General features: G+C 37.8%; 5 protein-coding genes across 14 annotated transcripts in view; 3 read left to right on the top strand and 2 right to left on the bottom strand.

Annotated features, from left to right (window-relative positions):
* Positions 1–19,034: 19,034 nt before the first annotated feature.
* LOC121869380 (exosome complex component RRP40-like) lies at positions 19,035–23,346 on the bottom strand. The gene is made up of 2 exons (XM_042370733.1): positions 23,222–23,346; positions 19,035–20,548 (listed from the first exon to the last, which is right to left on the bottom strand). The coding sequence occupies exons 1-2, from the start codon at positions 23,230–23,232 to the stop codon at positions 19,828–19,830; spliced, it is 732 nt and encodes a 243-aa protein (XP_042226667.1). The 5' UTR covers positions 23,233–23,346; the 3' UTR covers positions 19,035–19,827.
* A 1,283-nt stretch (positions 23,347–24,629) lies between these two features.
* On the top strand, positions 24,630–85,754 carry LOC121869379. 5 transcript variants are annotated; one of them, XM_042370729.1, is made up of 8 exons: positions 24,630–24,746; positions 26,239–26,637; positions 39,886–39,897; positions 74,752–74,972; positions 75,310–75,525; positions 78,165–78,291; positions 82,578–82,670; positions 83,152–85,754. In XM_042370729.1, the coding sequence occupies exons 3-8, from the start codon at positions 39,887–39,889 to the stop codon at positions 84,404–84,406; spliced, it is 1,923 nt and encodes a 640-aa protein (XP_042226663.1). In that variant the 5' UTR covers positions 24,630–24,746; positions 26,239–26,637; position 39,886; the 3' UTR covers positions 84,407–85,754. The 5 variants fall into 5 exon arrangements, with proteins under 5 accessions (XP_042226663.1, XP_042226662.1, XP_042226664.1 ...); XM_042370728.1 differs by having other exon boundaries at positions 24,641–24,746; positions 26,236–26,637; XM_042370730.1 differs by having other exon boundaries at positions 24,675–24,746; positions 26,341–26,637.
* Positions 85,755–93,395: 7,641 nt separating this feature from the next.
* LOC121869378 (lysine-specific demethylase 5A-like) lies at positions 93,396–130,925 on the bottom strand. Of its 4 annotated transcripts, XM_042370724.1 has the most exons (24): positions 130,632–130,925; positions 125,497–125,713; positions 124,212–124,372; positions 122,506–122,688; positions 113,472–113,612; positions 111,776–111,902; positions 111,111–111,262; positions 110,490–110,645; positions 109,422–109,603; positions 109,067–109,221; positions 108,634–108,761; positions 108,224–108,418; positions 107,695–107,876; positions 107,385–107,509; positions 106,992–107,142; positions 105,892–106,162; positions 103,561–103,757; positions 102,845–103,163; positions 102,266–102,418; positions 100,610–100,772; positions 100,161–100,305; positions 99,303–99,486; positions 95,225–96,160; positions 93,396–94,816 (listed from the first exon to the last, which is right to left on the bottom strand). In XM_042370724.1, exons 1-24 carry the CDS (start codon positions 130,794–130,796, stop codon positions 94,727–94,729), a joined length of 4,878 nt encoding a protein of 1,625 aa, XP_042226658.1. In that variant the 5' UTR covers positions 130,797–130,925; the 3' UTR covers positions 93,396–94,726. The 4 variants fall into 4 exon arrangements, with proteins under 4 accessions (XP_042226658.1, XP_042226659.1, XP_042226660.1 ...); XM_042370725.1 differs by lacking the exon at positions 113,472–113,612; XM_042370726.1 differs by lacking the exons at positions 113,472–113,612; positions 122,506–122,688; positions 124,212–124,372; positions 125,497–125,713; positions 130,632–130,925 and adding an exon at positions 112,161–113,166.
* A 563-nt stretch (positions 130,926–131,488) lies between these two features.
* On the top strand, positions 131,489–141,224 carry LOC121869377 (coiled-coil domain-containing protein 77-like). Its single transcript, XM_042370722.1, has 11 exons — positions 131,489–131,546; positions 132,819–132,897; positions 134,122–134,243; positions 134,909–135,068; positions 135,255–135,432; positions 135,604–135,787; positions 136,123–136,285; positions 136,657–136,749; positions 137,363–137,479; positions 137,976–138,128; positions 139,565–141,224. The coding sequence occupies exons 1-11, from the start codon at positions 131,530–131,532 to the stop codon at positions 139,727–139,729; spliced, it is 1,431 nt and encodes a 476-aa protein (XP_042226656.1). The 5' UTR covers positions 131,489–131,529; the 3' UTR covers positions 139,730–141,224.
* A 2,852-nt stretch (positions 141,225–144,076) lies between these two features.
* LOC121869376 overlaps positions 144,077–144,179 on the top strand; it is a 10,887-nt gene continuing 10,784 nt past the window's right edge. For all 3 annotated transcript variants that reach the window (XM_042370721.1, XM_042370720.1, XM_042370719.1), the window contains exon 1: positions 144,077–144,157. In XM_042370721.1, coding sequence (XP_042226655.1) covers positions 144,125–144,157 — 33 coding nt within the window. In that variant the 5' untranslated portion in view covers positions 144,077–144,124. The remainder of the gene's footprint in view (positions 144,158–144,179) is intronic.

Raw genomic sequence — 144,179 nt, 5'->3', positions numbered from 1 at the left:
AACTCTACACCTTTAGCTTAAAACATACACTAGTGATGGTTAGGTTAGGTTAAAAGTTAGGTTAGGTTAATGTAACAGTAGAAAGAAAGAGTTAGAGTAATGAAGTGTGTGTGTGTGTGTGTGTGTGTGTGTGTGTGTGTGTGTGTGTGTGTGTGTGTGTGTGTGTGTGTGTGTGATGAACTCGAACACAGAGACACGTACAAAGGTCTCACACTAAACCTGCACCTCTGAACTTAAGTCAACACTTTTACCGGTAATGTCAAGCTAACGATGTCAACCTAATGATGTCAAGCTTTCGATGTCAAGCTAATGATGTCAAGCTAATGATGTCAAGCTAATGATGTCAAGCTATCGATGTCAACCTAATGATGTCAAGCTATCGATGTCAAGCTTAAGATGTCAAGCTAATGATATCGAGCTAATGAAGTCAAGCTAAAGATGTCAAGCTAAAGATATCAAGCTAAAGATGTCAAGCTAAAGATGTCAATCTAATGATGTCAACCTATTATGTTAATTTAATGATGTCAAACTAATGATGTCACGCTAAGATGTCAAGCTAATGATATCGAGCTAATGATGTCAAGCTAAAGATGTCAAGCTAATGATGTCAAGCTAATGATGTCAAGTTATCGATGTCACGCTAAATATGTCACGCTATCGATGTCACGCTAATGATGTCAAACTAATGATGTCACGCTAACGATGTCAAGCTAACTATGTTACTGATCAAACACTCACTTGTCTCAGTGTGTAAAACCATAATAAAAACTTACGTCGTATTTCTTGTAAGTTCAGTTATTAATATTCATCTTGTTTCTAATCATCATTTTAAACGGTGCTGTAGAAGAAATGGCTCACAGTAATATTCTTCAAAGGGCGAGGGAAAGGTAAGGAGTGAGATGGCATCGATTGGGTAGAAGTCTTGACCCACCTTCACACAGATTCATAATTATAAGAACCTATCTGACTAACCCACTTAACTAAGGTATAAAAGACCCTTAGTTAGATGCCCTTGTCCTCATTTACAAGAGGACAACGTACGGATGTTTGAGAATCTTGTAGTGTAAGTTTCAATTTAGGATGAAATTTACGCGTTGGTGACCTCCAGGAGTGTGTTGACTGAATGACCTGGGTGGGCGTACAGTAAGTAGTCCAGGGTGGAGCGAGTTTTTGTTGTGGGTTAAAGTCCCTCGGCTGTCACGTGTTCTCGCCACGCAAGCAACTGTCTCACCACCAAGCCCAGTAAAAGACGGTCGTGGTCATGGCTGGAGATGAATCCCTGTGACTGTCCACGGATATCACAGCTGTCATGTAAGGGAAGCTGACAGGAGGTTGTAGTATCTGCAGGGAAGCATCTACCAGCATTACGGTATGATTGATGACTGGACTTATTACACAATGTGGTGTCGCCCTCCATTTAACCCACCTCTATAGTTTGTGGATGCTTTTCTGACTTTATCATTCGGGTGAAAACTAGATCGGAAATGAATTTAGTTTTCAGTCCTGTGGAGCGAAAGTTTGTTCGTTAATATGGCCAACTGGTCAACTGTATATAGGCTGTTATAATATACGTTATGGGGTATAATCTTGAGGTGATCCTACTATACCTTTAGTACATATTCTCGTCCACTCTTACAAGACTTCTCCTGCACGACTTAATAGGTGCTGTATTTAAGAACAACATACACTCTCCTGTCATTCACATTGTTTTTGTTTTGTTTATTAGGAGCGCGGCAGTCAAGTGGATACAGCGCTCGCCTCTTGTTCCAGGGGTCGGTTGTTTGATTACCAGGCGCTCCTAGTTCACCCAGCTGTATATGGGTACCTTAGTATATAACTTGGAGAAATGAATGCGGTCGAGTGCAGTACCAGCTATGCTGCCTCCTTGTGTACCGAAGGCTTAGTATATAGTGTATCTGCTGTTACTGATGGTAGCGATAGAGCTTATAGCACCGTCTTCGTTATAATATTAATTTTCACCGTTAAAGATAAAGTAGCAGCATGAAAACATACTAAGGACCAATCCCCATGTTTGTGTAATTTTGAAGTAAGTTTTTGCTGATAAAGAACATTAAGAAACTGTTTATCCGCGTAACAACGTCTTAAGTTGTCAATCTTGTACAGCAACTTCATTTTGGATTTTACGGTAAGTCCCCTAGACACTTGGCAATCGATAAACAGTAAAAACACAAAAGATGACGGTACGATATCGAGAAATCATTGACTTGGAGGATACCTAATTTGTCAAAGTGAAAGTGTACACCCGTTGACCATACAGCCCATTAGGAGCAATAAAGATACAGCTCACCATAGATAAGGGAAGACAGTCTAATGAACCTTTAGCGAACAGGAGACAGCTTGGGTGAACTGTCAAAAGGTAAACCCTGATGCTCCTCCCTCCTTCCCCATCTCCCCTTAAACGTTACAATATACAATTACTGACCCCCAAGCCCCCCCATCTCCCCCCCCCCTCCCCCCACACACACTCACACCTTTCACTGCCATGCCACACCTTACAGTATCGTCATGCAAACACTAGTACTTCCCCACTCTTGGCAGTCATTCTCATGTATACTAACGCCATAGACTGTAGTTATCATAGGATCAATACCATTAATTTTTCTACGTCTAGGTGAAAGTGTCCCCTCCACTCTGATCTGCACTGTCATGATGAAGTCAGTGGCCTTTGCTTTTCCTGCTTCATCCTCCGCCTCCTCTTGCTTTTCCTCCTCATTCTCTTGCACTCCCTCCTCCTCCTCCTCCTTATCTTCCACTGTGTTTTCCCTCCTCATTTTCTTCCCGCATCCACCACTTTTATCATAGTATCTTCCCAAATTTCCTTATCAGATATGCTACTATTTAACGAAACTTATTACACACACACACACAAAACCCACGCTGCCCACATATACAAACACACAACCCACTCTATCCACACATATAACAACCCACAACCCACACGTAACAACACTCATTATCACAACCATTAGCAGGTACGTATCTCCACTCAGGTAATCGAAAGGATAAACTTGTTAACATATAGAAGATGATAAATAACGAGGTAAGTAAGTATCCAGACTTCCTTGAACTGTGACCATCTACTTCCTCGCGTGGCAAGTCTTCTCGAGGTTATGGTCAAGTTACATAAACACGGGAGAGAGAGAGAGAGAGAGAGAGAGAGAGAGAGAGAGAGAGAGGTAAATCATGAACTGTTGTTTTCATGCTATGGAAGACGTAAAAATGTACAGTACACCAGAGGCACACACACACACACACACACACACACACATACACACACACACACACACACACACACACACATTCAAGCAAAAACACGCACACACACACACACACACACACACACACACACACACAGACGCGCGCGCATACAGCGAAACTTACAGGAACCTTCTGTTGATAGTGTGTGGTGAGAGGGTGGTAGTGAAGGTGGTGGTGGTGATAGTGAGGGACGTGGTAGTGGTGCTGTGAGCAGGTGGAAGTGGTGGTGATGGTGATAGTGGTGATAGTGGCGTTGTTGGTGGTGGTGGTAGTGATGATGGTGGTAGTGGTGGTGATAGTGACAGTAGTGGTAGTGGTGATAGTGATAGGGGCACTGGTGGTGATGTTGGTAGTAGTACTGGTGGTGATGACGATAGTGGTGTTAATAGTGGTAGTAGGGAGATGGTGATGATGATGGTGACGTTGGTGGGTGGTAATAGTGGTGATAGTGGTAGTGGTGTTAGTGGTAGTAGGGAGATGGTGATGATGATGGTGACGTTGGTGGTGGTAATAGTGGTGGTTCGGAGATGGTGATAGTAGTTATAGTGGTGATCGTGACGGTGATAGTAGAAGTGTTAGTGATGGTGGTGATAGTGACGGTAACAGGGGCGTTGGTGGTGATAGTGGCGTTGGTGGTGATAGTGACGGTAACAGTGGCGTTGGTGGTGATAGTGGCAGTGGTGGTGATAGTGACGGTAACAGTGGCGTTGGTGGTGATAGTGACGGTAACAGTGGCGTTGGTGGTGATAGTGACGGTAACAGTGGCGTTGGTGGTGATAGTGACGTTGGTGGTGATAGTGACGGTAACAGTGGAAGTGACGGTAGTGGTGGTGATAGTGACGGTAACAGTGGCGTTGGTGGTGATAGTGACGTTGGTGGTGATAGTGACGGTAACAGTGGAGTTGGTGGTGGTAGAAGTATTAGTGATGGCGTGAAAGGTTTCCACCCCCTACTAGTGACCCCATGCATCTTGTAGCTCGCCCAGTTTTTAAGGACGCCACAAAGTTCACTCAACGAGTTCAATGATTGCTGGAGATTATCGACGTGACCTACTTGTGTCCCGTCACCAGTCGAAACTAACTGAATGACGGAAAATAGACACCAGTTAGTTGTTATTAGATCTGACAAACACCCAAATTGACAACAGATAATTTTTTTCGGATAAGGTTTAGGTTAGGTTAGGTTAGGTTAGGTTAGGTTTCGAATATAGTTAAGGTGTTAGATTTTTTTTTCATGTTAGTTTTATTTGCTTTTCGTTTTTGTTGAGATTATGTCAGGAATATCATATGGAGGTTCTGAAACACTCCCCCATCAATCACCTGTTGGTATACGACTGATGGTCATGTGGTAGATGCCAACAATAGTGTGTCCGTTGTCCGTGGTAGAGCATTGTCCGGGTCAACACACCACCTCGCTGATCAGGTTCTATTGGGATCTATAACCGATTGTCGTCGTAAGGAAAACGTGTTTTGCCTGTTGTGTGTGTGTGTGTGTGTGTGTGTGTCCTGTGCAACAATGGCCCAAAGCAAAGCTACCAAGAGACACTTCACAAATATGCCTTAACCTCACACACACACACACACACATACACACACACAGTCCTGTAATTCCGTAATGACAGGTTATCGATAACGTGTGTAACAACTGAGCCCACACATTTAATCGACCCCGACTCTATATTGTATCGTAATCACACAGATTTATCTTGAACATCTCTTTATAAGTAGTCAGGATTTTATGTTACCAGATCACAACCTAATTAGTAATTCAGGTTATCAGCTCAGCGAAATATCAAACTTCATAATATCGTGGTTTAAAAATGTCAACCTTTATTTAATTCGTCAAAGTGGTACTAAATAAGCATCGGCAGACCAGCTTAATAGTGATTCCAAAACTTAGAACCTTTCTGTGGTGACATGAGAATATAGGCGAGTTCTTACCGTAGTGTGTGTGTGTGTGTGTTGCCTTGACGTTGGAGGTAAGGGAGACAGTACTGTAGGATGTGACTCCTGACGAAGCTGTGACGGTAAGAACTGATAAGGTAGAATGACGGGTTTGTGACGAGACAATGACAGGGAGCAGTAACAGATTAACAACGAGTCTGACAGAAGGACAGTGACAAGAGTGATAAACGTGACAGTCAACCTTACAGGTATAAATGACAGGTGTGACGGTCAGCTAGGCAGGTGTAAGTGAATGTGAAGGGGCAGGTCACGTCAGTCGTGGCTGATTTTGCCAACGAGTCCAACTGAACGCCTGATACACATTCACCAAGGGAGAATAAATTTGCTTACTGCCTCATCATCCATCTATTCATCCACCACTCTTTCGCCCCCCACCCCCGTTCTCTCTCTGTCAACGCCATTTAGGAAGCTCAATTTGTGTTTAATCGCATGTGTCGTCTTCTTGGAATGTTCAAGGAAGATGTTTTGAAATTAATATTGCAAAAACGGAACTAAAACAATGCCAAAAAAACCCAGATTAACTACATGCAACAGAAAAGGTCACTGAGCTAGAATATATACAACTAATTTGAACTTAGTGCGTTATGTCGTGAGAGTTCATATACGCAAAACAGCATCAAGGTTTTGTTTACATTTGACAGCTGCGAGGCTACGACGTTACCATTTATGATTAGTGGATACAAAAACAAACTATCCTAATAAATTACTAACAAACTAAGATAACGTGGTATAAGTAGTTACGTTAGTTGGATTAGTTTAATTTATAGTCTCGTATTAGCCTCCGTATGTCAAGTAACTCATCTCTTTATAACTGCTTAGCAATTCCGTGAAGAAAATCAAAACCTAGTCGATTCTCGGAAAGCAAATATTCACCGATTTGTATTAAGTATTTGGTAACTAAATTCTAACATAAAAATACGATAACTTCAGGAAATAAAACGAGACAGTTGATGTGTGTGTTACGTCGGGAGATTTTAAGATGTCTCTGACCTTTTAATTTTACTCACCTTCTCTTATATAACAAAAAGAGGAAGATAAGTGAACCACAACAGAACCCACGGCCAAGGTGTGTACCCCCCCCCCTCTTACCTCCCCATTAACACTACCTCCTCCCCATCAACATTACCCTTCTCGTCAATGCCTCCTCACAACCATACAACCACAACAAATGCCTCCACACAACCACGATTAACACCTCACAACAACACAACCACGCCCTTAAGATCACATTGTCACATCCGGCTTCAGTTCGCGAGCATCTTCAAGACACTTCCTATGAAGCAAAGGTCAATTCTACCTCATCAGGCACACGGGAGAAGAAGACAACGATAATTTACAGAATAATAAAATTATAACAAAGCAGAAATGATAAATAAAAATGACATTCGAGTAAAACTTCCTTGCGATGAATAAGCAATAACAATCCTAACTTAAGCAGAATAAGATTATTGTTATTAGTAAGAGAAATAAAATGATTTTATACATTAGCATGAAAAGTAGTGAGCCAATCTAAGACTCTTTTTAATGTATTTTAAATGGTCAACGCGGTCGAGTATCTAAAAAAAAAGGACCTTTAATTTCACTTAATGCATTTCAGATTCTAACCACAAATTGAAATCATTAAAAACCTTCAACTTTCCATTTTGCGAATTGTTAGGCAGTATGCAGTACGTAAACTCATAGCAAATACTGAAGCTAGAAAAAATTAAACTGGAGCATACGCGATGTTCTAAGTTCTTAATAGTTTGTTTTCCAAAATTCGACTTTTTACTCAGGCTGGTAACTGATCCAGTGAGCTTACCAAAATACGATTCCTCTTCACTCTGGGATCTTTGCTACTCTTGGGTTATATTTATGTATTCTAGACATTGTAAAGGCTGTTATCAGATAGTTCATATAAAACTACTTTCACCCACTCGTGTTACATTTCATGGCCTTTTTAGAGCGTATAGGTAACTGTAGAAGGTCAGGGTGGATCAGGAAAAACATATGGCAATCAGGAGATGCGCCGCCATGCTCACTGAAGCTGGTCCCTTCTAGGTTTTGCTGAATATTGTAATAGTTTTACCCATTAATATTCTTTATTTCCATCTTTTTATCTTGCTCTTGTTCCTGTTTTTTTATATATAGGTATGAGCTACTGTGAAAGGAACCAGACCCCGCGGTTACCTCATCAGTAAGGCGGGGTGAGAATCGTTATTACACACACACACTTCTGATGAGAGAGACAATTATCCTTAAACTAATCTAATTATGAACGGATGTAAATTTGGGTCTCATCCACTTTTTTCTTGCTTAAAGATTCCGTATAATCAACTTCCTCACAACCACGTCCGGTTACGATATTCACGGCGATTCTGACGCTTCTCTTTTATCTTTGCCTCACTTGTTAAATGAGCTAGATAGAGGGGCTGGTACATCTATAGTCCAGAAACAAAATCCAAATCTGTAATCATCTAGATCCGGATCCTGGTGAAGGGTAAAGAATGTCCACAAAAATTAAACATCTTCAGCAAAAAGATGTCCCAGTTACTCTTCCTTTCATTTCTTAAAAAAAAAATCGTTAGCAAAATTATAATTGGAATTCTTGGGTCAGAATAAGAGAAAAGGGAAATGCGGAGGAAGAAAAAATGGTAAAAGTTGGTGACAAGATTACGATAAGAATTCATCCCTTAACAGCTTACTAGCCGTTCGGGCGGTTGCTGTGTTCTTTTTGCTGGTTCTTCTAAATTAAACTATCTGTAACTGAACCTAAAATATGCCAAACTTATTAATAGCTATTCCATTCCATTCTGCATCCAACTGATTCCTGTAGATGAAAGTATATTAGTCTCTGTTCCGCTTTTGTCACTACTTGCAGTACAATCATCGATGAATGGGATCAGAATGGCGATGATGAGCTTCACAATCAGCAGCGTTCAAGTTTTCTACAATGTTACTTTGAGCACGTAACCATACATATAATACTAATTATGAGCATACAGAGATATATAAGCAAAGTTTGGCTTGTATATTTCCCTGGGTCAGTATCAGGTAACTGCATAATATCCTGGTACAACATTGTGGACACGTACCCACATCACCTACCCTACCAGACACCATGAATGGGTATGTCAGCAAGGTTTCTTCTTTAACTTCAATTTTTCCACATGACTATTGTACTTTTGTTATTCACCCGGAATTGGATATCACACCTAGTCATAATCAAATAAATTAAGAAAAGGTTATTACCATTCATAATATACCACAAACTTATTTTAATTTGTAAAGATAAAGCAAATGTACCGACAATATTGCAGAGCTTACTGTCCTACAGGGAAGGCTCGTTTGTTTGTGAACACTGGATCGTGTGCACCTAAGCAGTTCTATCACTCATCGCTTAAAACGATATCACGAAATTGAACTAGCTACTTAGGTGCACACAAACCTATGCTTAAAGACAAGTGTAATTATTAGCTTAGTTACGCGCATTAAGACCTATTGTTGAAGTGCAGTAATAACATTATAACGTGAACGTGCATCTTTCTTTCTGTGCACATCGATACGCTAGTCTAAGTCATAATATAATTATCCTATTTATATACAATACACGGCATGTAATAGTGAGGTAGTTTAAATACGATTAATTCTAAAAGATATGAACAAAATCAAACCAAATAAAATAGAATAATGTACAAACACAGGATGCATATGAATCCTGATAAAATACAAACACAGGTTATCATTCATTATAGATTTAAATACATTTGACAGAAGTGGAGAGAATCATGGCGGTTTCTCAATCATTACGTATTGGATTAACTTGCCGTCCGCCCAAGTGACTAACGAACCGATCTGTGGCGAAGAGGATAAGGTAAACATTCCAACCGACATGAAAAGGGCACTGAGAACGCCACCTCCCGTCTTCACCCCGAATCCCCCTCCCCCCTCCCGTACCTCTCTCTCTCCTCCTCTATTACATGGCTTCTTGTTTTTCTTACAATATTTTTTCTGTCTCGTCTACACTGACCGTCGGGTTTATTATGTTAAGAGTCTGGATCCTAATTTGGCGGGCTAACGAGTAAACCGCAACTGGATTTGAGCATACAAGGGAGACAATGGAATTTTTATTAGCATATAACGGGACCAACAGGACTTGAATGGACACTTGGGGACAATAAGACCCGAACCAGCATACGAGTATAACAGGATTTGTACCAGCATATAATGGCAACGGGGGAAAGGGGACAACAGATCATGTCAGAGTACACAACAGGTATAAAACAGATCATAAATATGTGTATCAACAAACAACCGGAAACCAGCAGATTTTTCTTCTTAAATATAGCAAAACGGTCGTCACTCATATCTTAATAAAGAATATATCATGATCCTAATATGTCACTTCATTTATGCCTTTATGGTGTGCAATAAAACCCTACAGGAAACCTTATTAATACCTTTATAAAACTTTTGGTATTGCCTTATACTGCAGGTCTAAGCCGAGATCTTTCTGTTGTGTCGATTCAGATTACATTACGATCCGATTCTTTCTTTCAGCCGTCCATTGTTTACTTGTTGTATAAATACTATTACATGAGATTAAAAACATTACATTTGGCATCAAGTTTTTGTTGTGCCTTGAACTATTATTAACAGAGTATAAAGGGTGGATACACCAAACAGTATACGTGTACTGAAGACTAAGCCTTCGGTGCACTTCTCACTGCACTCGACGCCTTCACTTTCTCATCTGTAAAGCTATGTACCCCCTTACCAGGGCCGGATTCAGGGGTGGGCAAAGTGGGCAGCTGCCCAGGGGCCTCCACAATCTGGGGGTCTCCACATGTGCGGTAGTAGCTATATCAGGGCTGGTCGACTTGAAACCACATGAATGACTCCAGTCATGTCTCACTTTTGTGTGTGTGTGTGTGTGTTGGGAATTTGTACACTATCAATAAATATACAGTTAATTAAAAATTTCTCAATGTTCTAATTTCTTCAATATAACTGCATGTGGCTTCAAAATTCTTCAAAGAAGTGTTCACATTTCAAAATTTTCCCGGGGGGCTTACAGCGCCCCCCGGAACTCCCAGATGTTTAGGCTCGCTTCACTCGCCACCCCACCCTCTTGGGTAGTTATAATGAGGGGGGCCTCCACAAAGAGGCTGCCCATGGGCCTCCACAGGTCTAAATCCGGCACTGCCCCTTATTGCTGTGAGCAATGTGAATTGGGGGTGTTTCGGGAGTGAACTAGTGACCCTTAGGACAGGAGGCACGTCCCATATCCTTTCAGTTACTGAACCCCTTTCAAGCAGAGAATTTAGCAAAGATTGTAGAATGTTATCCAGAAACTTGTTATATCCTAATGACATACACACTCATTATATATATATATATATATATATATATATATATATATATATATATATATATATATATATATATATATATATATATATATATATATATATATATATATATATATATATATATACCCTGTATATATGTGTGTGTGTGTGTGTATATAGTTTGTGACAAGTCATGGATAATGAAAGGGAACAAACTCCTGACATTTAGCTGTTTACTTTCACATCTACTAGACATCTCCGATTTTTAGAGAACAAGTCAAGTTATAGTATATAATGTGTACAGTACAAACACGGGAAATACTAATCGGTCTTTAAAACCCCATAACGAATATGTGAACCCTATAAATTATACATAGTTTATCTTTGCATAGCCTGTGACGCATTACTGTATCACAAGTCTCGTGTCCCGGGTTACGTAAATGTGATAGTAACTTGTATAGTTAGGTGTACACACCTTTCACTGGGCAGGAAAGAAGTATTTAGTAGGCGGCGGTTACGACATACCGAGAACTGTACCAGTGAGGCAACGCTTGCTGAAGACTACCACCTGCCACCTTCAGCTCACCTGTGTCGAGGTCACTACCATCACCAGGACACCACACCCTTCCGTTTTGCAATTTTCCTTCACCACGAGCGTTCTCCTTTAGGATTCTACAAAGTCCATACATTTTATTTTATGCACAAACTGTGTACACAAAACTGAAATATGGGTATATGTGCGTAAATTATCGACACACTAGAGATAATAAGCATCACCCCCTTTATATATTCAGAGCTTGAGGATTCTAGGCTGTCCACATCTGCCAATAAATATAATAAGTACGCACGTTTGTGTCTGGACTCGAGACAAAGAGCGTCCCACCTGCATATGTAAATATTATAAATTATATCACTACGCTTTAACAATTATTAAGGTTTTTAAGCATATTTACAATATTATGTTAGTAAGTTCACTAGTCATCAACAATTAGAAATTAAAAAAAATCTTGTCAGCATGGCGTCAAGGAAAAAAGTCGGAGTCTACTTTCACTAATAATAAAAACAAAATACTGTAGTGGAATGTGTTGTTTTTAACAGTAGGCGTAACAATCGTCATCTCGTTTTTACAGAAAGGAAGATTTAAACAATTTTGTTCACTTTCATATGAGTTTCGTACACATCCCACACACACACACAACAAAAAACCATGAATACAACAAAATGCTTTCCTCAACATTCGATTAAATACTAAGTAAGTATTCGTCTACATATTCTAAGCAGCAACACAAATGTTTAAATAACTAAATCTACAGAAGGCAGAAAGTTCGTGATAATAAATTAGGTAAATAAACACTATACAGCAGCCATTACACGTCACATACAGTACAGTATACTCAAGGATCTGAGGAAGCCACCACCCAAGGAAGGTGTTCATGGCGCCTCCTGAAGCAAGACGACGCTCTACGCTCGTATATGAGACACAGTAACCGTACTCCATTTAATAGTCACTTTAACCAAGACAGTGAGTCGACGCAAATAAAGACGCTCGCCATCAGTTGAAGGGTAGATTCTCTCACAGGTCAGCTGCGTCCTCCCACAACGTCAAAAAGAAAGTGTACAGGATAATGTTCCTCAGCTGATAAATACCAGTATTCAACAACTAGTTCCAGGTATAATCCCCTCTAGTGCAAAGGTGAAGACCAGAGCCCCCCAACAGACTGATTCAGCATTAAAGAGCACGTCGAACGCGGTGGATGGTACTCCTGAAGGCGGCGAGGTGAGCAGAAGCCGAGGCAGCACGTTGGCCTAGCTCTCCAATAATTAATCTTTGGGCTCACGAGTTCGTCTGGCCAGGTAAACTTCTCTCTTCTAACTTTCTAAGGATCGTCTTGGAGGATTGATCTACTAACTGATGCCCAGATTGCTTTGGGCCTTCAATAATCATAAATCAAGCCTAGGAACGTTCTCGGAATATTTCCTCCCAGTTTTGTCTTGCACCACAAAAACTCTACAGCAATGAACTCCAATGACATAAGAGAATGTACAGTAAAAACCAGAGACGCAATATATACATCAACACAACAGTCAACAACATTAAAAAAAAAAAAAGTGAATAATCTAATGTCTTTCTCGAGGCAAAAACTCGTATGAACTTTAAAGATGATGTAACAGAACAAGTACGTACAGTACACCGAGCTTCTTACCCACCATTGCCACCTCTACCGAGATGATCCTAAACAGAAAGTCAGAAGTATGAAGAAAATAGATATGAGAATGAGGAATGAGGGGGAGGAGGAGGCATGGAGGCAAACAGCGACGACGAAAGTAAATAAGGAAACAGAAAATGGAAGTGGGAAAACAAGATCTAGTGAAAGTGAACCAGACGAACAAGAGCTGGAATGAAGAGAAGAAGGATGAGAGAGAGAATTGCGATGGTGGAAATGGACTAAGGGAAAAAATGGAAAAGATTGAAAGAGAAAAGGAAAGAAAGAGAATGCAACCGGAAGTAAGAAAAGGAACAAGGTCGCAACAACAGAAAGAATACATTGAACAGCAACTAGCGAAGTTGAGTGAGGGTGAGAAGCAGGAAGCGAAAGATAGGTCTCTTGATTGTAATATACAACACTGGGCAGGAACGGTGTTAAAATACCACTGAACAAAAAGTTAATCCTAGTGTGATCAACAGTGACATAAGCAAGTTTGCGGATGACACCAAAAATAGGGCGGCAGATTAATTCAGGGCAGGATGCAAATGCACAACAAGAGGATTTAAATAAACTGCAGGAGTGGTCAGAAAAATGGCAAATAAAATTCAACACCAGCAAGTGCAGCGTACTTAACATTGGGAGAACAAAAACTGTCATTGTATACAGCCTTAACAACATCAACCTAGAGAAGTCGACATGTGAAACAGACTTGGGGTGCTTATAAGCCCGGACCTACGGCCTAGAAAACAGTGCGTTAATGTTCGAAATAAGGCAAACAGAGCATTAGGTTTTATATCTATAAGTGTAAGTAATAAGAGTGCAGAAGTCTTATTGCAACTATATCTTGCACTAGTCAGACCGCACCTCGATTATGTTGTTCAGTTCTGGTGCCCTTATTATAGACTGGATATCAATTCACTGGAGTCGGTGCAGCGAAGAATGACGAAAATGATTCCGGGACTTAGAAACCTTCCATATCAAGATAGGTTAAAGAAACTAAACTCGCATTTCCTAGAAAGACGAAGAGTGCGGAGAGTTATATGATAGAAGTATTTAAGTGGGTGAAAGGAATCAATAAAGGAGATATAGATAAAGTTCTTATAATATCCGAGCAGGATAGGACTCGTAGCAAGGGATTTAAGTTGGATAAGTTTAGGTTTAGGAGGGAAATAGGATGGAACTGGTTCACAAATAGGGTGGTGGACGAGTGGAACAAGCTTAGCAACTTTGTAGTAAGTACTGGAACGCTGGAAAGTTTTAAAAGGAGGCTAGATAGATTCAAGGATGATAGAGTGGTAGTAACTCTCGGCAGGAGCTGCCATGCACAGGCCAACCGGCCAGACTCCTTATTTTTCTTATGTTCTTTCTTTCTTGTTAAATGGGGCAGGTGTGAGTGGTAGAGAGCAGGATAACCCAGGGGGTGTAGACCAGAACGAGGCCATCACTTACTCGTCAACCAGTTAGTATTTCACAGGAGAGCTACAGTAGGGGCGGGTGTTTAGCAAGCGGTTGTACAGAAGAGTAAATCCATAACCGTACATAAAAATAAAAGCAGTAGTGGCAATGAGCTACCCGACCTCCCCCAGCCAATCGCTCCAGCCTACCCAAGACCTCACCCGGCCGCGTGTAATGTCACCACTGATATATAATAAACATCAACATATTTTCGCATGGTTTTTTTATGGGTTAACCCGGCGGGAATGTGATTATACCGCACCTCTAGTTCTATCTCACGTGGTACAATAACAACTCAGCCGCCGCTCTCTGTAATACAAATATAGGAACCAGAGAAGCCGAGTACAACTGATGAAAACAAATATAGTACCTAAAAATGTTCGACAGATGAGGAAAACATGCAGAGAACAATGAAAAATAGCCGATTAGTGTAGGAAACAGATAGAAAGCTGAGAGAACGAGAAAGTAAGAGTAGGGCAACGAAAAAAAAGAAGAGAAAACATGAAGTAAATGTAAACAGGAGTAACGAGTCAGTAACCAGTTTCTTAATGATTTCCTCCTACCTGGAGAAGCGAGAACTCTTCTGAATTGGTTCACTTAGTTTATCGCAGAGGTGGCGGCGAGAATGGCATAAAAAATAGCAGGAGACAGTGATGACGAAGGAAGCCAGTCAACCAGGAAAGGGAACGACGGTATGATATCATCATTCACAAGAATGGGTGGACAAAGTCTCCCTCCCCCGTGCCAGACGATGTTTTCCCTACGTCGGGTGAGGGCATGCTCTACTACCAACACGGTAATTTTCTCAAGAAGGTAACAGGCCACAAGGTTGACTCGTTCTTCAAGGTTGACTCGTTCTCCAAGGTTGACTCTTGTTCCTTAAGACTGGCTCTTACTAATGACTCATCCTCTAAGATTGAGTTATTTCCTAGGGTCCCCCCCCCCTTCATTGGACTACCTAAGTAATCCCTCGAGGTCGATTGATTACCAGACTACTCACCTCATCCTCAAAAACTGAATCTAATTATCTGAAAACGATTTGAAATATTCAGAGCAATGGATAATAAATCTACATAATTCTCCAGATAAGACAACGCCTGATTGTTTACCAGTGCACGCCAATCAACAGACGACACATTGAACAACAAAAAAGTTGATCATCCAAAGATTAACCTCAACTTAATTCTCGTGACGATTAAACACCCTACGCTACCTGAAGGCTTTGGTTGGGTTGTTAGGTTAGAGATTATGCCAAGTTAATTTAGGTTTGGTTAGCGTTAGGGTGTCTAATCATAAGGTGAAATAAATCTGGGGTGTTTATTCTTTATGTTACCCCACAAATACTACGCTGAAATATCAATAACCCAATATGAATGACCAATTAAAGTTCACACGATGTAACAGCCCAGGTTAACGTTCAGACAGATGTAGTACGTAATTGGAAAAAAAAAGTGAAGCGAAATGGCTGGCGGGGAGGAACTGACCAACCAGGAACTAATACACTCGTAATATATAACAAATGCTTCATAAAAAGTGCTTACATTAACTACTGTTACTTTTTGTATATAAAATCTAATCAAATTAATACACAAATTAATTCGTGTCTAATGATGATTAGTAACTCCAGTTTATTTCACCTGATGATAAAACATCCTAATGCTAACCTAATCTAATCAGGTTAAATAAGCGAGGGTTCCTAATTCTTGCGAGATCCAAGATTTCTTTAAATAATTAAAGTACTACAAAACTGGAACCAGGGAAAGAGCAATTATGTTTTAATCTTGTAACCAGAGAGACCATCGTTCATCTGTCACTGCTCTCAATACTGTATGTACTATGCAGTATACTGAAAACAAGTTCGACCGTGTTTGGGTCTCTTTTGGTTAATGACGTCGCATTGACTAGAACTTTTCTTGGTTCCACTTGAGTCTATATAAAAAAATTGATCGACTTATTGAACCATTCTCGAGCCACGATACAAAAAGAAAAGACTATATTAAAGGTGTGTTCTCGTTGAGCGAGTCATCAGGTAACATCAAGGCTTATAGTTAAGCTTATAGGTTCCCGTGACATGCTCTAGGCAACACTTTATTTCTTGCATCATGCCTTGTACTTCATTTCTATATAATATCTCAAGCTGCTCGTATTTTCTTTGCGTTGATAAATAAACTGTCAGACACAACACTGCTCTACACGCCTCTAAGTGAGTGAAAACGGAACGTGTAGGAAATATGTTTATCTGCGGAGGTGGTGGATGGTACGCGCCCCGATGATATTAAAAAATGATAGTGTACTTTCTTAGAGCCGTGGCATCACCTGCCAAAATGCCAGTTGGTACCCAGCCAGGTAAGCCCCAGGAAAACTTAGGCAAAGACGAGTTTGACAGGACGAGAAAGCAAAAACTCCTCTGGAGTAAACTGAATCGCTACTGACCGTTTGGAATTTTTGGAATCATCCATTACTATACATGTATTTTACCCCACAAATTTAATTTCAGAATCATTTAGCAGCAGATTTTGTGTATTACCTTATGCCGGTCCTCAGAGCTGCTTGTTACCTTGTTCCGGTTAAGATAAAACTCTTAGATTATACACCCAACAGGCTCGCTGGTATAACAACACTAAGTGATTTTCTCACAGTTACTGCGATAAAAATATTATACACGTACTAAAGTTCCACAAAATCCTCGCCAAGAACTCATCTTTTACCTCACTTGTTGTGGTAAAACGAGTTATATACTTAAGCATATTGGCTGTGAACTACAGGTATATTCACGTATTGTGGTTCACAGTAGTGATGGCATCTTTACTGTGAGCTATGAATAGTTTTAGCTCACTATATCGTATACAGGGTCTCAGAAAAATGTATACACAACTCCTTACAAATTTTCATGGTGATCGCAGTGAATGCTTGTACTACAGGTATTACAACAGCAACATTGCCCTCACTTGTTGATGCGCGAGGGCATTCATGCACTCTTCACAAAAGATCGTAGGGTAGTGTGTTTACATTAGGGACTGTTATATAGTGAGCTAAAACTACCCTGCATTCATAGCTCACAGCGAATATCCCATCTCTACTATAAAGCACAATAAGTGAAGTGAACATATCCGTACCTTACTGCCAGTATGATTATCTAACTCACCATGCCATCTATAAAATATGGATAAAGCAATATGTACAGTACAGTATATAATTCAGATTTGGATAGTAGGAGTAAGAGAATTACCAATTTGATGAAATGATAGGATGAGGGATGCTTGAGAATAAGCAGGGCGGATATCCAGTTAGTGGAAGTGTGTGAATAAGTGGAAAAGACGGTTTCAAGTGATCTTTAGGGTATGAAATGCTGGTAATGGGTTATGCTGGCTCATGTTTACTATTGTAGGTAGTAGGCAGCTATCAAAGAGTACCATGCAATATATTCAGATTATCATCTTTATACCAGTAATGACTACTAAAGCTAATAATCTTTTTGGGTTTTCATAACAGAACTGATGATTACGGCATGATCGCCTAATCAATCACTGGAGTGAAATATTTACAAATCAACCTACTGTACTATACTGTACTTCATAAGTGAGCCTTTTTTTCTTTATGTTATTGACGGTGACAGCAATAAAATATTTAGCATATTTTTTCTCCCATAACTGTTTGTAATAAAACAATCGTGACCAGAACAATCTTATCAATGCCACTTCCATTACTGTATCAAGACCTTAAAATCAATAAGGACCTTGCTCTCCCTTGGCACAACATACATGTACAAATTCAGGTTTGTCAGTGCATAACAGCTCTGATTACAATTTTAGCAACAATGACTTTGACCTTTGACACACTGATCTAAAAATCAATTTGGAACTTCCTGTTTCTAGGGGTGAGGTACTCGAACAATATGGGGTATGGAAACTAGGATTACAGTTCAGAAATCAAAATTTTTACACAGTGAAGACAGCACCATACGATTAAATTCCGTGTTTAACCTTGTTATATAAAAATCATCTTTCAGTAAAATAAGATGCAAAAGGCTGAGCAGTAATCTATTAAAAGCAGGAAACTTTTCCAAATATGTTTGGAAAAAAGAAAAAACCTACAATTACAGTTGTGGTGAGGTTCAAGAAAACCTGGACAAACACTGGTTAGGTCAAGATGTCTTGTTTAACAACAAAGCCTTGAATATCTGTACAGTACAGTATGTAGTAAAGCCAACAGCCACTCTTTGTATGATACTAAGTAATGTCATACCTAACCTCAAATACAGTTCTGTACTGTACTCCTCAATAAACTAAGTAGTATAAGGCAAAGAAAACATACTAAAATTTTGAACTGTTTATTTCATGTGAACCTTCATCTAAATGTAAACACTGTAAGCTATTTCCTATGCAACATGTAATCCCTAGAAAACTGCTCCAATTTGCAGGCCACCATTGTAGTGTGTTAAAACAATACAGTATTGTACTTCTGTATATGTACAATGAAAGACAAAAGTCGTGTTGTGAAATTTGGTGAAAACATATGCCGAAAGGCTACACTTTTGTTGTGCTCTGCCTTGTAGTAGGAGGATCTCACAATGTTTCACGAGTTATATTTGATCTTCGGACCGTGACACGACTTTTGTCTTTGATTGTACAGTCTCGTTCAAGATTCTTCGAACACTGCTGGAGACAGCTGTCAATTCAAGGCTGTTTGTTTACTATAGTACCTGTACATATTAAAAATTATGAATGAATGTAAAAGCCTAACCATAAATTAAGCAACGGTGACTAAGTAACCAATCATCAATCACTTTTACATTCATTCATAAATTTTACGACTTCCTATAGTAAACAAACAGCCTTGAGTTACCAGCAGTCTCCAGCAGTGTTCGAAGAATCTTGAACGAGACTCTACATACAGTACAAGTACTGTATTGTAGAACAATTAATACATTACGGTATAGCAGTGTTACAGTGCTGAAGAGGTGTTAGTAGTTCATGTTCAGGGCAACCTTAGTTCACCCTAATATAAATACTGCATAGTACTGTACTGTAATGAAAAGTTGGTCTCCTAGGCCTGAATGCCCATTAGGAGCTATGTGAATAGAGTACAGTACATTAAAGCTTTCAGTATACAATACACTGTACTGTACAAGGAGGAGACAACAAGGCAGGCCCTGCTCTTCATTATCTCTCACTTCGTCAATTATCATGTTAAGTATTCAATCCACAACAGGATCAACTGAGGCAGTGGCCAAGTGTAGGATTTGAATCTGTGGGTGTTGGGTCTTAAGACAAGTGCAAAATCCTCTCAAGCATTACACTCCTTATAACAATTCTAGTGTATTGAACTGTGATGGAAAAATTAAAAAAATTCACAAGAAAACTTTCCACTTAATGGGTCCCTGCCCTTGCATCAATAATCCAATTAATTAAAGGCTCTACCTTAATAGCCTAAAGCTACATTGTTTTTTTTCAATCAAAATAGAAAAATACCAAGCTTCTGTCTGATCAAAAACTTTTCACCCAGAGAATGACAAAATGAATAGCTCCCCCTGAACCTAATATCTTATTTACTAGAAATTAACAGAAACTATTTAGATTAGTGTAAAATCGATCAATGTTGTACAGGCACTAAGAAAGAGTCGAGGAGTCTGAAAACATTCTTCTCTGCTTCCTCTAAACTCATGAACTCCAGCATCATGATACAATTCATAATAGCTACCATATCTCTCTGTTTTTCTGTCTTCAGCCAAACCCGCCCATTAAAACCCACAATCACTGTATAATTGATTTTCTTGGCAATACTCATTAAGTATATATTTTCAGGATTCACAATCATACGTGCAACATGCAGAGGGACAGTGAACATGATGCCATCATCTGGAAGTGACTCCATACTTACTGTCTTATTAAACACGTCAATACACACAAGCTCTGGTTCCATGTCTCTGTTAGCTACAAGTAACTGTCCAAAGATGAGGTCTCCGGGTTTCATTTCTTTTCTGCTCTTTTTTGAGGAATTTTCAAAAGCTAGACATGATATAGTTCCGGGTTCATTTCCTCCTATATCTATAAGATAATTGTCACCTTTTTTCCTGAGGATTATTCCAATAACAAATTCTTTTTCATGAGGAATATATCGCTTCTGGTGTGAATCTACATAGTAAAAATTCTTACTAGCTTTCTTCAAAAGACCAGAGCGTGTTGCACAGATATTATTTTCATGCCAGCGAAGTCCTGGCCCCAAGATGATACGCTCATTATTTCCATTGGGACTAAACTGCAAAACCTCATCTCCTGGTAAAACAACTTGTAGTATCTTGAGTCCACCAGATCTGTACCAAAAGAAATGATGATTTGTAAACTATCTGCTGAACTACAAATAAAATTAGAGGATCACATGAAGATTATTTGAACTATTGATTACACACCTTAATGCTAACCTAACCTAACCTCCTCCCCAGGTATCATTAAGGTGTTTAAACATCTGGTGAAATAAACTGGTGTGCCTAATCCTCAATTCATCCCAAATATAATTATTGTACAAGCAGTGTGCCCATCTTCAAGGTTGACTGATAATTATAATGAGAGGGTTTGTAGACATATTCAGTAAAGTACAGTAAAGTCAGTCCCCGACTTAGGACGGGGTTAGGGACAGACGACCAGATCATAATTCGAAAATGAGAAAATAATACATAGAAAATCTAAAATGGGTGTCTCTTTTTCTTCTTAGCACCACAAGAACTCTCACTTTTACGCTTGCCAGCCATTTTAAAGGGAATTACAAACAAAATTTTTGTCAGTACACAGCATGATCACTAACGTCGGGACTCGAAAATACGTAATTTAAAAAAAACTTTTGTACGACTGCGGCAGTCGCATGTCCAGGTGGTTGTAAGTCGAGGAGTACTTGTAATTAGCACTTTCTATTCCCATACTTCCTCCAGTAATTACTGTAATGATACTGATCACACTCACCTAACTCCAAAATAACCTGATGTTTTTTTTTCAAGTAGCTGTGTTAAATTTTAGGTGAACATTTTCCACTATAAAGGTTAATTAAATCTTTACCACTGGCTTTGATGCTCAGTATAGAGAATGGTATGGGAACATGAAAATAAGTGTAAACCAATGAAGAAACAATATGAAATTTGCCACAAGAAGCCCCACAGTTGTATAAAAAAAAAAAACATGGACGACATTTTGACTGCTTATGATACAAACTAACCTAACCTAACCAAACCCAAGTGTAAACAAAGAGTGTAGGGTTAATTAGACCTGGTTGGTTTGTGCTGTACAGACCTACGTAAGTTATTCATGCCATGTAGCCCCCTAACAACAGATTTGTCAACACATGCCAAGCACATTTGCATGATGAAGTCCATTTACTGTACACTGCATTCATAAACTCATACTACAGGTAGTTTCACCCTAGTTTCCTTCTCAAAAAACAAATTAAACCACAGAGTTAAACTTTAACTTCTTAATTGTATTATTAGTAAACAAAATAGTTGCACCTAAGCTAGTCTATGAGGTTTTTATAAGGAAGAACTGTTTTGTTTCCTCAGGAATTATATAAATGCAGCAGTGGATATTCAAACGACACTCAGACAAATAACTCAGATAATATTAATCTGACAATTTCCCCATGATCTATTGGTACAGTAACAAACAAACACTTAGTGACTGAAAGCTCCCCTGTGACCTTTCCAAACAAATAGTCAGAGCAACCTGCATAACCTAAGGAATTGTAATTGCATCTTAAGATAGTTAAGTTAGGTTTGGTTGATTCATTCTCTCTTATAATTCATATAATACAGTAGTTGCTGGAAGTGTGCTTGTGCATGGAAATTTTGTTAGGGAGTGTTTGTTTGTGAACACCAGATGAAACCCCAAAAATAGTGTTGGATACGCATGCCTGTTTGAAGTCCATTATATACTGGAAAAACAAAGAAAAAATAAAAGTTAAAAACTTGCAATTCCTCATTATTACTTGCAATTTTCTTGAGCTATAGAAGATAAATGCTTTCTTACTCCACGAAAATCCCATTTTGTGTCATAATATTCTTGTGCTTTTTTTGTTGTCCTGAACACCACTATGCACTGAAGCATTACCTCTCACCCAGGTTTTTATTTTGTAATGCTCCACAAACAACCAGAGATGATGTTAACTTTATTTCTAAATTGCAACTTTCAAAACACTATTATTGTGGCCATCTTCTCCCTCAACAGTGTTTCATACACATGAAAGATCCACTGAGGAACAACTTAGATCTACTGCTACCTTATATATATATATATATATATATATATATATATATATATATATATATATATATATATATATATATATATATATATATATATGAGATAAAATGATCCAACCTAACCTACCAGGTACCTACCTAACCTAAGATAGGTAGGTTAGACTGGTTCACCTTATATCTGTTAGATCATATAGTGTAGCAGTAGCTGGTAAAATTCTGGAAGTATTCCAGTAGATGATAATTTTTTTACATGAACAGTTAATGTTGCATCATTCTATGTCGATTTAGACTAATGTTCAGAGTAATTAAAATTGCAAAGGTAATATTAAACCCTGCAAATCCTTATGACTTAATCGGATTTTCCCATTGAATCAGATATGAGTATACTATACAATTTTCACAGGACACACGTGAAAAACTTGTTCTATGATGGGCTGGGCTAAGAATACAGTAAAGTCGAAAGGCAAAACGAAATAAAAAGGACTATACCAGATACACAGAAGTATTATCCCAAGGTAACGACACTTTTATAATGCCTAATGAGATTAATCTAGATATGACCTTATATGGAACATTTCCCAAATCAATTCGTAATTAATTTCTTAATGGATAAATCTTTAGCAATGCAATTTTTTTCCTGACAATACCCCAGACCCGTCAACCTTTACTTTCTACTCGCTCAGCAGCTTATATCAGTTAAGACAGCAGACATACGCTCTGACATTTATTACAGGTACTTACTTTAGGGCCATTTTTCTTTTTCATATACACTAAACGTTAACGCGACACACGCAGCTGTTTACAGATTTCAAAAGGTAAACAACAATGGAAATATGGTCAGCTGTTTATTTTCCAGGTTGTTTACCTTTTAGTACCGCGTTTACTAATATAGTTAACAATTGTATGAAAACCATTTTTAGTTCGTATTTTAATTTTTTTTTCTAACAATTATAAGAAAAATTATATTATTAAAATTAACAGAATATTTTTCTTAATATTTGCATTACAAAATCAAACTTAGAAATAGCTTAATATCCAATGCATAATACGGATATATACAAACATGCCCATTTTCTATTTCAACCTACATGCCTGTTGGGTAGAACTACAGTAATTAAAATGTTGAGTTTTATATAACTAACTTAATGTTCAAGATATAGTACTTAGTTTTAAACAAATTGTACTGTACTCACACACACAATGTGATAAATAATTCGAGAGAAATTCATGTGGTAGGCATGTATACTACAACAATGACAGATTTTACGCCATCAAAATAATAATAATAATAATAATAACAGATCAGTATGAGTGTGGACAATACAGGTATACGGTGTACATAGGCCGTGGAGATATACAGTTTACAATGTACAGTACACTAGACAGTGCAGTTTTACAACAGTAGTAAGCAGTAAGGCAATTTGATCAAGGATAGCCAAGAAAGCCATCAAATGCTTATTTCCAGTAGGGTCCTTTGCTAAGACTCGGTTACTAATCACGGATCTTTAAAACAGCTAAAACCTACCCACCAGACCCACCCTACCCTATCTAATGTAATTAAACTATATTCCTGGCGTGCTACATCCTTCCTTTCATAGTGATCTACGAAGAAAATTGCAAAATTACGATACTTAGATAATCCGGTCGAGACCCAAACTGCAGTCTACACAGCTGTTACTTCTACTGTATATTCTCTCATCTTACTAGGCACCTGTGCCGGCTGTTAGGTGTACAGTATAATGTAAGATAGGAGTCAGGGTTTTATGTCCGCCGTGTGGACTACCAGGCACAAAACATACAGGGACGTGTTTTATAACTTCGTGGTTACTGGCCGCTGTACCCTTACGTCATTGTCACCTCAAATTAAGTACAATTTGTAGATTGAAACCACCAGTGTGTTCGTGTGAGCACTATGGGGATAATAGAGTGAGAAGGTGGAGACTGTGCGGCTTTATTCCAGTTCTAACATTTACCAGGAGACAAAAGCGAGATTTAAAGAAGCACGATAGAAAATATATTAACAAAATATGACAGCAATAGAGGAAAATCACACTCACACAATGACAAAATATAAACGTTAAAAAGAGAATATCGCCCTCAAAATATAAATACAAGGCGGGCGAGAGCAGCGCCACCAGGAGCATCATACGCCAGAGGCCCCGTACACTGTGGTCATGACATGGTGCCAGGCACTCTGGGGCCAGTCTGGCGTCTGGCACTGAGAGAGGCACTCTCCCTCGCCACCCCTCACTCCTTACAGAATAACGTGCGTTGTCGTCCCAATCCCGCCCGGAAAAATCTGCGTTTTCATTCCCAAAGCTTCATGTGTTAAATTGATCTCCACCTGAGGGATACGAACTCGTTTCGTAGTTACGGTAAACTCTGAAAAGTGTAATTTTGATGTTAGTTTGACATATGGGTGCGCCTTTCAATCCCAGGTTATTGAAACAAAAATAATGAAGGACCAACTTAAGATAGTCCGGGCTCTTGTTCATAATATCAGCAACATGGGTGTTAAAGAATAAATAAAATCACGATGTTGTAGTGCTCTCTGTTGACTCACAGTTGTCGATCTGTGGGTTGTCTTGCCTGGCTCTGATGGTTTACCCGAGGAATGAAATATATTATGGCCAGTAAAATTATCACGGCGAATTTCCGTCAAGATATTAGTTTTTACCAATTTCAGACCATTTAAAACTTTCTTAAAGTATCATTCTTTGAAATTTTACCAATATATTTAAAATTTTTAGGTGGTTTTTATGGGTGTGTTGAAATATAAGTTACAGTAGAGTAAAATCATCTCCAAATCTTAAAATTTTAGTTGTAATGAAGTCAGAAAAGTTAATTAAAAACACACTTCGTAATTAACAACTCGAGGACAACACAAATGGTGACACTGGTGAAAAATATACTATATCTACAGAGTAAATAACATGACAAATCTATAGAATACGTTACACGAAAAGCCAGAACGCTTGAGAAATATCATTGAGAACACACAAAGCAAACTAACTACAGAACCGTTCGTGCGTATCAAATAATCTTACATTCATAATTATAACATTACATAACGATATTTTTTGGGGGAAAACTCGCGATAAATTTTGACAACCATTTCATTATCAATATTTCAATTTCATTCAAGTAATCAGACTCACTAACTTGTTGCTGTTCAGTGATAAGATTCCGGGTTACGAGACCAGTGCACGAGACCAGAGTTGCTACGATACTGTATCTGAAGACGGACGATGTGGGTTCAAGTTATAATGTGTACTGTGAAACCCCAAAATCACTGTTATGTCAAGTTTGGATTTTGAGCTGAAATCTAATGTTCCCAAGGGTCAGTTCAAAGTTGGTATGACACTGATTTTTGGTACCCAGAGACATATTTAAATGCCTTCTGTGCACACACACTCACACAGAGAGAAGGACCAAAAAACGGTATGCTCTGAACCCTTGAACTGAATGACTCGTCGAGACAAATCCAGGAAGAAGTGAGGCAGAGACCTCGTGTGTTCCGCCAGCCTGACATACTGACAGTGACACACTCGGTCATCTGATTACTGTCACCCTCGACACTGACTGCACCCGATTAAGAACTCTTCATAAAAATATGATACAAGTGGCTTAATACCAACGAAGAGTATTAGGTGAATGAAAAAATAAATAAAATGATGTAATGCGAGTGAAATTTAATGTCTTATCGAAAGTAATATTAAGCAAGACCAGGAAATATTATAATTTTTATTTAATAGCAGGTTCATCTTTAGTCTTGGTGATGACTGTTGAATTATAAAGAAAAACAATTTGATATTTTACAATAAAAAATTAACTTGAGAAACCACTTACAAAATTCACAGAGGCATTTACTTTCTCATTATTATCTAATGATAAAATGGAACATGTAAAATTTTCTCAGAGATCATATAAAGATACATGAAATAAAAAAAAGAAAACACACAGAAAGAAAGAATATTAAAAACAAATATACGATAACATTACTGGAAACGCAAGTGATGGAAGCTGGGTGCAGGCGACGTGCACGGTCAGTGTTGGGTTGGCGCCGCTGCTGCTGCTGTAGAGGAGACTGAGCCTTGTGGTACCTACACTTAAGGTTTACTCTACCCCTCATGCTGCTCACCCTCCACATCTCACAGGTAAGTCAGCTCACGTATACTTTTATAATTAATTAGTATCTTCGCTTGGCTTCAGGTGTGATTGGTTTTGTTTGTTGGTCTTGTGGTGGGTCCAGACTCACAAAAACTGTGCTACCCCTCTACTCACGTTTACTATGACGTGTTTTTAAGGGCGAGTAGTGACTTTCTTTTGTTTACGCGTCAACCTGAGCAAGTGATCTTCCCCAAAAATTTACTATTTTAGAAAGTAATTCTTCAAGCAGTCCCGTCATATTTCACCAGGAAGTCAGGCATAATAATGATACATCGATGACTTATCTTATTTGAATATTAAGTACGTACAGTAATACCCGATTAAATCATGCCTCACATGACCTTATAGTTTCAAGTGGTAAATTAAATGAAAAACAAGAACCTAAAAATACTCATCAGGTACAAATTCCACGTGGAGTAAAAATTTTGTACGAATTAATATTAAAAATAATAATACGAAATGTTAAAATTTTTGTAAACGAAATTCACTTTCAGTGCAATAAATGTTTTCTTAGAATCTTTCATGTTATATTGTGAGTTACGGGAGGAAAGTAAACTGTAAATCGTATATTATTATATTTTATACGTTGATGTTGTCAGAATTTCTTTTAAATTATTTTATGATTGTAAACTAAAGTGTGAACGGATTTCAGAATTAAAAGTAGATGCTAATTATAGTAGTTAAAATCTTTTACTTTTTGTGTTGAGGTGTGACCACAGCTTCAAATGTCAAATAGATGTTACAGCCACAGTTAATCATAATGCATGAAATAATTCTCGACTTATCAATGACATTAAACAAGTGTACGACGAACAAGAAACGACAAAAAAGTAAATATGTTAAACATTACTAAACCGAACGGATGGACCCAGGAGCAGAGGACTTTCTCTTCCAGCCGACACTACAGTACACTAAGCCCTTGATCATCTTCACTTCCCAAACGGTAAAGTTAAGTACTCCCTCCCAGAAATGTATTGAAGTGGGATTTCTCGTGAGTGAGAATCAGCGACCATTATGAGCGTTGGATCCACTCAGCCGTTGTACTTCCTTGTAACTTTTTTGTTTGCCAATAAATAAATTAATAAAATATGTATAGAAGACAAGACGATATATCCGAGAACGGTTATGGTCCATTACTATATTTGTTCACATTGTAGGTAAAAAATTCTCACATATAGGAAAGAGAGAAATCCACGTAGACTTGCCATCATTCACTACCTGTACACGCTCCCCCCCCCCGTCTCTTGTTGACCTTCTGGGAACACGACGCCCCCTGCAAGTCGCTCACAGAACTATAAGGGTATTCTGCGTAAAGTTTCTAGGCGAGTGTGTTTGTTGACGCAGAACCGCAGCCACACAGGTGCGGAGGCTACGATTCACAACTCAGATTCTCAATGATTTCTTACGTCACATTTTCCGCAAACTTGAGCATTGAGGGAACTCGCTTATCTCATTCACTGAAGCTATATGCCAGAGACCTATTCGACAAAAAGACGTAAAAACATCTACCGAGAGTGTTAACTAGATTCGTTCTCTTATTAAAAGATGAGGAAAATATGTTCACGTAAGTCTTTAGAATCAGAATCGGGTTGACAGCCAGTGGGAGCATCAACACATGCAGCTGTAGTACTTGTTTACACGAGACATGACCACCCGCCATGCAACTACTGACAGGTCCCACCATTAAACTGCCAGGAGGTGAAGTTTTAAGGTTAAACAGGAAGCAAATCGAATGGGTTTACGATCAAACAAGGATTAAAAACAGCAAAGCGATTGAAACTTACATGGTCATATGGGAGAAGATAAAACTAGAATCGCCGACATTCACAAGGAAATGTAATATTTCTCCTCCATTTCACCTCATTTCAGAATAGCCCAAAATACAGTATACACTTCCAGAGAGAATGATTGTCAAGTCATGGCAGGGATAAGAGGCTAACTATGTAGTTCAAAGACATCGCTATTATTAAGATTAGTGTCCGCTCGAGCTTAAACATTATTTGGTTAAAACAAGTGGACGTGCTCTCGGCTCTTAAATCATCCCGAAAGTACAACAAATGACAATCGAATTTCAATGTATATAAATGTATAGTAACAATAGCCCCAGCTTCTCTTGCTTTGACAATATATTTTAGTAACCTATAACTCTTGCTAAGGCAAAATAAAAAATTCTACACGTCTAAATTAATGTATGAGGATTGTCACAGGGAATCTTTATGATAGTACTGGTTTATAACGGAATAATTGGGAGAAACATAAATTCGGCAATTTTCCGCGATTCTTCCTCTTGCAATATCAACAAAATAGTAGTGACATTGCAAATCAGTCTTGTTCTGTCTCTGAAGGCCTCCACAAGGTATCTGTGCAGTCACGTCTGGATTGGGTCAGAATAGAATGAAGCAGCCGGCCCATCTGCCCGGAATTAAGATGTGTCCTCAGTCGGCTTTGAACTTAATGCAGCTTGCTATTCTCTGTCTTGTGAGGCATTACTGTTAGAATGGTTTTTATATCGTTTTATGTGTATGTCTGTCTTCGATTTCCCCGAGGCTTGTTTTTTTTGGGGGAGCCACATAAACCAGGGATATTAATTTCTACTTTTCGAGTCTGATGTGGCCTGGGATTAGAATTCCTTATAGCTCTGACACCTTCTTGAACTTGTAGATACCGTACACATCAGAGTCTACCTGCAGCTTGTAGACTCGCCGTGGCTCGAAGACTCCCGAGGTACTTTGATCTTCGTGAAGGTAGGAGTTTTCTATGGTTTAGTTTATCCTTTGCTTATAACTCTGAGATCTTGAACTTCTTCCTCCATAGTTTAAAATTTACTGGCTTGGGGATCACATCGTCTGAAGAGCCCCCCCTCCCCGGTGCTTTGAAGGAGTTCTGTCATGTTGGAGTATATTTCTTTGGCTTGGAAACGAACATACTAAATCCCTGTTGTAGCTTGTGGAGCTCTCTAAGGCTTCAGGATCTCTTTGTGGTTGGAGTACTCGTCACCACTTACAAAAAAAAAAAAATGCGTGGCTTTTATAATCATTCTCGTGTCGGGGGAATATCCTTGTATACTTAGGTGGGAATGAAGTAGGTGTTGGTGTATACAAGTAGACAGGTGTATCTGGCCGACGATGGAGGTGTGAGACCAACGGACCCCCTGTGATGTAAACACTACCCCTTAACCTGCCTCCCAAGTTTATTCCTATATCACTGTGTGGAGTCACTTTGCTCTGAATCCAAGCTATGTTGTCTCAAAGAAGGGCGTGTTATTGTTATGTCTGGTGGCTTAAACCGGTACCTTACACATCTAATCATCAACACCTCACCGAGACAGTGGTAAAGTAGATACTATCATAACAAATTCACTAAGCTTTTCTAACTACTCGTACATAACTGGTTGTGAGGAGATGCCTAAACACTAAACCAATTAATAAATCCTCTCTGAATGGCTACACAACGTCGAAATGGGATATAAAGGCGATGGTGTGTGTGTGTGTGTGTGTGTGTGTGTGTGTGTGTGTGTGTGTGCAGCTGGATGGACTATGTTGAAGCAAACGTTACAGTTAAAGTCAGATCTTGTACCAGCTTTTAATTAGGTAACCTGTACCAAACGGATGATATTTACGGTGAAAGCTGCTGTTTACAATCTTCAGAGCGGAGCCATCTTGTCACATCACGCCATTTTGACACACTGGCCGAAGAATCGATTATACACAGAAAGACGCACGTACGCACACACACGCGCACGCACATACAAACGCAAACCTAAGCACAGAAAAACATACATACACAAAGCTAAAATCTATCATAGAGATAAAATAAACTTTAAAAAAATGATAACAAAAAACGAAAAACAAAAGAAAATCACCATCATTGTTTACAAGGTCATCCCACAAGTATAGAAACTCCCTTGCTTTTTTTTTTTTAAATTATTCTTCCGGAAAATCATCATTTACTTCCCCCTCTCTTTACTAACAAACTTTACCCAGCTGCAACAACTGATTCAATAAGCAGGAGGGAATATGGTCAGATGAAAGGACAACCAACCCCAACGCTGTTAGATAAACCTTCCTTTACGTAGACATATATACCTGAAAGTTTACTTGAAATTTCACGTAAGGATACACCTGAGTTTACAGTAGAGAATAATAGACCTGAAAGTTTACAATAGGAATACGTAGCCTGAAAGTTTACATAGGAATACGTCATCTGAAAGTATACAATAGAGAATAATACCGTTTAAAGTTAACGTAGGGGTTACATAAGTATACAGAGTGACGATAGTCCTAAGCTCTCCAAAAAACACCCGCGAAAAGAAAAAAAAATGGAAAAATTAAATAACCAAAATATCCTAGAATTTAAAATGTATCTCATGTGAAGTACAGCTTAACATATTGTGATTATAGGGATAAGGGGAATAGCTGATAATATGTGTGAGGGTTATAATGCCGTACAGTACTTCCTGTTCTATTTTTACTTCACCTTGCCTGTGGTTAAAATTGGCTCAATTGGTTATTGTTAGATCAGGTGTTGTGAATGGCGAAGACCTGATACCCGTGGCCTCAAGAGACGAGTATTATGGTCTTTCGAGGTTGGGTTTCCTATGGCCTCGGGGAAGGTCTCTTGCCTCTCGAGGATGGATATGTGACTATACGAAAGCTATTCCTGTTGATGTCAGTGGCCTTATTCTAACCCCGCGCGCCCAGGTTTACACACAAGAGAGAGAGAGAGAGAGAGAGAGAGAGAGAGAGAGAGAGAGAGAGACTTTCAAAATGATGCAAGAGATATACTGTATACTTGAATTATAGTGAGGTAGTGAGGTATAACCACCAGTAAGGCCACACACATCGACAATATCAGAGCCAAAATACCGTCTCTAAGTTAGTGGGTTGTGGACATATTTAATAATTATACCTGAAAAAAAAGTCACGATTCCCCAAAAATGATGACCATCGAGAAAAGACTGGACAAGCACAGGTGAAACCAAGATGCCACTGGCTTGCCCGCTATAGCATGGAATCTCGTCAGAGGAGTGGATAAAGAACTAGATAAACAGACGCAGAAATTTCGCTTTGAATAAACAGAGTCAATCTTTCATGCCCCGTCACACGCACCCAGACAGGCAGGACGGAGGCAGCGTTCAGTCGAAGCATTTTGGCCAGCCTGGACACCACACACACACACACATTTTCTTCTCTCGAGTATTTCGGTGAATGTTGATATGTAAAAGACGCGGTAGGGAGTGATGAGTTCATCCCTCGCTAATGATATCTCCATCCCCAGAACTTCTTCCTCTCCCTCTCTACTGTATACCCGAGGCAACTGAAGGGGTGAGAAGAGCAACGGGGTGCGTGTGGCTAGTTAGATTACATAAAGATGGGGTTAGGTTAGGTTAACTAAAGTTTCATTACGTTTGACTAGGTTGTTAGATGAGAACCATAATTATTAAATTAACTATTGTCATAAACACAGACTTGGATATCAACTACGAGTACAAAGAACACCTGTATAGTAACACCACCAAGAGAGTAAACATAGAGAGATAAGGTAAATATGACATCATGTAATAACCAAATTGTGATGTCCACCTAAGATACGTTGACAAGATTGGTGATAAAATACGCCAGGTGTCTCGTCGCTGCATATATAAACACTAAACTTGTGAACCAAAGATTTAAGTGAAAGCCTCTCTCAAACTGGTAGCCTCGTAAATGACTCCAGCGATAATTAAAACCAGTTGTAACTAAGACCAATCACCGATCTTCTAATGTATGTTTTTATATATTCAATACTTGATAAATATTTACATGTGGTTGACTTCTGTGACGATGACAAATACGTAAAGGTCAACCACAACATGATCCACACGTGTTACTGCTATCACAGAGACCTGGAAGAATTCGCAATACCATGAATATCAAACCTATACTGTTGATCATATACACATTTAAAAGACTATATACCTCATATTTCACCCAACATTTCCAATGCTCACTGATTTCCTCTTCATAGCGTGAACAAGAATGAGCCTCACACTTATAGTTACCACGAGGCTCGATGCAAATAGGTAAATAAATTGCAAAGTTAATAAATTTCCATCTTTCAATTTGAAAGTGACTCCTAAAGGCGTAAAATAAACCTCTTCCGTGACGTAGAACTTCATCTCTTATTCCGAGTGTCCTTAAGATGTATTTTCCTCCACGTTAACAACATGAAGATTAATTATATTTATTGAACTAGCCTATATAAACGCCAACACCTATTATATGTATACCAGATTTATGATCACGAAATTTCAAAGGTTCGTACGATACTTTTTCCCTTAGTTGACAATATATGGTAGTTTCCTTGCTATTCTGAATCCAATTTTGGTCGCTAGGATAAGGGTAAATAATTATGTAAGAATATTTAAAATTCCAGAGGTATGATCTTGGATAAACAATGAAAGACACGTAAACATATACTGTACACAAATACACCTCCCCCCCCCAAAAAAGACAGTCGCGTCATTATTTTCACTCTAATTACATTCAGAACTGTTAGAATTAGCGTATATTACTACCATCTTTCTACTAAAACACACACACACACACACACTGGCAGGTAAGCTACGTTCTTCCTACCTCTAATACGTCACCTGTGTTTACTCTTTAACGCCAGCGGGTTTAGTTTTTACAAATACTAATAAAAAAGAGATTCCTTTTAGTATCTACATCTGAAGTGGAGATTCGGAGCTTTTCTATATTTAACACCATTATGAAAGATTAAAATAAGCTTCGGATCACGTAAAGATTAGGCACCCCCAGCTTATTTAGGGGTTAGATTATGTTAGGTTAGGCGAGGTTAGGTTAGGTTAAGTTAAGCCTAGGTGTTTAATCATCGGGTAAAATAAAGTGAGGTGCCTATTCTTCACATGATCTTAACCTTGAACAAAATATGTATATAAATTATCTCTAAGACATATACACCTGAAGCTGCAATGACAACTCCGTTAATTATCATTAGGAAGTTTATGTCACAGGTAAGAGCAAGTCTGAGGGAGGAATAGTTTTACTATAAATGTCACTTGAGTAAATGTAAGAAATAGTTATATAATATTAACCCCCGCGTATATGTGTTACCGTAGAGTCGAACACAAGATACCTCCTCAGCCCCGAGTTAGGATAATCAGATGATGACGTTTTATCAGCCACGTCCAAGATCTTATAGAGAGGGTCATCTTCTCTGCCAACTTTCAAGAATATCTGTCCACTCCGTCAAAATGGGCTCACTGATGCAGCGGGCACAGCGATGGGCATGGCAATGGGCACGATACCATAACCCCCAACAAACGCATGGATATATTTACTGTTATTTTGTATCGGTCGAACACAACGGGTGTGTGGGTCGTACACATACAGTATGTCTCCTTATCCGTGTAAATTATCCATAGTGGGTAAAAACGTCAGTTGCGTTTCAAGGTTTAATAGGACATATATCCCTAATTATAATGAAACATATTATAAATATATACATGTGTTAATTAGTATAATATAGATCAAAATGCAGACTACACCGAGGTGACACTGTCAGGCCGACACCAAAGAGCTGGTGTTTGCAGACGTAACAAACGCATCCTAAAACGAGTTATCCCCCGCTGGTGTTTATAAGGTAAACAATGTTCTCTCTATCTTTAGACAAGATCCAGCATGGACCACTTTACTGCCCAGCGGGACTCCATGTTTCAGTCATACCTGTAAATCAAGAGGCTTGGCTTGTAAAAGTTATACTTGTGAAAATGCTGAAGGAGTCAATCTTCTATAAATACTTGAATAAGGCGACGAAAATATCAGAGTTGGGGTGTAAATAGTGAAGTGAAGGCTCCAGATGGCTGATACAATACTCCCATAAGGCTGTTAGTAAGGCCTGGAGAGGAGGCAGATGCTGTTGAGTGATCACCTCTGGCAAGTTGTAACTGTTACTTATCATCAACGTCTTTGAGAAACACTTAAGTAGGAGGGGGTTCTACAAGGACTATTTCTTGTACTACACGACATTGCCAGTCCTAAGTATTAGAGACAGTCATCTCATCTACCCTAAACTTTAGGTTCACTATCTTTTCCTGTAAGCTCAGCCAAGACCTATTAAGTTTTAACACGATACACATAACTATTTCCTGCTTTAGTAAACGTTTTATCACTTGAAGAATCGACCCAACCTTATTTTACCTGATGATTAGCTTAGGCCAAATTCAAAGCCTCCAGAATCACATGTTACCAGACTTCCTAAAGGCATGGTTAAACATACCAAGCTGAAAATTAGTTTACTATAAACTATTTAATGTATTATGTGTTATTCTATTTATTCTTCCAGGCTGAGAACAACAACCATTTCACTGCCAACAAAGAGCTTTGTGGACTACAACTCAATTATATTCTTATCTTAAGAGACTGATTATCTTGCTAGTATAAACACATACAGTATATCTTGGAGCTACTTCTACGATAAGGATTGTTAAGCTAGAACAGACCAACACCTGTGTTCTTCCCTGATTTAAGTGAATTATCTTCTCCCTCTAGTGAATGTGTGAGAGCAACATAATGAAGTCTGGCAGGTCAGCTGTCTTTATATCTAGCAGAGTAAACCATAAGAGTATCACTGCTCGCAGGACCTAAGCTCACATTTTCTTTTCTGGGATGTTGACCGGTATATTTTTTTTTCTGCGTGCTCGAGTTATTTCAGACACATTGCTCAGTTAAGACCACACACAAATAGGCTAAACATCCACGATGCAGCTCACATTTGTCGTAGCGCGAGTATGTTATTACGTTGTTTATCGTGACGCGAATAACTGATCCCCTTTGATAATTATAATACGCTTGTTGATACCCGTGAGAACAAAGTGTCAGTTGCTTTTACGAAAAGTAAAACTCCACATCACTTCGAGCGCCAAATTTGTAATGTCAGGTGACCTGTCTGCCGCAAGTGGAACAGTGTGGGAATTCTCGCCAAAAAGTGAGCATTAGGTAAGACTGGCGCCAAAACTACAGCACCATCTGGCGGTAACACGGCTGCGGTGGGCAGCCTTGCGTACATAATCTCTCCTCGCCTCCACAATGACAGGGTAAAAATGCGTCGTTTTATAAACGCAGACTATATTTAAAGGCAAGACCCTAGTGGCAATGTCGAAAAGCGACCACGAGTACTTTTTTACAACATAGGTTAACCTGACAGGGCCCTTACTGTACATTATCATAAATAAATAAAAAAAAATATCCACGGATAGCCTAATATAGTGTTACAGTTGGCCAGGAATAATTTCTAATTATTACCACCAAAGAATTCACAGAGGCTATATATTGCACCTAAACCTCATTTCTATATTTAGAGTCGAAACCTGGCCAGCGTATCATGAGTTCGCCAACTGAATTATAAAAAATGCTAATACTGTAGTAGGTAGTCCGTAGTCTCCTTGATATCACCACCTTACATTAACGTTCAATATAATTATTCTATATTTTAGTTCCTTTATAAGAGTCATGTTTGAGATTTTAAAATTGACATAATATTATTTTTGAAACCGGTGTGGGAGATTTATATAGAGCGTATATGGGCGTAAACCGATCGTCCAAACGGCTAACGAACCGATCAGTGGTGAAGAGGATAAATGTAAAGTTAAAGTAAAAGTAAAAATCAGCGTCATACCAAATTTGATCCCTACCCACCTACAGTCCACCCTCCATTCATTTTCTATACATCCTCCCCTTACTTCTATGCACCTACACACCCCACCCTCTCCCTCCCTGTCGTTCCCTACCGCTCCACTAGCCTTGCCAACAACAGCACCAGTTAGTTGAAACTTGATAAAAACAAAGTAAAAACGTGGATGCCTACGACCGTAAACTCCTGTTATAACCGAACAGTATTTTGAGAGGAAACTGTTGTAACGTTTCTGATGCTTTCCACCTGATGTTCGCTGTACTGTGTGAGAGAAAGAGAGAAATAGACAGAGAGGAGAGATAAACAGAAGGAAAAAGAGGGAGAGAGAGAGAGAGAGAGAGAGAGTTCAGTAAACCATCATTGGCTGGCCGACAGTCAATATTTGATGTGTTTATTTCCATTACCGAGACTGCATGTGTACCTGGGGTGGTCCAACCTTTCTACCTACATGTGTATACCAACCCATGTGTATCATCCCATGTGCACACGACCCCATGTATACCTGAAGGAGGCCCAACTTCCCGACACAATTATCTACATGTGCACACCAACACGCACACGACCATGTATACACTGCTTCCAAACACCGACGTCAAGACAGCTCTGACAAGCGCAAACTTGGCCTCAAACACCACAGCTAAAATATATCTGGCACAAGTGTATTCCAGTCATGTTTCTTTTACTTATATACTTACTTATGCATGTTACTTTTGTTACGTTATGTTACTTAATTTCCTTCGTCACTTCTGTTACTGACCTACTTGTTAATAATTTTTCTGGTACTGATACTAGTTAGTTTTATTACTTATGATTTGTTACTAATTGAAACTGTTAGTTTTGTTACTTTATGACTAATATTTAATTGCATGTATCGTGGCTGAAGAGACCTAAACGAAGCGCAGTAATAGATCAATGTCACCAACATCGGTAGCAAAATTAGCCGGGATAGCAACACCGCCAAACATACTCAGCCGTCTGTCTCGGTACTCTCGATCTGTTCCATGTTTTGTTTTCTATACGTTTTTGGGGCTGGGATTATCAGTTTAATGACCTCCTTACTTGACTGACTACCTGGGTGTTGTTTTATCCGAGCAAGGGATTTTTCCCCTCTTTGGGTGCGTCTCATTGTATTCGTTGCCAGACGTACGATTAGACTCGTACTTGCAGCTGTGATGAATTCTTGGTAATTCTTTATTAATTGTTGTGAATTCTAAGAAAGGAGTAATCTCTTATGCTTTTAAATGAACCTCGTATATAAAAGCACCAACATCTTAAACATTATATAAAGTGTATACCGCGGCGCAGGTAAGACACTTCTGTAACACACAAAGATAATGTCATCGTTCTTCTCAGTAACACTCACCACTTATTTTAATTTTTAAACTCTTAATACGACAGAAATGAACACTTTTAAATAATATTCAGTGCTTGATTTTTTTTGGTACACTTCTCTTCTACAACAAAGATATCACTGTTCGTTTAAGTAACATTCAACATTTCTTCTTTTCCACATTACATTGTTGGTGCACTATTCTCACACAAAGCAGAGAATATATTATGCATGAAACGATAAAAACCAAATTTAAATGGTGTTGAAGATTATTTTAAACAAAAATAATTTTATACTCTTGTGCAACAAGAAAATCGGGGGATTGTTTCCTGTTTAAAAGGTTAAGTTTCATCCCGAGTAAATGGTCAACTCTTGGCAAATGATTTATTTTTAATGTACGCTGCTCTTCCTTGTCAATTTTGTCATAAGAACATGAAGATAAATCTATAAAATAAAGAAATATCCCAGATTTAAATGTACGCTGCTCTTCCTTGTCAATTTTGTCATAAGAACATGAAGATAAATCTATAAAATAAAGAAATATCCCAGAAAATAAATATCAATATCCCAATTACCCAATGACCCTTTCAAATTGATGCCAGATATAACCAGAAGCATCGAGGGAATTTCAAAGTTAATATTTCACTCACTGCATCCACCTTCGGCATCTAATCCCTAAAACAGATAAGCAAGTTAGTGTTTATAAGTAATGGTACACATGCACGGACTTAGTTCTCGCCTCAATATGCACTATTTATTTCCAAGGTTTGAATCTTCCCGCCTTCTTTCAAGAGTAAACACGTCACTGAAAATCATAGACGAAGGAAGAAATCTATAAATATAAACATACTATCATACACACACACAAGGACTTTCATACACATATATACACTCGCAAGAACTCGCACTCATTTACCCCCTTCTGCTGTACCTTTTCACACTTACGGTTATTTTTCCTTGAGTAGAGCGATTAGCTGTCTTGTCTTGAGCTTCCGTCAAGTAAAAAAAAATAGGAATAAAAAATGTATAATAAAAAGACGTAAATTAACAAAGAAAATGTAAATAAAAACAACTACAATAAAGAAAATGAAAGAAAAGAAAAGAGAGAAAAAAAAAGAAAGCCCAATTAAACCCAATTTGTCACTATATAATCTCACCAAAGTACCACATTATCACGAATGACTTTGTATAAAACGCTGTACTATCGTCTCGGGGGGTATATATAATAAATAATTGTCGAGGTCATTTATAGGAGGAGTCTTGCGTGACCGAGGACGGTTGTAATTGGTTCATTAGTGATTTAATGTGACCTAGATATGCATTAGTATACGACCTTCAGATTAGTGATGTCATGGGTATAGTTCCGACATGGTGTTGTGTAGGAGAGAGAGAGAGAGAGAGAGAGAGAGAGAGAGAGAGAGAGAGAGAGAGAGAGGATGTGGGTGTGTGTGTGAAAGAGACAGCCAATCGTACATGTCCAACAAATACTCATAAACAGCAATAATAAGCCTTTAACATATTCAAATCCCATAAGGTGACACCAAAATGCAAATTATCATCACATTAAAAGTTCAAATAAGGTTAAAGACAAAAGAATGAGTCAAGCGTTGGGGAAAGTAACAAAAGAAGACAATTAAGACAAAGCAGGTCATCGCGTGTTCTCCCCATCAGGTAACAACAGGTAAGTTATTCCCAATTCATAAGGTATTTTCACGTTCATTAGCCAAACCAGGTGTTAAGTTATTCATTACTGACCTCTTTACATCTTTAAATTCTTACCATACGTATTCTTGACCTATTCTAAAAAAAAAAAACATTCAGGTAATATGAAACAATATTACATGAAAAGGGTAAAAATTACAAATATAATGGTAATATTATAAGAAAACTCCGACAAACAAAATGTAAAACCTATTTGATCAGAAAATTGGTAATATTACAAGGGAGGAAAAAAAAAAGTATATAATATTTCAGACCCTCCACCACCACCTCACCTAACTAGATAGTCTAAACTTTTCACTTCCCCCAAAATCAATAACAACACCCGATTCACCTACATCATTACAGTTCACCCAATGGATTAACACACATGCAATCTATTAACATTCTGTCTCATTGCTAAATAATAATGCCTTCATGTATATCTGAAGCCACTTTCTAATCATCTTTATATCTTTCTTTTTCTCTCCCTTCTCTCTCTATACTCACACAGGATGGTATTCACGTGAGTAACCCAGTGCTAGATTTGTGTGTAGATGATTATATGAACGTGTGTGTCAGGGTTTGTTACTGTGTTTGATGTTTGTGTTGTTTTGTAGATATGGCGTTGTTATGTTTATGCACACACACACACACAGTGAATTAGTCAAGCCACCTGTCATCTTCCTTGACATATCAACAATGATGGTCACGTCACTCAAGATATTAACAGACTCACAAGATCATTACTCACAGAGGTAGGACCATGCACAAGACACTACTGACTCACAGAAAAAAGACCGTCAGACATTTACTAACTCATGTAAAGTAAAATACGAAGACGTTTACTCACAAGACTCACACAATACAAAGGAACACATCTTAGTCTTTACCGTACGGTGCGCTAAAACTCAACAAAGAAAGAACCTAAATATTCTCCATAAATGCTATACTGTATTCTAATGCCTCAAACAGCAGTACAGAACAAGTTGTGTTTGAGGTTTTGTTTTCACTGCTGCGGCGGACGAACAGTGTGTATAGTGACCCTACGCATATTTTCTATCTTGCGTTTTATGTGATTTTTACTGCGCAAAGTCCGTAAAAAATATGCGTCAACGAATACTCTGGAATTGGTATCGAATTACAGACAAACACACAGCGAGAAAATGTAATTAAGTGTATTTAATATTTTGTTTTTCTTATCTTCCAAGTGATAAATAGAATAATGGCTTAAATTATATCCTAGGATGAAGAGATCTTGAATATCCAAATCAGATAAAATTTTACAGGAGTGACAGCACACAAGACCCGAGACAACAGATCCCATGTAGACACTTCACCTCCCGGGCAAGATGACAGACACACACACACACAACATATTTACATTGTGCGAGGCTATATAGACTGCGGAAACGTAGCAAGCTATTACAGTCAGAGGCAACAGCTTCATCCTTGCCAAGTCATCAGGGCAGATCAGACAACATTAAGGGAGATCATATTGTCTGAAGATCATGTGTGGTCCTGTGAGACAATTAGCCTAATGAAGCCCTGGATGTACTTGAATGCATAATAATAGTGTTATTTTATACAATACATCGAGACAGTTTCACCTAGAACAATGGCGGGTCCTGCTCAAGCAAGAGACCGACCTCCCTCACCTGAGACATAATTACACAGTTGCTGGCCTTCAGGTAAGTGAGAAAAAAGAAATAAAAAAATTTGTTTTATGTTCTACTTTTTTTCACTTTCGTCTATACGTCTGAAGCCGATAAGCAAAAAACAAAACAAAAACCAGCCTCCAGGGACCTAAAACCTCAACAAGGAAGATATTACACGAGTTAAGTCTAATTAAACAAGATTAAATCAGAGTAATTTCTCAATGTTCTTCCTCGTAGGCAAAGTCGCCCACCTCTAAAGTTCTGCTTGCCTCATCACGGCTATTTAATCGCGGCATCAAAGCGGCCACAGTTCTTATCGGTCATGATACACCACATTTTACTCTGCTGCCCTGACACACACATACACACACACACACACACACACACACACACACACATACACACACAGTCTCCTTGGCCGCCTTCTGGGATGTGATGTATAGCGGTGGGCTTCAAGACTGGTGATTAAATGCCACAGTGTATCATGTCTCTCGTAGCTGTCTCTCCCGTCTCTCGTAGCTGTCTCTCCCGTCTCTCGTAGCTGTCTCTCTCCCGTCTCTCGTAGCTGTCTCTCCCGTCTCTCGTAACTGTCTCTCTCCCGTCTCTCGTAGCTGTCTCTCTCCCGTCTCTCGTAGCTGTCTCTCCCGTCTCTCGTAGCTGTCTCTCTCCGCTGTCTCTCTCCCATCTCTTGTAGGTGTCTCGAGGTCATACATATCTGGCTTGTTTTACGGTGGGAGCCAGTGTCAACAACTGCTTGCTCCGCTAATTAAAGCTTATCTAATTTCTTTGATGAGCGAGATTAGATTTTGTATGTATGTATGTATAGCAGGATTGATTTGCTTGGTGTGTGTGTGTGTGTGTGTGTGTGTGTATGTGTGTGTGTGTGTGACTAAGCAGGTACATACGTGCCTCATACACTTCCTTGGTATCCACATGGACTAAAAAATATCCACACTTAATGACTATACTAATATTTTATAACTCACGAGTCAGTTTACCTCAGATGTTCATAATGTTTTTTTTTTAAGATCATCATATATCATCTTATTTACTGGTCTCCTCGAGGTTAAAGGAAGCGGATAATTAAGTTTCCTCCACTTTTATGTCGTAATATAACTCCTAAGTAATTTAAACAGTTCAGCTGAGAAAAACAATGGGCGCGTTAATATCAACACTATTTACATGAGCTGGGCGACAGGCTCACGACACACATTATCACCAGGTACATCACCGCTACACTTGCACCTCGATGTGCCGCCACCGACACTAGACTTTCCCGTTTGTGTTTATGAGCTGCGAGGGGATGAAATATGGGTTTAGGTTATGTTTTTTTTCTTTTCATAAGAGGGAGACTTTGTCTATATTTGGTCTCCCTTGATGACGTAGCGGGTGACGTCACAATGTTGACTCCTGAGCCACAAGGGGTGTGAGTGTCGGGAACTTGGCAAGTGCTGTTGCCTTGGTATATGTCTTCCTCGATATTTGCCTCGGCTAAGGTTCTCAAACACGTATGAATAAGCCACTAAGGAGACCTACAGTAGACTTATTGACTAATGCGGCGACACTAACTCCATACACCGAACTTATAATTGAAACATATCTCCTTTCCTTAAATGTTATTACGTACATAATACACTGTTTGTCTTGGTTCTAGGTCTTTAATAATCAACACACCTTGATGCTCCTTCACACTCAGTTGTTTCTAAGTTACTAAACTGATATAATAGTTCCCCTACTTACGCTGTTGGCTACGCTTGTATTAAGGTAATTTATGGTAAGTGATGAACAGTAAAGGTAAGAGGACTAGCCTTGAGGTACACCACTTGTGACTGTTTCTCATTCAGATTTCACATCGTTACTGTCAACCCTTTTGTATCCTGTTAGTTAATCAACAATTAATCCAATTTAAACTTCCACCCGATGTCTTAACCTCGTGTGGGAACCTGTCAAAAGTTCTGCTAAAGTCAAGGTATAGCGACAATAATTTTTAATCAACACTATTGTCAGCTGTTTCGAAAACGCTTGAAAATAAAAAAAAAACCTTGTCCGATGTGAAAGCCTTCTGGTAAAGTCATGCTGAGTCATTATTAATCAATTTGTGCTTTTAAAGGTGATTACGAATTGAAATTGGAATTAAAGTTTCAATCAAATATCCCACAATTGATATTAAACTAATTTGACCAACAGCTTGTAGTTAAAATATATCCACAATTAGATATACGAGAACCTGTCTAGTTGAACTATTGGTCTGTGATGTCTGTCAGGATATTGTTGAATTTACGCAGATAATTATACAGTAGCTTGTTCGGAGAGGTAATTCGACGGAGAAGTCTCGGATAATAATGACTTTCTTTCGATATATGCGTGAAATTGCCCCCCCACACACACACACCTGTTCTGTACTACTTAGGAGTGGGGAGAAGCGAGGCATTTTCCCACATAACATAGCGCAACTGTCACTAAACAGTTTCCTTAAAATGAATCTTCTCCCTCACCTCCTCCATCACCACTCTTGACCTTGTTCGAGGGAGGGAGGGACAGATGGAAGGAGGGAGAGAAGTAGAGAGGGAGGCAAGGGCAGGGGAAGATGAGAGGATACAGAGGGGGGGGGAGACGCTGGTATCATGGCATGTCATAAATTATGTGTAGTGAGTATATCTAACAGGAGACACGCCACGCCTCAGTGAAAGTGCAGGAGGACCACCCACCCCTCCCCCAAGCACCACCTCCTATCCCTCGCTTTATTTATTGACAGACCATTGAGTTCTTGCCCCGGGTGATCCCTCAACTTTAATTTAATTTTATTATTTTCAGATACAATAATACAGAAAGTTAAGATATATCAACTGAATTTTATTATTTCAAATACATTAATATAGAAACACATATTAATGAAGGTAAAGGGTGAGCGATGCTAATGTATTACTACGCTTCAACAACTGACGTCTTTTAAACATATTCTACGCTAGTAAACACAACAGTCATCAACAGTGGCAACATTAACATTTAAATAAATACAAGTTTAAGTAATATGATATTCGTTAAGCTTGTATAAAAAACAAATTTCTCTCCGAAGTATCAGTAGAAATAAAGACTAGAGTATATACTTAGGATTTTTGGCCAAAAATACTTTTTTCTCTCTGAATTAAAATTTAATGTGCCTAACTATTTAAGTACATGCAGAATAATACACAAGCACCAAGAAATGACCTCGAAATCCCATAAGTGGCGAGTAATTAGCATTGCAAAAGTAATTAAAATATTCTAAGAATCATTTGAACATTTTCTAAAAGCCATTTGAACAAGTTATAATCAAGATATCAAATTTTGGTTAACAGATCCTTAAGCAGCACATTCAGGAGTACCTATACTGAAATTTTGAACAAATTCCATTTTTTGGCCGAAATTGACAAAAATTGTAAGTCTAAAGCCTTAAAGGATTTTTGGCCAAAAATACGTTTTCTCTCTGAACTAAAATTTAATGTGCCTAACTATTTAAGTACATCCAGAATAATACACAAGCACCAAGAAATGACCTCGAAAACCCATAAGTGGCGAGTAATTAGCATTGCAAAAGTAATTAAAATATTCTAAAAATCATTTGAACATTTTCTAAAAGCCATTTGAACAAGTTATAATCAAGATATAAAATTATGGTTAACAGATCCTTAAGCAGCACATTCAGGAGTACCTATACTGAAATTTTGAACAAAATCCATTTTTTGGCCGAAAATGACAAAAATTGTAAGTCTTATGCCTTAAAGGATTTTTGAGCAAAATCTAATTTGGGACGAAATGCCAAAAATTGTAAGGCTTACACCTTACAAAATTTTTGACTAAAATATGCTTTTTTCTCAGAATTGAAATTTAAGCGGCTTAACTAATTAAGTACTTTCAGAATAACACACAAACCCTAAATCACACCTTGGAAACCCATAGTTGATGAGTAATTGGCATTGAAAGATGTCGCTGTCAATAATTACCTATCCATCTATCTATTACTCTAGACATTTTACTTGTCAAGTTAGGTTAGATTCGGTTAGATTGAATCAGTCACACAAATAACCTTAAAACCCGGGTGACGTTCCTGTCTGTGATCAGCTGGCTCAAACACCTGTGTTCACCTAGCCACAGACCCAAACTGCAACCTCGAGTAAGCTCACCTCCCACCAAGAATCTGTCCACCATGGTTTATCATATTCTCACCTTGGTGGTAGGGGAGCCGTGGGTGTCAGGTACTCAGGTGTGATCCAGGAACAATTGGTGTCATACTTCCGGTGTTAATATACCACCTGGGTGTGATACAGGTAGATCCATATTATTAAGAGTCTAGTTTGTAGGTCTGATCTTTAACATGTCTGCCTGTGGGAAGATATGAAGTTAAGTTTGAATTGTAGCTTGAGAGAGAGGGGGAGGGAATGAGAGAGAGAGAGGGGGGATAGGGAATGAGAGATGGAGGGATGGAATGAGAGAAGGAGAGGGAGGCCATGAGAAAGAAAATGCGAGGAGAGGGTGGCAATGGGAGAAAGAGAAAATGTAGAGGGAGAGACCAAAAAGAAAGGGATAGATAGATACATTGAGGAGAGAGAGAGAGAACAAAACACACACACACACACACACACACACACACACACACACACACACACACTCCAACTGTGATTCTTTTACAGAATCACATAAACAAAGAAATATAACAAACAAATAAGCAAATCAAGGATAAGTAGAAAGATAACCAAAACAAAGAATCAGATAGAGAGAGAGAGAGAGATGCAATCATTACAGATGCAGTCAACATTGATATGATTTGAGTCACTGATTGTTTGACTCCTGTGGGGCACGTTGGATGAAGGAGGGAGTATTGGGGGAAGGGGGGGAGGGAGGGAGAAGGAGGGTGTATTATTATTAAGAAGCTTGAAGGGGGGGGGGGTGAGGGCAGTGGACAATCATAGTAACATGTACAATACTATTATCACAATAGATTCGGAAACACCGGTAAGAAGCATCAACACAAGAGCGGGTTTAAGTGGTAAGGGTTCAGTCACTTATACGCGGTGACAAGTGTCGTTATGGTGATGGTGGCTTTACATGATATAAATAATGTGGAAAATTTGTAAAGCCTAGTCGGGTTATTTATAAATTGTCTCGTTTCATCACCAGGAAGGAAGGAAAGAAAGTCGGAAGAAAGGAAGGAAGGAGAGAAAGAAGAAAGTAAGAAAATAAAAACACTAAAACAAATTCCACATAATAAGTTAAAATATACCAAACAAACTCAACGAAACTGTTCTAATACACAACTACTGTTACCTACTAATTGTTAATAAAACCTACAGAATTTTTAAGATTCAAAAATAGAAATAAATACTAAAAACTTATGAGAAAATTAAGAAAAACCATAAACAATATTTTCACGTAAATCAGATAAGATATAAAACAAAATCTAATAAAAACAGTCTCAAGGTTTGCTCAAGGAAACTCATACTATTTCTGGATGTGTGTTTGTATGGGTTAACTCGCCTCTCTACATCCACGAGTCTAATTCAAACGCGAATTGGTAACAGGAGAAAAAGAGAGAGAGAGAGAAAAAAAAAACTGAGGTGTGAGGCAGCCTACATGTTTCTGCCAACTTGTGCCTAAAAACGATATCGAATACTGGCGGGGTAAACATACAAGCAGACGATTATACTCACCAAACCTGACATATAAACACAGAGTCAAGTATTAAGAATGTTTCGCCTTCTCGGTTATAGAACAAGTGAATCTATTTCAGGGAGGTAAACAGCCATGGAGCCAGATTTCTTTTTCGTCGACATTCCTGAATCCGATTGACCCTACAGCCTGACGTTAGTGATTTACTGAGTAGACTAAAAGATTGGATTTGTTATAATTGGAGAGAGAGAAAAGGAACAAGAGGTGATTACGTGTATAAAGAGTTTATTAAAATATACGTGACCAAATGTTTTTATTATTTATATAGTTTGTTTAAATATATACCAATAGCTATGATACTTTTTATTTATTCAGTTAATTTAATTATTTAATACGAGACTATAAACCTAGTCACTGAGTTATAAAACACATCATGAGGACCCAGTAGTGAGCCAACTGGGTCATGACGTCACGGAGAATAACATAATTGAATACAGTTCTCCCGCTCCCTCACCTACCTTCTCTCACACTCCACCATCTTCCCCCTCATCTATCCCAACCTTGTTCTTTATCCGTCCTTATCCTGTCTCTCTCTCTCCTTCCTGTTCCCTACTCTCCATCCTCCTCTCCACCATCCTCCCCCTCTTCAGTCTCCCCCATCCCCCCTTTTCTTTTCATCCTCTCCCCTCCCGCTCTCCTCCCCCTCACCATCAGGTTATATTACTTACCTCCAGGTGTGGATGAGGGAGTAATGTGGATAATAATTAACTACGACAGATGGAGCCAAGTATATTCTCTCTCTCTCTCTCTCTCTCTCTCTCTCTCTCTCTCTCTCTCTCTCTCTCTCTCTCTCTCTCTCTCTCTCATTATTTCTTTTTTCTTTCTCTCGTTCTTTCGCATCATTTTGTCCTCTATCTCTCTTGTTTCTCTTTCTGTGTGTGTATTTTTTTCTTTTTACTTTGAGGGAGAGAGACAGAGAGAGAGAGAGACTTCTTTACAATAATCTTTCACACTCACTCAATATATTATAGTTGGGTTATTTCAATGATAAACAACGCCTTACATCTTGTCAACATAATACATCAAAATCAAAACTTTCCAGGGAACACTTTTTAAGAGATCATAATAAGGAGTTCACAGTTAGCACGATATTGTTGGAACCTTTGTGTGTGTGTGTGTGTGTGTGTGTGTGTGTGTGTGTGTGTGTGTGTGTGTGTGTGTGTGTGTGTGTGTGTGTACGAGCGTAAGGTTCAGTCCCACACCAAAATAGAAACTTGGACAGGTATTCAGGTGTGTTAATGAGATTTACGCAACACCTTTAGATTGTAGTATATGAAATGTAGGCGTAAGAGTTTTAAATGTTGGCACGACACATGACTTCGAAACCCACAAGCATACTATAAATGACTTCTACACACACACACACATACACACACACACACACACACACAGACACACACGCACACATAATGGCTCCAAAAACAGTATCGTGCCAACTCTGATCCCCTGATATGAGATTTGTAATAGGATTAATTAAACATTTATCCCATGATTGTGCAATGAAGCCTTTGTCAAGAGCGTGAAGGATCTCTTTGATTACTGACGGGATGGACACAGAGACAATAGAGGGTGAACTAAAGGCCTCGTGACACTGGCTAATGCGTGCTAGCTTCAAGAACGAGTGAGTGAGTGAATAACTGACTGACTCTCTCTCTCTTACACCTTCAATTGAGATGAGAAAAAGATTCAGTAATCCGTTCGTTTATATTTTCTCTCTCCTTCTCTCTCCCCCTCCTCTTCTCCCTCTCCCTCTCCCTCTCTTCCCATTCTTTCTCTCCCTTTACTCCCCCCCCTCCCTCCCTCTCCCGTCCTCCCCCGGGTGAGTCATATTAATAGAACACTTCCATTCATCACAGTTATTTATATTATAGTTACTGCACACGATGATGTATTATTGTGTTTGGTTAAGACCATCTGTACAAACACACACTCATACACACATACACGGACACATACTCATAAACACAAATTTACTTACACATACTCATACACACACAAACTTACACATACACACGTAAACAAACTCTCTCTCTCTCTCTCTCTGTATCTCTCTGTATAAAAATTACCATAATAACATTCATTCATCCCAAAATACTCTTCAGACACTCTTACCTTTCTCTAATTAATATAATATATACCTAAAGTTTATCAATGTAAACAAACCCCCCCCCCCCACAAACAAAGAAAACACCTGAACTCAAATAACACCTGAGACATATCACCAAACACCTTCCAATTAACACATGACAAGGTAACAAATATCACATGACATAATTTTTTTCTTTCATAGGTGGTGATGTAAGCTAAAGGCACCGCCCTTCAGTAATACCAACGACACTCCCCTCTCGCATTGTCAGGTAAAGTGAGGAAAAAGGTGCGTGAGAGGTGAGGGGAGAATGGGGGAAAAAATATATTAAAACAGGTGAGAGAGAAACGACAAGGTGGACAGGTGTGTATTTGTGTTTGTGGCAGGTGTTTGTTGGTATGTGTCGTCTCCTTGTTTGTTGGGGTAGAAGGAGGTTTCAAGTACCTACCTTACCTTACCTTACCTACCTATACTTACCTTACTTACCTATACCTCTACCTTACCTTACCTTACCTATCTATACTTACCTTACTTACCTATACCTCTACCTTACCTTACCTTACCTACCTATACTTACCTTACTTACCTATACCTCTACCTTACCTACACCAACCTATAGATTAATATACCTTACATCACCACTACTACCACCACCACATTGACTCTGTGTGTGTGTGTGTGTGTGTGTGTGTGTGTCCCTCGCAGATTCTGTTTCCTTTACGCATAATCTCATCCACTAATTCGTGCACTCACTCACTCATTACGTATCAAGAACTTATCACGGGTAGTGGGTCAGTTAGTAGGAGCAGATGTCCAACACCACTATAAAGAGGTCACACAGATGTCAACAAATACACGTGCTCATGTTCACACTCTGTGCTATAGACGGGGGAACCCTCACCTGTGTCATGGAAGATACGATGCGCTTTTTTTTCTACAGGTATGAGTATTTTGATCATTTGGAGGAGTTAGGTTAGGTTGTACGAGTTTGTTTATGTATAGGAATTATGATGTTTTGTTCCCCACATTATGTTAAGATATTTAATGATCCATAAATATACCTACATACGCACGCATCTCATTTGCATATACGAGTACACACACACACACACACACACACACACACACACACACACACACACACACACACACACACGTGTTCCCTGTCTCATTTGACAACATATATCAAGATTGAAGTTTTTGTCACGCCCACTATCACCTCAACTCCGCTCATCTGTATAACTGTACACGTACATCTGAGAGCTACACACACACACGCACACACGGACATCACATCACCCGTGTTGAGTAAATCGTTCCGAATGAGAAAAGTTGTTGGCTATGTGTGAGGCGAGGCGGAGGCTGACTCAGGAGGACAGGAAGAAACAGAGACGGTGAGGGTAGGTTATGTCAACAGTGTCATCCGCTTGTGATGGTCGGGCAGGAGAGTGACACTCGCTCATTCGCCTGCCTGTCTTTTCAGAGTTAAGTGTCATTCTCAGTATTCTAGTGTATTTGACGCACGAGTCTTTCTTATGGGATTTGTCGTAACTCTCAATGTATTCTGCGTCGTTTAGATTAAATATTATCAATAATTTTAACACCTCTGGTCACTGTGCTTGAACTGAACGATGTCAGATGAAGATTTTAATTTACCCCTTATGACACATCACCATTTTTGTCATCTAGTGCAGCAAGAACCGAGTTTCCTGGTATAGTCAATGTTCATCTTGTTTGTTTATTAGTGTCAAGGGTCAACAAACAGACAGACACACACACAGGAGAGACAGGGAATACTTTGTACCTTTATAGATGTTGTTCATTCTGGGTAACAAGGTGAATCATCATCAGTTTCTGTGAACAACACGACACAAAAAGACAAAATGGCTTCTGGGATGAATGAACTCTTTCTTCCTGGTCATTGACTCTTTAAAACTAAATACAGAACTAAAAAAAAGACCTCATTAGTTACTCGTTGACTCTTAAGACCAAACAATTAAGAGAATCACTTAACCAGTGTGGCGGATATAACACAACTATAACGTATATGCTTAAGATTCTCGAGGCTAATAATTAAGTGAAATTATCTTGACAACCTCGCGTGTTATCTTTCACCTGAGCAGACAAGTATTTAAACGATTCTTTGATGGTATTTAACTATTTTATTTAACATTTATTAGAGGAATTAACACCATATTCTAACATCACTGGATTAGGAATTAAAAATTTCGTGTAAATGATACCAGTGTACATATACAAACAATAGCAATGGTAGCGTTCATTTGTTTATTTTTTCACTTCCTTCCACGAAAAAAAAGAGAGAGAGAGAGAGAGAGAGAGAGAGAGAGAGAGAGAGACCCACACTATCCTACACACTTGAAGGAAGGGAGGCCCATTAGATACGTAGACAGATAAATACATAAAATATGAAAATAATAAACGAACACATACGGATGAAGAGGTACACAAACACCTGAGTTGGAGCAGGAAACATACTTGCCAACGTCATTAGAGTCACACACACACATATACTCAAGGTAAGAAATTGGTCTCTGATGCTTGGCGTAGGAAGAAAAAAACAAACAAGATTAATCAGAACGGTGTGGAACGTCGACTTGGTTAATGGTTAAGTCTGGTGGCTGCCATTGCTTGAGTGTGATGATGAAAGGTGTGGAGGAGGGATGAAAGAAGAGGGGGTGTTGAAAGCATCAGATATAAGTGTTTTAACTCTCACTCTCTGTCGAGTTTCATCTGTTTTTTACTGACATAATAATCCCACGTTGTGTTTGATATAAGTTACACAGACGTTTTCAGCATTATTTTCTAGTTTTTATTTTATTTTTTTTTAAGTTTTACATAATAGACAATGACAGAATCTTACGGAGTTGAGATTATCTGCTTGTACTTTCTCTCTATATCTCTTACTTTCACTCTGTCTCTCTCTCACTCACTCTGTCTCGCTCTCACTCTCTCTCATTCTCTCTGTATCTCTCTCACTCTCTCTGTATCTCTCTACCACTCTCTCTATCACTCTCTCTGTATCTCTCTCTCTCTCTCACTCTCTCTGTATCTCTCTCACTCTCTGTATCTCTCACTCTCTGTATCTCTCTATCACTCTCTCTCATGTAACACTGGGCGTAAGATCATCCGTCTACACTCCAGCAATGCTCTTCCTCTCTTTAAGTACTTCCTTGTTTACATTTTGTTCTTTTATCATCTTCCATACCTGAGTCTATGTATATGTATTTCCTTCCTTAACTCTCTATATTAATCCTTTGTCATATTCTTAAGCTTTGAGTTGGTATATTTGGTTTCATTTACATTGTGTTTTTTAACTTCCATCAAACCTCAATTCTTCACACTCCTCGATCCTCCATACTCCCGTTAGACACTCCTAAATCTTTCATACTCCAGCTAAACACTTTACGATCCTTCATACTCCCGCCAGACACTCCTCGATCCTTCATACTCCAGCTAGACACTCCTCGATCCTTCATACTCCAGCTAGACACTCCTCGATCCTTTACACTCCTGCTAATCCCCTTAAAAGTCGAGAGGTCGGGTACTCTCGCCTCACATTTCACACTATTCTTTCCCTGGCATCAGCTGTATACATATATTTAAGACGAGAAACTATACGAGCAGCAGAGGCTTGAGAAAATTGTCCCAACAGTATATCATGTGATTCAGTGGTAGTCCTCCTCCCTTGATATCATCCATAGATATAAATAAACATGCAATAAGTGGGCCAACACCTCAGAAAACTAACTCCCATTTTGACGTTTCATTCTTCGGCTGCTGTCCTCACTATCAGTCAGATATAATCGACCCGGGAGTTGTGAAAATTGACACAAATTAGACCATGATTCTTCGGCTGGTCTTCCTTGTCAACCTCTATACTTATACATCGAAGAAACAAACGCCTCATAACTCTCGAAAAGACCGACACAACAACTTGACATGTGACTGGGTGTGTGTTGGGCACCCCGAGACGCTTCTGAGTCATAGTGATCGCCCCCCTCCCCCTGCAGCGTCTTCTCCAGGAGCGGCACCATTATCAGCTGTTGCCGCACCATCACCCACGTTGTGTCCATCATCACTGCGTGGCTGCCACAACATAATGGTCGTATACTGTCGTTAATATCTCACTACCACCTGTGTGTCCACAATAATATGGTCACACATACTGGTGTTTATACCTCGTTCTCACCTTCCTGAAGTGGCTGACGCCGGCGACATATTCTACAGAATCGTCGTCACCGCCAGAGGTCAGCTGCAGAAATAGCTGTGTACCGATACACCTGTCGTGAGTGTTCACACCTGAGGCTTGAGGACCTTCACATGAACTTATTAATAATAATAATAACTCACACCGAGACAGAGGAGGAGGTGGAGGCGACATCAAGGTTACCGACACAGTGTAATATCTTACCTGTGTATAGCGTTAAAGTATATATTCACCTCACACTCCCTACAAACAAACAGACAGGTAGAGGCATATATAAAAGATCTATAATCACGGGCTGCCGACTTTTTCAATAAACAGTTAATTATTATTATTATTATTATTATTATTATTATTATTATTATTATTATTATTATTAAACTCACGAGACTGACTACACGAAAGGAAATATTCTACACAGTATAACTCATTTTTAAGCCACTGTAAACATTAACTAATATAATTATACACATCTACTAATATTCCTGATTACATAACACACACAGACAACACGCTAATCATTCCATCTATCTATCTATCTATTACAAGTATTCCACACACCATCTACAGTCTAAACGTACAACCAATTATACGGAAGCAACATATAATTCTGACCAGACAATTATAATTTACTCTCGTGGTTAAGTATAAAATCGTGCTGACGACATCGTGGTTATACAAGCTTACTTATAGTGACGTCATAATCCCCCGTGCTGACGTCATCGTGGTTGCGCAAGCTTATAGTGACGTCATGATCCCCCGTGCTGACGTCATCGTGGTTGCGCAAGCTTATAGTGACGTCATGATCCCCCGTGCTGACGTTATCGTGGTTACGTAAATTTAATTATAGTGACGTCATGAACCCTGAGCTGACCAACTAATCAACAACACGACCTCGTTACACCTCGTTAGCCTATACGGTGGTTGAGGAATGCTGAGAGACCCGTGAAGGTGAGATCTGGTAGTTAGGACTTAAGATCTGGCTGACATCAAAAGAAATGAATAAAAATACATAAAGCTGAACGAATAATAACTCACATGAAGCTTGGAATGGCAGTACCGAAGTAGTGAGTCATTGATGCTCGTGAACATACCTCTGTGTTTTTGTTCCTTTAGCTTCATAATTTTTTTCCTTTAGTTTTATGCTCATTAGGATGATGGTTATTATACCGGTGATCTTAATAAACTAACGAACTGTGGTGTGTAACTAGCGGTCGACCACAACTTTAGGATATTATCAATACTATACTATACTATATGTGAGTAAGAATAGATGGATATACGTTTGTGTATACACTTAGAAGCGCATATACACACATAGAGACATATACACAAGACATGAATACTTACACAAACACGCGTAGACAGACAGACAGACAGACAGACGCGCTTGATCGCTTATGCTAGACTTACAGAAAATGAGGAAAATTATATCCTTATCCGAGTAGCTATGTAGATATCATGGAGCGAACACACATTCTCGTAAGACAAACAAGATTAGGTAAGGTAAGGTAAGGTAAGGTGAGGTAAGGTAAGGTAAGGTAAGGTAAGGTTAGGTGAGGTAAGGTAAGGTAAGGTAAGGTAAGGTAAGGTTAGGTGAGGTATAATCTTACAGAATGTAGTGTCTGGCACCCTGTAGTCTCTCACACTGGCAACAGGTCCAGTACGTCAGAGTAACCGTGCACCTTGACGGATACCCACAATTTTTTTCACCCACCTGAATATCTTGAAATAATTAATACGTTATAATTAATGGTATGTGGTGGTTAATTTGATCTTTACAGCTTCACGTCTCATCACACGACCAATGAGCTGTCACAGCCTAGATCAAGATCATGTTGTAATGAACATGTCAGCTATAGATCACACCGTCTCCTCTCATTGGTAAACTTGCTCGTTAATGCGGCCATAAATCATTTTTAATTATCTTAATCATCTCATTAGCTAAATGAATGACCGTGGAGCATACGAGAGGCCATACGTCAACCCGCGGTGTTACCAGGAGCCCTTGAGTAGCCTCGTCCATGTGAGTTACACAACTCAAACTTTCCTGACGAGTGTCGCCAGCCAAGAAGGTCGTGGAGCAGCACTAGTATTACTTTACGGCAGGAGAACACTCGTTGTGCCCTCCACAGGTAAGCTGTTTATACTACACACATCCTACACGAGTTCGTCTCCCCAAATTCAGTGACAGGTTTTCAATCAGCTGATCTGTACAGTATAAACTATTTTCCAAAATGCAGCACCTGGTGAACTGTGTTTACAAATCTCGAAGTGTAAAAAAATTGGCAATTGTTGACTAAAATGAAAATGTTTGATCATCGATTATAAAGAGGTCGTGTTAAACAAACTGATGAATGACAACCATCACCGCCAGTCGTCCCTACACGTGAAGAAATCATCGAGGTGCCTCACTTGTGTTTATATGTCACTACGCTCGTCAAGGAGGTGTGATGTAGTCGCTTGAAGTTCTTCAGTTCTATTTCTAGTTGTTCAGATACAGGTTCAGAAACAATGGCTCCCAGAATGAGTTATATCTGCTCAACAATTAAGTATATTTTACTAAAATAACAACAAAATATGAGGGCATAAAGTAAACTCGGCTAAAAGGCAGAGAGAGAATGAGGACCTGACTGTTGTGACTCACAGTAAATTGTCGTCTAAAGATCATGTAAACGATTAGATGAATCAGATGATTGATATGATCTGGCATTCATTCACTTAGCGAGATAGAGAAAGCTTTATTATGGCTATAGTTCACTCACACTTATACCCCATGCATAGATCATACATACAAGATAAAAAGTAACTGAAACTGTTTATAGAGACGGGCAAAGAAACTGATACCAGAGCTAAAGAGTGCGAGTTATGTAAACTGTTTGAGAAAGTTGAAGAATCCATCAATAGTGGACCACAGTATACGTGTGGACAGGATCGAGGCCTTAAACACGATGCGAGATATATTAGGAGAGGCTTAAATTGAGATTACTATTTTATACTTGGCAACACTGACTTGAATACATTGTGTGCAATAGCGAGTTGGAATTTCTACCGTGCAGTTAACAAGACGCGTAGAACATGTGTAGCCTAATGCTGAGAACATCATATAAGAATACTAAGATACAGAAGTTTTAAAAGTTAGGTCCACAAGTCAGGCTGAGAGAACAATTCCACACTGGGCACTGTAGATGTGTAGTGGAGCTTTCATTGTCTACTGCAAAAAGTCTCATATGACAGACAAACACACACACACACATGCACACAGACAGACACACAAACAAACACGTAGAAAGTGAAGGTTCTAAAAATGCTGCCAAGCGTAAAGATGTTTTTAGTGAGAAGTTGTTTGAGAGATGTCGTACTCTGGAGGTTATCTGATACTGCTGCACTGTTTTAAGAATAAGTTTACGAGAGATAAAAAAAAAGAGAGCGAATTAAGGGATGATTATGTAAGAGAGAGAGAGGGGGGGGGTGTACAAAACCGGAACAGTCATCTTGGCATCCGTCATCACCACAAACACAACAACTCTCGAAGTCTTGGGTCACATTTCACGACTTACATATGAGCATTACGCGGTTAATCAGAAACATTCCTTCGTAGATTAAAGGCCATAAAACTTGGGTAGCCAGAAGAACTTGACGGCAGTAACGACTCAACTCTGAAAAATATCTCTTCAGACATCCTCCTTCTCTCTTTCTCTACCCTAATTGGACCTCTCATCTCCTATAATTTCGTCAGGACAACACTCTTCTCATAATCAGCCCAAGTGGGAATCGAACCCGAGCTGCAGCGTTGAAAATTATGATCCATAATTATGATCCCATGTGAGGAAGCGATGGATAAAGAGAAAGGCAGACTCTCATTTCAACACCTCCACAGCAAAGTCAGGTTTACGAGAATTTTGAAAGGAAAACAAGAGAGGATGGAGGAGGGAAAGAGAAAGAAGAAAAGGGAAAATAATGAGCCAATATCCGTCCACTCGCTCATTCCCTGAACCACCGACAACCTCAAAATCTGGGCACTCCGTCTCTTCCCTCACTCGATAACGTCAGACCAGAAGCTATCACCTGCATCACATGTCCTTCTTACTGGCATAATGACTAGAATAATTCAAAGAGTAGTTGTAGTAAACGGTCCCAGGTTTATCAAATGCCACTCGCCATGTCAGGAAAAACACACCCGCCATAAAAACACAAAACAGTGAAGAGTAACAAGTGACGTCTGGGTCGCGCAATACCGGTAAAAAAATAAAAACACGTTGAATCGAGGTAAGGCGATGTATTAATGCACATTTTGCGTATTTAACACCGTGACTATCAGCTATCTCTACTGAGTGTCGAAATTTAGCGCAGTTTCTCACTTTGTAACGCGAGACCGGACATCACAGTGGTGGTGGTGGTTTCTCGTAAGGCGACTCCTGGCATCTATTGTATATCTCCCAGCAGCAAGCTTACTTAATTATTTAACAAACTTTTATGAAAAAAAAATAATAATTAAGAATACCATTCCCTGGCTGTTGAGTGAATCAATTACTGACCGATGGGGTTTATTGACCACCACACAGCCACACGCTAAATTTATAACCGACCAATTCAACCTATCACAAACTCTCTCTCAAACCTGTCCCTCAACTAAGCCTTCTATCCAAGCTTCTGATAAACTTTACTTAAGCTGTCGATACAACACGGTAAGGCCCATTTTACAATGTCAAGAAACCCTGATAAGAACAGCTCCTAAAATACCTTTCAAATCAGATTGTGGAATATTTTTAGAACACGCCGAGACGGAAGACCCGCTTTTAGTTAAAATTTCATCCTCAAGATGGGGATAAATTTTCTTGTGAGTAATATAAATCATCCTTAGTTCTTCTGTGTAAAAGATCATGTGACAATGATATTTATTTATCCACACCTACCCACACCACCTATCTTCACCCACCCACACCCACCCTCATCCACCCACATCTAAACTGTCTACTGTCTTTGTGGTGCGGGTATAAAGAAGTTAAGCTATATAACCCCAGTCTAAATGAGGTACCTGAGTGTGATTCAGGCGTCATTGTTCATTATTGTTTTTATCTGAGGGTGACACTTGAGCGACGTGTGTCAACGGAGGGAAGATGTAAAGGCATTCTTTTATCTGTGTCACGGCTCTGATAACACACACACACACACACACACACACACACACACACACACACACACACTATTCTCCCGCTGCGTTATCGTGTGTGTATGTGTGCGTGTGTGTGACAGTAACTGGGAACAGGTTGGTCAAGTCGCCCCAAATCACTTGCTATCTGTCTCCGTCACTCGCGCTGCCACCACTATCCATCATCGCAAGGTTGGCGGGAAGGAGAAGAAGGAAGAAGAGCATGAGGAGGAGGAGGATAACGAGTAACATGAGAAAGAGATAGAGGAAGAGTAGGAGTAGTAATGAAATAAGAAGATGAGGAAGAGGAGGAAGAAAGGGCAGAGGTTATGAATGTCTAAACGCTAACGAACATCCAAAATTACACAGTACTACTATAGCAACACCGCCAGTCACCAACCAATCGTATAAAACAAATTGATTGATAATATCCCAACTAACCTAACCATATCACCACCGGCTTCCCATAAAAATTCAACCGGTTCACAAATTTCCAAAAATAAAAATAAAAGAGACAGATAAATCCATTTCCTCTCATAAAGTCTCCCATAGGTGACGTCAGCATCATGTGACTCACGCCATGCCCTGGTTGGCTTGTAATTTTTTTTTGTTGAAGTGACGCAGTGGACAAATTGCTGTCTCGCGGTAGTTGATCGTTCATTAAATTAAAAAAAAAGTTCCTTGATGTCATCGTTATGTTTTTATTTACCCTTAGTGTTCTATTACCGTCGATTTATTTGCAGTCTTTGTGTTGTAAGTAAATATAAGATAATTGATGAAAAAATCGAACACAAGAACTCAGAGATTTCATGATTGCAGTAGTTTAAGTAAGGCGACTACATGCTTTCTCACGTCGTCTGCAGTTAGTGGGGAGAGGGAGAGGGAAATAGAATTTAACTTAAGATGCTTTGAGAATTCATGTTTATATCGTAGCTAAAGCGAAATGGTTAAAAGTGGAAAATTCAACACAGGAACATGGGCAGGAGTGAGGCAGGTATAGGCTTGAGCTTCGGCCAACGCCAAGCACCTCAATCATCGGGGACAAACGACCTCCAGTTCAACTAATCATATAGATCGACCGAGTTAATGAGGCGTGAACTTTGAACATCCCAGGGTGAGGTATACCTGCGGTTTCATTAAAGCACAGGTGAAGACGTGTACCTGGCAAGATGTGAGACGATGCTGTATACGAAGACACTTGATTCCATTAAGATATTTATACAACGTGGTTTATTAAGTATTAGTTACGTCGCTGTTTTAATCTAGATCAAGACATCACCTTTATGATGCCATCAACGCGCGAGGATCACTCTACTTACATGTGTTACATACTTACATCTTTCCTTCTGCTTAGGTTTTTGAATTAAGTTTGATAATATAATACTAAAAATCAATTATCCACTTTAGAATAAAACTAACCAGCATTTTTTCTTTATTTACTTATTCTAGTACCAAGAGCTTATAAATTTCTACCGACAGTAAACAAAACAGCATCATTTCAAAGATCGTACTACTGTAGTTGTCACAGTTGTCGTATGGATGAAAGAGTGAAATGCATGGCCTAATATCGAGTTCAGAGGTCCTAATCGACGCTGATATAGATTTATTGACGAAAAAAAATATATAAATAAATAAAAACAACCACGAATATTCTCTTAATTTTCCACTTATCAATAACACTAAACGCCAAATACGTCACTTTAACATAACAAATAACGCACTCTTATATAACATAATACCACATAAAGAGGAGCTGTTTATATCCTATCCATTCTCCTCCCTGCACCTCTTCCCCTGACGAGTAGGGGTTTGAGTGAATGCGCTTGTTTGTGAGTATGCGTTTGAGTGAGTGGACGTGTGTGTATGTGTGAGCGTGTGAGTGAAAGTTCATGCTTCGGCGTGTATACGTATGCGCGTGTGGGTGTATATGTGTGGGCAGGTGAGTGTGTGTGTGTGTGTGTGTGTGTGTGTGTGTGTGTGTGTGTGCAGGCGGGAGATGAGTGAGCAACACCCACTCCTCCACCAACCATCCCTGGCACACCCCCCTGAAAAACCCGACACACACATCAAGTCCTCGTTGCCCCCCCACCCCACACACATTTTTTTTCTTCTTTGAACCAATAAATCAAACACTAATTCATACTCATCACCCACATCAATTTACTGACTTTCTCTCCTCCCTATCTCTATTTCCCCTATCTCTCTCCTCTCTCTATCTCTGTTTTCTCTATCTCTCTCCTCCCTATCTCTATTTCCCCTATCTCTCTCTTTACTCCACTATCTATTTATTAATCATCTTATCTATCTTCTACAAGTTTTTACTCATCTTTTTTCCCTCCATAACTGAGGCACTGATTCACACCAACACGATCCCTCTGAGCCAGTGAAAACATTAATTTTGACAACACAAGACATTTACGATACCCTAGGGTGCGTTGCATCATCATCCTACAAGTGAGGAGGATGAGCAAGCGTGGGCTCCTCTGGGCTTCACAACCACATGTTTTAAGTCAACTCTATTACTTACCGCTACTTTAAATATTATGTATCTCGGTATTATGTATTATTTGCTCCTATAATGTGATATATGTAGCTATATTATGTTATGTCTACTGCATGTATCATTATCGAGTATACAGTATATGTATATATTTTGTATCATGGTGTATGTTATCTCCGTACATTTACGTTTGGCAGATATATATGTAAACATTCTCGTTTTATATCTATACTCCTGTAAGGTTCACTTCGGTTATCTTAGTGTTAATGCTTCTATCATGTATGGATATGTAGATAGTCTATTATGTTCGAAAAGCTTTTTAAATTCCCTCGACGCTCATCTATTTTACGGTCGTGTAAACAATGCGGGATTGGTATTTTAATATTTTATTCCAAAATTTTCTTTTTATTATAGTTTTTCTCGTGATGTTATTCTCCATTCTGTTGTCTTGACGTAATTTACATCTGAAAAGCTATATTCACCAACTATATTAATGCGAACCACATTTATGAGCCACTCAATATATGCCAGGGTGTCCATAAATGATTTCTCTAAAAACAGTTTGCTCTCATGTTTTATCCATAGAATTTATAAACGATAAACATGATAAATAAGTTACGATCACTATAAACACGATACAAAATTACAGTCACTTAAAACAAATATTAAAAACTATTCATGACCGCACAAAACAATTTAACACTAAATACATGGATTCCTCACAAGATACATCATCGACGTAAAGCAACCTGATGACTGTGTGGCGGCGTGGGTGAGGAAAGACGAGCCGTGGTGGCAAAACTGAGGGGGGGCAGCGGTGATGAGCAGAGCAGCAAGCATCAAAGGCTGTGTGGCGGGATGAAGGGAAAAAATGCTTCAAGGTTGATGACCCTCTCTCACCGCTCAAGAGACTGTTGATATTTTGGTGTGAACTGCGTCAGTGTGTTATCTCTTATGATTATCTTGGAGTTAGATACCTTAAGAAACAATGATATTTTCTTTGCGTATTTTTAGGTAAATACAGAATATCAGAGTTTAATTCAGTCGCGTGATATCACTTAGAGAGAGAGATAGAGAGAGAGAGAGAGAGAGAGAGAGAGAGAGAGAGAGAGAGAGAGAGAGAGACTGAACATGTAAAACCAAAATGCAACTGTAAGTGATAAAACAAGTTCTTGATATTTAATACAAATGCCAACTAGATTCAGACAAAAATATCCAAAGTCTACACACACACACACACACACACACACCCTAAACCTGCATATAACCCACACGCACACCTACAAACACCCCCCCCTGCAGACACCCCACACTCACACACATCCTACATATATGATACACGTACACACACCCCCGCACACAACTACTTACACCCCCCAAACGCATACCTACATATAACTCCCACACATACAGCCACATACTTACACCTCCCACACAGACACCTACATACACCTCCTCTACACATATCCCACACACACAAGCGTAAAAACTCCGTCGCGCTACACCTCTCAGCGGAGCAGCGGAGCGCACAGGACGCACACACACACTCTGGTAGTTGTAAATCTCGTATATCTGCCAACCTACAGTACAGTACACTTCATCGTGGTCTCTGCGGCCGCTGGAGCAAACTAACATAGCGCATTTTTCATTTTTATAATATAACAATAATAAAACAATGATAACGATAAACATAACAGTCAGTAATAATATAAAATAATATAAATTATAAATAACAGTAGTAATATAATAACAGTAATAATGATAAAATAATACTTTCATCCCTATGCCTACCACATTTTATGAAGCATATACAAAAACAAGAGTGAAAGTGGATCTGGTGTGCTTCACGGTTAGTTAGGCACATCACCCGCTTCACTTTAATAAACTAAGATCAACAAGATGAACCTCATTTATAAGTCATTCAACTCTATGGTTGTTTAATACATAACCCTATTTCTGGTACCCAGCAATGGTCACCAATGATATATACGTGTGTTCTAGAGGAGGATAACGTTCGTGTATGTTAACCTTAATGACCTGAAGGATACCTAAACTAACATTAACCCTACAGGACAATAACGAAACGCTTTTGGGGACATTAACCACTTCATGTATAGGGATATCGAAAAAGGGGCGAGGTGGTTATATACTAAAATATGATTATTCTTTTTCGTTCACCGTTTTCTTCAAAATTGTTAGTCATCGTCATTGTTATCCAGTGTTTTAGTTTATTATTATTTACTAGTTTATTTATTTTTTTTTGTGGGAAAGAGGCGATGATCTGTGTCCTGGTAATATTTTTGTTGTTGACGTTTTAAGTCTGAGAGGCGAGGAAATCAGTAGTATTTATAGCGTGTAAATATGATGATCTCTGAGTGATGAAGTAACTGAGACGATAAATTAATTGACTGTCAGTTATAATGTCAGGGGACGCTTACACACACGCACAATGATGGAACATACATACATACAGTACATACATACATACATACATACAAATCAAACATCTCGCTTTAAGAACTGGTAATCACTAAAACTATCAATACAGTATATGAAAGAATGGCGACTTAAGTCCGTAGGATTAATCACATATCAATATTCTAAACATAACACTGAACCTTAAACAGCTTAGTTTTTTTGAGTGGTTGAGCGTTAAACTAACATCTTAACGACGCAATGAAGATGAGGTACCTGATTCATTATCAGCTCATATTTATGCCATTTCCTGTGAGTAGACTTTAAAATCTATTATCACTTAGTGTATTATTCTGTTTACAAATACTGTACGTGCATTTACATGACTACAATACATATCCGGTATATAATACATACATTTGCCTAAACATATAAATATGTACATACATAATATACTTTTTTTAAATCTGCTTTATTTATGTGACAACCTTCCTCATGACCCGTGCAGACAACACCAACAGCAGACGTCACCAGACGGAGGACCCCCCTGCCTGGCTACACCAAACAAACCGGGAGCTACAAAACACGACCTTCCTGTTGTAGTTTTAAGTCAACGAGAAAAAAGCGAAAAAATTTTTCTTTCAAACAACCGATAACTTTTAATTATGCGTGCATTTTTGTATCAAAACGATGGTCATAATGTAATTTATTTCGTGATAATGTGAACGGTTTGATTTGAGAATTTTATATCTAAAACATCTTGTGTCATTGCGCTCTCGAAAAGAAAATCAAAGGTAACCCAAGAAATAATCACAGACATATATAAATTTAAGGCTGGGCTCTGGTTGTGACCCCACTAGCGTCTTTCAAGAGGGAGGGGAGAAACATCTTTCAATGAAATCGGTAAAGGTGTCCACACAAACTGTATAATCGCAGTTTGCAATATATATCATTCAGACTTATAGAATATACTCTTATGAACTAAAAAGACCTTTCTAGTGTAATAATTTTGATGTTGATGTAGTTTACGATTTTAAGGAGAACTGCTAAAGACAACACGAGTAGGAAGGAGGGTAAACTGTCAACAAAGTGTGTAGGACAAGGTACAGTAGTATGGTCGTAAACATAGTGAATGATGTGACTGACAATAGCTACTAAGGAAGACTGTGGCATGTAATTGGAGGTGATGGAGACTAAATGGGTGGAGAGCGTGATGTAATCCAACATGGCCACCGCTCCGAGTATTTGGCACGGCGTCACGGACATGGAGGGTCGGTGTTTCATATTCTCCCTTTCATCTCTCAAGTGTCATTTGGCGGTTTAATAATAATTTCACCTCATCAGTATCATCTGGGTGAAATAGTTTAAATGTACCGTAATAATCTACCTCCATCCTAATGTCTTAAAAGCTGTTATGTATAATACAGTAAAACCTATTAAACTGCGCTTTTTCAACAACCCTGCTATAGTATACTACATGTAGGCAAGATGATCAATGCATCTTATATACTGTACTGCTGAGGTTTAGTGCATTACCAATCGCCGTTATTCAAACTTATTTCGTTTAAAGAAACTTGGTGTAAACATATTTCGTACACTTACTGTCAACAAATTAAAACTCAATTTAGAAAAATTAAAATATTTGATTTTCAGGCTCAAGGAGGCTGATGTGATTTTGAAAAAGTCACATGCAGTATTCAACATGACCTTACCCGTGTAAAATAAATTTTTTGATCAATAATTCTTCTGGACGTAGATATAATTATGGAGGTGAAATGTGACAACAGAAATAACAGGACTGACTCTTTGGTAGGTGACATAACCCGCCCTCCGGCCTAACTATACCCCGGCCCAATAGGTGAGGTGAAGACTCACCCGAACAGAACCATCTTGGCACCTGTACATCATTCACACATAAATTATAAAACATATGTGACTTAAAACCTTATGAACAAAATCTTGTTGTGGCACCGTCCACCTGCTGCCATAAGGTTTTGTTAACTTGTAAATGTTTTTTTTACCGAATGTTATCTTTTCCTTAATTCATCACGAAGTTTAATAATACCGTCATCATAAATAAATCATCCTTAAACTCTATTACCGACATTTTCTTAAGAGCTCAACGAGTTCCACGTAAAGATCAAATGTCAAATGTAATCACTTTTGCTTTCTAGCATTTGGATTCCGGTAATTTATTATCTCCCCTGCTCTCCTAAACTACGATATTTGTGACTTTCTCACTATTACGATACCGGGGTCACACGATAAGAAGCGGATATTTCAAAATACAGGCGACAACCTGTAGACGAGTCACCATTGTTTTGTTCACAATAACATCGTATGAATGAAATTGTTGCCAGTGATCACAATCTTTCTAAATTTTTAATTACGTGCTGAGCCATAGGTAATTTCACTGTTTTTTTATTTTTTTTATTTTAGAACAAATTGTTCCCAGCGACTTTATCAAACTTCACAGGTTTCCTCCTGTACTATTATAGCAATGGACAGCCCAACCTCCCGAACGGTGATAAATAATACAATAATAAAAAAATATACAAGCTATTGGAGTACGATGTTCAGCCATTTATTTTAGATGACTGGGTTTAGTTGATTCGTAAATTTTAAAATAATACATTATATCTCATAACTGTTAGGTTCTGAGGATTATGAACAAAACAATGACGAAACTCAACAACAGTTTGTCGACCTCACTTCAAAATCATCATATCAATCTACAGCCGTAATGACCCAGGCCAGCAAACCAAGCCTACTTTTGACATCACCGGTTTCGTAATATTGAAAGTATAACAAACAACTCTTATAGTTATATATATAGTTGCAAATGCCGTAGTTATGAGATGCAAAGAAGATAAACATTTACTGTCCAATCTCTAACCTTAATTACAAATAAGGTAAGAATGTCGGATGCCATATTTATACCCATATTGGTCACCTGTCATCTCTATTACTCACTGCGTCATGTGGCTTCATCATGGCCCGGGTGCAACCATCATGTATCCTGCACACCTTACCACACTGTTCACTAATTCTTTTAACACATTACGTTCTTGTATACATTTGTCATTATTGCAAACAGAATAACAAGCATACTCACTGACGATAAGTTTGCTGTAGTATTAACACTGGCCTTTGTATTATGTAGATATAAAACGCACACAAACACAAGAAAATGACAACTATTAACTCGGGAGGTGATGACGGTCCACTGCTGGTCGCATTGGTCAGGGACTCACCAAGGACACTGACGTTGGCCTGACCTCACTTTCTACCTCTGTCTCATTGGTCATTCGAATACCTCTCTAACCTCTAATGGCCGTTGCTACCTTCAGTATACGATATACCCCAATTTGTCACTACGCTATGGTCACTACGCTTGTTATCTTTACTTTTGTCACTTTTCATTTATTTAGTTTTACCAAATGAAAAATATAACTAACGGCTTCGTCATATCTCATACTTAAAAACTATTTTCGTAATAAAGTAATATTGTCGAGTGACAGTGTTTATAATTATAAATGAGTCATTTTAAACTGCCCATAATCATAATTGCAGAACCATCCTCACATATGCCAATTATATATCTATCTGTATATTTTTATCAATTAAGTGACTAAATGATCTTGTAATGGGAAGACATCGTACTTTCGCAGCCGAGTGTAATTGTTTTATAATCCAAAAGGCGATATCGCTATTTTACATTTGTTTTGTTTTTACGTACATTATATATATATATATATATATATATATATATATATATATATATATATATATATATATATATATATATATATATATATATATATATTCCCAGTGTCATCAGTTTTAAACTTGCACAAGAGTTATCATGCCAGAGATGCCTACACCCACAGCCTCTCCACTAATAGCCTATCACCACCTCTAACTATCCATTAAAAAATAATTTACGCGGACACATATCACTTGTGTCGGGCAGTGGCAGGTGACGGCCACATGTCCCTGTCTCGTTAACTCGCCAGATCACACACAACAACTTCATCTGTGATTATCAACGTCGCTGTGAACTTAGGCAAGAAAGCCATCCACACCCCAGAGACGTGAGTCTGGCGTTGGCACTGTTCTCGTTAGCATTATGTAGACAAGTTCTCTCTCTCTGTCTCTTCCTTTTGTGATCTTAAATTGAACAGCCTGGAAATATTTGCAGTTATTTTTTCATATATGTACAAATTTGCTTGTTTTAATATGTTTTTAGTAAGTATTGCCTTCTTTTAGTCACACTATTTGTCGATTTTGTTATTTACTGACTTTATCGTCACTTATGCGCCCTTACATCAATGCTGGATAGTTTTGGCGGTTTTGAAGGAGGCAGGAAATCAAAATACTGCACTGAACAAGAACAGACGCAGGAGATTACGACGTTGGATTTCATATACAGTAATAAAGCCCGATTTCCCTGATACGGTGCAATCTACTGTTATACCATCCAACATATCTCCCTCATCCATCTGATATTTTTGTAATTTTTTTATGAGAACACTATAGTCATCCACATAAGGAATTTACCAATACATATACTGTTATCACGAACACAGTCATATAACGAATTCTGTTCAGCCACAAAGACCACCCAGTTCATGATGCATCAACCGAGAATTTACATTGAACGCTGAGGTGACACACACACACACACCACTGAGATGAACAATACGTCACGAAGATGAACTGATGAAAGCTGCCTACCCGCTGTCACAGATCCCTTGGTGCTTGGCTGTCTGTCTCTCTCTCTCTCTATACGCACTTTAGAGTCAATACTGTCAAGAGTGGTTCTGTAGGTATGGCAGTTTCTCTCACTCGACAAGATTGATAGTGTTAGAATTGGCTGTGTTTGTTTAAGTATCTCTCTCTTCAGTAACACAATCGTTTCAGTATTGACAGTATTGGGAGAAATGCAATACGTGGTCCCCCGCTCCGTGTTATAAATACGAGTATATTCTCCAAGGACAGACAGTAAGTCGTATATCATTTAGCGTTAATACGTCTCCCCCTTCCCAGTAGGGTTGAGAGTGAATCATATACCCGCCTCTTTGGTCCAAGGCTCCGCCGGTAATGGTCACAGCTCCAGCCTGCTGCACCACGAGGACTTACCTGCCTACCTACCTACCCAACCCCTAGCTAATAAAAACCAGGAGACACGGGAGTCTTTCAGGTGAGACGTCTGAGTCCGGAAGGTTAATTTGCGTGCTGTAAACACACCCTGGCACCTTGGCGAGTCGCGGGACGCGTGTGGTAGTGGAATTTTATCTTTAAACGTACAGTAAATCTTTGCCTTGCTTATAAGAGAATTTTGATTTTTCGTTGAAGTGAAATTTGGTTTGTTTATAAACGGGAACTTTGGCTAACTAGAAAATTAAATTTATAATCTCATCCGAAAATTTTTAAATAATAAAAGTTAATTTTGCTCAATTTACAAACAAGAATTTCACCTTGTTTACATTCCACTGTGTTTTAACACTTTGCATTCTAAATTTACATGGTAACATTTCCCAGATAACAGGTGATGGTGTGACGTAATGGATTCATCTTGTAATAACCAAAGTTCACTCGCCGCCGTCTTCACACATGCTGTTGACACATCTAACGAGATTGCTAAGTGTCTCGTAAGAGCAGTAGAGACATGGCCTAAATAAAGCCACAAACCCAAACTTGTCTACGTCTGAATCTAATGTCATTTACTGTTACTTTCACGTCTGATCCACCCTGCACTCTATTGGCGGGCAGTAAATTAACTCTTAGGACGTGAATATTCAAGTTACGCTGGACGACATTTACTGTATAGATAAGGTGAAAGATGGAGATGTGACTTATATGTTCATTGGGTATTAATATCATGCTAAACTATGATAAGATAGTGTCGGTGGTGCTATCAGAGATGAATTACTGCTGAATATATGGTTTTAAGGCTTCCTAGTGAACATCTAACCTAGTTGGCCCCTAAAGCAAGAGACACAAGCGCGTGGGGACGAATATGAAAATTTTACACTGTATCGTAAAAACAAAGCCAGTGTAGGCAGACAGCAACGCCCGTCAGGGGTACCTTCATTTACACTTCCCTTCGATTCGATTACCAACCATTTCTTGTACACTGTGACAAGAGGAGGAAACACATTCCCCCAAAGTAAATATTTTAATGTTTACGTCGGTCACTGGACTCTACTGTAACATGTCTAGTTGTTACTCTTTTAACTTAACCAAAAATGTTCTTCCAAGTTCTTTACATACAGACGATAGATATATTTAATGTGTTTTATATATAATATTATAATATCGATTTTTTTCTGTCTGTAAATACAAGCAATTTTACTGACTATTAATAGGTAAGGCACCACCACCTTCATGATGCTATCAATATAAGCAAATGACTTCACCTGTACTTAATAGATGTACTTATATAATGATGACTGTATATTCAATTCCTGAATCTGAATCTAATTCCATCATCATACAGAAGGAGCTTCGTGTACAATAAATATATGCCACCTAATCCCTAGATATATTTGACTTCGATAATATTTATGCAGTTAATTGGTGAGCCACCTTCATCAGAGACACACGGTGTGGTTTCTGGCTGGGAATATGTAAACAAAACTCTGGTTAAACTAGTATATATAACATCGTCTTAAATATACAGTGACGAATAAATTTGAGATATGTTTAGTCACTAGTAAAAGAACATCAAGGTGGTAGCGGCGTTTAATATTTCTGAAGGTAAAAATACTTTTCTTGTGATCACTTGAGGATTATTCCCTTAGGTTTTTTACACGATTAAGTACCCAAACGATACCTGGGAGGGTTAGGTTAGTTTTGGTTATGTTAGGCTTGGCTAGGTTATGTTAAGTATAGGCCAAATTAGGTTTATGTGAGGGCGGTTATCTTAAGGTGAAATAAGACGGGATTGTCAGTTCTTCACGTGATATTTTTCACTAAAGGGTAAGAATATGCCTCGTAATGGTGACATCTACAAATATATCGAAAAAATAGCCTGACGTTGGTGCTACTTAGCTTAAAATATAAACAGAAGCATCATGTTGTACTAATAGAAAATTTATAAAGGAGTAATATAAGAAAATATACAGTCGCTGGGATGCAACAGTAGGTGGCAGCAGGTGTGGGTTGAAGTCAGGTGTGTGTGTGTGTGAGAGCTTTGTTCGTGAGTGATACTAGGTGACGCCTACCCCTGTCATCTTGTTACCTGAATGTGTGTGTTGTTCCTGAGCGACATAAGAGACAGTATCTGCTGTTATACACGCACATTTAACTGTACATTTTTAAATATATACATGCACACCCGGCCAGCTCATGCCAAGGGTCCTCTTTGTACCCAAGCTTGCGCCTCCCAAGCACTCGTCAGTAACGCCGCTGAACACCAATGCATCTAAGCAATCACGGCTGAGTACCAGTGCAGTTTCAATGTAATTTTTACCACTTCAATTGACCCAACTACAGTGAGCATATAGGTGTGTTTTCACGTCTTTACTCACGAGAAGAATGAACCTTACGAACGCTTAAGAACCCGCACGTCAGTTTAACAGCATATATAACCCTTTAAACGTCAACTTTGAAAATATATTAATGTTCGCCGCCCTAATTGTTATATTAGGTGCTCGTTGATAAATGAGTTAAACTGGGACCTTTTAATATATTTAGCATTTGTATTTATAAAGCGGCTATTACTCTCGTTCACGCGTTCATTCTTGTTATTAATTTTGGCGTTCTGAATAATTACGTTCACTGGCTGTTGAGGTGGACCCCTGCCACTGATATTTCTAGACACGGTGATGACAATATTCGCATCTAATCTATATTGTAAATAAATAGTGAAATTCCTCCCCTTTTCTACCTCCTTGTGATTATCTAATATATTTCTGGGGTTTGAATCACACACATTGTCTCTGGGGTTATCATATACACTTTCTCTTGAGATATACGTAAACGCACCCTTTCTTTGGGGTTAAAACCATACTCATTGTCTATGGTGTTAGAATTATACACATTACTTCTTTGGTGTTAAATTCATACCAATTATTCCATGGGGCTAGAATAATACATAATACATAGAACCATACGCACTATATAATCGCTGGGGCCTATAGTTAGTCATACAGTGAAGGACAGACACAAATATGATTACCTTTATCATTATTATCCACTGTTCCTTACCCTTATAGTGTGTCAGAAGTGTGTGTGTGTTGGGGAGTTATATATGTGTGGGGTGTAATGTGTATGTGTGTAGGGAAGTGTCTAAATGTGTGTGTTCCTGCCTGTTGAAGTGATTAACTGTGTGTGTGTGTGTGTGTGTGTGTGACGGCTAGTGGGTAGTGGATGATGGGTGATGGTTAATTGGTGGTTTATGAGTAGTGGATGATGGGTGGTGGCTAATTGGTGGTTTATGAGTGGTGGATGATGGGTGGTGGCTAATTGGTGGTTTATGAGTGGTGGATGATGGGTGGTGGCTAATTGGTGGTTTATGAGTGGTGGATGATGGGTGGTGGCTAATTGGTGGTTTATGAGTGGTGGATGATGGGTGATGGCTAATTGGTGGTTTATGAGTGGTGGATGATGGGTGATCAGATAATATTACAGTCTATGATCATCACGAAGTAAATATATATTAAGTATTTATACAAGCCCGCATCTTACTGCCACACATTAGCCTCGCTGCCTAACGTATAAATAATTTAATCCGCTGCTGCATACAATAATAAACATCTAATGAATTCACTATCAGAAATAATCACCACCCAATAAAAATACATTAAATAAACACGACCTTGATATTATTCTACGGATTAAAATTAAAATAAAATGTACGCCCTTTATTATTTTCCATTGTCTCTGGATCATGAATCAACCAATAACACGCCATCGTTCCTATTGCTGATGTTCTATATTGAAACCGAGGAATCAGACTGCAGCAGGGTGATGACGTGCCCCAGGACCCAGTGTGAGTGTACTTGAGGGTGTAAAGGACGGGTCGGGTATAGTAAGTGTAATATAATTATGATAAGAGAGCGACAAAAGGGTGTGTGTGTGTATACCATCTATCTGTCTGTCCGTGTTGGGTGTCACTTGATGGTTTACTTGTGCCAGGGGGCTAAGTGGTGGTGTGGAGTTGACGCACCTGTGGGAGAGGACCAATGCTCTCTCTGTCTCTCTCTTCGTCTTTTACGTCTATCTATCTATCTGCCTGTTAGTCAGTCATTTTTTTCTCACACACCCCACTGACCCCCAACCTCGTTACCTACTTACTAAATGCAAAAATACCCATACTAAAGCCCTCTTGATTGGTATACATACAACCATCCTTAATTATTATCAGTTTGCGTAAAAAAGCTTCTTAATTAGGACGAACTATACAAACAAGTTGGGAGACATGTACCTGTATACAAATGTTGTACCAGAACGCACGCGCGCACACACACACACTTACAAGCATTTTTTTTAATTTTTTTTAGTTGGATACATATTTTTTTTTATTTTTGTACTTTTTAACCTTTTCGGGTGGTGGGTACATGGTTGTCTCACGAACATAAACTCACTTTTATTTTTTCGTAAGCATTTATCTTCAAGGGCAAGTGTTGTGTCTAAATGTTTTAACTTCGCCACCAACCCATCTCGGCCACAAACAATAGGCTTCCTGGTGTAGATACTCTCGCAGCTAACCTGAGAGCCTGAAGTCAATCGCTCAAGTATCAGGAAAAGGGGATTTGTGAAGTACTGTACTTGAGAACTTTCAAGACGTAGCTGACTTATCCATTACACCGCCATTATCAAGTGAGGGAAAACAGATTACTTGAAGATTAGCCACCCTAGCTTATTTCAGCTGATGATTATACACCCTACTGCTACCTAGGGGATTAAGTTAGTGATAAGGTGATATAAGCTGGTGGAGCTAATCTGCAGGTGATCTGGAATCCGCCCCCCTTCACTTCTCCACTAATACATTCCTTTCCTCCCAGCTGATACCCTTCAGGAAGCAGACAACGTAAGGTACAACTGACGGACGACCCTGATTATGCGTGGGTCGAGAGAAAATGGAGCTGTCACGTCCTTAAGACCACAAGCCCAGAACTAATAGCCGAACATATCGTACCGCACAACTGATGAACACCCTCCTCCTCATCATCTTCCCACGGCAGCTGCAGAAGACCTACTCTTGAATACAATTTACGCCCCGCACCAATATACAACACGAAATTCCTCCCCTCCTTTTGAAGTTGATTGGTATCAGCCTTGTTTTTAGCTGTGGAATTTTTGACGGAGTATAATGAACGTCGTAAAATTCATTATACTCATGACTATGATTCTCGAGCACCACGGAAATGGCAAACAAGAGGGAGTGTTGCTCAGCGCCCAGAATACAGAAGCGTGTTGAAGGAGGAAATATTTACGGTGTATTTTCTTCCCAAGGAGAGATAAATGGTGGTGATAGTAAAGATAACGATATAAAAACTAAACCAGATGAGATAATCAGTGTGTAACTTGACAGACTTAAGACCAATCCAGAGAACCCCACACAAGACGAACTTTAAAGTTCCTCAAAATTATGTACCTTAATTTCATCCTTTAACTAACGATAAAAGAATAAATCTAATTAACATAAAGTCTCAGTATAAATTTGATGTCACGGCTCACTTAACACATTTAATACATTAGTACCAAAACAATCAGCAAAATTTGTTAGTTTCGTCTCCTCACTGATGCGGAGTGATCATATAAAATTCAGTTAAGGTGGATTCTCAAGTGTGGTTTGAGGAGTTTGGTCTCCACTTACGAAAAAAAAAATACGAGCCTTTGAATCAGAAATCAAAAGTAAAGAAACTGAAGTATAACGTATTTTAAATAGTGTTTATTTTGTAAGTGGTTTTTGGCATTTGTGCTGTTTGTTTGAGAAAGGAGAAAGAAAAAAAATACACTCCTGGGACTGACAGTCAAGGTCAAAGACTGAGGTCTGGCGCGTGAGAGAAAGCAAATCTGGTTCTCCGGGAGCTAGAGTTATGTTATTTATCTGCTAAAGATAGCTGCTTGTTTTGGTGTGAAAGAGTGAGCAACAGCTGAGCCCTGACACCTGTGTGTACGCATTTGTGGCGAAGGCCTCTCTCTCTCTCACGACGCCATGTGACCTTGGCTTTTGCGGCATTAAAAGATCATATTCATAACAATAATCTCTTCCCCCTTTCTCTGAGGTTTCTATACCCTTTGATCCAGCCCACATAAAAATATAGGGGGAAGAAGTAAGGCATACAGAAAGTGCTGCGGCGGGTAATGCATTATCCTATGCTTAACATACTGTACAAACTTCGAGCAAGACCTAGAATCTCAAAGACTCCTATTATTTTTCCCCATAACTGATGATACTTGAATGTTACGTATTTTTTTTAGATGGATAGACAGATCCCACATTATGTGACGAAGACGAAAGAGAGATTGAATCTAGTCAAGGATGTCAGAACAGAGAGAGAGGGGGGAGGGGGGATTTCCATGATATTTATAAAGATGGAGGTAAGGAGAGTAGGTGCCATGTGTTTACACCTGACATCCCTACATGAACTCACTAACACGGCGTGCGTCTTCCCCTTGCCAGGTGGTTGAAGATGGGCAAGTGCAGCTGGAGCGGGTTCGAGCGTGGCGTAAAGTTGGTGATCACGTTTGTGTTCAGCCACGTTGGGTTGTGTGCCTTCGTGGCCGGCTACTCTGTGGCAGGAGCCTTCCTCTTCAAGGAACTGGAGCAGAAACACATCGAGGTACACTACGAGCCTCTCCGCCACCGTTCTGCCTGCTTTCACGACCTCTACAACATCACAGGTACAATACTACCACCTCCCTCCACCCGACACTCTTAGTTATTATGGCATCGATCTACCTTTTCTAGGGTATCATAAACTGTTATATATCAATATATTTCAGAATCTGTTATATCTATTCAATTCACAATCTATCACATATAATTATATATTTAGCATTTCAGTATCAATGTTCTATCTACCCAGCAGTTCGGGATTTGTGTGTACGTGTGTGTGAGTGTAATCCTTTTGGCTATCTTCAAAATTTACAAAACGACAGTGCATGAATCATACCAGAGAGGCTAGTAACACTGTCTGTACTGTATTTATGTCGTCTCTAACGCCCTCGCCACCCATAGAACGCGCGGGGGAGGAGTTGAGCTCAAGGGACTGGCGGGAGATCTTCAACTCGACGCGGTGGCAGGAAGAGGTAATGGAAAGACTGACCGACTTCGAGGATCGGCTGGTGACGGCCGTGAGTAACCAGCTCTACGACCAAGATCCAGACAAGCAGCGCGAAAGATGGAGTATCATCGGCTCTCTCTTCTACTGCGTCACCGTCATCACCACCATAGGTACGTCTCGTAGGGGAGGAGGGGGGGTCGTGTTCAGGTATTATGACCCTTCTTTAATGAATGATCTGAGTCTGTACATAACTCACTGATGGAGGGAAGATAGTGCCTTAAAATAAGATATCGCACACATCTGTACATTTAATATTATAAGTACGAGTTAAATATAAGAGATTGTCTAAAAATTTACGTCATTGATCACATCATACAGTAATTAACAGCTACCTACATGAGTTCGAAGCCTTTATATACAGGTTTCGTTGATCTCGTGACTTTGTTTATCAACACGGTGAGAGGCAAAAACACGGGGCGGTACGCTTGAGTAGGCACCAAGTCAACCGTAAATTAGCTCTGTTTATTGTTACTGTGGCGAGGATTTGTTGCAGTTGAGCAGTGAGTGATACAGAAATGGTTTGACCACAATTGAGTGTTAATTTCTACATAATAATAAATACTCTGTGGATTTCAGCGTTAAAAACTGAAAGGAAAATAGAAAACTTAATTTGTTAAGGTCATTATCATTTCCTTAATTCTGTACAGGTAAAGGTAAACATGAATGTAAAATTACAGGTACAGGTAAATCTACAGGTACAGACAACAGTTGAAGCATGTGAAATTACAGATAGATAGACGCACAAATAAGAGAAAAAATATTACAAGACACCAACATTTAACCCTTCAGCCTTCAAATATTATTAGATTCTTTTCGTTGGAGGGAGAGAAAGAGAACGGTAGTGTGTGTTCATGTGTTGCTAAATAACGATCATAATCAAATACTGGCCAGATGTTAATCAGTGTTATTGTACAGTTTTTAGGGAAGGGAAACTATCTAATGTGTGTGTTGTCTGGTTATCTTAGACATATATGGAACTCCAGATTAAAAACAAATGACAGTAACTGCATAACATTTTACAGACTACGTGGGTGACTAATTCCCCCTCTCTCACCTTTTTATTTAACATTTCTCACACATGACGAGAGCCTACACGGTGTTTGGGACACAGTGATGTGTTGGGCGGAAAGCAGCGGCAGCCTGACAATATAAACAAACCGCCAGCTTCAACACGTGGCGTCTGGGACCTCCTCCCTCCCCTCCCCCTCATCCCGCTTCCTGCCTTACTTGTTTACTTCAGTGAGAGGTTGTTGAGGCCGGGTTACCCCTTCACTTCTTGTTTACCTCAGTTGCTTACCCCTGTCACGTTTTTTTTTTTACTTCAATGAGGGTTAGGAACGGGTTATACTTATTGGGTTCTCTCTTTGCCATGGTGTGTAGTGTTGGGGGTAGTGAGGACTAGCTTCAGAAGTGTATTTTTGCACCTTGTATTTACTATCTAGTTTTGCCTGATTGTACTTCACCTTAGTTGATATACAGTACACAAAAAAACTGGTTCGCGTAAAAATTACTGACGGTATCTCCAGCTTATTTCACCTGGACGTGTTTTATTTGTTCGTATGATGAAAGTAGCAGATTAGTGTGAGAAGTGAAGAAATTAAGGGAGAGGGTGAGATAGCGACGGGGAGCGTGTTAAGGGAAGAAGGGAGAGGGGGAGGGGGAGGTGGAAAGCAGTACTAAGAGGCAGGTTGGGTAATTATTATTGTTCCCTGATAACTATTTTGGTTGGTTGTTTGGTCTTTAAATATAAGCTGCGGGGAACGTCTGTCACACGCTTCTGCCACACCTACGCCACCCTTGTACATAGTCCTAATGTATACACACCTCTTGTGCATGAACCCATTGGACACAAACACACTTGTAAATAAACTCTTTAAGGTTTCTCTAATCCAACCACATCACCTCTCATCCATCATGATCTTACAACTGCCACATAAACCCAAGACAAAACCGGTATTTTAGGAGTCCACATTCTATATTTGGCTAAGTCAACCTCTGAGCCTGGTGTCGTCCTTTAAGTACAGTAATTTACCTCGTGGCTACCACAACTAGAGGTGGCTGAGTGTTCTAATTTCACCCTAACTTATGTAACAAACAATATTTTGTATAACTTTATTTCAATGTTTTCCTCAAGCCATCACTTTTTATCGTTATTTCGATTGTCATAATATTTATAAAATTCAAGCCATTGGTCCACTTCTTTTCAATCCGCTGCAGGTTTGCAATACTTATCATTCTTTGTTTGCAAGTTCCCTTCAGTCGAACCTCATCATTTTCATCATTCATTCCTCACATTTCTTGACTATGTAACACCTTTTACTCTCACATCTTTCCAACATCCTATAGCCTGCAGGATCATTATATGTTGGACAAATAGCCACCTCTTATGACAACCAAGTACAGTACTGTATATAGGCTTTTATTCTGTCCTGTTCAGGGTGTACCACGAAAACCTGTCTTCAGAAAGGGTCGCTTCATCAGTAACATTACGGTACACTTAATAAAAATATGTATTAACCACCCTGCCTTGCATAACAATATACAGTAAAACACTGTGCAAAAAGTGTGAACGTATATATACTGTATGAGGTTACAGACATCAGTAGGTTGTTAGCAGTCATTTTCTATTCTATTGACCTTGGGGTGGTCGATACTTGCTTAACTTTCTGTACTCCATTACGATATTATGATAAAAGTTCCCTTGCAACCACTTTTTTCTAGAACACTCACACGTCATCCTCTCCGGCAGGTTACGGACACGTTTCCCCAAAGACATGGGAGGGGAAGATGGTGACGATTGTGTATGCCATCATGGGCATCCCTCTAATGTTACTTTGTCTCACCAACATTGGCAACTCCATGGCTGTCTCTTTCAGGTAGGTACTCGCTCTCATGGTGGGTATTTGGCTATGGTCACCTGAAAATAAGTAAATACTGTACTATAGTGCATTTTTTCCCAGCTGAGAAGAGATGCCCCGATCCTCCTCAAGAATTACAGCTGATTGGCCATTGCAAATCTATATGATTTCATCCTTAAGTAATGATGTACAGTGAGTTCTGCTATAACGCATATAGAGGAACGATATTTGTATAACGCGAACGCTTGTTTGCTGTAACGCGATTTTTTATTACTATTTCTCCAATTTTGTGGTATTAACTGTGAATATGGTAAAGAAGAATATCTCCAAGAAGCGTTCTGGTGATCGCATTCCCAGTGATGATCGTAAAAGAAAGGCTATAACCCTTGAAGAGAAGCTCGATGTTATCTACCTCAAAATCACCCTTCTCCCCCATCAAGTTATATTCATATTTTTTCAAGGTAAAGTGTTACATTTACTGTATGATTTCATTATTAGATATGAACGTAACATTTATTTAGACTGTGCTATCCTTTGTGTTAGGCTAACTACTAAATTTTTTTCGATTTCGAGTAGTAATATGCATCTAACCCTATTTTCTCCATAAGCCCTGTTATTTCTATTACGCGAATTTCTATAACACGGTGTTTTACAAGAACACAACTATCGCGTTATAGCAGAACTGACTGTATAGTATTTCTAAATGAGTTTATTCATAATAGTTGGGATGACCGTTTTTGACGAGAGAGATACAGTATGTTTGCGCCTAACATCGGGGTTATGTTCCTAAAAGTGCGACATTATATGGAACAACGTTAAGCGGATCAATTTTCCCCATAAGAAATAGATAAAATGCGGGAGTTACGTTCCTGAGCCTCCCTTTGCCCCGTGAAATACATTACATAGACAGAAAATCATTGCCATTTCTATAGAAAATAGTGCATGCATATACAACTACTAAGTTTGTATTGGTACTCGCCGATGGGCGGAGGTGGTAGAGCGAGTGTGTGGTGGGTAGTGAAGCAGAGGAGGAGGATGGCGGGAGGGGAGGAGTATGGCGGGAGCGGAGGAGGAGGGTGGGTCACTGAGACTCTGCGGCTGCCTCATCCTCCTCCTGCTCTGACTGGAGTTCCTCCACCGCTGTTTGCTCCTCCTCAGTTGTTGCTTGCGCAGTAAAAAGTAGTCCGTGACGACGCAAAACGATGTTGTACCGAGTCATCGGGACGTTAAAAAAATTTTTGGTATCTAAAGATTAGCGACGTAGTACCGAAACAACGTTAAGTGGGCTGACATTATACGAGGACTTACTGTATTTAGCTAAATTATATAAAGATACATACATTCATTATTTCAAATATGAGCACGTAGGAGGTTTATCAGAAATCTTATACAGTGGTCCCTCGGTTAACGAACGCTTCGGTCAACGAATTACTTTCCATAAGAATCTTCAATTCGGTTAACGAACAAAAATTTGATTTACGAAATTCTTACGAAAACATGTTAACATGTTTTGGCTTGCTCATCGGCTGGTAGGTTAGTCCGCCAATACAGTAATTGGTTCTAGGGCTTACATTCGTTTCCATTGGAGTAAATATCAAGAAGGTTGTGCTATTCAATATATTTCCAAGTTTTATATTAAAATTATTAGTAATTTTAACATTTATTTAACATAATTGCAGTACAGGGAACTAGTTTTTGGTACGCCCATGAGCCACTTCACTCACCCACCAAGGCGTCTGTTTGAGTCTCTGTTCAGTTGGAGAAACATCTTGCTTGTGGATCTCTTGAACACAAGAGTATTTTTATGTTTTTCCAGTACAATTATCGGTCATTCTGAAATTTATTTAACATATTAAATATATATATAGCGCAGTGCAGTGTTGATTTAAAGGAAATAATCTTGAATTACACCTAGTGAATTTAAAATTTTATTGGTGAAAAGACTGCATCAAGCATGGTTCCCTGAAAGGTGATTTCTCCTCCATCCCCACTTCCTTCTCTTCTCCCTCTCCACCCCACTTCCAATTCCCATCATCATCATCAACCAGGAACCTTCTACATACACACCTCAAAGTAAGTGTACTTTACTGCATTTTTTTTTACTTTGTATGTACTTTTCAGTGAGCTGGAACCAATTACCCAATATCCCATTGAAACAATGGATTTGGTTAACGAACGACCTTCTGGAACGAATTGTGTTCGTTAACCGAGGGACCACTGTACATGAATTAACTGTTAAACTATGGTAGCAAATTGATGCTTTTGGAGGACGCATTTAATATACTGTATACTGTACTTATTTTTACCCACAATAAGGCATAGTCCTAAGACAAATTACAGATCAGTAATACTACATTATGCAAAAACTAACATTTTAAAAGATCAGAATCACATTGAAATATTACACGACCTCTGAAAGTTGGTGGATGAGTGTGACAGACTGTAGATCTTGGCCGCTCTAACCATCAGCAGAGGCGGCAAATTTGTCTTGGTATGCCTTATTGTGGGTAAAAATAAGTATATATTAAATGTGTCCTCCAAAAGTGTCAATATGCTACCAGAGTTTAACAGTTAATTCATGTACTGTACGTATAATTTCTGATAAACTTCCTACGTGCTCATGAATGTATGTATCTTTATATAATTTAACTAAATATCTTTCGCGTCAAAAACGGTCATCCCAACGATTATGAATAAATTCATTTAGAAATACTGTACATTATTACTTCAGGATGAAATCAGATACATTTGTAATGGCCAAACATCTGTAATTCTTGAGGAGGGGCGGGGCATCTTTTCTCAGCTGGGAAAAAACGCACTATAGTACAGTACGTGCATAATTTCTCTTTTCAAGCTTTAAACATAAATGAAAAAATGCAATACATGCCTAATTTGTAGTAAAGTAATATCTACATTGCCGGAATCCCTCAACCCTGGAACTCTTTGATAGCCAGAATTGAAATTTTTTTGGAAAATTGTTCCCAAAGCCAAAATTTTCCGGAAAATTCCGGCTTTGGGAACGATTTTCCGAGGGGCACATTTTCCGGAAAATTTCAAGACAATTTTCCCGGTACCCGGAAAATTACGGGGATGAGGGAATTTTTTTTCCAGGTTTGAGAGATGAAAATCAGGCGCATTTTCTGGAAATTACGATAAAAAATTTTCTGGATATTTTTCTGGGTTCGAGAGATGATGTAATTGTCAATTTATGGAACTTCCGAGAACAGTTTTCCATTACCCGGAAAATTACAGGAATGAGGGATTTTTTCCGACTTTGAGAGAGTCTTCTCATTACCCGGAAATCTCTCATTCCTGGAAATGCTCTGCACCAATTGTTCTGGCTAACGGAGATATCACTGTACAGTAATTTCTGCAACAACGCCTGTTTTGTCAATGCGAATTGGTTGCAATGCAATTGATGAATAGGGGAACGCTGTTTGTAAAACGCGAACTTTTGCATATGAATGTTGGCTATACAGTAACACGATTCCATCCTCAAGTGTAGCATGGGGCGGGGTTATGCAATGCTTACAATTCACGTTCGACATCACATGTTGAAATCATTCATGTGTTTTGTTTGTGAAGTGTTTTTTGAGAGGTACTCTGTAAATTTCGTTCTTTTTTTGCAAATTTAATTGTTACCCATAAATATGCATGAAAAGAAGAAGTAAAAAGAATGTTTTACAGTGCAGACTAATAACTGTTTACACGAGCGCTCTCTGTTTACATCACGTGATCAGTTGAATCACGCAGTTTCTGTCCATTGCTCTGTGAAGTGTCCGAGATTTTCGCTGTTTTCTCCAATTTTGTTTTAGCCATGAATATGGAAATACAAGGAAAGAAGAATGTTTCCAAGAAGCGTTCTGGTGATTGAATTACAGGTGGTGAACATAAAAGAAAGGCTATAACACTATTGCTGGAAGAAGCTTGAGTGCTAGTAAATCGGTGAGATCACAGCCAAAGTAGTCAGCACCTAACCCTATTTTCTTCATAAGCCCAGTTATTTTAATAGCGCGAATTTCTATAGCGCAAGGTTTCACAAGAACGCAACTATCGAGTTGTAGCAGAAATGACTGTACATAGTACAGTATTAGTGGTGTGACAATATCTACAGCTGCAAATCATGAATTGGTTCACAATAATATGCAGACAAAAATGGATGAATGAGGAGATAGTCACTCACAGGTTCCAAAAACAGTACTGTATAATACTAACTTTGAACTCCTGATATGACCCTTTACATATAAATGAGAAGGTTGTACATCTATGGTCACTTAAGTGAAGATGTTGTGTGGGTCCGACAGGTTCATGTACCGACGGGTGTGCTGTGTCTGCTGCAGGAACACTGAAGAGGAAGACGACCAACAACCCTCCTCTACCACCCTCCAAACTCCCAGGTGAGAGAGAGAATCAGTTAGAGTAAGACACAAACATACATATACACATACACAGTCAAAATGATACATACATATACACATACACAGTCAAAATGACAAAGAAACAGACTCACAATGGGAAGGGGTAATGTAAAACATGTTGCAAGAATCAAAATTAAGTAGTTCACTACAACAGTTTAATGGTATTCTTGTGAACAGCAATGGCAATTGTTGATAAATCAATATAATTTAACATGATTATGAAAACTAAAAAAAAAAAAATAATTGTAAACGTTTGCGAATAACTTGTTATATGGACTTATTTATACTGTAGTATACTGCACAGTGCACCCATATATATATATATATATATATATATATATATATATATATATATATATATATATATATATATATATATATATATATATATATATATATATATATATATATATATATATATATATATATTTTCATTAATTAAGAGTAACTGCTCCATCAGTGGGTCAACAGAGCCAGCAGCTCCACCGCCCTACACGCCACCACCCAGCTATAAGCCCAGCAGGCGCAACATGCTTATCTCCCCGCCCATCTCTGCCACCATACATCGAGGATCGGACAACCCATTCGCACTTCTTACTGGAGCCGAGCCCTCCAACTCCTCGTCCAAGACCTCCACACCACGACATCCTCGTCCCTCCCAAACACACCTGATTCTCCCTGATGCAGAGGCCAACCGCATTGTGGCAGAGTGTGCAGCATACACAAAAACGACAGTGCCTGGACTGGTCATCACCTCACTTGAACCCTCCCATAATGAATGTCATGACTATGACACAGTGCCAATGAATAATCACCTCTCGCCATCCTCAACAACCCACCAAACACCTGAACCATCAGCTCCATCCTCTCCTCTGAGTCGAGATGCTCCTACTGAGTGGACAGTGGCAAAAGAGAATGGAGGTCCTCACATAGTAATCGAGGTTCAAACGGATCATCCCCCATCCAACAACTCTACAAGACCCGGGTCTCCTGCACTCACCAGCTCTACACACCATGCCTCTAGTACATCCCTTGCTGCAAGCAGTAGTTTAAGTCGTCCATGGCCTCGTCAAGAATCTAGTTCGTCTACTGGAGGCCTTATGCCATATGGAAGTGAGGGCGACGACTCACAATTTGTGCATGTCAGAGAGAGACCTCCTACCTCCCCAGGCAAAACTTTAGTAGTGTATAATACATTATCTGGAGACGCTTTGCTCGAACAGAGTAGAGTAGCACGCAGGATGGCTCTCATGAATAAGGGAGGTTTTGGTCAAATACGAGCTGAAGCCACTACAGTGTTTACGGATCCAATCACTGGGCAGGCAGTGAATGGAGATATGCTTGGGCTCAGCTACCGACCAATTCCTCCAGATACGTCAGGTGCTGATAATCGAGTACCTATTCCTATTGTGATGGCTTTTGTTGCGTCTTACATTGGGGTCGGTGCTCTGTTATTTGGGTGGTTGGAGGGTTGGTCACTCCTTGACGCTGGGTACTTCTGTTTCATCACGCTCTCTACCATAGGCTTCGGTGACTTTGTACCTGGCAAGTCACTTGGCTATGAAACACAAGAAGCTCAAATTAAACTTGTAACAGGATCTCTATACCTGATGTTTGGTCTGGCTGTTCTTGCCATGTCCTTCAACCTTGTGCAAGAAGAGGTTGTTCTAAAATGTAAAGCATTTGCCCTTTGGATCGGATTAATGAAGGAATAATTTACCAAAACGCTCATACCAGTACTGCAATAACCAAAGATCCTTCGGGTTTTATAAATTTATATTGATTTCTCAAATAGTCTTAACTATATGGATTTAATTTTACTTATAAAATACTTAATTAGTGAATGTAATGCAATGTTTCCAATATATACAGAGTTTTTAAGTGATCAAATCTATCTTAACGTGGATATGATATGTTCAAAATAAACAAGAATCTACATTCTCAGCTTATGCTCAAAACAAATAGTCCTTGGTTATACTATAAAATATGTAAAGGATGGTAACTCATACATGGCACAAAGATGCAAGACTCAAGGACTATGGCTGTGATAATTTTCTTTTGGCAGAATGACAAATCTTCGTCTGTAGCAATTTTATGTTCGGTTCTTAGATCACCAGTGCTGACTAACACACCTATTTAACACAATAATCTGAAACATTATACAGTATTATGCTTGAATACATTTCTTGACTAGTTTCTCTTGGTATCCAACACACTTTTTAATCTGAAAATTTTAAAACTTGTTTCTAATGAATATTTTTTATAATTCATGCTGATTAATTTTCTTCAACATCAGATGCACATTGGGTCACATGTACAGGTAGAACAGTTATCTTATACTGTATTAATCAGAAAAGATGTTAGGCTTTTGAACGGACATTCTTTGATATTCTACTCACAAAAGAGGAGACATATGTACTTAATGTACTGTAGTAGAGTACAGTTAATTCATTTACAGTACCAAAAGCAAGTGACCACCTTTAGCACAAACTCTGGTTGCTAGTCCTTTGGAAAAGTGATTTACAGTATTTTGAATCGTTTTTGCAGTACAGGTACTTAATAGTTATGATATTGTCAGCTTATGACACAACATATGCGTGTTCTTATAGTTCCAGTAGAGAGCACTGATAAAAAGAGCCACCCCTGATGCTGCCATACTATCAGTTCTATCAAATTTTGTTTTCCTCGATTGGTTTAGATCCTAATATCCTCAATTCTGTTGGACTATTTTGTACTTGTTATTCGTGCGTAGATGTAGCCAATGAAAGTATTACAACTAAGTAAGTGCGAGAAAATGTTCACAACCATATTTACCGAGATTCATTTCCAATGATTAGACCACAGGATGTTGGATCATCTTTAAATTGGATAATGCACATAAACAAAGAGGGTGGCTCAGTTCACTGGACTATAGATGTTGAGGTTGATGTTATAATATATTACTGCATTCAACTATAGTCTTTTAGGCTAATAAATAAAGTAAGTTATACTTCTCTCTGGTAACTGAAGACACTCCTGCTAGGGCTGAATTTAAGGCAGGACAAATATAGCAGCCGTTTAAGGCCCCCCAAGATGTTAAAAGTAAAAATATAAATTGATTAAAACTATCAAATCTAAAGGGATTAAATGATAACCTTTGGCCAATGTTGCCCGATTGACCAATACCAAGAGAGCCCCCACTGTGGGAAAGAAAATCCTCTTGCAAGATTTTGTGATTAGTAAAGGAAATGTTAGGATAAGTTGGTTTACTTATATTATATTATATTATAAGAGTTCACGAGTTTTTGTTCATGTGAACAGTCTCGTTACCATCAGGATTCAGAATTGTATGAATAGCTTATGGCCCTTTCTTTAAACATGGTGTGAATTTGAAACTACAAATTGACCATGATAAAATAAGAGATATTTTACGGTGCATCGTCAAAAAGCGGGAGGCTCAGTCTTACTAAAAAGTTTATTGAATCACTGTTTTATGGTTATATTTGCAAGAAATTTGTTGAGTAGAATTGTTTATACGTAGGTCTATGAAACAATCAGCTGATTCAATCAAAGTGATTGTTGCTGTTGGCAGTACTGTACAACGCTTGTGATACTTTGGAGATGTGCAACTAATGGTTATGGTGTACAAACAAATTTACTTACAAAGTGAAAAGGTTATTAAGAAACATTTTCCTCTTGAAGGATTACATATACAGTACTGTATGTAAATGCTCTGCCTGGATTAAATGTTAATAGTTGCAGATTGAAGCATCCATTAAGGATTACTGTATAAGTAAATGTACAGATAAATTATATTCTAAAGAAAACTTCACAAACAAATTGGCAGTGTCCCATTTAATGTTCAGGATAGATAATGAACAGCCAGAGCAGAGCCCTTGTAATTTACTGTAGTTCTCTAAATTGAGCGTAGTTTATCAAAAAGAGTATGATATTGTATAGATATGTAGCCAGTATAAAATAAGAACAATGTAACTACTGTACATGTACAGTAATATTATACATCATAACTCAAGTAGATGGTTGTATGGTAGCAGTTATATCTGCTTACAATACTAAAAACTTCATTCATTCCACTGTCTCTTTTGTTGCACACATTTCTACAAAAAAGAAATTAATTTCAATTATTTCTAGTACAGTACCTATAATAGCCCAGACATACAGTATTTCCTTCTCACTTAGCATATTACCGAGGCTACACATCTCTGAATAAATTACAAAATAAAAAATCAGAATATCTATACAGTATAGCAGAAACTTCTACCACATATGACCATTTGGGTACTACTTGGCCTGATATCCAAAATTCTACATAAAATTTCGAGCAACTCTTTCCTTGAAATATTCCATCTCACAAAAACATTATTACTGTTACATATTTACACTTATTAAACAAGTACCTGTAGTAGTAATGAAGAACAGTGAGGAAGTCAGCTGAGGAAATTCACAACTTTGCATCACATGCACCATAAATGATTGAAAATACGATGATGCTTAAATGATTCCTTAACGTTGATAAACTGTCAACAAGTATATGCTAGCTGAAAGGAGGCATCTGATTCAGTAATCGGAAAGATGGTAAATATGACGCGGTTAAGCAAGAACGACTAATTTGTTTAATTCAGTATGTACGTACATTATAATTAAATTTAGATAAGATCACTATTCATTTAAATTTGATAACCAATCATACTTATTACTAAAATAATATTAATTATCCATAAATACAGGAATAATAAATTACTTAAAGTATACAACAACCACTTAGATGTAGTGCAGTGGCATGGTGCACTTTACAAAATTCTTGCATTATACCTCATCACTGAATCTCTATATATATATGACCATTCTATTCTTGACAGTACACTATTTTCATGTTTATAGCAGCCAATACGTTTTGTTTCTATCACTAAGTTTACCCGGTAATTTAAACAGGCAATCTGAGCCGTAGTTCATCTGTTAATACTTGTTGCCTGTGTACAGTACTGTACTGTAATATGACAAGAAGGAAAGCTGTTAATACTTCTTGGACATTAATAAATCAGAAACCTTAATTACTGCATGTACTTCCCCATACAAAAGTTACTACACACAAAACATTAAGACTGCAAATTAAAAAATTTTTATAGTTACAATACATAAATCATAATTTTCTGTAACAGAACAATGCTATACAATACTGAATTTGAAAGTTCTTATATTTACAGTTTTGGAAAATTATCAGTGTACTGTAGAATTAATGAAAAGCTTATCTGCGGATACTGCACAGTAGAGGTAATACAGTGATCCCTCGGTTAACGAATTACCTTCCATAACATTCTTAACTTCAGTTAACGAGCATTTCCTCGATTACCGAATTTTTAACGAGCGCCCCTCCACGTGTTTTCGCTTGCATTTGGCGATCCACCAGCTGTAGTATTAGTCTGCCAATACAGTAATCAGTTCTAGGGCTTAAATTCCTTACTATTTTAGTAAATATCAAGAAGTTTGTACTATTCAATAATTTTAAAAGTTTTATATAAATTTTCTTAGTCATTTTAACAATTATTGAACATAATTGAAGTACGTATAGGTAGCTAGTTTTTTGCGTGCCAAACAGCCTGTCAACACACTATACAGGCATCAGTCTCTGTCTTTTCAGTGGAGGTAACATCTTGCTTCAGTCTCTCTTAAACATAAATGCTTTTTTCTGTTTCCAAGCAAATTATTGGTCAATTTGAAATTTATTTACATATTGACAATATATAATGCAGTGCAGTGTTGATTTAAAGAAAATAATCTTGAATTACACCAAGTGAACTAAAATTTTATGGGTGAAATGGCACCATGGGGTGACTTCTCTTCCACCCCAATGCCTTCTTTTCTCCCTTCTCCTCCACCCCCATTCTAATTCCCATTATCACCATCATCATCCAGGAGCCTTCTACATACACACCTCAAAGTAAGTGTACTTTACTACCTTTTTTGTTGACTTTAGGCAATTTTCGGTGAGCTGGAACCAATTTCCCAAAAACCCATTGAAACAATGGTTTTGGTTAACGAGCAACCTTCTGGAACGAATTGTGCTCGTTAACCGAGGGACCACTGTATAGTACAGTACATGTACTACTGTACGTATTAGTAAATCTTTCCCTGTACAGTACTGTACAATTAATACTTTGCTTATTTTCATTCTTTTGTTATTTAAGATATTATTTTGTTTGCAATTTTAGTTTCAATGTGTGGCATGTTCAATATCGTTCTTGGTTTGCTTATTATTGATTTATCCGAGTTGCTATGTAGCACGGATGAAATGCGAAGTCTGCTGTTATTTAAAAAAAAAAAATTAATTATATGATTACATATGCTTAGCTTTAAATTGTAATGTTTAATAGTAGGGTACAGTATCCTATAGCATATTGTTGTTTAATGTTATGTAACTGTATATATTGTGATGAAACTGTTTAGGTTCTATTGTATATTATGTGCTATCCCCACATTACCATTACATATAGGCAACCATTACAAGCATGTAAAATTAATTATTAAAGTAAGAGTGAAAACATTTTAATTGAATTTTTAAGATTGTGTAAAATGCACTGACAATGTAATTAAAAATTATTTATAAAATTCAATTTCAATCATCTGAGAATCATTTGCAACCTTGACGATGAAGCATTCATGGCATATAGCTTTATGCAACAAAACAAACCTTATTAAAACAAGGGCATTGAGAAAAGCTCACCTGTTTAAAAAAAATTGAACCAGACAAGACATGTAGATGGTGATAATGGACCCTTGAGTGACGGCATAATTTCAGCCAATATTGATACTATCCATCATTCTAGATTATTTTGATCTATGTAACTTAAGTGATAATTAGTTGCACAGGACCAAATAAATGGTAAGTCAAATTACTTTTTCCTTTGAGATTCCCTTTTCAAGAAAGTTGGGAAGGGTGGTAAAAGTAGGTGTTGTTAGCATTGGTACATACAGAAACATTGACAATTTCTTATTATAAATTTTTAACCAGAACTTACAGCCCCAGCGGCAAATTTGGCTGACGGTTATACAGTACAGCTATAAAGTGTGATAGGAGGGCCAGGGCCACAGAAGTACAGTGTAGTTGACTGGGGGAGGAGTGACCCTGAAGCTAGTACTGCTGGCAACAGAGCAGCAGGTCGTAAGGTTCATTCACCATCATAAATACCACCTCCTGTACTACATGCTATGCCTGATGCACATACAAAAAGACAAGCATACTGAATCATGTGTGTACAGGGAAAACCCAACACACACATTCACAAATAAATATGTACACATGCATGCATTCCAAGCGTGGATGCAGGAAAATTTTCTGCCCGTCTGCATTCATGACCAAGAGTAAGAGATACCATTCAAAGTAGTAAAATAATCCAGACTGAGGCACTTGTTGGTAATGGAGGTGAATACAGTACGTATAAACATTTCACGGTTAGCCATTATCATTTCACAGCCATTTTCCACACTTGTATGGGTTAGCTGAGGTTGCCTGATGGCAGCTTTCCCTGGTGCACAGTCTCTTGCAGCCAACTCTAAAAGTCATGCATTGACCTTGATAAATGTTCTGGGGTTCATGTACACAAAGGTAGGAGACTGTCAAAATGAAACCATGCCAAAATACCAGAATTTGGAATAATATAGGTGTGTGTAAGATATGTATCAAGCCATGATGAATCTAAAAAATATTAAATTATAAAAACTAAATCAGCTGTCATTACCAGTAGATGCCAACACTAGCAGGATACAGTACTTACTCTACTTTTTAGAGGTCAGGTTAAACTTAATTTTTTTTTTTTTTTACACCTAAGGTAAGGACACATGTGTGCCCCCTGAGGAGCAATATAATTAATAAGAAACATACCCAGAATTCAAGCATGAATTTCCAAAAATATTGTGGATTATTATGGTGAAAAAAGGGGGGGGGGGGGTGATGGCTTTAGATTTCATTGGCACTTTCACCATAAAAATAACAGTGAAAAAGTGAATGAACACATCATAAAACACCATCTGACATGAAGATGTACACAGAAAGGAGCACTGTACTTTTCATTGAAAAGGCAAATAGGTTTAGATTGTATTTTGTCCAATAAGATTGAGGACTGAAACACCACACCACATGTGAGAACAATATTCCATGTGAGGCCAGACGTAGCTGTTGTATTGTGTAAGAAGATATATCAAAAGGAAACTCAGGACAAGTCTGAAATATGAAACCCAGTTGGTCACATTCATTCTCTCCACATGACCAAACCATTTCAAACTGCCTCTATATAAAAGTTTGCCAATGCTCTCAATACCCAGCCACCTCTTACCTCTGATCAAGTTTTCCGATCTTTGTCACATTACACATCACAATTTTCATTTAGCTCATTCAAGCCTACAAGTTTCACCATCATACAACATCACACTATGACACCAGTTGCATAAATCTTTCCTTTATGTGAAGGGAAGGTCCTCTTACCGTCAATAAAGGCAGCAACTCCCTAATCTTCTTCCAACTACTCCTGATGCTTGTAAGTGAACTAGCTTCAGCACTGGTCAGGTCACCCAGGTAACATTGCAGGTCAAAACAGTCCAGGAATATATCCCCAATGATGAGTTTTTCCTGCCTTGCTAAGGCCACTTGATAACTGCACATTCAAGATCACTTAAAGTTGGCAACATCCTGCTGTCTGACATTTACACCACTGCACCTCTTATGTACCCTCTTCAGTACAATCTGCTATCAACACGAAATCAGCATTAACTCTCAGGGCATATCGGTCCTAAAGTCCCACGACAGTCCCTCCAGCACTAAGATAAACAGTAGGGGGCTCACAACAGACCCTTGATGAACCCCCATTTTCACCTCAAATTCCTCTTGTGATTATTAGTTACCATAATATCAAGGCTACCAAGGGTACTGATTTTGGTGGGTAGTAATGAATGACAGAGGAGGCTGAAAATCATCTATTTTACAGGAGACAGTAAGAGTTTGTGTCTTGGTGGCACTGAATGTAACAATGTTATATGAACTCCAATGAGCTAAGGATTCTAGAATGCTCAGTGCAGTTGTGTAATTCAATAGATCTACTTTCCTGGTTAGGGAGTAAATGATACATGTACCTTCTTGCACATTCATGGAACTTTTTTTTTTAACTTTAAGCAATTACTATTGTTTTATTCCAGAAAAATTTATTCTCTATGTGAGACACTTGGTTCACTTTAAAATCTGCTAAAAACTTAAGATTTAGGGCATGGAGCCTTCATGCACATCTGAGGATATACTGTACTACAATGCCATTTATAACCTCTATTATGGTTTTCTTAAAAAAATAATGAGTTGCAGTGAATCTTTTTGAACTCCTAAAACTGTTTAATTTTATGTGTATGAATGTAATTCAGTATTGATATATTTAGGAGATTAGAAAAAAATTCTCATGAAGCCTTCAAGGTATTCTTTAATACCAAGAGCAGTGCAGCTAAACTAACACAGGTACACTGGTAAATTGAGGCACAAATCAGTAACATCTTCATGTGAAGGTGTAGAAAAAAAATATGAATTATCCACTGGTTATCTTTCTGTCACTGATGGAACATATCCCCTAAAAAACATGAGAACATGCCCAGTGGCTGCAAAATCTCTGAATTAAATCAAATATTTCTGTGGTGATGTGCCCATGTCCATTACAAAATTCTCCTCCATATGGTACCTGAGCACTTGGAATTAATTACCAATTTGTCCTCTTTTTTTTGCCATAGGGAGGCACACTCAGTACAGGAGACCTCAGAAGGTAAACAGTATTTGTAAATTTGAATGTATACAACAGAGGAAACTTGTCTGGTGTATGGGCATACATTTAGTCAACAGGTGGGTACTGTTTATCCCTCAGATTGGTCTTACAAGTGAAATATCCTTAACACAATAAAGCACATTTAAAGGAAAACATATCAAACAAAAAATCAAAAAGGAATATACAATGTGGGGTGTTGTGGTACACTATTTACAATCATAATAATAATACTCAATGTGTACATAAGAGAAAGCAACTCATATTGGGTGGCTAAATGATCAAGTCACTAACAAGTGACATGTCTATGTTGCAACTGAGATCAAGAACCCAGCAAGAGGGTTATGGGGGGTGGGGGTAATGATAGTGAGTGAAATAACTAATGCTTTGTTGAGAGAGAGACGGCAAAAAAAAAAAAAAAAGCACCTAGAGGCTTAAAAGTGACACTAGTCATGTATGAAGTCCACCATTGGGAACTTTGGAGAACAATTATTCAGCATCCAAATCAATTATATACTGAACTTTTCAATCCTTGTGAACCAAAAATTTTTACCCATGCATATAAATGACACACACAATAGTGAATCTGAGGGCAGAGTGCACTTTAAAGTCATGAAGGTAAGTGTTAACAGTTATTTGAGGTCGAGGCTATTTTCTATCGTACTCGTCTTTAATAAATTTTCCCTTGTAAAGTAATTTGACACATACGGTATTAATACTTCTCTACACAATTCATGGGGTGTCCTGACAGGGAAGCAATCAAAATTAAAAACTAGTCAGCTAGAATATACCCTCAGTGATATTCACCCTGGGTCCAATCACTCGAAAAAGAAAGAAAGACCCCAGGAACTAGTAATGGCAGACTTCACTTCAGAGTTTTGGACATGTTCTGAGAACTTTAGTAAATAAATAAGACTTCATCTATATTACTTTAATCTTATAAGCCTACCATGGTAAACTCTAGTTATCAAAATTGCTTGTTTCTTCATATCACATGATTTGCACAATCAAAATCTATAGTATAATCATACCAAGTACACCACAGACCTTCCCACACAATATTAGGCTCTATGGACATTTCATTTGGCTTGTCAACTATTCAAAACATTTTCCCATTCAAGTGAATGACTAGTGGAGCCATTAAATGTACTGATGAATGAAGAAACTTGCAAAATACTTAAGTATCTCTGGATAATGCTAGGTTTTTATAACTTTAACATCTTAAATAAAATATGATGATTTACGATGAAGTTGGTGAACTTGACATGATGGACAAGAATTTGTACGTTTGAGGCAAAAGATTTAGTGAGGTATGACTAATGTGAAAAAAGAAGGAAATATTGCAATTGCACATTTTAAAAGGATAGGATATAGCATATAATCTACAGCATAATCCATTTCAATAAGAGAAGGTTTTGTACAAACTATTTGCAAGAAAATATTCTTACAGGAACCAAAGCTATGTTACCCTTTTAAAATGTCTAATACTCATAAAGGTGAACCCACCCAATGGAGTGCTTACAAAATGAAAGAAAGAAAGAAAGAAAAAAAAAGACTGGCTGTACAAGAGAACTATGGTTCTGCAAAGGACCTACAGTACTTGTATTGAAGGGCACTTTTTCTACTACTAACTCTTGCCCATATTTGAAGGTGATGGTGTCAGATCTACCTATTTAAACGTTTGACCTGGCCTACGTTTAACAAATATCAAGATGAATCTTCAGTTTCAAATAAATAATAAATCATAAAGTACCTGGCAGCTTTTGCCCAGTTTACAAATTTGAAGTTTCACCTAGGTCCACTTAACAGCTAAAACAAGTAATATTCATTGGTTTGGAATAAAATACCTCATCAAAACACCCCAAAAGGTATTGTCATAATACTTATATAAGCCCAGGTTGTCTGGTTAAGAAAAAAATCATCTGCTTTATTACACAGCAGATATTTAGTTTTCAACACACTTCAACATTAGTCATCAACTTATTCCTCAAATTCAAAATGAATTCCACCTCTATTTCAATGACAAAACTAGTCATTTCTATCCCTCTTAACCATGACTAGGACATTTAGCTTAATTTAAAGCTAATTAATCCTAGTCTAAGTTGTTATTTTCTTTATTTTTTCATTGCAATTCAGTCACATCAACAACTTAAATTTTCATGGACTAATAAGCTCATGCCAGCACTTTTGATGTCTGAGGTTAAGAGTATATTAGTATTTACTTTCTTTGTCAATGAGTAGCACATGTTACTTCTGTGAAAGTGACTCCTTAGGCGGCAGGCTTGTAGCTAGGCTGAGGAGGATGTCCACACTCTCCTCTTCCGTCAACTCTCCTGGCTGCAAGTTAACGGTACATCAGTTTCCCCATGAACTTTACATGCTACAAGTCATCTTGATCTCTCAAGAAGTTTTCCAATATATTTTTTCTCTCTCTAGTCCATGGTTTTTAGTAATTTCTAGTGCTTTGGTCCATACAGGTACTGAAGATTAACCAAACCAAATGTTTTGTGACATATCATTTCATGCTGTGTGCAGTGCATAATTTTTTTTTTTATTATACACTGCATTAACCTAAACCAAAGTACAAGTACTTTTATTATTGAAGAAAATAAAGATGCAAGAAACAAAATTAAACAATCTTTGGAATCATAAGAACCAAATGCGACCACTCCTTACTAATCCTAATGTAAAAAATTAACCAAGAATCTTGTTTGACCTTTAGAATGTGGTATCATCGCCTCCTACCTTGGAAGCAGGTTGTTTGGTGGTGCACTTCAAGCACATATAATCCTCATCTTCATGAACGTCGCCTGCCTTCAGCCCAACACAAATGTAGTGGAACCAGCCCTCGCACCCATCGCACTGTACCCAATCGACATTCTGTCCTCCTGGATGCTGGCACTTGCTTGCAGCACATGCCTCATCAATATCATCATCATCATCATCACTATGTAAATTGTTTGATGAGGTAGAGTGCATCTTTCTTTTTTTTCCAACACCCATGTTTTTCTTCCTGGGACCATCTTTGTTTGTTGGGCCTCCCTCTTTCTTTTTCTTTTCTCCAGTCTTTGTAATATTAAGTTTCTTTTTTACCACTCCTTTAGTAGTCTTACCCTCAATAGTGGGAGGACAAACCTTTGTAATTTTAGTCTTCTTGATGGGAGACTTATGGGGAGACTTTGGCTGGGCATCCTCTTGCCCCTCCCCTTGAGACTTGCGCTTTTTAGCAGCTGACTTCTTAGCTTTGTTTTCCTCACTGCTGTTGCTGGAAGAGTTTAGGGATAAAAGAGTATCTTCCAACATGGCAGGAGGGTGGTTAGCAGCCTGCAAAACTCTCCACAAATGTGTTGTTTCATCCAAACTAACTTCTAAAAGTTCTCCCTCAACTAAAAGGTCTTGTACTTGTGACCGTGTGTTTGTGGTAAGAGAAATCAGAGGGTCATCGTGGTTTTCCATTACGGTAGCCACAAGACGATTCCATCGTGCTTTATCGACTTCAGATTTCTTTTCCCTGTTTTGTTTGTTACTAGAATAAGCATGCTCCCAGCTCCCCTCCTCAGATTTTTTGTTCCCATCTATATCCATTTTGGATTCACTGTCTCCCTTACTTTCTTTTTCCTTCTCTCCATCTTCACTCAGCAATGAATCATCATTTGTAGATTCATCAGCTTCCATTTTCTCCTGAAATTAAAAGTTTTGTGAGAAAGGTAATATGCATAACTCTTAATTACTTGTAATAAGTGATGAAAGATAATGCAAACACAAGCCTTTATTTTCTTAAAAGTAGAGACTAATGGTATACACTGGTATATACATAAAAAAGTCTGACAACTGACCATGAGCTTTAACCCTGACCTCTGACACCAAGCCTTGAATTATTTGTTCTGCATTACCCCTTGTTCATACAAGCTCCAAAGGAACTGGATTCATATGTATGTGGTTTACTGTACCTTTTATCACCCACTTTTCATTTACATTAGAATATGATGCCCTAAGAGAAACCCCTGCTCGCTGGAAATATGTCGACGACTCCACCATTGGGACCAGCGTCAACAATTCTGCTCCCGACTATACCGCACCTTCAGGATTTATTGAACAGTCTCCAAAACTGGGCCACCAACAACCATGTCACCATCAACCTTACCAAGACCATGGTTATACACATCAACCTCTCCTCCGACATTGTCCCACCTCCTTCCATTACTTTAGGTCCGAACACACTCCAGGTTGTAGATTCCACGAAGCTCCTCGGCGTCACCATAGACAACAAACTAAATTGGAAACCACACATCAGGGAAGTTGTCAAATCCTCCAGTTTCCGTCTCCACCTCCTCCGCCGACTCAAGTCCCTCGGAGTTCCTGCACCCGAGCTCCTCAGTGTTTACACAACATTCATACTTTCCAAGCTCACCTATGCCTCCCCTACCTGGTCTTCCTCCCTAAATGCCACACAACGTAAACACCTAGAAAAAGTGCAAAAGAGGGCATGCAAGATTATTCTCTCCCCTTCCTACTCCACATATCAAGAAGCGCTCAACACACTGACCCTTTCGACTCTCACTGACCATCACCACGACCTCATCTGCAAATTTGGTAAGAAGCTTCTACACCATCCTCGACACCGGCTCCTACTACCACCGGAGATCCCTAGCCCGAGAATTGCTGTTCGACACCACAACCGCATCCAGCCCATACATGCACGAACTGATCGCTATAAGAACAGCCCAGTCCCAACCATTGTAAAAATTATCAACAACTTGTAATAAACCAGTGTATTCACTCCCAGTAAATACTACTTCTTGCACTGTCACTATGTTGAAATGCCCTTTAGTTTGAGCTTTTCCCCATCTAGTTATTATATATCTTATTTGTATCACTTATGTTACTTGTATATTATTTGTAATTCGAAACCCATTCCCCAAATATGTAACTGTATATTTTCAGCCTTCTGGCTGCCAAGCTCTTTCAATAAACCGTTAATTATTATTATTATTATTATGATTTGAACATACACAGTGGTGCCTCCTTGCTTTGCTTTTTCTAAGGTAAAACACACCATTCATTGGGTTGAAAATTATACCATTTCTTTAGTTAATACAGTTTCACTGAATAAATTACATGGCTTATGGGGGGGGGGGTACTTTACTTAATGAGGCCTTATTGTGTAAAACTTCAATGGAGTAGAATACAGACCAATAACCAGACTGTCTTTGATGACCACAACAGTACAGTATTTGTATTGGACAGAACTAATACTCTCTAAAAGTATATTAATATTTTTTCTTCAAAAAATATCAAAATATATATGCTAATATCCCCTCCAACACATTTGGATCAATAAATTTCAACAAGAAATGGCACGAAGAAACTCTAATACACAGTACAGTATTAGCATTTCTTAGTACAGTACTGTGTTTGGTAACCAGACTGTGTTATTAGGTATGTGTACATACTCACCAATGATCTTAAGTTCACATGCTTCTATCCTCCCTTGTACATTTGTTTAAAAAAAATTATTAATATTATGAATACATTAACTTCTTTCTATTCAATATAAACCCACCAGATACGGTATTAACTACGGTACTTAACACCTTTACTAATGAATGTCTAGACAGTGTATAACCACATCCCTGAATTAAAGTACCCATACTAATATCCATATCAGCACATGCATTAAAAATATGATCATAGTATAAATTTTTACTGTTCATGAAAACTTGAAACAGTAACAATACAGAATCATCACCAAAAAGGGTCTATGGCTGGGAACATAAACCTCTTTTACTGTGGAAACCTATCTTCATTTATACTATTTTTGCCTGTTTATTCCAACCCTTTCTATAAACCCAACCCCCCAGTATAAATGAGGGTAACGTTTTCAGGTGAAGTCTTATCAAAGTATCTATATCAATGCAAAACATACTCATAACTGTTTTGAATTCTGACCATCAGCTGTAACATTAATCTTTGACAATTCATATTCAGGTCTGCACTTTGTCTTATTGACTACATAAATCCCTTTGAAGTGTCGTCAACATATCTTTTGGTTTTCGACCTAGTGGCTGGAGTTTCTTCTGGAAATCGTCTCTTTATCTCATTTAAGTTGCTTCATCTCAAAATTTCAGGGATCAGCAAAGTACTGTAGTTTTAGAGATAAAACATCCCCCCTCCCCCCAGAAAAAACCCTCTACTTCCAGCTGGGGAAGGCTAATAAACTGGGGAGACAGGGCAGGGCAGAAAGGCATCTAAACACTTCCTTAGCTGTACAGTGTCTTGATTTCAAGAAGAGTTCTCTGAAGTCCAACATTGTAAACTGCATTGATAAAGACCCTTATCTTTTCAGACTAACTTTTTTATGGATTGATAAACACTTTTTTATTTTATTTTAAAAACAACACTCCCTTCTGGGTTTTAACAGAGCATACATAGCTGGGTTTCTGCTAACCCACACAATTTCTGTTAACTTTTGCAATCAAAGTCATGCACAAACATGCCATGGATGACAAAAAGCAGGTCTTATAGCAAGAAGAATGTTAGAAAATCATATGCAAACAGAAATAAACACAAAAAGCAAAATAGTTTCCAGCAGACATCATACCATTCAAGAATTGAAAGCTGGCATCTGCTGTACCCGTGTTGATAAAATTAAAAAAGCATGTCTGGTTTCTGTTTCAAGTAACTGTTGTCGAGTCATTGTCACCTGAATATTCTTAAGCAGTTGAAAGAGTGAAGGTGTCATCTTGTTCTGATTGAAGATTGATGTAAAGAAATATGAAAAAGAAAACTAATATAAATAAACTTATTATAGTACTGTACTCACATCCTGTACTTGTGGTGAAAATGGTTTATGCTGTTTGGCCTGAGCTTCAATAAGCTTTTGTGAAAATACTGATAACTTCCCCAAAGCAGCAGTCAGCTCATCTGTTTTCATCAGCTGTCGAGCTCTGTCTTGCCATGACATACCCCGCTCTGTCAGGCACTGTAGGGCTTCAGCTTCAGGCAATCTGAAGATAAAAGAAACAAAAATGAGAACTGTAAAAAAACTGAACTTTCCAAGAGCCTTCCATCCCTGGGGTGTGGAAGTTAGCTAAATGTGCTACGTAAGAGGAAATATCACTGAAGAAAATTTTCAGTACACAGTTACAAGAATTAGATTACAAATGAAATTTAATGTGCAGTTTTCCTAATAATGTTTCTTTTAAAGTTATCAAATGTTCAAATAATAAATCTATATTTTCAGGGAGTTGATTTGGCAGACTACTATATAAGTTGGTGACACAGAGGAAGAATGAATAAAGACCACCACCTCTTTTTTCCTATATTGTACTTCAAACCTTGTCTGCAACCTTGACCTCTCACAAATCATCCTGAATTTAGCATATGACACGAAATTACCAAGATTCAGTTCCAGTAAACTTTCCAGTTAAGTTCTCTAATTGGTGAAGTAACTTCATACTGGGCACAACATATGGGAAACACATCTGGATGAGGCTTGGTGCAGAATCAATACATTCCCCACGAAAAGTTTAGGGAAGTGCCGAGACAAAATGTGGAAGGATAAAAAGCATCAGGTGTTGCTCTAATCTAGACACCTACAGACAGTGTTGCCAACTACTTTTTTTTCCTTGTATAGTGCGTTTCTTAATTTGACTGCAGGAACTTAAAAACCTAGACTCACCTGACTGGCAACTTTTGGAGAGAAACAAGGAGAGCAAGAATCGTCTCAAGCCGTGGTCGCCGAGAACGTTCACAAGAGGGACACAAAAATCGACCTTCATTGCTGAGTTTTACTTTACTCCGATGTGAAGAAGGAACACATCCACCTGAAATAATTTAACAAGTTGAAAAGCCAAGAATAATATAGCAGTGGAGGACACCAATTAGGAAGAAAAAGACCATGTAGAGGAGGATGGTGAAGGGGAGGGATAAGACATAATGGAAGAGGATGAAAAAGTGTGGGGGCAAAAATGAAGTGGAGCATAAATGTTACATGAGCACTCATATACAAGGGAAATTTTTTATAAAGTAATGAATTTTTACACCATTCACTTTAAATAATTTTTTCAATTATCATAATATTAAGCAATAAAACTTGAAAGATAAAAGTGTAATTCATAAAAAACATACTGTGAAACAGGTCCAGGCATAAGGAACAAGTGAGCATATTTGGTTGTGGGGGCTTATGGCACAAACAGAAGGTGGCTCCTTCTTGTGGGGATTCACCATCACGCTTATTGCGATTATGAGCCCTCAGCGCTCTCATGGCTCCTAGCTCTCGTTCTTCACATTCCTGTTGAAGCAAAGCCTAGTAAACAATACTGTAGATAACAAACATGCAATAAACATTTTACACACTGACTATAACTAAGAAACATGAAAAATATATACTGTACTGTTCGACCAATTCAACTTACAGCATATAAAATATTTCTCTCATAGTTGGCGTGTGAAAATCCCATCAAGCACCGAGGAACTTTTACACAGAACACAATAAATAATTCCACAGTAACCCAAATAGTGTTAAACTCATCTGAAAATTACATATCCCTAACAACTGTGGCTTCTGGAGTGAAAACAGACCATAACTGCTAATAATAACCTGAGTACATTACTGTATAACTATTGTTACAAATTCATATCATCCATCTATACTCGCCACATCTGAGAAGTTTTTAAATTTCTGTTAAAATTGTTGGATAAGCTTATTTTACAAACTAATGATCACAGACAGGCACCCTTGGGTAACACAACTCGGGATAAAAGAGAGCGGTTTCCCCCTTCCTGATCTGGGAGAAGAATTGCAGAATGGAAGATGATTAAGCAACCAATGAAAAAAAAAGAAAAAGTTGCATAGCTAACTTGTCAATAAATAAAGCTGCAGTTAAGACCTCTAAATGCTCTATTCTAAATACAGTACTTACAACTAGAGCCCGGATGTTTAGGCAAAATGCCCTAAAATGCCTTTTTTAGGGAATTGCGAGTGATGATGCCTATTCTACTAAATAGTAGCCTATTGTGCTTTTTTGCACATCTTTCCACAAAGTAACACTCCAAACACGAAATTAAAGTTTCGGAACACCATAAAACTTGGCAAACCACACCCATAAAACTTGGCAACACTGCTTTTGTCGGCACGAGACGTATATGAGTCGACGCACTGCCTCAGTACAGTACTAGGCTAACAGCAGACCTGACTGCTGAGGGCAGCGCTCTAAAAAAGTAAAAATGCCCAAGTTAGTGCACCATCTGGCAAGAAGTTGAATGAGCTTGTTCGGGAATTTGGATGTGACTTTTTTCCACTGATGGATCAGTGCTATTTTGCAAAGTCTGTGAAAAAGCAGTCAATTTCGAGAAAAAGTACTTTGTTCCGCAGCATGTGCAGACTGCTAAACATCAAACTGCTGCTCAGAAAACGAAACCAGAAAGCCAGCAAACGAGTCTGCTGACTACATTCAGTGCATCCTCCAGCCGCAAGTCTACCTTTTCATTAGATCTGTGTAAAGCCTTTGTTGATGCTGGTATTCTGTTGTGGAAGCTGGAGAACAAGTCTCTGAAGTTATTCTTGGAAAAATACACAAAACAGCAAATCCCGAGCGAGTCTACTTTAAGGAAGAATTAGTTATGGAACTTATGTACTCAAGTTATATTTCTAGTTTTATTTCTATAATGGCTCTGGGAATAAATGCCTTTTAATGCCTATTTTGCCACTTTATTTTGCCCTTTTTGCCTGCCTATTTTGAAGTTTTTTAGTGCCTAAACATCCGGGCCCTACTTATAACAAACCTTAAAAGCCTTGACAACTGTTGCTGGGTTTGCTGCGTCCTCGAGGGTTATATCTAAGAGCTGAGCCTGCTGTTGTTGTGCAGACATCTCTTCTCGCTTGACCCGTTTCCGCTTGCCAGACACTACCCCAATGTCTGTTCTTGGTACCAATACCTGAAGTAGAGAGTAAATGTCAACAGCAATTATTACAAACATTAATTTCAGGATAGTAATATCCCTCGGGTACTTTAATCTTTAACCTATTCATCTATGACTTGAATCTGTTACATCACATGCCCTATTTTGCAATATAGTCCACCATATGCTAAATCTTACAGCTCAAAGTTTCTTATAAGAATTTACTTTCTAAAACATAATGAAAGGGAAATACAAAATATAAAAACAAATATCTAACCGTACATAAAAATCTTATATTATAATGGCAAAAAAACAATCTGATATAATGGTGAGATATGGATATGAAAGAATGAGAAGGGTAGGTCTGGTAAAAATATTGTAGTACAATCCAAAGGTGGATTTCAGCTAACCTACATTTAGTAGGAATAGGCTTAAAACAGCATCAAGGAATATATGATTTACCTCGAGTAGGGTGAGATGGGAATTTTTCTTGAGGAATGTACGAGCTGTCTTCTCCAACCACGCATGTGCAGAAGCAACATTCTCCTCTAGCTCGGCCAACAGTTCCAGGTGCAAGGATACCGGACGGCCTCGAGAAACTAATCCTTCTATAGTCTCAAGAAGTGGGGCTGTTTCGCCCTTCTGCAACATGGTCACCTTGTTTGTCCACTCCCGTGCTCGTTTTACAGCATCTTTCAGAGCAGCAACACTGGGGAGATGGGCAGGCACTTCCTCGGCTTGTTTCACCAACTCTTCACCCTTACTAACACTGATACCTGGTCTGTAGAAGGAATTTCGTATCATGTCAAAAAAATCCTGTATTTACCTAACCTGCAGTTCTTATGTACAGTTTCCAGCAAAAGTTCTCCCACAGCCCTGTGTATCAGGGCTGTGGGAGAACTTTTGCTGGCAACTGTGCAATCTATTGCAAGCCAAGTCTCTTAATTCACAAGTGGAAAAGTCTATTGCATTATTTTTTCTGTCATTTATTACACTCTTTTCCCACAGAATCATTTCCATAACAATATTCAGAATATATTACACCAAATACATATAATTAAAAAGTTGACTAATTCTTCATTATCAAGAGTAACTTAAAATAATAAAATATAGATTGTAGTAAGATGGGTATTAGCAGTTGATATAAATGGAATGTATCTATAAAAAACAAAGCTTACTTGGCATTCAGAGCTTGACTAGCTTTCTCTTCCCAAGTTTCCATGTTTGTGAGCAACTGCTGCAACTGAGCCATGGCCTTCTCAATCCGTGGGTGAGGAGGCAAGGAGATCCCTGAATCAAGGAGTTTGCGTACACACTCCACCGTCACAGACGAACTGTCCTCGAGGGTCTCTTCCACTTCCTCTAACCACTCGACCTATCCATTCAACCAACAATTAGTGAAGATGAATTTTACCTAAGAAATCTTAATATAAGATAAATAATGAGTACAGTCGGCCCTTAACATATGCGGGGGTTAGGTAACAGAGATACCCGTGAATGTTAAGAATCCGCGTATTTTTGCTGCCCCCCCCCCCCTTAAAAACACCCCTGGCCCCCCATGTCCTTATTTACTGTATAAACCTGTGTGTAGTTTGAGTTTTTAAGACCAAATTTTTTAGCAAAAAATTGGGGGTTGACCTCTAAACGGGTAATAGTTTCGTTAGGTTGAAAAATATTTACCAGTAACTATCAGTAAACAATGGAAACGACGCACCACCAGCTGTGAGTGTCAGTACAGTTGCCAGGGCAGATCTCTTGCGTCATCATAGCAAGCCCAAAGTAGCCAAATGCATGGTATGGTAGCACAGGACGATGTAAACCATAAAGTATTCATTTTTTAAAGTTTATTTATAGATACATCAATTTTTGTTCATTACATTTGAAACATCAATCTTTGTTAATTAAATTTGAAACAAAAGAAAACTACGATACAGTATTTCTAAATACCGGGTATTTTCATTAAAATATTACATCACAAGTATATTTTACCTTAACTGTGGCTGAATGAATCTATTCTCAGAAATAAATATGGAAATGTAATATTTTTGCTGAAATGACATACGTATTACAGTGGAAAGTGGGATAAAATCATGGCTAAAACAATGACTTTCGCTTTCTTTCGTTGTTCAAAAGATTTTACCGTAATCGCTTTTCCAATGGTTTTCAGTTAAAAGACTGTAGTATTACAATAATATTCTATCCTAATTCACTTGAATAAATACTATGATACCATATTTCTGAATATTTTCATTAAAATCCATCAAAATCATTTTTCTTGTCATCGTCTTCAGCACCAAACAGCTCCTCCCAGTCTTCTCCTTGAACAGGGCTAGAGGGTACGTGTTTTTCGAATTATTTTCAGTTAAAAAACTGTTACATCACATGTATATTTTACCTAAACTGTGCCTGAATAAATATATTCTCAGAAATAAATAGTAGTTTTGCAGAAACGTGATGTATTTCAATGTAAAATAGGATAAAATACATGACGAAAACAAAAGACTTTACCCAACCTTCCGATGTTCAAGAGATGTTACTCGCATTTTTAATAGTTTTCGGTTAAAATATTGTTATATTACAATAATATTCTATTCATACTGTGCTTGATATAATACATTCACGGAAATGTAATATTTTTGCTGAAACGACGTACGTATTACAGTAGAAAGTGGGATAAAATCGTGACGAAAACAATGACTTTCGCTTTCTTTCGTCCAAAAGATGTTACCGTAATCGCTTTTCGAATGGTTTTCAGTTAAAAAACTGTTGCATCACAAGTGAATTAGGATATAATGTATTACAACAGTTTTTTAACTAAAAACCATTCGAAAAGCGATTACGGTAACATCTTTTGAACGAAAGAAAGCAAAAGTTATTGTTTTCGTCACTTTCCACTGTAATACGTACGTCATTTCAGCAAAAATATTACATTTCCATATTCTCAGAAATAAATAGTAGTTTTGCTGAAACATAATGTATTTCAATGTAAATTAGGATAAACTACATGAAAACAAAAGACTTTACCTAACCTTCCGATGTTCAGGATATGTTACTCGTTTTTTTAATAGTTTTCGGTTAAAATACTGTTATATTAGTGATATTCTATTCATACTGTGCTTGATATGATACATTCACAGAAATGTGATATTTTTGCAACTACAATGCTGATGTCAACACAAGCGTGGTCACAGTGAGACTGACTGACTGAGGGAGCAAGGGAACGTGGGGTGGTGTGTGTGTGTGGTGTGCAGTGTGTGGTGTCGCGCACGATTTGAATAATGTATATTCCTTTGAAAGTATATTCCTCCAGCGGCAATCCGTGTATTTGCAAATCCGTGTAAGTTAAACCCGAGTATGTTAAGGGCCGACTGTACATGCATAGAAATCTTGGCATATTATATTCAAGGGTAGATAACAATCCCCAAAACTCATCCTGGATATATTATAAAATCCATCAGTCGCTGTTATAGGCTTGAATAACCTACAGTGTAGAAAAACTAAATTCTAACCTGTTGGAGTTTATGCTTCAGTCTGGGCAACTCTGGTAGATCAATATCTAAAGAACATCCTGTGTCTACCATTTTGGCAATGACCTCAGAATCTGGTATCTCTTGATTCAGCAACTCAACGGCCTCCTCTTGGAAGGTGGTAACTCGTGTCAACAGTTCCTTGACTGCTTCACCTTCTCGGACAACACACGCTAAGGATTCTATCTGCTCATGGAACAACTTCAGTTCTTCGAGGGTTAAACGACTTTTGGCTTCGCCACTTCCCCGTGTCCTTCAGGAAAAAGATAATAAATATCAAAACTATAGAAACTTCATAAAATACAATTTTAAAAGGCCATAATAATATGAAATTATAAGTAAATTACATGAAACACGGAGAAATTTTTATTAAAAAGTAGTTTAATAGAATTTGTGACCCCTTAATTATATATGCAATATATGCTACAACTGAAATGTAATTTATAATAAGTCCTGCATTCACAACCCTATATTGACCCCATGGAAATACTTTATTTCAAAGTTTCTGCCAAGTGAACACTAACATTACAAAACACTGGTAGAATGGATGTGGCATGCATGAATACTGTATTAAACACTGCAATAATGGGCCAAATTATTTGAAAAGACAATTTAACTAAGGGTGAACAGCAACTGATCAGTGTAGACCGGTTGGTAATGGCCAGGTACATCTTACTCCACATTTAGGCTCCCTAATATTACCTACGTAAACGGTACAACCTAACAAATTTTGTGCTTCAGAAAATGGCGATGGTTAATGAAAATTATTCTACCTACTGACATATTGACATTCAAGTAAAATTATAATGAAGATGGCTATAACTCCTCAGCCATCAGCTACTCTTTATCATTATGCCCATTTGCCATCACTCAATAAAAAGTTGCCTCAGTCAGTGAGTCAGGAATGGTATGCATTATGCTGACTGTAGACCTTAAATATATCTATGGATCATATACACATCACTGTACAGTACAGCCTTTGTTTGCTGTAATGTACATCAAGGGAGAAATACATATTATAGTATAACATTGATTATTTTTTTCCAGAAAACAAGAAAAGTATTTCCTAAAAGACGACTCACCTGGTGCGAACTTTCTTTGTAGCAAGATGGGCAGCAACTGTGGCACATTTCTCTGCTTCTGTTACAGCTTGAATTAAAGTTTGCAATAATTCACTTTCTGGGAATCTCTGGGCTTCTGCTTCTTCAACTAATTCTCGCAACTCACCAAGTTCTTAAAAAAAATTCATAATTAGAATTTTTGTACGATTTAAAAGACAAATAATTAAACAGTTTCCACCAAAATTCTACGCTAATGGTTAAATGTTAGGTAGTAGTTTGATTTTTTTTTAAATACTGTACATGTCTTAGCCTTTAAACTGCATCTTCACAGTAGCGATACAGACAAGAGTGATTACAGAATAACAATACAACATACAGTATATATGTAAATATGAAGAAACAGTCACATTATACCTAGCTTATCATCAGGTTTGGCCTCTAAAGCTTCTTTGACTTTGACTGCCCAATGGTCAAATGACTCTGCCCGCACCTTTAAGCGGTGTAATAAGGGAGGAAGTTCATCTAAGGTGTACCGATACCTGTGGAAAGACGTAATAGCAAGGGCATATGAGAGATAACATACACTGTTAATTCAACTTTATTTTCATGCAAGTTAAGGATGGTTCAAATATTCATAGAGAATTTCTTTTTAATTTTATAAAAAGATGTGAAACTTGGCACCCATAATTTTGAGTGACAGAGCCAATAAGCAAAACAAACTAACCTGAGTGTGTGGTTCTCTGGGGGACACTCACACAACATCTTGTAATGCCTTAAACATACTAAGCGATCTTGTACACATGAGCAGGTCACAGCTGATAAGAAACATGTCGTCTTGCAAAAGTCACATTGTCTTTCATCATCTGGTAAGAGCTCAAATGCCTCTCTCTCTGCACTAGTTACTCCCTGGATAAAGAAGAGTACGTTTTAGTACCTCAGTATTTTGTGGTTAATACATGACACTTCAGTACAATTTGCAGTACCGTATTTATGCAACATTCAGTAATTATAGCATGCTGCATCAGTGTAGAAGTAGAGCTAGACATTAGACTGTACACGAGCTACACTTCTCCCCCATCAAGTTCTACCCTAAGCAATGAAAAAAAAAAAAAAAAGAACTAATCTACATTTAGCATCCATTCCATTTTGATGCATATACCAATATATCTCTTACTATACCATGATGAGTGACCAGACTGTTACGGGAAGGTCGTAATTAAAAAAATTAAAATAAATAACCATCTTATACCAACCCAATGAAGAAGTGATCTGCGGAGTTTCTTTTCCAGGTCGACCATGCGTAGCATGTCTTGATACGTGGCCGCTGCAACTGTTAGATCTAATTCATCCGGGGTGGAAGCCATTTTGCAAACCAACTCATTATGGGAGAAGACACAGTAACGTTTCAAATTGCTGTAGTGAAGTACACATTCCCGTCCAATAGCCAGCTGAAACAAGAGTTGTTTAAATTATGAAAAAGATAAATTTCAACAAAAAAAATATACATACAGTACACACAAATTATCTTGATTATACATTAAGCAATTGATACACATCATAAATCAATGAAGGCCATACAATATCTTATTTGAACTTTCTGAAATAATGTTCATTTAACAATTTATAATACTATGAACCAAAACCAATAATGAATAAGTCTTACCCAGTCAGGTGGAGCAAAGTTGACAGCCTCAGCAAAATTATAGCCTTGGTTAAACCCAGCATGGTAGGATCTTGGGAAGGTAATCACAAACTCTCCAGCATGTTGATCTGTTCTAACAATTGGCACCCCTGCAAATAAAGTTTTGTTGTACAAATATGATACATGGTACTAAGAATTTCAGACTCACAGGTGGCACACATATGAATATGCTTAAGGTTCTATGTATTTTGATCTACACTATGCAAATGAGAATTAAGATAAGGGACCTACTACTATATTGATGCATGATGGCAGAAATTAAAAGCATCTCAGAATTTTCCCTTGTTTGTTATCATTTGTTTTCTCTCACTGGAACACTAGATGTCACAGGGAAATAGGAACTTCAATGATCAGTTACATTGCCCAAACCAGTATAGCAAAACCTTTAATGTACCTGATTTCATTAAAATGTTTGGATTCATAATAGTGACTAGCTGATGAAGTAGGTCAGGTTGAGCTTGGAACAACTCCGGAGCAGCATTCTTCATGGCAGATTCAAAGAGTTCCGCTTGACCTCCTGGCACCCCGTACCAAGTTTTGGGCTCTCCCCTGTAAACAGACACAATCGGTTACCTATCTAGTAGTGGATATGGGAAAAATTATAATAAACAGAAATAAAAATAAGAAAGACCATGATCCAATTTACTGTCACAGAGCAGAGGAGAGGTGAAAGAATTGTCACAGCTGCCTTTGTGTTCAAGATAAAACAAAAAACAATTTCAACTCTAGATTAATCCAATACAACTTACCAATGCAAATAATTGATGGAATAACTCCAGTGATCTTCATTATGCCAGCAGAAAGTAGAGAAACACATACCAACGTACATCCAAGGGACTTTCATGCCTGATATATCACAGTTTATGTGCCCCAGGACAGACCCCTCCAAGACTGGCAAATTATTTAGGTTCCATCCACTGACTGCATATTCCTGTTAAAATAAAAAGATAAATATATGAATTAATTAGTGCACTCCCTTTATGCTATCATCCATTCACTCCTAATTACCCACTGAAAGCCATGCTGTCCAGTTGTTAAAAATCTCCTGCTTGGATGACCTTTCCCCTGAAGTATGCATTACAGTATAGTGACCACTCTTGCACTTCCTGCTCTTTCTTAAACAAACCTTAGTCAACCCTGTCTGGTACCTTGTTTCATTATTTATCTCTCTAATTTCTGCTATTTTTATATTCTCTGTAGTCAAATATTTATTGTGGACAGTAAAGAGGTGAATAAATCTGATGGGGAAAAAGAAGCAAATTGTAAGCACAAGTGAGGAAGAGTAAGGTTATGGTGTCCGAGAAAGAAAGGAGTTTGACTTCGGAGATTCTGGTAAAGCATAGTACTCAATAAAAACACCAACCATCGCAACTTTAATCTTCACCTATGATGAAGAAGGAAGTACTGTACTGGAAAAATTAAAAACATTTCAAGTATTTGTGAGTAATTGTAGGTATGAATTACACAATGGAGTAAAACAGTAGACAATGCAGGGGAGGACGCGACTGAGGAGCAGGGAAGAATCATTTGAGGCGTTTAGAACTAGAAGGGCAAACACACAAAATTAAAATTGTGAGAAAATTGTTATAAGTTTGTACAAATAAAAATGGCTATAGTTCCGTAAAAAAAGGCACATACAGGTATCCTCCAATTTACGATCACATATATATACAGGTATATAGAGTACAGTATATATTATATACGGTACTATACATATATAGCACATAAACATGATTCAACTGAGATTTCCCTGAGCTAATTACCATCTAAATAAGGTTCTCATTTTCAAACATACTCTTCAAGCAGTTTTATTTTACCTGGTCAGCTGGGAGCAAATTCTTTGAACTTTTGGTAGGGAAACCTGATCCATGGTCCATTGTGTGAAGGTCTGCACCATATTCTACGGTCACATCCTCGTCAATGGAAGAAACGATACGCCAAAATTCTCGCTCTGCCATCTCTGTTGGTATTAACTGGAAAATATATAAGTTAAGATTGTTAACCAGTCAACTCCTGACTAGGTTATATCTTAAACATGTGAACTCTTCTATTATTAATTTATGCATTTAGCTGCTACAGTATAGTAGTCAGTCGACAGAAACCTAGTATAATATGTACTGTATTCACATTGTATTTATGGAGGTTAGGTTAAAATTACTGCATTAAGATTAACTTTTATAACTGGTCTAACTGTTGTTTACAACAACAAAACCTGCACAATTTTAATGTTACTTTGGGCTCCTTCACAATTTCAGGAGTTAAAATAATAGAAAATAAGAAAAAACTTGCTGTTGAACTGAAATAATTTCCTCCATTCAACTATGTGTAACCATGATAGCAGTGACTAGCATAATAAGAGGTGCAGGAACATAACCTCAAAATCCATCAAATTTCTACTATATATAGATAAAAATAAATACTGTAAATAAATATCTTACGTGGACTGGCATATTAAAATAATCTTGTTTGAACTTGTCTGCCATTTCCCCAAAGGACTGTAAAGTGTATTCTTTTTGAGCCTGTTCAAAGCCAAAGGCCTCCACTGGTTTGCTCACTTCAACTGCAACACACTTTGGACATCGCCAGTCACCTGCAAGTGGAAGTATTTATCAGTCATTTCTCACCTTGATATTCTAGAACTTGCATCTCCCCCCAGAACTTGTAGTCAGTCCTCTTATTAACCCTATTCATGGAGATAACACAAATAGTGGTATTAACACATCCTTGGGCTTGTCCCACTTTAATCGAGAACCAGTTTCCTTAACCACAGTACCTGGGATCAACAGTAAGTCGCAAGAACAAGTTTCTCACAACTTTAGTTATTATTTTGGAAATGTAACTAAATTACAATACTGCATACCATATATCATTATCTGAATCACATTTGCTCTTCACTACAAACTTCAGTTTCCACAACATCAATGATGGTGATAATTAAAACAGGATAATGAAATCTATATATACTGCTCCATACTTCCAATCTTAACTGCCCAGTAAAACTATTTTAGTGGAAACAATCAACATATAGCTTCTGCAATTAGAAAGTTTCATGTTTAGCATAACACTAGAATGAGTAGTACAGTATACTGTACTGTACACCAACCTTTTGGTATATCTAGAAGAGGAGGCACCAAGCAGAAGATGTGGTAGGAGTCATCACAACCATCACAGAGTAGCATCTGGTCTTCTGCATCTCCACGTCCACAATTCAAGCAAATGTACTTGGCCAGCTAATAAGGACACGGGATTAAAATCATGATAAAGGAATATTGTTCAGTGGAAAATATTACACAATACTGTATACTTCATCACATAATTCTTTTCTATCAACCTTACTCCATTCCCAACTTGGTGGGGTGGAACTGAGGCAATAAGCCAGGGGGAATCTAAGTACTTTCATGTGTTTTTAGATGCCCCCCATAGTATGGAAGGGATACCAAGGCTCTCATATAAGGCCCAACCTCAATGCCTTAAAAACAGCAACATACTACCAATGGCTCCACCTGAAGATCGTGATGGGCAAGGGAAGCATTGTACAGGAAGGATAAGCCAGTAAAGGAGGTTTCCCCTTCTCTCACTGATGATCCTCTTCAATGTCATTACCAACACGGCTCCATCACAGGATAAAACAACAAGATTACTCACATTCTGTTGTCCAGGAAAGATTTCTAGTTTACCATAATACTGACTTTTATTATTTCCTCCCATGTATATAGTTCTCTCTTTTCACGTTGCATTATAACTTTTGTGTACAATTACAGAGGCAATCCTTTTCACACATTCTTATATCTTGATGCATGAAAGCGGTGTTGTGCAACTACACAACAGCTAAACCAACAAAGGAAAAATAAAGTCTGTTTCCAGTTACAGAATGAAAAACAATATGTTGGTCATCTGAGGAAAAACATATCCTTGAAATACTTTATTATGTAATTATATTACAATTCTGCTAGTTCATCACCTACTGTTAAATATACATCATTCTGCCACCTGTTTTGTACTTGTAATACAAATTTTCTTGCTTCCTGCATTATAGCGGTCATGACGGGGCAAAAGAAACGTATCCATTTCTCCGCAATTTTCATTATCGATATACTGCATACAGTATATATTTTTGGCTTCAATCGTTTACCTGAGTAGTTGGATGGCCAAATTTGACTCTTCGCTTTTTTTCTTCACCACAGCCTTTGTTTCTCTTGGGTCACTGATACTAAGAGGTTAGAGCAGGCTAATAGTGTAGAAATGGGCAGTACCCAAAATGTTTCTGAAAAATCCTGTATAATCAAGCCTGCTCTGAAGGTATAAGCGTACACAAGAGAGTAAGAGAATAAGAAAGGATGCAAGTGTTAAAAGCAACTGAATTCAAGTAATGTATTATGACTTTTTTTTGTCTATCTAAAACAACCAATTTAAAAATTAATACAGTATAAGCAAGCTCTCTGAATGGGCAAGTTTTAGGTGTGAATGGGTGTTACATCATCTGGGGTGGGGGAGTGGGGAAGGGGGGGGGAGGGGGGGCTACAAACCTTCATTAATATCATAGTAAAGTGTAAATCACCACTGCTAAAAGCTTTTAAGCAATGAAATCATTTAACCATTTGGGTTAGATTTGTGTTAAACAGCGTCCAATTGTATGATTATATGTCTGTCAAGTGTTTAAATGCAACAAGACTGCAAGCTTAATGAAGGTAACCAGGTTTAACCAAGGCACCTTGCAGGTACCATGATTAGAAGTTATGAGGAGAATAAACTCAGAGATAAAGTTAAATTAGGGAAGATAAATCTCATGTGTAGCTTACCGGGTCCTGATCAGTATAATCAACTTTCTTGCCACGAGTCTTTCCCGTATCCTCAGGTGAGGCTTTGTCAAAGCCAGCCATCTTAGGTCCAGCACCATAAAATTGAAGCCTCTTCAGCTCCTTGCTGCCTTTACCGTCTTCCTACAACACAAGAATTCAATCTTCATCGATTGGTTTCTTATGTTTCACTTTACCATACACTAGTTTTCCTTTATGTATACTGAAGGTCAACACGGTCTTCACTAGCACTAGACACCACCAAATATTCACTTGATTTAACTATTTTGCAGCATAAAATTCAATCCAATACATTTTTACATCATGACATGGTTCTTCTGTCTCAAGCACTCTAAATACATCTTCATTTGTGACAGGTTAACTTACAAGTGCTAAGACACCATTATTCCTTATACTTCTATTGAAGCTATAATATTTTTTGCACCATCAATAAATCTTCTTTCATTCAGTCCAGCACTGTTTTAGGAGTTCTTAATTTTACAGACGGCTGGCTTTACAATTGCTTTTAAGTAAACATAATTAATTTACCCTCTCCTTAACCCAAAATAAAATTGAACAAGTGCATCTGATGAATCATAACAGTGCTTAAGATAATAACATCATGATATTGATTAGGTACACTTACAACACCTGTTAAAGGACGGACTAACTCATACGATGCCAAGCAATACCAATCTTAAAACTGACTCTGGCTTGTGGTGTAAATGAACTACTGTACATTAACACACAACACAGTACTGTATAATATCCTCTCAGAGGAATGCATAGGTAGTGATGAATAGCACCGAGAAAAAATTAAAAGGGAATATCCAGAGACAGGCTGAGGGCAATATAAATATCAGTCTTGAAGTTGGTCTGATGCAGTTTTTACAAGGCGTCTAAAAATTTACATGAATATTAACCAAATTAAATAATACAAATTTCTGGTGATCTCAAGGGCACAATTTTACAAAAGTTAAATCCACCAATCTTAGTTATATTTGGCTAGTACAGTATTGTGTAATGAAATTTATAAGACAAAAGGACAAACAGATAAGAAGGCCCAACTGATAATGCTATATGATGTAACCTAATAAGTCTCGACACAAACTGGTCACAAAAATCTTACACCCTTCAATGGATTTACTCTTGATGGCATTAACTTTTGCAAGACTGTATCCGACACTTCATACATTAAATACTTAAACAGTAATATCAATTCATGCATTGGCTGATCTACCACTTATCTAGTAAATTCTATACAGTGATATCTATGTTAGCCAGAACAATTGGTGCAGAGCACTTTCGGGAATGAGAGACTTCCGGGTAACGTGATGACTCTCTCAAAGTCGGAAAAAATCCCCCATCCCCGGAATTTTCTGGGTAATGGAAAAATGTTTTTGTTAGTTCCCAAATGTGCCGATTACATCTCTCGAATCCGGAAAAATGTCCCTCATCCCGGAATTTTCTGGGTAACGGAAAATTTTTCTCGGAATTTCCAGAAAATGCGGCTGATTTTTGTCTCTCGGACCTGGAAAAAACTCCCTCATCTCCGTATTTTTCCGGAAAATGTGTCCCTCGGTAGCTCGTTCCCAATTCCGGCTATCAGAGAGTTCCGGGTTTGAAGGATTCCGGCTAATGGAGATATTACTGTATAAGTACTGTACAAACATAGTGAGTTCTGCTATAACGCGTGTTTTGATGACGCAAATTTGCTCTAACGCGATTTATGAATTAGGAACGATATTTGTATAACGCGAACGCTTGTTTGCTATAACGCGATTTTTGCTTACTATTTCTCCAATTTTGTGGTATTAATTGTGAATATGGTGAAGAAGAATATCTCCAAGAAGCGTTCTGGTGATAGAATTCCCGGTGATGATCGTAAAAGAAAGGATATAACACTTGAAGAGAAGCTCGATGTTATCAACCTCAAAATCACCCTTCTCCCCCATCAAGTTACATTCATATTTTTTCAAGGTAGTGTTACATTTACTGTATGATTTCATTATTAGACATGAATGTAACATTTATTTAGACTGTGGTATCCTTTGTGTTAGGCTAACTACTAAATTTTTTCGATTTCGAGTAATCTGCACCTAACCCTATTTTCTCCATAAGCCCTGTTATTTCTATTACGCAATTTTCTATAACACGATATCTTACAAGAACACAATTATCGCGTTATAGCAGAACTACCTGTACTCACTCAAAAAATAAATTTGTACAGGGACACTAAATCCCCAACACACTAAACATGAAACTGAGGCAACCTGGTGAATTTCATGATTCAGTAAAAACAATCAATCACTCCTTGAAGAAATTCTAAGGTTAAGAACTCTTTATCAGTTATATTTTTTTATGCCTACAGCCATTTTTAATGTATATACAGTATTTTGTGTCAAGTAATACATTGCACACAAAGCCAAAGGACCAAGGATATGGTGTGTGTTGCAGCACGTTAACTAGAAACTTAATTTACCTGTAAACTACGGAAAACTATCCAGATAATTTGCTTAAAAGAATACTGGAATAATGTCCAAAAAATCTAAAAATCTGAAATGACAAAATTAACTACCGGTCTTTTAAAGGTCCAAATTTTTACATTACTCTGCTAACTAAATTAGTAGAGAAGCTGTCACGCTTGTAAGCCCCTGCAACAAACACCTCATTCTAAACGTCAAATTATATAGATCCTATTCCCAGCACAAGAACATCAACCTAACTAAAAACTATTAAAAAAATTGCAGTATTAGAAATCCTGTCAATTACCCAATATGAAAACTTGAGATTTCACCAAACAAAAAATTACAATGTCCAATACATAACCACTTTAAGTCAGAAACCCAGTAATAATTATGCTATTTTAGTAACATCATGGAAACTCACAGATTTTGAGCCCCTGCCTTTATTAACATACATTGAAACTGATGGATAATACCAAAAAAGAAGTACTGTATTAACAATGGGTTATTATCAGCCCCTTTGTTAACACCTGGCACCTGTATATGCATTTTTTGTGACACTTCTAGTCATTATAAACACCTGTGAAGCCCTTGGCATCATAATGAGCACCTGCAGTTCATTCCAGGGTCATTACTAGCACCCATGAATTACTTAGGGTTATTATGAGCTTGAAAGATATTTGGGGTGGTCTCTATGATCACCTGTGCATCACTTGGCTGCATTATAATCACCTGGAGCGCTCATTAACAAGGCATGGGTAACTAAAAGCTATCCCCGAGTCCATATATACACATCAGTTAATATACACATAGTAGCAGCCAATATGTCCAACTTAACTACAAAAGATGATGTACACATATGCCACACACAGGAAGACAAAATTAGTACATACAGTAGTTAAGTAACCATCTATATCACACTTCAAATTTTAGAATATAACATTATCTTCATATTTTCTCACAGATTCTTTGAAAAGGCAATTCACATGTGATAACTTGCCATCGTGATATTGTTCCCTCCTATGTAGATGTAAATAAACTTAAGGAAGACAACATTTAATGAAAAAAAAAGATAATAATTACAATAAAAGAATATTATATCTCAAGACAGTAAGTTTAGTTTTAAGTGAAGGAAAACAGGTTTACATATTACCAAGAGGACACAATTTATTTTTTTTTCACTACCACTTTCAGCTACAAATACATAAACTGCATGTGTTAAATTTAGACTAAAATATATATAAATAAAAAATACTGTCATATCAATCCTAGAGTGGCAGCACTGTTAGGGCTTGGCTAAACTAGGACAGTCACTCCAGGAACTGTATTCTACAACTCAAGGGATGAACTGGTTCAGCTCTTTGCAAACCACATTAAGAGCAAAACTACTCGGCAGTCTGGACCCAGTTTGGTCCCTAGCAGTCATGATTAAAATATTTATTTAAATATATGCACTTATACTGTTGTTTCAAAATGCCGTAACAAATTGGCAAGGCATTGCCCAAACTCTTGTTCAACTCTGCTCTTTTTTCTTCTCACTTACCTCATTCAGTTATCAATTAAACATGTCATATAGTACACCTTTTCTTAGGCTCAAAGCTCAACAGCAAGTGCAATGATTTTTGCCAAATTCTTCAAACGAATAATCACCTCCAGAAGTTTTAAGCATTGATGACCAAACAAAAAAAAAAAAAAACTTTTGTCTGACTGTCACATATGTAAAGCATTTGCCATTTGCTTGCATAGGGAAATATTTGGAAAATATGGGTTGCCTCTGCTAGTACACACATTGAAGAAAGTAGGAGCAAAACAAGTTACAGAAATTTTGAAGCAAGAGAAAATAAAGCAACAAATTCTCCAAATGAAACTCAGAAACATCAGAATATGTAGCCAATCACTAACAAAACTATTACCAGGACAATTCAGTTAAAAACCACCGTACCTATAATGGCTCCTTGCCTCTGTTCCACCCACATTCCATTATGAAAGGAGTAAGGTTGATAGGTAAACACTGTATCCCTCTCCCTTCTTGTCATTTTAGGTGGACATTGTACCCGAACGTTCAGTTCCTCACCTGAGAGTACCATGTGTCACTCCCCTAATTTCAAATACCATTCTCTTCACCGTTCTAAAATTCCATTTCTTACCATCAACACATAATATCTATATTGTAAAGCCACTTTTACTGATCAAAATGAGGCAGCTCAAAGCATCAAGAAATATTCGAACAATATTTCTCCCATCGTATTTGTAAAAATGCAACATTAGTTTGCATACAGTAATGTGTATAGATCACCACATTATTTTCATTAACATTAATGAAAGATTAAACTGACGCTTTCAAGATTAAATTATCTACTTAAGCATAAACTATTATGATTGAGTAAGCATCAAAACAGCCTGGGCTGTTTTTTCGGGGTCAGTAAGTAGCACCTCTCTATGGATATACAGGTTGTACCGCTCTAGTCCGGCATTCTGTGGCCCGGAAACTCCCGTGGTCCGGAACGATTTTAGTTTGTCCAATAGGTAGATAGGCACTTTTTTTTTTACTTATCTGAATTATCATTATTATTATTACAGGAGTATTAAATTTTTGCCCCTCAGGCCCCAATGTGGGTCAGTGACCTATGCCCGGGTGGGCTAATCCTCATAAAAAATAAAAAAACAACAAAGCCACAGGAAATTAAGGTTTGTTTACATCCGGCAGTTCGGCTGCTCTCTCTCTCTGTTTGTCTATACAGAGTACAACATTTAATCCTTCAATATATATGAGCAGTAAATAAGTGTTGCTTTCATATTCTTATGTAGAGTAATGACGATATGCTTTCACATGTGCGCACTTACATACGCGCACTCACTTTTTTTTACCATTAATGGTTAGCTACTTATATTGTTCCATTTATTAACATTAAATAACATTACAGGTACTTCAAACAACCATATTAATTTTTTTACATTAATTTTACTACAGCTACAATCAGGGTCTTATTTTCTTCAGTTTTATATGTAGAACCAATGAGTCACTGGTTTTGTAAGCTTTAACATAAACAATGCCGGCAGCCGTCTCATCTCATCGTGTGTTTTAATATGCCATGTATTATTAATTAATTGTATCGCTCATTTTGCACACAAACATTAATTCAATAAAAAAAGACATTCAGTAAGAAACAACAATGAATCTTTTGTACATAAGAGAAATGACGCTGTTTACACAATTATGCACGTCGTCTGCACGTTGGCGGGCCGTTCAAACCCGTCGAAATTCAAGTTTCCGCCGTCAAAATTTTTATTTATTTTTTTTGTGTGTTCCAATAAAATACGTTGAATTAAAAACTCGCGAAATTTGAGAAGCTACTATACGACATTTAACCCTTCAATGTCTTCAAAGAGACCATGATGCAGAGAAAGTGGTGCTAGTGCTTCCAAGCATAAGCACAAGTCACTATCTATCCAGGAAAAGGGGTGAATTTCCATGGTCCGGCACCGGTCAGGTCCAGAGGTTGCCGGACTAGAGAGGTACAACCTGTACTGACTCTTTACTTTTAATTTCAAGTATGTTATTCTTTTCACCTGCTAAAATACATATACAGTAAGTAAAAAAGTAAGTTGTAAAATGCAGTTCTGCAAATGAGATTATGACATTAATAATGGAAACAGTGGGACATAAACTGTGTGATACATGAGATCTGAATGGCTCTTTAGGGAATACTGTAGATAATAAAGATTTGATTATTTAAAAACTCCTCAAATAAATTGATATTGAATTAGATTGGTTTCCATAGAGAGGTTTTACTGTACTAATTAATTAAATAAACATAAGTCATTACACTGGAAGAGGAATGTATGAATTACAGAAAGTGTTCTGCATTTTATGTACATTTTTTGTTTCCATTTTGAAATTTCAAAATGAAGTAAGCATTCCAACAGTAGTTACACAATGCTTCTCAATACAGAAAGAAGACAGTACAGTATTACAACAAAGAAGTGTACATACAATACCCTAATGCACCCCAAAGTAAAAAATCTAATCTCATTCCTACGATTTTAAGCAAATGTAAAGCTCAAGTTAGCAAAGGGCCCAGAATTATCATTACCATACATTGGTTCAAGTAATCACATGGTAACAGATACTCTTGTGGTTTATTGGCTGAAGCAACTGAAAAGCCGCCTTTTTTCCCTACTCTTGCAAGACCTTTCCTGCTATCGCACAGAATGGTCAGAAACAAGAACAACAAGACTCCCTCAAACATGCTTTCTCACTGCCTTGCTGGATGAGCTCTGGTAGCTAAAAGGCATGAATGACACCAAATATAGGGGTCTGTTGCTCTTGGAATAACTATTAAAGTATCAATCAGCAGGTATTGTAAGGACTCTTGCAAGGAGCAGTGCAACCAACTGAAGGTGTATGCAAGTAAAAGGTTAGTTTAATATAGAATGTTGGGCAATAGAAAGCAAGCAAGGACTAAATTTTACCCAATAATATGGAGTATCAGTAGGAGAGTACTGACTGAAGGATTAAAAAACTCTATATATAAAAAGGAGAAAGTTAAAATAATGGTAAAGTAAATATTACTTCAAAGTAGTGTGTGTTGAAGTTGGTGGTATCCTAAAGTACTTCATAATGTTGTTGAAGTTTAGCTTTCAATTGTTATAAATGAGATCGAGATTAACCAAATCTCAAACTGAAAAATTCTGCTAGATAGAAATATTAATCTTAAGTATAAAGCCTACTGGTTGCCCTATCATTACACATCTCTTCTGCCCACAATAACCCAGAGGCCCTCCCCCAACCTCTTAATGTATTGTTCCACCTTCCCCTCCTATACTACAAGATGTAACTGCTACCTTTTTAGATTCTCGGCCATCATATCCTTTTGATTCCTTACTGTATATCCATACCACCTTAGAGAACCTCACTTTACTTATTCCACCACTTGATAATTTAGAACCTCCACCCTTAGTAGTCCACTTGGCCACCACACTCCTATATGACTCATGGCAGGAAGGTGTCAATGTTGACTTCTTTTATGAGTTTTGGAGGGGGATACTTCCTGGACTTAACCTAGCAACACCTCATGCCTGAGGTTAAAATTTGCAAGGGTGAGAAATTATCACCTCTCCCAACAAACACAATCATAACTAACAATTCTGGTAATTGCATCATACCTAAGCAAATCAAGTATGAGTGTCATAACACAGTTTTACACCAAAAATGAAATCCATTTAAATGAATGGAAACCCAATTTGTCATGGACAGATAAACAAAGGACATCACCATGTATATCCTGCTCAACTTTCTGTTTCATGAACAATAAATCTACTGTCCATAGACGGTTGTTGACCAGGCTTGTCATAAACTCAAATTCATTAAAAATGATAACAAAACACCCAATACTCACAAGAAAGTTGCCCAGAATCCCTTTAATACTAAAATATACAGTAGAGTATATGAATCTATTAATTATATAGAAAAGTATCGAGTACTACGGAAAAAAATATATTTGTCGTGATTTACTTAACATTACTTAAAATTATAATTACCAAAGGTTAATCTACGACTACAATCACCTAGGTTCCCAATGCACCAAACAATCCCAACTAAGAAAATTTCACAGTATATTTTACCTCTAAAATTGACATGAATCCAAGTCTATGCAATGATACTAAGCAGGAACCATGCTAATTATTATCTATTTGCCTTTAAATAACAGCTGTAACCCTAACACTACTTGGGCTAGCAACATGCCCAGAAATCCCCCTACAACTGAGCTTTCATAATAAAATTCCACACTAAAACTGAAATCAATCCACTTCAACCTTTCATTTGTATGCTGGAGGAAATATATAGTATACAGGTACTGTATATGAATATGATATGTTAATAGTTCCCTAAGTTAACTCAACTCCTGGATCCCCAATTCCATTATTTCCTTATATGGACAACCCTGGAGGACACGAGGCAGTCTATGGTACAAGTCACTAACAGTACATAATGGAGTGTGGTTAAGTGTAAGGGAAGATAAATCAAAGTGAGAAATTACAATGGAGGATAATGCATATGTGAAAGAAAGCCATCATCAAGGTATCTGGAGACTTTGTATTGGTCATCATATTGTACAGTACTGTACAGTGCAAAATAATACAGTGAATGATTAATAAAGGACTGGAAAGCTTTTCTTCTGTTCACTAGATTTGGAAATCTATTTCCTTTAGCTTAATCGTATATAGTCATCAGATTTAATTTCACCCTAATACAAGAAAGAGTTGCACAGAATCTTTAGAATTCATAAGTTTACAAGACACAAGCACCACAGGAGCAAAGCCAAGCATTTCATTTGTGTCAAACATGAAAAGTACTTCTCTTTATAAAAATTACAGAAAAAGTTGCAGTTAGTAAACAAAACAGTTCTGTCAATTAGTAATAATTTTACCCAAGAGAAATGTGTGAACTAATTAAACTAACTAACATGCAATATACTTCTATCGAAAAAAGAGAAAGAGTTAACAACCAGAACCAAAGAGGTCCTGCTAAGAGAGAGCTCATGCACAGAAAAACTTATTTGCAAACTAACCTCATCATCAGAGCCAAAACCAACCTGGGTTTCGGTTTTGGAATCTCCGACATCTGGATGGCGACGAGAACGCCGGCCATTTTTCTCACTATCAGGTATCTTTCCAGCCATGCGACTAGGAATTTTGTGAGGTTTATAGTCCTTATCACAAACATCACCATCTTCCTCCTTGACTTCCGTTTTCTGCAATGAAATTAATACCTGTTCATTACGACTGCAAGAGAAATTTGAAAACTGCACTTACTGACTATAAACACCACCTCTACTATTACCACCACCATCATTTTATATGCCTGCACAGGTTAGCTACATAGTCATTTGTAGCCTCTCATCTCCGAGGTAATTTCTGACAACCTCTCCCATGTAATTCTTGGTCTACCCCTGGCTCTCCTACCTTCCACATTCAAAGTCAAGCATCTCTCGGCATATATGGCCTCCTCCACCTATTTTCACATAACCAAACCATCTCAGCCTACCTCTGCATAAAACCTAAACAATGTTTGTAATGCTCAGCCACCCTCTTAGATCTGAACAGTTCCCATCTCTCAATTCCATGTTACACATCCATCTCACCATTCCCATTTCACTGCCATACAACACACTTAAACCAGTTACACACAACTTTCCTTTCAAAAAGAGAGAAAGTCCTCTCACCATTAATAAAGGCAACAGCTCCCTAAACTACTTCTAACTCTTGCAATTGAGCTGACTTCAGTACCAGCTCCAGCACTGATCATGTCAACCAAGTAGCAAAACTCATCAACAAAGTCCAAGGGTAATTCTCAAATGTTGAGACTTTCCAGCCTTGCTAAGGTCACACGATTACTTATACATACAATCAATCAAAGTACCGTCCTCATATTTGATAGATGGCGACCAAAGTCCTCCAGTCTAAAGAGTTTCAGGAAGTTTTTACCAATCATCCAAGATTTTGAGTATCTTTGAGAAACCAGATTTTAATTTCATTCATCCACCCATGTCTCTGCTTTCCCCTGGTCCTCCTACCCTCAACGTGTTGGTGCAACATTTTTAAAAGGTTAAGACAGTATGAGCTTTTTATTTACAATATGATTCACATCAGCTATACTGTATATTTGAATGATTAAATGTTATTGCTCTTCCTAATCAATGCCCCTCCTCTCGTGTATTAAACATTTAAGCAGTACATTAAGCCTTAATTCAGGGATTACATCTACCTGTAAACAAGTGAATCTCACCAGGGAACTCATATTTAAGGGATGTATTCATTTGCAGTATCAACATGTCACACACAACATTCTCCCTATTTGTGGTTTTTCATTATCCATTTTATCTTCCTGTTATGTTGGCTTAAATAACCCCATTAAAGTATTGTTTTGGTAAAAAAGTGGCAAGGCATTGCTACACTAACATAAATGCCAAATAGCCAGAAATTCATTTTAAACTTGTGAGAACACGTCATACATACAGACAGACCAGAGGCAGTGGGTTGTCCTTGTTATTGAATGAAGTTCCAATCAGTCCAAACAAAACTTATGTGTAATATTGTATAATGGAATAACCACTAACCATTCTATATACAGTATGTGTTAGAGAGAGAGAAAAAAAAAAGGAATGGAAAAATCCCTACAGTTCTGTATCACTGCTTCAGCAATATAATTTAAGTTACAAAATATTTTAAAATAAAAACAAACAAACAAACAAACAGAATCTTCAATAAGACTTACCATATGAGGTACAGATTTGCCCTTGTTGAAGATATCAAAAGGTTGGAGAATTCGCTCATAATGTGCCTTCAGAAGTGTTCCCAAATTTTTATTGGCAGGAAAGCCCATGCGAGAAGCAATCTTATTCCACTTACGTTCTTTTGAAACCTGATCATTTCCACCTGTAATAAAAAGAATACATGTACAGTACTTAGGTTTCAATAGGTCATAAAAAAGGTTTAACTCAAATGATTAGCAAGGCAAATGAATTAAAAACATACATGATATAAAGTTGCTTAAGAATGACATTTAATTAACTAACAGCCAAGAAATCATATGTTGTAGTGTGTCCTTATCTTAACCCTTTAGATGACAGCGGCCCTCTTCAGTATTTTATTCTGGCAAACACCAGATTTTATTCAGCCGAGGGAAACCCCTCCCCTCTTAAGGGTTAAGAGCCTCTCTCACTTAACCCAACCCTTTAAAGGGTAGCAGCACACTTAGATACAGTATTTTATTCAGATGAGAGAAACTCAGCCCTCTGAAGAGTTAAAGTTATTCAGAGAACAAAAATAACTAAAGGGAACAATCAAGGTTATTTTCCAATTTTAAAATGAAACAGTAAACTCAAACTAATGGTGGTAAAGCAACAAAAGTACATAACCTGCTACACTTACAGCAATGAAGCAAACTTCTCAAATTGAGGGAAATCAAATACTGCACAAACTTTTACAAAAAACAAATTTTCTTTAGTACTGTATTGTCAGACACAGAGAAGAACATTTATCCTGGGTGGGCGGACAAATCTCAATACAGGTACTCAACCACAAAACAGAAATCCTTTTGACTAAAGGGTTTTCAGTTTTCAGACTCAACGGCCAAACATGTACAGGCATACAGTAACTCCGAGACAAAAGCTCCTATAAAACTGTCTCCCCCAACATTTATGCTTTAAAACACACAAACATCCCTCATTAGAGGACAGCATGTAGAATTGTTTAGTTACTTTTTTGTCATGAATATATGCTTTTCCTGCCAAGATGCATTGTAGGGTGACCAGAAAAAACACACAGCAATTGAATGGTTGTTCCACTATTGGCAAGCACACCCACAGTACCTACTCACTGTTATAGAATGCAGAAACGTAGTCCTTCCTAATACATCGGTTTACTACATGTATTTGTATCTGTAGTTATTTCACCTTTATTTATCAAAATACTGCATTCCATTGGAAATCATCACTCATCAAAATGAAAATATTCACTGCTACTTTTCATCAAATATACCACTACAATAATAAACTTACCTTCAGACCAAACATGTCTGTGAAGCGAATACAAGTCAAGAGCTTTCCTCTCAACTACTGGTATCTTCAAAGATGATCCTTGCAATTCCCAAAATTTGGCAATTTGATCCAAAAAATTCAACTTGATCCGAGTGTGAGCTTCGAGCTCATTCAATCTCTGAATGCGCGGTGTAAACTTGAAGTTGTCTACATCAACTGCGAAGGGTGGCTGCCAATCCTGCAAACAACAGCCTTATTAATATATAATTTGTTTTATTTTGATTGATTCCAATGAAAGAACACTTGCAATGCAGTAACAATAAATTCCTATATCTTCACACCTACTTTGATGCACAAATACTAACACTGATTAGAAAGCTTTACACACAATTATGCTACACATTTATAATAAAAGAAGCAATAAAGTTAAGATAAACAGACCACTTCTACTATAGTTTTCCCTGGGTTAGCAATGGGGAGCCAGGGTATGAGGGCAACTCGTTTTGGTCTTACCCAACAGCTGCCATCAGATAATCACAGCTAACCCACACAAACATGGAAAATGGCAGTAAAATGTTGTTGGTGATGTATCGAAGCTCTTGAAAGAAATACCGGGCATTGTACTACATATCACTAGCTGAGGTATCCAGCATTACCTTTTTTAATGATACAAAGCTACCCAGAATGAGTGCAGCCACATGGCCCATGTCTGTAATTGTCCCAAATTTGTGCCACATGTAAAAAATAACTATACCAAATTTCAATTCATTGTTAAAACCTGTGTTATTCACAGGGGACCCAATTTTAGGTTACTTCCCTCAATATAAACAATTGTGAGCATTCTCAGGGCTATTACATATGCATACCAAATATCTACCCTAAAAACTGTGGCTCTGCATAGCAAAGAAACAAAAGAAAAAATGATCGATTCTAATAAGGGGGTTCCCACTTTGGGGCAGGATGCATACACACACACCCCCATGCCAAATTTCAGTGCTCTATCTTCAAATGTGTCGTTGTGCGTAGTAAATAGTCACACAATAGCTGCGCTTTATATATTAATATAAAGAGCCCTGTGCCCCCAAGGAGCTACCCCATCCCCATGTACAATATTTCTTCAGGGGGTTCAACGTACATGGTATTTTAGTTCTATAATTATTTATTTACAATGCTGTGTTATTCTTATTATTTCAAGAAATACAAAAGATATTTCATATCAACAATGAAATCAGGTGATTACAATGTGTCATACAGTACGGTAGTTACCAAAGGACTTGGGTGATAATTACATCACAAAATTGCTTAGTTCACTCATTAATTTCACTTACCATTTAACCTACAAGACAATTTCAATCTACATTCACCTAAATACGATAAAAAAATATCCACCCACTCCCCATAAAATGACTTAAAAGGAGATCTAGTCACACTGGACAATGGTACAAACAAACTTTGCAAGACATATTTTGGGGTCAGAATTACTGATCTCTCTACTTGGGAAGAGGGTTGCCACTTTACTTTTCATCTCTGAATAAAATTAAAAACGGAACTGATAAAGGGGTACAAGGACAAAGAAAATGTAACTCAAACTCATGGGAATCAAACAATAAATTCAGATGGCACAGCTGGAACCAATTAAATGTACAAAAATTAACCTAGGATCTCCTAAGTTGGTGTGCGTACATTTTCTGACTCCTATGGATATTTAACATATACAGTACATCTCTGGACCTCAGATTCACCATTTCCTTGCTCCCACACCAAATTTGAATTCAGTGCAATTCTACAATTATCCTTGAAGGTTTCAGCTAAAAACAAGATTATAATAAAAAGAAAGAAGTTACCTTGATATTCTTACAATATAGGGTACAGTTTAAGAAACATACAACAATAAGGGTGGAAGATATACCATCAGAATAAAGGGGATATAGATAAAGTTCTTATAATATCCGAGCAGGACAGGACTCGGAGCAACGGATTCAAGTTGGATAAGTTTAGGTTTAGGAGGGAGATAGGAAGAAACTGGTTCACAAATAGGGTGGTGGACAAGTGGAACAAGCTTAGCAACTTTGTAGTAAGTGCGGGAACTCTGGAAAGTTTCAAAAGGAGGCTAGATAGATTCATGGACGATAGAGAGTGGTAGTAACTCTCGACAGGAGCTGCCATGCACAGGCCAACCGGCCTATTGCAGACTCCTTATTTTCTTATGTTCTTATGTTTATCAAATGGTACTTTAGTATTGAGATTCCTATAAATCATCAGAAGAATATTAAGCAACGTATTTGTCATAGATGATAGTGTAATAACCTGGAATATGGTCCCGAGTTAACCAACAGCTATAAAACAGTTTTTGACCAAAAAATATTTCTTACTTCAACCATATCCTGAAATGGGGGGAAGAATTGTATTTTTTGGGGTAATTTTCTTTTCCTGAGTTCTTGTTACCGGATAAATAAATACTGTACACTCCATCCTCCCAGTGACACCAAATTTACCTTTTACACGAGCATAGAACATTTCACGACAGAAACGCACAAAAATTTCACAGCAATCGTTCCATATGCATAAACACTTCCAGCAATTATGATTATTCATACATAAGATGATCCAACCAAACCTATCTAACCTAGGATGGAGTATTTTAGGTTAGGTAGATTTGGTAAAGAAAGGTCGCTGGGAACCCTTTGGTCGGTCACTGGGAAGCACTTGTTGACAGATGAAGTGCCACTCATGGTGTTGTTGGGTGGACTGCACATACATTATTAATTTATACGAAATGGTTATTTGACCAGGATTCCTGGCCAAATAGCCATCAGCTATTTGACTGGGACCCGCAGGTGGTTGTGTATGATTTTAATGGGACTCTGGTCAGGATGGCTGTGGGCATTACACTTACTATGTTTCAAGGAGTCGTTACTTGATCTATAATTTGTTTCAAGAGAATATACAGTACTGTTCTTGTGACCCTCTGTGATGTTACGAATTATATGAAGCCGAGTTGTTAGGTCAGTAATTATTTTTATTTTAGAACCCAATCATATCTATCTATCTATCATGCACTTCTTTTTAAACAGACAAAACAAAAACTTGACTCAAACTAACTATAATACAGTATATGCTGAAAATCTTACCTAATACTGTACCCTTGAATTAGGTTTGGTTTGCCTGCTTTAAAATATTCTTTCATAAAACAAAGGTACATCAGTTCCAGCTAAACAAGTCTGGAAGCAACAAATCCATTCAAATAAACAGTGTCTGAACATAATCCCAAAAGCTGTTAGTTTAGTGACACCACTGTCCTTAACTATTGCCTTAAAAAGTTTAGCTCATTACAGAATTTTCATTAACAGGTTACCTACAGAATTACTGGAATATTTGCAATATCATTAACATACACACAATTATAATACAAACAATTTACTATTAAATATCACCCTACCTATCAGGGTCTGTTTGGTTTTAAAGAGTCTCACGGTCCATGAAATCTAGACCACTGAGAACATCATACTGTCCTCTGAAAAACTTGGGCTAAGGATGGTCTTGCTATACGAGACCACTTACATCCCTCCCACAAAAAAAAAAAATGTTTTATAGTATCTACTGACTGTAAATTCTTATTTTATGAGGCTTTAAAAATATGGCATCATCAATATTCCACCTCTGTATGACTTAATTCTTGTTTGTATCTTGAAGGACTAGGCAAACCTATACTTTATAAACTATGTAAGTAATCTGTTACTGTGATAAAGAACAAGAAAAATAAACTTAACTACAATATATGCAACAGCTAAGAATGGTTAGTAGACTTTGCCTCACCCCTGTGAAAAACTCCCTTGGCCCTTTTCCTACACCCTGCCAGTATCAACCCAATATATTGCTTTAGATTCAATTTCTTTACATTTACATTTTTCCATTAAGAAAAAAATAATAATTTTACTCATATCATTAGCTAAGGTGTCATTCTCCACTAAAACAAGATGGCTGCCACCTACCCCCCCATCCTCTTTTAACAATGTTTTCACAATTGACTGAAACAGGTTGCGATGAGGAAATAAAAAGAAAAAGAAAAGAAAAAGTAAACTTGTCAAATTACAAAAATATATAAAAAGTTGGGTGATATTTGGTAAACCATCTAAATGCCACATCAACAGCAATGTTAAAAAGTTAATTGCCATAACTTACTGTAGGACTTAAAACAGCTAATCGTTTTCTGTGGTCCCATATCACTTTACTTTTAAATCAATAACTTTCTTATAGACTTTATGAACTATAATGTAACTCACAAGAAACAAGAAATGTAAAAAAATAATAATAATCCCAGTTAACCGAGGAAGCGTATCTACCTTTCATATTTAACTATATCAAATAAGTAAAATCGATTCTGAAAATTAACAAGATTAACAGAAGGCACTTATGGCATTTAGGTAATTTGATGAATCTTTACATTCGGTTAAAAACTGTTACTGGTAAGTCACGCTTTCTTGCTTATCCTTTACATTAATTTTATAAATTCATCGTCTCACGTTTTCTAAATATCTCGACTATTTTTTCACTACTTTAAAATAAGATTAATTCGGTCACAAATTATACCCAACTACTCTTCCAACTCGTTCATTTATTCAACCCATCTTCCTCGAACTATTGCTTTAAATTATTGGACTTTTTTATACCTTCCCTTAGTGTACACGCTGCCGAATTCTTTCTGTCATTTATTACTAGATTCAGGAGCATTACGGATAGCTTTTTTATAATTTACTTTATCGTCTTGGGGTGTAATTTACTGTCATTACACTGGGACATGGACAGTAGGTCGCCATGTCGCTCACATACGCGTGCACGTAATCGCGTCTACGCATAAGAGACAACCAACCATTATTTCCCCATACAAAAGTTAAGAATAAACCAATGTTCGAGCTTTACAAGTTCCGAGGTACATTATTCTCACACTAATTCATTCCCAACGTCATCCTTTACTTAACGCTAAAACCTCCGTCCACGACTTCGGCAGAACATCAAAACTATAACACTTAATCCAAATAATTAATACATTTACTCATTATCTAGAGTAAAAAATAATAAAAAAAACGTTTACTCATGCAATAACATAATTCTACAACTATTTAACGAATAAAAGATATAGTGCGATATTAATTTACCGGTGGAGGAATAATTTTACAAATCCCTGACTGCTCTGCTATGGGCCGTATCTTGTTAATATATCCAAGGGCGTCCTGAAACTCTTCCCATGTTGGTTTAAACACAGGTGCCTCAGGTGGCGGGATAAATTGGAAATCAACCGCAGACATCTTTAGAGAGTTCATCTAGTACTTGTGAACCACGTTAAGGACGCCTGGATGGTATCATTATCCACGCAGGACCAGGAGAGGTAAGGAGGTAAGGAGGTGACCAGACTCCTTCGTCTCTCTTGTGTTTACTACTGACGTCCTGACTCCCCCGCGGACTAATACACCGCAGCCGCTCAACGCACAATAAAGTAGAAAGAGCAAAAACTAGATCGTTTAGAAAGTATTATTATAATTTTTGATGAAATGAGAAATATATACTCGGTTTAGTGATAAGGTGATATTAAATATATGATAAATTATTGACTTATTATGCATGGTTTATTTTGAAAGGGGATAAAAATTTTGAGACAAATATTTTTATAATTGTTCAATAAATTTTATCTGTTAAATAATACATTATCACAAATGTATAGAATTTCAAATAGCGAGACTCAGATGCAGTGAATATCAAAGATTGATTTTTATACATTTAAAGGGATGTCACAACACATCTCTTTCATTAGACGATATAGTTTGAAGTAAGATTTGAATTTATTTATTCTAAGTAATGTCATTAAAAATATACATGTAATTCTCTATTTTTGAACTAATTATTAGATAAATATTTTTACGATTATATTAATATTTTATTCACCGTTACGACAATGTAAAAATGTATGGAACAGGTGCCCAGGCCTGTGATTGGCTGGCAAGAGACTTTATAAACCAATCACAATCGAGGAAACAACACTCCTTACGTCATTTAAAAATGGCCGCGGCAGAAAGGTAAATAAACTACATGCTTGTTATAAAATGTTCAATTATCCGAATTTTAAAGTAATTCTCATATTTTCCCATTATAAATTGTTACCTAAAGAATTAGTCTCTTCTGCCACGTGTAATATCTTTAATTCTTTGGTAATTTGAGTTATAAAGTATAGGGGTGTGGGAGAGGGAGAAAGTCATGTTAAATGTCTGTCATGTGAGGTGGAGGATTAATTATGTTTTTATGTCAATATTCCCGTATATAACTCTATATTTGTAAAGGGTGCAGTGCAAAGCTTAAATATGCACTACAGTTCTTGTTTTAACTATGTATTGATAAGACTTATTGATTGAAGCTTAGGTGAAGATGAGGATTAAACACCTTAATGCTACCATACCAAACTTTACCTAAATTATAACTTAATGATCTTATGGTTGTGTTTACTGTTATTTGGTTCCCTCACTAGATTTATGTGTAGTGTAATGAGCTAAAAATAAGTGTGAGTGAAGAACCCATTAGAAAATATCAAGAAATAGAGGTGGAGAGAAAGTACTGTGGCCTAGCTATGCTGTTAGGCTGACTGTGGCTTTGGTGATTTTTGACGGCATAGCTTCACCACAGACCAAGTAAACTGAACTTAACAAAACATTAACCTAAAATCATAAGGTTGGTCAATATTGTACAGTATTCTGACATACCTGTAATGATATACTGTATAACCATAGTTTCCCCACTGACTAGTCACTTCATATTCACATTTTTCCCATACAGTATTTTGGTAAGTTTGCATTAATTTTATCTTGTTCCTCAAAGAGATCCATTTTGTGTCAAAATAAATATTTTGTAGCAAAAGTTTCATGTAATGAAGTGCCATAAAACGTTTGTTATATCCTTGCTGGTGTAGTCATCATTTTACTTGTCATCATTTACATACAAGTTCATTAACCATTTGCATTAAACCTTATGTAGAGGATGGCATCACCGGAACCACACTTAGGGGTGAGCAGATGGGCTCATTGGATTCACATATACCCAAATTTGAACTCACATGGTGTATGTGTTATTCAATAAATAGGTAGCCCTCACACCACGTGACCTGACTTTAGCCCACCATCCTCTGTTAACTAATGACCTTCGGAGGAGAGGGGCGTCCCGAGCACCCCTTGTGGTGGTGTGCGTCACAAGCAGCATCTTACTCTTCCAAAAATTTCTAAGCAATTTTTTATTGTTTGATGTTGGTTTTATATTTCTAGGCTGTAGACTTAAACATTAATACATAAAATTTGTTGCAGGCTCAAGGACTCGGTAAGGAGACTTAATAGCACTCGTAGGATTAGAGCAACGACTCCAACATCTTCAAATCATGTCCAAGTAAGTTCATAATTTAGAGAGATCACAAAAATATATTTATTTTCCTTGGAGTCGACTGTTGTTTGTTTCGAGTTTTTGAGAGTTGGCATACAGTATCAAACACCCAGAGAACATTTCAAGAAAAAAGTTAATAGACTTTTCAAGCTGTTGATAGATTGAGTTGACAAGATCAGGGGTAATTTTTTGTATACACATTACGTATACAGTACATAATATATACTGTACAACAATACAGTGCTGTACCTCTATTAACACAGTGGTTGAGTTCCTGGCATCCACTTCATTCCTAGAAACAGATGTAATAAAGGACGAATGGGGATAAGTTCCAGTACTTCTTCATGCAGTACAGTGTATAATGTTGTGTTGTGTATGTATATAACCAAAGAACATTAAACAAATCCTAAAATGTAACAGAAAAAACGAGCAGTTTATTATACTGTATTTTTAGTTTCTCAAAGGCTCAGTAGAGTCACTTCCACTTAATGGTTGTTTGGTAGACATTTGGGCAGTTGTTGACTCTAATTGACTCTTTCCCTACAGTAATAATCAACCAAACCTGCAGCATTCTGAAAATGTGGGTGTCATGAGGAGACTGTTTGTGCTCGGTGCTCATTAGCTGTGCTGTTAAAAAACCCTGTGACACATTTTCAATGCCCATGCTACATATTTCTTATACAGTGCACCATTTTGTAAAGCATTGCTTATTTTTGGTGCTCTTTTGTTAAGCAAGATGTTTTTTATAATTGTTTTTAAAGCAAATAGTTTTGTTATTGTCATTATACAAGATAAGGGTGGGAAATATACTGCTATAAAGGAGCTTCAGTTTACCATGTACATTATCACTAATTTAGTGAAAGTTTAAGACTGGATGGAGTTGCAAATATTAATTACAATCACCTTTGATTTAAATCTTTCAGACAAAATTGAATTTCTGGTTTAACTTTGTCGGAGTGTGGGGACAGGCACGGCACCCAAATAGTTTTGTGAATTAACACCAAGACAACCAATCAGAAATCATGCTGAACCACATAAGTTGCTATACTACTGGGGTTCAATGTATACTCTGCTGAAGACACTTTTTATAAAGATGTCACCGTTCAGAAATAAAAGAATAATTACTCTGCGTTGTACTGTACCTGCATACTGTAATATTAAATAGGAAATAAATTACTTTTAAATATAGAAAAGTGTTTTGCACTATCAAGCTGAATATTTCCACAACAGGATATTAATGTTGAAGAAGAACTGGCCAAATTGCAACCTTCTCAACGGCTTCTGGACTCCTACAGGAATAAGGTTGGAAAGTTTGATGAAGAACACCAACACATGCTGCAGTTAATTGAAAAGTGAGTTTTTTTTTATGTATTTTTATATTACTTTTACTTTTTGTTTCCCTTGGTGTTATAAAATGAATCTTATTTTTGGTCCAGGGAATGTCCTGTTTTACCCATAGTAAGTATTGTTATTATATGCACATTCGGAGGAAAATAGATTAATCTTGTGAACAATGTGTAGTGTGGTTCATGTTGGTGGTTACGTTGCAGTATAGGTGTATTGATTATTTAGGAAATCATCAGACCCAGTGTGCACAGATAGTTCTCTGATCATGTGTACAGTACAGTGAAGATTCGACCACTGCTTGAAATATATGTTTAAGGTTTGTGATTTGTACAAGGTGATTTGTTGACAATACTGTGTAAGTGAAATTCCATTTTTGTTTTTATAACCAGAATGTATGATATTGTAGCCTGTAGTTACATCAATATATATTCAAGGAGAAAAACAGGAAAGAATCTTGCTAATAGAACCACTGAGAGAATAGGATTTTGGAAATTTAATGAATTTTGCAATTGTCTGTTTGTTACATAAGAAAATGGCCTTTACCATTACTGTAATACTAATTCAGGACACTGCTTCTGTGCCCAGTTGTATGTACAATACTTCTCTCATTAAGGGACATTATTGATTGATGTTAACAGCCAAGAAACCTTAAGGTTAATTCATTTTACAGATATCAACAAGTAACAAAACCTACCTTTGTTGAGGATGAGCGGAGACAGTTAACAGGTGAACTAATTGAACTTAGATCTGCACTGTCAGATATCAATGTATTTCTTCATGCTGAACGCCAACAAGTTATTCGACTGCATGCAGAAAATGAACGGCTGCAAGTATGTATGATGATATCTGAATCAGTTTATTGTGTATTAGTCATAATGTGTCCCAACTTTCTTCTATTTATTTCCTGAAGATATAGTAAATATGATAATTATAAGGGAGCTGGTTACATGTGTCAGGGGGCTTAATATTTCCTCCTTACCAAGTACTGTAATTTAACTTATATAAGTGTTTTCCAGTTGGACAACCTGGAGTCAGAAAAAAAGGTTGCTCTCTTATTATCACTGAGTGGTCTCTCTGAAGGGGAATTAAAGGTGTTCCTGCGGGATCCTCGCAGAACAACTATCATCAAGCAGAAGCTCCCACCAGAACTTAAGAAGCTTCACAACAAGCTAAAGAAAAATGTTGAGGAACCAGGTTTGTTGGGTGCCAGTATCATTAGACAAAACATATAACACTTAAATGTTATCCCTTAAACTGTGACCTAATCTGATACCTTCTACAGTACAGTACTGTATTCCACAGTCTGGTAGTCATCAAAACATGTTATGTCATTTACATAAAGAGTGCGTTTTACATATTTTCCAGTGGAGACGGAAGCCGGGTTAACCTTGAGAGCACGTATAAAATCTCTTGAGGTACAATTGGAGGAATCACAGAAAACCTGGAGAGGAGAAAGAAATGCTTTCATACAAGATAGAGCTCTCTCAGCCTCCGAGAGTAAAGCACAAACAAGCAAAGATGAAGCACATATTAAACTGCTCACTGTTAAGTATGTGTCTACCACATTACCATATAACACAATCATGTTTAGTTTCCTTTCTCACTTGCTATTATTTCTTCTGCCAAATTATGTTTTGTATTTTCACCTACCTTAACTTATATTTCAGTCTTCCCTCCACCAACACACAACGCTATAGCTTATCCACGTCAACAACCAGTAACCAACTAAATGTTAAATTCTCACTCCTCGACATAATTGACTGTACAGTATAGTATTTGTATAGTTGGATTTGTTTGTCTCATCAGTTGCTGGATTTTTTGTGCATTTATTTTTGTATTTACATGACATATATTTTTTCTTCATGTATTTCCCTCCTCCTTAAGACTGGAAGAAGCCCAAAGCCATTTAAGTGAAGCAGTTAAGGATACGCTTAAAAAAAATGCTGAAGTACAAGAATTAGAAATGGCTTGGTTGGCTGAGAGAGATCACCTGTTGTCTGTTTTGGCTACAGTCCAAGAAAACCTCCCATTGGCCACTCAGATGCAGGTATGACCTTCATCAGTTGGCTTGAAATTGAGTCTCGAGTGAATGATGATTTGTGAATCGAGAAAATATGCAGCTCACAGTCAAGTAGGCTGGGTAGGTTGCTGTATACTCTGGTCACTTTGACATGTTAAAACTCTTCATATAAGGGTTAGTCAGTCTGTAAGTGTGGAGAGCTTTAACTTCATTTGAGAAGACAAACAAGTGAAGTCCATTGGTTGTATGAAACTATCCAGCTTTTCGTGTGGCATAGTAATATTTGGTAGTAGTCATACATTCCCCCTGTCTTGCCTTCAGTGTATTATTTATTGAATGGCATATAAATTCCACTGATTATATATGTACTGTATTTATATTCTGTCTTTCTCCTGTAGGCTATAGAAAGATCTGGAAGTTACACTGACCTATCTAAGATGAAATCTACATGTGAACTGAAAGAGCTTCGACGGGAGAATGAATCGCTGAAGGTTAGACATTTTGACTGGCATGCAGTGTTCCATTTTCTATTAATGATGTTTAGGAACAGTTAGTGTCTGCTATATATAGACATTACTAGATTATGGACTTCTAAAATATTAATATTTATTAAAATTAGAGAGAGTGTACTGTATGTGTTTATAAATTACCTACCATTTTTCTTTCATAAAATTTATTTACAATAACATTTTAAGAAACACAATTAATATAAATGAAATCTGTTTTAGGTTTTACTTAAAGTTCCTCTAACACAGCATGGTCATATACAATTTGTTTTTTATTATCCCTTGATATCTTTCTGACAGTTTACTGTGCAGATTTTAAGTGCTGGGAACTGTGCAAACCCTGCTGTATTGAATATTAAATCCAGTAGATACTGTATTCTAACTATTTTATGGTCAAATACTTGGTGTCAGTAACTTTGATGTCATTTCATGCAAAGATTGATACAGATTTATATTTTTTGTGTTGACCTTTCACTTACATGAGAAAAGTAAATAAAGTAAATTTTTGTGAGGAACTCTTCCAATGGGTGAATAAAACTTAAATAAAAATCATCAACCTCTTCAACCATGTTTATAATACTATTTCCAAACCTTGTAGCACGAGATGATTGAGGCAGAAGAATTACGAACTATGTACGAGTCCCAGTGCCTGCATCTTGAACAGAACATGTGTAAACTTAAAGAACAGAAGGAAGCTGTTGACCAGTTGTATAAAGTAAGGTTCCTCTCTATTTCCTTGATGTGTGGTATGTATTCCAAGTGTTGAGTATATGGTAGGCCCTCATGTATATGTGAGTTTGTGTCCCAGAGGGGTTCATTTAAAAGCAAAATTGAACGTACACTAATTCATAAAGTAATGGAAGAATAGGATCAACTTCTGGATGCCACTAATATCATTCATTACAAGTACTTTAATTTAATGTATACCGATATTTACTATATTATCTCCTTAACATATCCTCAGTTGTACCCATACATTAAAATGATTAATTAAACATGAACAGGGTGTATTAAGTTAATTAAGTGATTATATATTGGAAGTGTTATGTCTCCATTACTGGCAGTGCAGCTAGCAGACTTGCCAGCATCCAAGAAGTCAAGGATTTAAATCTTTTCTACTTTGGTGAATTCATAATAGAGCTAGCATACACTGCAGATTATAAGGTATCCTCTCAGTACTTTATGCTCATACCATACTTCTTTTCCCCAAGGAACGGAATCAGAGCCTCATCCAGCAGATAGAAATGCTTAAGCAAGATAGAAAACGTTTAGATGAGCGACGAAGAATAGATTTGAAGGGTTTCCAGTCTGATATTCGACTGTTGAAGAATGATGTAAAGACTGTGGTCCATCAGCTCTATAAGGTATTGTTGGTGAGGAATTTATTCAAGCATCAGATAGTAAAGGACAGTTTTCAGTATGCATCTTTGTTCAGTGTAATGTTTTCCATTGTAAAGAAGAGTGAATGATGTTAAACAGTCTTAAGACACTCTATCATTGTACCATAACTATAAATCTTGTGCTCATTTGCTTCAAAACTCAACTTCTTCACATAGAAAAATCAAGATATTTTGAGGAAGTGAAACACCATAGTAGAACACATTTTTTATAGCAGTATGAATGATTGATTGATGGCATATGTGTTTGTGTTTGCTCCTGGTTCCAGCCTCAGTGCCGTATAGCATTAATGGGCATGCAAAAGTGAAAACAAAATTGACACTAGGGAACAAATGACTCAGGAAAGTCTAATGCTGTTACTGTATTGGTAAATTCTAAAAGTCATTCCGGAATGTACTTTCTGAATTGAGTGAAGGTGAATGAATTTAAAAATGAAGAGATGAAAAATATAGGACTCACACCTTTATGCAACTTTCCACTTCTTATAATATTTTAAGTTCCATTGAATACGAGTGGATGACTCGCATTAATAAAAATCTCGCTGAATCTTAATTTTGTCTCCGTTTTCTTCGCTCAAATTTAGTGTGACTAGACTATGTGCCAGCTCAACATGGGATACTGTACCTCTCCTCTTTGTGGCAAAGTTTGTGTTGTCAGTGTAGTTTCAGGAATCTCACTAAAGTCTTCTTAGGGAAAATATTCAGTCAGAAAACTCCCTTTACTGTACTATGTTCTTTTGTCTCTTCTATCAGTGCTTTACTTTCATCTTAACGTCTGAAGTAAAGATGGTTGACTCAGGAGAAAACAACAAGGGAATTTATTTCTTCTTTGTTCATTGACAAAATTTCAGTCAATAAACATGATCTCACTTTTTTTCCAGGTAATTCAAACTCAAAAAGAGATATGGGGTGGTTTGTATATTTTCCGAAAAGTGTTTCTCAAAATTGTGTATTTCTTTAAACTTTTTCCTTTCCCAGTATTTGACAGTAAGAGCTGGAGGTACAATACTAGAATCTTTTCATCACCTAAAGGATTGACTGTAACTTTTGGATACTAAAAAGTTTTCTTCTTGCTGCTGTGAACATCCCACACTTCCTAAGCTTTATCTCCTTGGCTACAAAATGGGATGTTATGCTTCCATATCCTTCTTATACAGTTATATGTTTATGCCTAAAATAACACATTACTTTATTGTAGTTTGCTGTAACTTGTAAAATCTTAAACAGTTTGACGAGCACCAATGCTTGAATGCAAATTAGAGTGAAATATACAGATCTAGTGAGCTGGATAACTTTGTAGCATATTGTCTAGAATACCATATAGAGTTTGATATGTTGTAAAGTTACTTTCTTCAGGGAAAGTTAAGTTAGATTTTAGATTTTATATCTCAAATTTTCCCCAGATTACTGTGGCTATGTCTGGTGGAGATGGCCTACCTGTGGACTTCAGTGCTCTCAGTGAAATGCAGGCAGTGGCAGCTTTAGCAAGGACCGTACAGAAGACAATTGGTGACACCAAAAGGAAAATCCTGAAGTTAGAGAATGAAATAAACAATGCTTGTGAATGAGTTTATTGTGTGTAAATGACAAACTGTGATAAGATTTATTTCAAGTGCAGTACCTGCTAAAATCAGACAAAAATAAAGGAGTTTTATATTATATATTCAAGGTGACAACTGACAGGAAATGCTTTCTTGTTCAATAGCCATCAAATCTCTGCCAGCTTTATAACAAGTACTTATTGTGATGACTATTATTGTATATACATAAATTGACAGTGAAGGACCTCAGATTACATGTATTAGGAAAACATTTACTCAAGAAGTTGAATAATCTTATCATGTTAAAAGCAACTCCCTTCTGTCAGTGACATCATCTTAGTGGTCCTGGTTACTAAGGAAACCATTACTTTTGGTCCAGCTTTTGATGTTTTGCACCACACAGGAATACATTTGAATCTGTTTTTATTTTAAAAGTGTTGTATGGTGAGCTATTAGGATCTATATCGTTCTTGGCTACAATGAAAGTAAAATATTTGAATTTTTCTCTTCAGTTATACAGTACAGTGTTTTAGTTTTGAAAGCTAGTCATTCAGTGGGCAGGGAAGTCTAAGTGTAGAAAATTGTGGAACCAAACGGGGGGAGAGATCTTCATCTAGCATTGGACTGATGCAAGCCAAGAATGATGGCAATGAATGTACAGGTATTTACCTTCAATAAGGGTTGGTGGCACATTAGGACTCGTCACCAAACATATTAGTATTCAACTTTCTCCTTTACCCCCATTGGCTTCCATGTAGGGGGAGCAGTTGTCACTTGCTTAATTTTAAGTTTTGATAATGAATTAACAGATTAGTATTGCTGAGGCGACAAAATTATAAGAAAGAGACAATGATCGTGTAAAAAAGAAATATGTGAAATGTGATAGAAAACATCTATGAGGTTGCAATAATACGTATAATATCTTCATTTACAAGCTGATGATCACAATTATCTTTAAAGCACTTCCTTTAGCTGCTTTGTTGATTCAACCTCACATGTGGCTGGTTGGTGGAAGGGACTTCAGTGCACTATAGTACTTCAGTTGGGACTGGGCTATAATTGTAATGGTTTGGTTTTGGACTGATAATTCATCAGAACTGCATGAATTTGGTAGACTTGTGTACATCTCTTCAAAATTCAGGGAGTTCATAACCTGTCGGTTCCTCAATGTGACAGTCTCTATAATTAGTTAAATGGGCTAATCATGTGATAACTTTGCCTTAAGCTTTGTAATTTTTTATTTTCCAATATTTATTTTTTACTTGACGTATTTTGTACTCTCTGGGTGTTAAAAGTGTTTGTATGTCAGGTAACTTTTATTACCAGAGTTTTGCCCTGAAGGTAGATACAGTACTGTACCATACTGTATATTTTTTTATTGGTCATAGCACAGATGATGATGGGTCCTGATATTGTCATTAGAGGAAGGATTTATGTATACAGTATTTTTCTATAGAGTTTGTTCAGCACCAAAAAAAAGATATTCCTGGTTATGAATTATTTATAAACAAAGTTATATACACATTCAAGTTTTATTTTTCCAAGTTGTCTCTTTTATTACTTTTTTAATCTAGATCTGCATATTTCCCAGTGGCTTTCAGTTACACACAAGAAAAACAAAACTGGTGATCTGAGTCTTTCTTGTAAAATAATTAACTATTCAGATGTTGATTTTATGTGCCTTCATTTCAATTTACATGACTAGTCACGGTTAATATTAACTTACATTGTATTATTGTATGATTTAGCAAACTAACACTGAGCAGAAAAATTATTGGTCATTATATATCATTAATTCTACGTTACTTACATCATTAGCATGTGCACACAGATTGTACTCCTTATTTTCCCAGTACAGTATTTACAATGGTTCCTCCCATTTCTTTACACAGTGTAGATGTGTTTTCATATGTGCAGAAAGTTAACGAGTTACAAACTTTGAACAGTACTTGAGTTTCATAACTATCTTCAATCTTGCTGCCATGCTTCCGTTAAGATCACTCATTGCAATGAGCTTTTCTGCAGCTAGTCCTTTGGTTGCGTATTGTTGAATACTTGAACAATCTTCCATTATTGTTACATACATTTTATCTCTCATTACTGACAGTGTAGGATTACTCAATTAGAATCAACATATTTTTTGTGCTATTTATATCATAAAAATCCAAGAATCTAAAATGAATACTTTTTAAAATTTTATATGGATAAAAAAGTCCAATTAGTTTTGGTAACGTAGGCACCAAAACCTTTATTTGGGGTGGGCGCCTGGGACACATGCCACTTAACAGTTAGAGAATGCAGTTTTATAGTCAAAGGAGGTATAAGGTAAGTATGTATGCCAACCTATGACTACTGTACTTGATAATGAAGGCAATAAGAAGATAGCATAAGGAATGGCAGCTTTAGATGGGTGTGCAGGTCTAAGGATTCATTAACAAGATCATTTTAAGATGATACAGTATAAGGTATAACTATTTAGGTTATGTAGCGTGTGATTGAGGGAGGCAGGATTATCTCTCAAAGTGAAAAAGAAGAGAACTGGATGCTGCAGGTATATCCACATTCATAAGTGAATTATTTATTGGAGAGGTATTTCAGACCTTATGCAGGGGAAATGTTTTATGTAAAAGTGCAGAGAAGTTTCCCTCACTGGACAACACAATTTAAGAGTGGCGTGGTTGGGTATGAAGTGGTAACTCCTTATGGGATGCTACTTTTAACTTTTTTGGCCAATTCCAGTACAGTACCAGATAAATATTAGTAACGTATAATTTGACTGAGAGTTGTGGGGTATGGGATGTTTGGTTCTCACTCAGGATGGGATGGAGAAAGGAAACTCACAATGTGCTCTCTGTATACATGTTGTATTGGATGTACAATGCAGCTTGGTGCTGGGAAGGCAGCATGGTTACAAGCGTGATGTAGAGAGAGCTGGTTGGTGAGGGTGCTCAGGAGGACAGCTTGTGGGTCGCCATGCTCGCCGGCGGGAGCGAGGACCGCCAGGCAGGTGGAGGAGGAGGAGGAGTTGCTGGCTGGTTGGTGTAGGTAGAAAGAAGAGAGTTCACCACGAGGTCAGGTCTTAAATAGCAGGGGTAGGCATGGTTTAGTAGTTGACCCCCGCTCCGTGGGCGGCGCTGGTTGACCTCGACCACGAGGCACATACTGTGGAATTCGTGGGGTCGGCTACTCAACGACAAACAGCATTTGTAGGGGAGAAATCCACTACAGAGTCATGGTGGTTTTACAGGGGCGGATCCACGAATATCAAGGAGGGGGGGGAGGGGACATAGCAAGCCAACCAACTGGGGGGAGAGGGTCGCTGTGAGTCCCCCGATATTTTGGGGGGAAATCTGACCAATATCATGGGCATTTTGAGGCCATGTGCACTTGATATTAGGATATATTTTGATGTCAGTAGTAACTACTTTTTACACTACAAAAATACCATAGTACAATGCTACCGGTACATTAAAGAAAAAGTATTGGAATTTCATGATGAAAAGGGGGGTCCGGACCCCACTCCTTGGATCCGCCCTTGGTTTATGGAATTGGCAAGTATAATCAATATCAGTCTATTAGGGACAACTTTGGGCATAAATAATGTACAGTACTGTATATAGTAAGTCTTCGGTACACACAGGCAGCAGTGTAGCCAGTACTACACTGCTGCCTACACTGCCCCGGGAGTGGGGGGGGGGCTAGTTTATTGGGCACCCCCTTACATCCTGTCAAAAAAAAATCTCCCTCCATATCGTGAGGTCGGGTAAGTCACAATAACCTTTTAAAGTAAGTGAAAACAACAGCGACCATGCAAGGGTTGAATCCAGTCAGTTGGTCTGTGACATCACTATGGCTAATGGTGTCATTAATGCTCTTCCTTGATGCGAAAAAATCAGGTAAGCAATTCCAGTAGATATTGATTTTCTTACACTAACAAATGTCATTATTTTCGTATTATTGTATTTTTCTTTGTGGGAAATATAAAGTAAGAAATATGAAATTGAAAAATAGACTGCAAAATTTTATATATTACATTAACTGGTACTGAATATAAGAGTGTGAAGGACTCTACAGAAAACTTTCCCTCTACAGCTGTGATCGCCCACACTACCCGCACAGGTGTACACGCGTCCCAATCTGTTGGTGTGGCACTGTCCTCCATCAAAATTCGTAATAATCTGTATCATTTTCTTATTTAAGAGCAAGTTAAATTTGTGTACAGCATATCTGAAGTTTATTTAATTCTTTATATACTATTAAACTGTGAAAAAAGTATCCATAAAAGAAATTGTCGCGTTATGAAGAGTGATTAGGACAGGTTCTTTTTGTGTATGACGTTTTGGTACCTTCCCGCTCTGCCTCCAACAGACTCTAGTTCACGATACAACACACCACACGCACCTGGTCCCACCCATATGATCAATGAAAGGAAAAATGACCATTGTGTCAGCAAAGGTTGTGATATACGAAAATTATA

Source organism: Homarus americanus, unplaced genomic scaffold (assembly GCF_018991925.1).
Source record: "Homarus americanus isolate GMGI-L3 unplaced genomic scaffold, GMGI_Hamer_2.0 scaffold36734, whole genome shotgun sequence".
Classification (NCBI taxonomy): domain Eukaryota; kingdom Metazoa; phylum Arthropoda; class Malacostraca; order Decapoda; family Nephropidae; genus Homarus; species Homarus americanus.
This window is presented reverse-complemented; position numbering and strand designations above follow the sequence as displayed.

Coding starts and splice junctions, on each gene's coding strand:
- LOC121869379 (XM_042370729.1), top strand. Junction 74,973..75,309: donor CGACCTCTACAACATCACAG/GTACAATACTAC, acceptor CGCCACCCATAG/AACGCGCGGGGGAGGAGTTG. Junction 82,671..83,151: donor ACCACCCTCCAAACTCCCAG/GTGAGAGAGAGA, acceptor CTGCTCCATCAG/TGGGTCAACAGAGCCAGCAG.
- LOC121869378 (XM_042370724.1), bottom strand. CDS start 130,796: ATGAACTCTCTAAAGATGTCTGCGGTTGATTTCCAATTTATCCCGCCA. Junction 106,163..106,991: donor ACAAAGAAAGTTCGCACCAG/GTGAGTCGTCTT, acceptor TTTTTCCTGAAG/GACACGGGGAAGTGGCGAAG. Junction 103,758..105,891: donor TGAAGCATAAACTCCAACAG/GTTAGAATTTAG, acceptor TTGAATGGATAG/GTCGAGTGGTTAGAGGAAGT.
- LOC121869377 (XM_042370722.1), top strand. Junction 132,898..134,121: donor CATCTTCAAATCATGTCCAA/GTAAGTTCATAA, acceptor TTTCCACAACAG/GATATTAATGTTGAAGAAGA. Junction 135,069..135,254: donor CAGAAAATGAACGGCTGCAA/GTATGTATGATG, acceptor AGTGTTTTCCAG/TTGGACAACCTGGAGTCAGA.